The 144,179-nt window shown below is 45.5% G+C and overlaps 1 protein-coding gene across 1 annotated transcript; it reads right to left on the bottom strand.

Moving 5' to 3' along the window:
* Positions 1 to 52,256: 52,256 nt before the first annotated feature.
* Positions 52,257 to 111,328, bottom strand: LOC132832837 (signaling lymphocytic activation molecule-like). Its single transcript, XM_060851013.1, has 4 exons — positions 111,255 to 111,328; positions 102,374 to 102,649; positions 53,230 to 53,361; positions 52,257 to 52,904 (listed from the first exon to the last, which is right to left on the bottom strand). The coding sequence occupies exons 1-4, from the start codon at positions 111,268 to 111,270 to the stop codon at positions 52,798 to 52,800; spliced, it is 531 nt and encodes a 176-aa protein (XP_060706996.1). The 5' UTR covers positions 111,271 to 111,328; the 3' UTR covers positions 52,257 to 52,797.
* Between the last annotated feature and the right edge of the window lie 32,851 nt (positions 111,329 to 144,179).

Genomic DNA, 144,179 nt, shown 5'->3' with positions numbered 1-144,179 from the left:
ACAGTGCTAGGTTAGTGTCCAGCAGTATACATTGCTAGGTTGGGGTCCAGCAGCATACAGTGCTAGGTTAGTGTTCAGCAGCATACATTGCTAGGTTGGTGTCCAGCAGCATACAGTGCTAGGTTAGTGTCCAGCAGCATTCAGTGCTAGGTTAGTGTCCAGCAGCATACAGTGCTAGGTTGGTGTCCAGCAGCATTCAGTGCTAGGTTAGTGTCCAGCAGCATACAGTGCTAGGATGGTGTCCAGCAGCATACAGTGCTAGGTTAGTGTCCAGCAGTATACAGTGCTAGGTTAGTGTCCAGCAGCATACAGTGCTAGGTTGGTGTCCAGCAGCATACAGTGCTAGGTTAGTGTCCAGCAGCATTCAGTGCTAGGATGGTGTCCAGCAGCATACAGTGCTAGGTTAGTGTCCAGCAGCATTCAGTGCTAGGATAGTGTCCAGCAGTATACAGTGCTAGGTTAGTGACCAGCAGTATACAGTGCTAGGTTAGTGTCCAGCAGCATACAGTGCTAGGTTCGTGTCCAGTAGCATGCAGTGCTAGGTTAGTGTCCAGCAGTATACAGTGCTATCTTAGTGTCCTGCAGCTTACAGTGCTGGGTTAGTATCCAGCAGTATACAGTGCTAGGTTGGTGTTCAGCAGTATACAGTGCTATCTTAGTGTCCAGCAGCATACATTGCTAGGTTAGTATCCAGCAGTATACAGTGCTAGGTTAGTGCCCAGCAGCATACTGTGCTAGGTTAGTGCCCAGCAGTATACAGTGCTAGGTTAGTGTCCAGCAGTATACAGTGCTAGGTTGGAATCCAGCAGTATACAGTGCTAGGTTGGTGTCCAACAGCATACAGTGCTAGGTTAGTATCCAGCATCATACAGTGCTAGGTTGGTGTCCAGCAGCATTCAGTGCTAGATTAGTGACCAGCAGCATACAGTGCTAGGTTAGTGTCCAGCAGTAGACAGTGCTGGGTTAGTGCCCAGCAGTATACAGTGCTAGGTTGGTGTCCAGCAGCATACAGTGCTAGTTTAGTGTCCAGCAGCATACAGTGCTAGGTTAGTGTCCAGCATTATACAGTGCTAGGTTGGTGTCCAGCAGTATACAGTGCTAGGTTAGTGTCCAGCAGCATACAGTGCTAGTTTAGTGTCCTGCAGCATACAGTGCTAGGTTGGTGTCCGGCAGTATACAGTGCTAGGATAGTGTCCAGCAGCATACAGTGCTAGGTTAGTGTCCAGCAGCATACAGTATTAGGTTAGTGTCCAGCAGTCTACATTGCTAGGTTAGTGTCCAGCAGCATACAGTGCTAGGTTAGTGTCCAGCACCATACAGTGCTAGGTTAGTGTACAGCAGCATTCAGTGCTAGGTTTGTGTCCAGCAGCATACAGTGCTAGGTTGGTGTCCAGCAGCATACAGTGCTAGTTTGGTGTCCAGCAGTATACAGTGCTAGGATAGTGTCCAGCAGCATACAGTGCTAGGTTAGTGTCCAGCAGCATACAGTGCTAGGTTAGTGTCCAGCAGCATACAGTGCTAGGTTAGTGACCAGCAGCATACAGTGCTAGGTTAGTGTCCAGCAGCATACAGTGCTAGGTTAGTGTCCAGCAGTATACATTGCTAGGTTGGTGTCCAGCAGTATACAGTGCTAGGGTGGTGTCCAGCAGCATTCAGTGCTAGGTTAGTGTCCAGCAGTATACAGTGCAGTATTAGTGTCCAGCAGTATACAGTGCTAGGTTAGTGTCCAGCAGTATACAGTGCTAGGTTGGTGTCCAGCAGCATACAGTGCTAGGTTAGTGTTCCGCAGCATACATTGCTAGGTTGGGGTCCAGCAGCATACAGTGCTAGGTTAGTGTTCAGCAGCATACATTGCTAAGTTGGTGTCCAGCAGCATACAGTGCTAGGTTAGTGTCCAGCAGCATTCAGTGCTAGGTTAGTGTCCAGCAGCATACAGTGCTAGGTTGGTGTCCAGCAGCATTCAGTGTTAGGTTAGTGTCCAGCAGCATTCAGTGCTAGGATGGTGTCCAGCAGCATACAGTGCTAGGTTAGTGTCCAGCAGCATACAGTGCTAGGTTAGTGTCCAGCAGTATACAGTGCTAGGTTAGTGTCCAGCAGCATACAGTGCTAGGTTGGTGTCCAGCAGCATTCAGTGCTAGGTTAGTGTCCAGCAGCAGACAGTGCTAGGTTAGTGTCCAGCAGCATTCAGTGCTAGGATAGTGTCCAGCAGTATACAGTGCTAGGTTAGTGTCCAGCAGCATACAGTGCTAGGTTAGTGTCCAGCAGCATACAGTGCTAGGTTCGTGTCCAGCAGCATGCAGTGCTAGGTTAGTGTACAGCAGTATACAGTGCTAGGTTAGTGTCCAGCAGCTTACAGTGCTAGGTTAGTATCCAGCAGTATACAGTGCTAGGTTGGTGTTCAGCAGTATACAGTGCTATCTTAGTGTCCAGCAGCATACATTGCTAGGTTAGTGTCCAGCAGTATACAGTGCTAGGTTGGTGTCCAGCAGCATACAGTGCTAGGTTAGTGCCCAGCAGCATACAGTGCTAGGTTAGTGTCCAGCAGTATACAGTGCTAGGTTAGTGTCCAGCAGTATACAGTGCTAGGTTGGAATCCAGCAGTATACAGTGCTAGGTTGGTGTCCAGCAGCATACAGTGCTAGGTTAGTATCCAGCATCATACAGTGCTAGGTTGGTGTCCAGCAGCATTCAGTGCTAGATTAGTGACCAGCAGCATACAGTGCTAGGTTAGTGTCCAGCAGTATACAGTGCTAGGTTAGTGCCCAGCAGTATACAGTGCTAGGTTGGTGTCCAGCAGCATACAGTGCTAGTTTAGTGTCCAGCAGCATACAGTGCTAGGTTGGTGTCCAGCAGTATACAGTGCTAGGTTAGTGTCCAGCAGCATACAGTGCTAGTTTAGTGTCCAGCAGCATACAGTGCTAGGTTGGTGTCCTGCAGTATACAGTGCTAGTTTAGTGTCCAGCAGCATACAGTGCTAGGTTAGTGTCCAGCAGCATACAGTGCTAGGTTAGTGTCCAGCAGTATACAGTGCTAGGTTAGTGTCCAGCAGCATACAGTGCTAGGTTAGTGTTCCGCAGCATACATTGCTAGGTTGGGGTCCAGCAGCATACAGTGCTAGGTTAGTGTTCAGCAGCATACATTGCTAAGTTGGTGTCCAGCAGCATACAGTGCTAGGTTAGTGTCCAGCAGCATTCAGTGCTAGGTTAGTGTCCAGCAGCATACAGTGCTAGGTTGGTGTCCAGCAGCATTCAGTGTTAGGTTAGTGTCCAGCAGCATTCAGTGCTAGGATGGTGTCCAGCAGCATACAGTGCTAGGTTAGTGTCCAGCAGCATACAGTGCTAGGTTAGTGTCCAGCAGTATACAGTGCTAGGTTAGTGTCCAGCAGCATACAGTGCTAGGTTGGTGTCCAGCAGCATTCAGTGCTAGGTTAGTGTCCAGCAGCAGACAGTGCTAGGTTAGTGTCCAGCAGCATTCAGTGCTAGGATAGTGTCCAGCAGTATACAGTGCTAGGTTAGTGTCCAGCAGTATACAGTGCTAGGTTAGTGTCCAGCAGCATACAGTGCTAGGTTAGTGTCCAGTAGCATACAGTGCTAGGTTCGTGTCCAGCAGCATGCAGTGCTAGGTTAGTGTACAGCAGTATACAGTGCTATCTTAGTGTCCTGCAGCTTACAGTGCTGGGTTAGTATCCAGCAGTATACAGTGCTAGGTTGGTGTTCAGCAGTATACAGTGCTATCTTAGTGTCCAGCAGCATACATTGCTAGGTTAGTATCCAGCAGTATACAGTGCTAGGTTGGTGTCCAGCAGCATACTGTGCTAGGTTAGTGCCCAGCAGCATACAGTGCTAGGTTAGTGCCCAGCAGTATACAGTGCTAGGTTAGTGTCCAGCAGTATACAGTGCTAGGTTGGAATCCAGCAGTATACAGTGCTAGGTTGGTGTCCAGCAGCATACAGTGCTAGGTTAGTATCCAGCATCATACAGTGCTAGGTTAGTGTCCAGCAGCATTCAGTGCTAGATTAGTGACCAGCAGCATACAGTGCTAGGTTAGTGTCCCGTAGTAGACAGTGCTGGGTTAGTGCCCAGCAGTAAACAGTGCTAGGTTGGTGTCCAGCAGCATACAGTGCTAGTTTAGTGTCCAGCAGCATACAGTGCTAGGTTAGTGTCCAGCATTATACAGTGCTAGGTTGGTGTCCAGCAGTATACAGTGCTAGGTTAGTGTCCAGCAGCATACAGTGCTAGTTTAGTGTCCTGCAGCATACAGTGCTAGGTTGGTGTCCGGCAGTATACAGTGCTAGTTTAGTGTCCAGCAGCATACAGTGCTAGGTTAGTGTCCAGCAGCATACAGTACTAGGTTAGTGTCCAGCAGGATACATTGCTAGGTTAGTGTCCAGCAGCATACAGTGCTAGGTTAGTGTCCAGCACCATACAGTGCTAGGTTAGTGTACAGCAGCATTCAGTGCTAGGTTTGTGTCCAGCAGCATACAGTGCTAGGTTGGAATCCAGCAGCATACAGTGCTAGTTTGGTGTCCAACAGTATACAGTGCTAGGATAGTGTCCAGCAGCATACAGTGCTAGGTTAATGTCCAGCAGCATACAGTGCTAGGTTAGTGACCAGCAGCATACAGTGCTAGGTTAGTGTCCAGCAGCATACAGTGCTAGGTTAATGTCCAGCAGTATACATTGCTAGGTTGGTGTCCAGCAGTATACAGTGCTAGGGTGGTGCCCAGCAGCATTCAGTGCTAGGTTAGTGTCCAGCAGTATACAGTGCAGTATTAGTGTCCAGCAGTATACAGTGCTAGGTTAGTGTCCAGCAGTATACAGTGCTAGGTTGGTGTCCAGCAGCATACAGTGCTATGTTAGTGTTCTGCAGCATACATTGCTAGGTTGGGGTCCAGCAGCATACAGTGCTAGGTTGGTGTCCAGCAGCATACAGTGCTAGGTTAGTGTTCAGCAGCATACATTGCTAGGTTGGTGTCCAGCAGCATACAGTGCTAGGTTAGTGTCCAGCAGCATTCAGTGCTAGGTTAGTGTCCAGCAACATACAGTGCTAGGTTGGTGTCCAGCAGCATTCAGTGTTAGGTTAGTGGCCAGCAGCATTCAGTGCTAGGATGGTGTCCAGCAGCATACAGTGCTAAGTTAGTGTCCAGCAGCATACAGTGCTAGGTTAGTGTCCAGCAGTATACAGTGCTATGTTAGTGTCCAGCAGCATACAGTGCTAGGTTGGTGTCCAGCAGCATTCAGTGCTAGGTTAGTGTCCAGCAGCATTCAGTGCTAGGATGGTGTCTAGCAGCATACAGTGCTAGGTTAGTGTCCAGCAGTATACAGTGCTAGGTTAGTGTCCAGCAGTATACAGTGCTAGGTTAGTGTACAGCACCATACAGTGCTAGGTTCGTGTCCAGTATCATGCAGTGCTAGGTTAGTGTACAGCAGTATACAGTGCTATCTTAGTGTCCTGCAGCTGACAGTGCTGGGTTAGTATCCAGCAGTATACAGTGCTAGGTTGGTGTCCAGCAGCATACTGTGCTAGGTTAGTGCCCAGCAGTATACTGTGCTAGGTTAGTGCCCAGCAGTATACAGTGCTAGGTTAGTGTCCAGCAGTATACAGTGCTAGGTTGGAATCCAGCAGTATACAGTGCTAGGTTGGTGTCCAGCAGCATTCAGTGCTAGATTAGTGACCAGCAGCATACAGTGCTAGTTTAGTGTCCAGCAGCATACAGTGCTAGGTTAGTGACCAGCAGCATAAATTGCTAGGTTTGTATTCAGCAGCATACAGTGCTAGGTTAGTGTCCAGCAGCATACAGTGCTAGGTTAGTGACCAGCAGCATACAGTGCTAGTTTAGTGTCCAGCAGCATACATTGCTAGGTTGGTGTCCAGCAGCATACAGTGCTAGGTTACTGTCCAGCAGCATTCAGTGCTAGGTTAGTGTCCAGCAGCACACAGTGCTAGGTTAGTGTCCAGCAGCATTCACTGCTAGGATAGTGTCCAGCAGCATACATTGCTAGGTTAGTGTCCAGCAGCATACAGTGCTAGGATAGTGTCCAGCAGCATACATTGCTAGGTTAGTGTACAGCAGCATACATTGATAGGTTAGTGTCCAGCAGCATACAGTGCTAGGATGGTGTCCAGCAGTATACAGTGCTAGGTTAGTGACCAGCAGCATACAGTGCTAGAATAGTGTCCAGCAGCATACAGTGCTAGGTTAGTGTCCAGCAGTATACATTGCTACGTTGGTGACCAGCAGTATACAGTGCTAGGTTAGTGTCCAGCAGCATACAGTGCTAGGATAGTGTCCAGCAGTATACAGTGCTAGGATAGTGTCCAGCAGCATTCAGTGCTTGGATAGTGTCCAGCAGCATACAGTGCTAGGATAATGTCCAGCAGCATACAGTGCTAGGTTAATGTCCAGCAGCATTCAGTGCTAGGTTAGTGTCCAGCATATACAGTGCAGTATTAGTGTCCAGCAGTATACAGTGCTAGGTTTGTGTCCAGCAGTATACAGTGCTAGGTTGGGGTACAGCAGCATACAGTGCTATGTTAGTGTTCCGCAGCATACAGTGCTATGTTAGTGTTCCGCAGTATACAGTGCTAGGTTTGTGTCCAGCAGTATACATTGCTAGGTTGGTGTCCAGCAGCATACTGTGCTAGGTTAGTGTCCAGCAGCATTCAGTGCTAGGTTAGTGTCCAGCAGTATACAGTGCAGTATTAGTGTCCAGCAGTATACAGTGCTAGGTTTGTGTCCAGCAGTATACAGTGCTAGGTTGGGGTCCAGCAGCATACAGTGCTAGGTTAGTGTTCAGCAGCATACATTGCTAGGTTGGTGTCCAGCAGCATACAGTGCTAGGTTAGTGTTCAGCAGCATACATTGCTAGGTTGGTGTCCAGCAGCATACAGTGCTGGGTTAGTGTCCAGCAGCATTCAGTGCTAGGTTAGTGTCCAGCAACATACAGTGCTAGGATAGTGTCCAGCAGCATACATTGCTAGGATAGTGTCCAGCAGCATACAGTGCTAGGTTAGTGTCCAGCAGCATACAGTGCTAGGTTGGAATCCAGCAGCATACAGTGCTAGGTTTGTGTCCAGCAGCATACAGTGCTAGTATAGTGTCCAGCAGCATACAGTGCTAGGTTAGTGTCCAGCAGCATGCAGTGCTAGGTTAGTGTCCAGCAGCATACAGTGCTAGGTTGGAATCCAGCAGCATACAGTGCTAGGTTAGTGTCCAGCAGCATACAGTGCTAGGATAGTGTCCAGCAGTATACAGTGCTGGCTTGGCGTCCAACAGCACACAGTGCTAGGTTAGTGTCCAGCAGCATACAGTGCTAGGATAGTGTCCAGCAGTATACAGTGCTGGCTTGGCGTCCAGCAGCATACAGTGCTAGGTTAGTGTCCAGCAGCATACAGTGCTAGGCTGTTTTCCAGCAGCATACAGTGGTAGGTTAGTATCCAGCAGCATACACTGCTAGGTTGGTGTCCAGCAGCAAACAGTGCTAGGTTAGTGTCCAGCAGTATACAGTGCTAGGTTAGTGTCCAGCTGTATACCGTGCTAAGTTAGTGTCCAGCAGCATACATTGCTAGGTTAGTGTTCAGCAGCATACAGTGCTAGGTTAGTGCCCAGCAGTATACAGTGCGAGGTTAGTGTCCAGCATTATCCAGTGCTAGGTTAGTGTCCAGCAGCATATGGTGCTATGTTGGTGTCCAGCAGCATGCAGTGCTAGGTTAGTGTCCAGCAGCATACAGTGCTGGGTTAGTGTCCAGCCGGAGACAGTGCTAGGTTAGTGCCCAGCAGTATACAGTGCTAGGTTGGTGTCCAGCAGCATACAGTGCTAGTTTAGTGTCCAGCAGCATACAGTGCTAGGTTAGTGTCCAGCAGTATACAGTGCTATGTTGGTGTCCAGCAGTATACAGTGCTAGGTTAGTGTCCAGCAGCATACAGTGCTAGTTTAGTGTCCAGCAGCATACAGTGCTAGGTTGGTGTCCGGCAGTATACAGTGCTAGGTTAGTGTCCAGCAGCATACAGTGCTAGGTTAGTGTCCAGCAGCATACAGTACTAGGTTAGTGTCCAGCAGCATTCAGTGCTAGGTTAGTGTCCAGCAGCATACAGTGCTAGGTTGGTGTCCAGCAGTATACAGTGCTAGGTTAGTGTCCAGCAGCATACAGTGCTAGGTTGGTGTCCAGCAGTATACAGTGCTAGTTTAGTGTCCAGCAGCATACAGTGCTAGGTTAGTGTCCAGCAGCATACAGTGCTAGGTTAGTGTCCAGCAGTATACAGTGCTAGGTTAGTGTCCAGCAGCATACAGTGCTAGGTTAGTGACCAGCAGCATACATTGCTAGGTTAGTGTCCAGCAGTATACATTGCTAGGTTGGTGTCCAGCAGTATACAGTGCTAGGTTAGTGTCCAGCAGCATTCAGTGCTACGTTAGTGTCCAGCAGTATACAGTGCAGTACTAGTGTCCAGCAGTATACAGTGCTAGGTTAGTGTCCAGCAGTATACAGTGCTAGGTTGGTGTCCAGCAGCATACAGTGCTAGGTTGGTGTCCAGCAGCATACAGTGCTATGTTAGTGTCCAGCAGCATACAGTGCTAGGTTGGGGCCCAGCAGCATACATTGCTAGGTTGGGGTCCAGCAGCATTCAGTGCTAGGTTGGTGTCCAGCAGCATACAGTGCTAAGTTAGTGTCCAGCAGCATACAGTGCTAGGTTAGTGTCCAGCAGCATACATTGCTAGGTTGGTGTCCAGCAGCATACAGTGCTAGGTTAGTGTCCAGCAGCATTCAGTGCTAGGTTAGTGTCCAGCAGCATACAGTGCTAGGTTGGTGTCCAGCAGCATTCAGTGCTAGGTTAGTGTCCAGCAGCATACGGTGCTAGGATGGTGTCCAGCAGCATACAGTGCTAAGTTAGTGTCCAGCAGCATACAGTGCTAGGTTAGTGTCCAGCAGTATACAGTGCTATGTTAGTGTCCAGCAGCATACAGTGCTAGGTTGGTGTCCAGCAGCATTCAGTGCTAGGTTAGTGTCCAGCAGCATTCAGTGCTAGGATGGTGTCCAGCAGCATACAGTGCTAGGTTAGTGTCCAGCAGCATTCAGTGCTAGGATAGTGTCCAGCAGTATACAGTGCTAGGTTAGTGTCCAGCAGCATACAGTGCTAGGTTCGTGTCCAGCAGCATGCAGTGCTAGGTTAGTGTCCAGCAGTATACAGTGCTAGGTTGGTGTCCAGCAGTATACAGTGCTAGGTTAGTGTCCAGCAGCATACAGTGCTAGTTTAGTGTCCAGCAGCATACAGTGCTAGGTTGGTGTCCAGCAGTATACAGTGCTAGTTTAGTGTCCAGCAGCATACAGTGCTAGGTTGGTGTCCAGCAGCATACAGTGCTAGGTTAGTATCCAGCATCATACAGTGCTAGGTTAGTGTCCAGCAGCATTCAGTGCTAGATTAGTGACCAGCAGCATACAGTGCTCGGTTAGTGTCCCGTAGTAGACAGTGCTGGGTTAGTGCCCAGCAGTATACAGTGCTAGGTTGGTGTCCAGCAGCATACAGTGCTAGTTTAGTGTCCAGCAGCATACAGTGCTAGGTTAGTGTCCAGCATTATACAGTGCTAGGTTGGTGTCCAGCAGTATACAGTGCTAGGTTAGTGTCCAGCAGCATACAGTGCTAGTTTAGTGTCCTGCAGCATACAGTGCTAGGTTGGTGTCCGGCAGTATACAGTGCTAGTTTAGTGTCCAGCAGCATACAGTGCTAGGTTAGTGTCCAGCAGCATACAGTGCTAGGTTAGTGTCCAGCAGGATACATTGCTAGGTTAGTGTCCAGCAGCATACAGTGCTAGGTTAGTGTCCAGCACCATACAGTGCTAGGTTAGTGTACAGCAGCATTCAGTGCTAGGTTTGTGTCCAGCAGCATACAGTGCTAGGTTGGAATCCAGCAGCATACAGTGCTAGTTTGGTGTCCAGCAGTATACAGTGCTAGGATAGTGTCCAGCAGCATACAGTGCTAGGTTAATGTCCAGCAGCATACAGTGCTAGGTTAGTGACCAGCAGCATACAGTGCTAGGTTAGTGTCCAGCAGCATACAGTGCTAGGTTAGTGTCCAGCAGTATACATTGCTAGGTTGGTGTCCAGCAGCATACAGTGCTAGGTTAGTGTCCAGCAGTATACAGTGCAGTATTAGTGTCCAGCAGTATACAGTGCTAGGTTAGTGTCCAGCAGTATACAGTGCTAGGTTGGTGTCCAGCAGCATACAGTGCTATGTTAGTGTTCTGCAGCATACATTGCTAGGTTGGGGTCCAGCAGCATACAGTGCTAGGTTGGTGTCCAGCAGCATACAGTGCTAGGTTAGTGTTCAGCAGCATACATTGCTAGGTTGGTGTCCAGCAGCATACAGTGCTAGGTTAGTGTCCAGCAGCATTCAGTGCTAGGTTAGTGTCCAGCAACATACAGTGCTAGGTTGGTGTCCAGCAGCATTCAGTGTTAGGTTAGTGGCCAGCAGCATTCAGTGCTAGGATGGTGTCCAGCAGCATACAGTGCTAGTTAGTGTCCAGCAGCATACAGTGCTAGGTTAGTGTCCAGCAGTATACAGTGCTATGTTAGTGTCCAGCAGCATACAGTGCTAGGTTGGTGTCCAGCAGCATTCAGTGCTAGGTTAGTGTCCAGCAGCATTCAGTGCTAGGATGGTGTCTAGCAGCATACAGTGCTAGGTTAGTGTCCAGCAGTATACAGTGCTAGGTTAGTGTCCAGCAGTATATAGTGCTAGGTTAGTGTACAGCACCATACAGTGCTAGGTTCGTGTCCAGTATCATGCAGTGCTAGGTTAGTGTACAGCAGTATACAGTGCTATCTTAGTGTCCTGCAGCTGACAGTGCTGGGTTAGTATCCAGCAGTATACAGTGCTAGGTTGGTGTCCAGCAGCATACTGTGCTAGGTTAGTGCCCAGCAGTATACTGTGCTAGGTTAGTGCCCAGCAGTATACAGTGCTAGGTTAGTGTCCAGCAGTATACAGTGCTAGGTTGGAATCCAGCAGTATACAGTGCTAGGTTGGTGTCCAGCAGCATTCAGTGCTAGATTAGTGACCAGCAGCATACAGTGCTAGTTTAGTGTCCAGCAGCATACAGTGCTAGGTTAGTGACCAGCAGCATAAATTGCTAGGTTTGTATTCAGCAGCATACAGTGCTAGGTTAGTGTCCAGCAGCATACAGTGCTAGGTTAGTGACCAGCAGCATACAGTGCTAGTTTAGTGTCCAGCAGCATACATTGCTAGGTTGGTGTCCAGCAGCATACAGTGCTAGGTTACTGTCCAGCAGCATTCAGTGCTAGGTTAGTGTCCAGCAGCACACAGTGCTAGGTTAGTGTCCAGCAGCATTCACTGCTAGGATAGTGTCCAGCAGCATACATTGCTAGGTTAGTGTCCAGCAGCATACAGTGCTAGGATAGTGTCCAGCAGCATACATTGCTAGGTTAGTGTACAGCAGCATACATTGCTAGGTTAGTGTCCAGCAGCATACAGTGCTAGGATGGTGTCCAGCAGTATACAGTGCTAGGTTAGTGACCAGCAGCATACAGTGCTAGAATAGTGTCCAGCAGCATACAGTGCTAGGTTAGTGTCCAGCAGTATACATTGCTACGTTGGTGACCAGCAGTATACAGTGCTAGGTTAGTGTCCAGCAGCATACAGTGCTAGGATAGTGTCCAGCAGTATACAGTGCTAGGATAGTGTCCAGCAGCATTCAGTGCTTGGATAGTGTCCAGCAGCATACAGTGCTAGGATAATGTCCAGCAGCATACAGTGCTAGGTTAATGTCCAGCAGCATTCAGTGCTAGGTTAGTGTCCAGCATATACAGTGCAGTATTAGTGTCCAGCAGTATACAGTGCTAGGTTTGTGTCCAGCAGTATACAGTGCTAGGTTGGTGTACAGCAGCATACAGTGCTATGTTAGTGTTCCGCAGCATACAGTGCTATGTTAGTGTTCCGCAGTATACAGTGCTAGGTTTGTGTCCAGCAGTATACATTGCTCGGTTGGTGTCCAGCAGCATACAGTGCTAGGTTAGTGTCCAGCAGCATTCAGTGCTAGGTTGGTGTCCAGCAGCATACAGTGCTAGTTTAGTGTCCAGCAGCATACAGTGCTAGGTTAGTGTCCAGCATTATACAGTGCTAGGTTGGTGTCCAGCAGTATACAGTGCTAGGTTAGTGTCCAGCAGCATACAGTGCTAGTTTAGTGTCCTGCAGCATACAGTGCTAGGTTGGTGTCCGGCAGTATACAGTGCTAGTTTAGTGTCCAGCAGCATACAGTGCTAGGTTAGTGTCCAGCAGCATACAGTACTAGGTTAGTGTCCAGCAGGATACATTGCTAGGTTAGTGTCCAGCAGCATACAGTGCTAGGTTAGTGTCCAGCACCATACAGTGCTAGGTTAGTGTACAGCAGCATTCAGTGCTAGGTTTGTGTCCAGCAGCATACAGTGCTAGGTTGGAATCCAGCAGCATACAGTGCTAGTTTGGTGTCCAACAGTATACAGTGCTAGGATAGTGTCCAGCAGCATACAGTGCTAGGTTAATGTCCAGCAGCATACAGTGCTAGGTTAGTGACCAGCAGCATACAGTGCTAGGTTAGTGTCCAGCAGCATACAGTGCTAGGTTAATGTCCAGCAGTATACATTGCTAGGTTGGTGTCCAGCAGTATACAGTGCTAGGGTGGTGCCCAGCAGCATTCAGTGCTAGGTTAGTGTCCAGCAGTATACAGTGCAGTATTAGTGTCCAGCAGTATACAGTGCTAGGTTAGTGTCCAGCAGTATACAGTGCTAGGTTGGTGTCCAGCAGCATACAGTGCTATGTTAGTGTTCTGCAGCATACATTGCTAGGTTGGGGTCCAGCAGCATACAGTGCTAGGTTAGTGTCCAGCAGCATACAGTGCTAGGTTAGTGTTCAGCAGCATACATTGCTAGGTTGGTGTCCAGCAGCATACAGTGCTAGGTTAGTGTCCAGCAGCATTCAGTGCTAGGTTAGTGTCCAGCAACATACAGTGCTAGGTTGGTGTCCAGCAGCATTCAGTGTTAGGTTAGTGGCCAGCAGCATTCAGTGCTAGGATGGTGTCCAGCAGCATACAGTGCTAAGTTAGTGTCCAGCAGCATACAGTGCTAGGTTAGTGTCCAGCAGTATACAGTGCTATGTTAGTGTCCAGCAGCATACCGTGCTAGGTTGGTGTCCAGCAGCATTCAGTGCTAGGTTAGTGTCCAGCAGCATTCAGTGCTAGGATGGTGTCTAGCAGCATACAGTGCTAGGTTAGTGTCCAGCAGTATACAGTGCTAGGTTAGTGTCCAGCAGTATATAGTGCTAGGTTAGTGTACAGCACCATACAGTGCTAGGTTCGTGTCCAGTATCATGCAGTGCTAGGTTAGTGTACAGCAGTATACAGTGCTATCTTAGTGTCCTGCAGCTGACAGTGCTGGGTTAGTATCCAGCAGTATACAGTGCTAGGTTGGTGTCCAGCAGCATACTGTGCTAGGTTAGTGCCCAGCAGTATACTGTGCTAGGTTAGTGCCCAGCAGTATACAGTGCTAGGTTAGTGTCCAGCAGTATACAGTGCTAGGTTGGAATCCAGCAGTATACAGTGCTAGGTTGGTGTCCAGCAGCATTCAGTGCTAGATTAGTGACCAGCAGCATACAGTGCTAGTTTAGTGTCCAGCAGCATACAGTGCTAGGTTAGTGACCAGCAGCATAAATTGCTAGGTTTGTATTCAGCAGCATACAGTGCTAGGTTAGTGTCCAGCAGCATACAGTGCTAGGTTAGTGACCAGCAGCATACAGTGCTAGTTTAGTGTCCAGCAGCATACATTGCTAGGTTGGTGTCCAGCAGCATACAGTGCTAGGTTACTGTCCAGCAGCATTCAGTGCTAGGTTAGTGTCCAGCAGCACACAGTGCTAGGTTAGTGTCCAGCAGCATTCACTGCTAGGATAGTGTCCAGCAGCATACATTGCTAGGTTAGTGTCCAGCAGCATACAGTGCTAGGATAGTGTCCAGCAGCATACATTGCTAGGTTAGTGTACAGCAGCATACATTGATAGGTTAGTGTCCAGCAGCATACAGTGCTAGGATGGTGTCCAGCAGTATACAGTGCTAGGTTAGTGACCAGCAGCATACAGTGCTAGAATAGTGTCCAGCAGCATACAGTGCTAGGTTAGTGTCCAGCAGTATACATTGCTACGTTGGTGACCAGCAGTATACAGTGCTAGGTTAGTGTCCAGCAGCATACAGTGCTAGGATAGTGTCCAGCAGTATACAGTGCTAGGATAGTGTCCAGCAGCATTCAGTGCTTGGATAGTGTCCAGCAGCATACAGTGCTAGGATAATGTCCAGCAGCATACAGTGCTAGGTTAATGTCCAGCAGCATTCAGTGCTAGGTTAGTGTCCAGCATATACAGTGCAGTATTAGTGTCCAGCAGTATACAGTGCTAGGTTTGTGTCCAGCAGTATACAGTGCTAGGTTGGTGTACAGCAGCATACAGTGCTATGTTAGTGTTCCGCAGCATACAGTGCTATGTTAGTGTTCCGCAGTATACAGTGCTAGGTTTGTGTCCAGCAGTATACATTGCTCGGTTGGTGTCCAGCAGCATACTGTGCTAGGTTAGTGTCCAGCAGCATTCAGTGCTAGGTTAGTGTCCAGCAGTATACAGTGCAGTATTAGTGTCCAGCAGTATACAGTGCTAGGTTTGTGTCCAGCAGTATACAGTGCTAGGTTGGGGTCCAGCAGCATACAGTGCTAGGTTAGTGTTCAGCAGCATACATTGCTAGGTTGGTGTCCAGCAGCATACAGTGCTAGGTTAGTGTTCAGCAGCATACATTGCTAGGTTGGTGTCCAGCAGCATGCAGTGCTGGGTTAGTGTCCAGCAGCATTCAGTGCTAGGTTAGTGTCCAGCAACATACAGTGCTAGGATAGTGTCCGGCAGCATACATTGCTAGGATAGTGTCCAGCAGCATACAGTGCTAGGTTAGTGTCCAGCAGCATACAGTGCTAGGTTGGAATCCAGCAGCATACAGTGCTAGGTTTGTGTCCAGCAGCATACAGTGCTAGTATAGTGTCCAGCAGCATACAGTGCTAGGTTAGTGTCCAGCAGCATGCAGTGCCAGGTTAGTGTCCAGCAGCATACAGTGCTAGTTTGGAATCCAGCAGCATACAGTGCTAGGTTAGTGTCCAGCAGCATACAGTGCTAGGATAGTGTCCAGCAGTATACAGTGCTGGCTTGGCGTCCAACAGCACACAGTGCTAGGTTAGTGTCCAGCAGCATACAGTGCTAGGATAGTGTCCAGCAGTATACAGTGCTGGCTTGGCGTCCAGCAGCATACAGTGCTAGGTTAGTGTCCAGCAGCATACAGTGCTAGGCTGTTTTCCAGCAGCATACAGTGGTAGGTTAGTATCCAGCAGCATACACTGCTAGGTTGGTGTCCAGCAGCAAACAGTGCTAGGTTAGTGTCCAGCTGTATACAGTGCTAGGTTAGTGTCCAGCTGTATACCGTGCTAAGTTAGTGTCCAGCAGCATACATTGCTAGGTTAGTGTTCAGCAGCATACAGTGCTAGGTTAGTGCCCAGCAGTATACAGTGCGAGGTTAGTGTCCAGCAGTATCCAGTGCTAGGTTAGTGTCCAGCAGCATATGGTGCTATGTTGGTGTCCAGCAGCATGCAGTGCTAGGTTAGTGTCCAGCAGCATACAGTGCTGGGTTAGTGTCCAGCCGGAGACAGTGCTAGGTTAGTGCCCAGCAGTATACAGTGCTAGGTTGGTGTCCAGCAGCATACAGTGCTAGTTTAGTGTCCAGCAGCATACAGTGCTAGGTTAGTGTCCAGCAGTATACAGTGCTATGTTGGTGTCCAGCAGTATACAGTGCTAGGTTAGTGTCCAGCAGCATACAGTGCTAGTTTAGTGTCCAGCAGCATACAGTGCTAGGTTGGTGTCCGGCAGTATACAGTGCTAGGTTAGTGTCCAGCAGCATACAGTGCTAGGTTAGTGTCCAGCAGCATACAGTACTAGGTTAGTGTCCAGCAGCATTCAGTGCTAGGTTAGTGTCCAGCAGCATACAGTGCTAGGTTGGTGTCCAGCAGTATACAGTGCTAGGTTAGTGTCCAGCAGCATACAGTGCTAGGTTGGTGTCCGGCAGTATACAGTGCTAGTTTAGTGTCCAGCAGCATACAGTGCTAGGTTAGTGTCCAGCAGCATACAGTACTAGGTTAGTGTCCAGCAGTATACAGTGCTAGGTTAGTGTCCAGCAGCATACAGTGCTAGGTTAGTGACCAGCAGCATACATTGCTAGGTTAGTGTCCAGCAGTATACATTGCTAGGTTGGTGTCCAGCAGTATACAGTCCTAGGTTAGTGTCCAGCAGCATTCAGTGCTACGTTAGTGTCCAGCAGTATACAGTGCAGTACTAGTGTCCAGCAGTATACAGTGCTAGGTTAGTGTCCAGCAGTATACAGTTCTAGGTTGGTGTCCAGCAGCATACAGTGCTAGGTTGGTGTCCAGCAGCATACAGTGCTATGTTAGTGTCCAGCAGCATACAGTGCTAGGTTGGGGCCCAGCAGCATACATTGCTAGGTTGGGGTCCAGCAGCATTCAGTGCTAGGTTGGTGTCCAGCAGCATACAGTGCTAAGTTAGTGTCCAGCAGCATACAGTGCTAGGTTAGTGTCCAGCAGCATACATTGCTAGGTTGGTGTCCAGCAGCATACAGTGCTAGGTTAGTGTCCAGCAGCATTCAGTGCTAGGTTAGTGTCCAGCAGCATACAGTGCTAGGTTGGTGTCCAGCAGCATTCAGTGCTAGGTTAGTGTCCAGCAGCATACGGTGCTAGGATGGTGTCCAGCAGCATACAGTGCTAAGTTAGTGTCCAGCAGCATACAGTGCTAGGTTAGTGTCCAGCAGTATACAGTGCTATGTTAGTGTCCAGCAGCATACCGTGCTAGGTTGGTGTCCAGCAGCATTCAGTGCTAGGTTAGTGTCCAGCAGCATTCAGTGCTAGGATGGTGTCCAGCAGCATACAGTGCTAGGTTAGTGTCCAGCAGCATTCAGTGCTCGGATAGTGTCCGGCAGTATACAGTGCTAGGTTAGTGTCCAGCAGCATACAGTGCTAGGTTCGTGTCCAGTAGCATGCAGTGCTAGGTTAGTGTCCAGCAGTATACAGTGCTAGGTTGGTGTCCAGCAGTATACAGTGCTAGGTTAGTGTCCAGCAGCATACAGTGCTAGTTTAGTGTCCAGCAGCATACAGTGCTAGGTTGGTGTCCGGCAGTATACAGTGCTAGTTTAGTGTCCAGCAGCATACAGTGCTAGGTTAGTGTCCAGCAGCATACAGTACTAGGTTAGTGTCCAGCAGTCTACATTGCTAGGTTAGTGTCCAGCAGCATACAGTGCTAGGTTGGTGTCCAGCAGTATACAGTGCTAGGTTAGTGTCCAGCAGCATACATTGCTAGGTTGGTGTCCGGCAGTATACAGTGCTAGTTTAGTGTCCAGCAGCATACAGTGCTGGGTTAGTGTCCAGCAGCATACAGTACTAGGTTAGTGTCCAGCAGTATACAGTGCTAGGTTAGTGTCCAGTAGCATACAGTGCTAGGTTAGTGACCAGCAGCATACATTGCTAGTTTAGTGTCCAGCAGTATACATTGCTAGGTTGGTGTCCAGCAGTATACAGTGCTAGGTTAGTGTCCAGCAGCATTCAGTGCTAGGTTAGTGTCCAGCAGTATACAGTGCAGTACTAGTGTCCAGCAGTATACAGTGCTAGGTTAGTGTCCAGCAGTATACAGTGCTAGGTTGGTGTCCAGCAGCATGCAGTGCTAGGTTGGTGTCCAGCAGCATACAGTGCTATGTTAGTGTCCAGCAGCATACAGTGCTAGGTTGGGGCCCAGCAGCATACATTGCTAGGTTCGGGTCCAGCAGCATTCAGTGCTAGGTTGGTGTCCAGCAGCATACAGTGCTAAGTTAGTGTCCAGCAGCATACAGTGCTAGGTTAGTGTTCAGCAGCATACATTGCTAGGTTGGTGTCCAGCAGCATACAGTGCTAGGTTAGTGTCCAGCAGCATTCAGTGCTAGGTTAGTGTCCAGCAGCATACAGTGCTAGGTTGGTGTCCAGCAGCATTCAGTGCTAGGTTAGTGTCCAGCAGCATACGGTGCTAGGATGGTGTCCAGCAGCATACAGTGCTAAGTTAGTGTCCAGCAGCATACAGTGCTAGGTTAGTGTCCAGCAGTATACAGTGCTATGTTAGTGTCCAGCAGCATACCGTGCTAGGTTGGTGTCCAGCAGCATTCAGTGCTAGGTTAGTGTCCAGCAGCATTCAGTGCTAGGATGGTGTCCAGCAGCATACAGTGCTAGGTTAGTGTCCAGCAGCATTCAGTGCTAGGATAGTGTCCGGCAGTATACAGTGCTAGGTTAGTGTCCAGCAGCATACAGTGCTAGGTTCGTGTCCAGTAGCATGCAGTGCTTGGTTAGTGTACAGCAGTATACAGTGCTATCTTAGTGTCCTGCAGCTTACAGTGCTGGGTTAGTATCCAGCAGTATACAGTGCTAGGTTGGTGTTCAGCAGTATACAGTGCTATCTTAGTGTCCAGCAGCATACATTGCTAGGTTAGTATCCAGCAGTATACAGTGCTAGGTTGGTGTCCAGCAGCATACTGTGCTAGGTTAGTGCTCAGCAGCATGCTGTGCTAGGTTAGTGCCCAGCAGTATACAGTGCGAGGTTAGTGTCCAGCAGTAGACAGTGCTAGGTTGGTGTCCAACAGCATACAGTGCTAGGTTAGTATCCAGCATCATACAGTGCTAGGTTGGTGTCCAGCAGCATTCAGTGCTAGATTAGTGACCAGCAGCATACAGTGCTAGGTTAGTGTCCAGCAGTAGACAGTGCTGGGTTAGTGCCCAGCAGTATACAGTGCTAGGTTGGTGTCCAGCAGCATACTGTGCTAGTTTAGTGTCCAGCAGCATACAGTGCTAGGTTAGTGTCCAGCATTATACAGTGCTAGGTTGGTGTCCAGCAGTATACAGTGCTAGGTTAGTGTCCAGCAGCATACAGTGCTAGTTTAGTGTCCTGCAGCATACAGTGCTAGGTTGGTGTCCGGCAGTATACAGTGCTAGTTTAGTGTCCAGCAGCATACAGTGCTAGGTTAGTGTCCAGCAGCATACAGTACTAGGTTAGTGTCCAGCAGTATACATTGCTAGGTTAGTGTCCAGCAGCATACAGTGCTAGGTTAGTGTCCAGCACCATACAGTGCTAGGTTAGTGTACAGCAGCATACAGTGCTAGGTTAGTGTCCAGCAGCATACAGTGCTAGGTTGGTGTCCAGCAGTATACATTGCTAGGTTAGTGTACAGCAGTATACATTGCTAGGTTAGTATCCAGCAGTATACAGTGCTAGGTTAGTGTCCAGCAGCATTCAGTGCTAGGTTTGTGTCCAGCAGCATACAGTGCTAGGTTGGAATCCAGCAGCATACAGTGCTAGTTTGGTGTCCAACAGCATACAGTGCTAGGATAGTGTCCAGCAGCATACAGTGCTAGGTTAGTATCCAGCAGCATACGGTGCTAGGATGGTGTCCAGCAGCAGACTGTGCTAGTTTAGTGTCCAGCAGCATACAGTGCTAGGTTAGTGTCCAGCATTATACAGTGCTAGGTTGGTGTCCAGCAGTATACAGTGCTAGGTTAGTGTCCAGCAGCATACAGTGCTAGTTTAGTGTCCTGCAGCATACAGTGCTAGGTTGGTGTCCGGCAGTATACAGTGCTAGTTTAGTGTCCAGCAGCATACAGTGCTAGGTTAGTGTCCAGCAGCATACTGTGCTAGTTTAGTGTCCAGCAGCATACAGTGCTAGGTTAGTGTCCAGCATTATACAGTGCTAGGTTGGTGTCCAGCAGCATACAGTGCTAGGTTAGTGTCCAGCAGCATACAGTGCTAGTTTAGTGTCCTGCAGCATACAGTGCTAGGTTGGTGTCCGGCAGTATACAGTGCTAGTTTAGTGTCCAGCAGCATACAGTGCTAGGTTAGTGTCCAGCAGCATACAGTACTAGGTTAGTGTCCAGCAGTATACATTGCTAGGTTAGTGTCCAGCAGCATACAGTGCTAGGTTAGTGTCCAGCACCATACAGTGCTAGGTTAGTGTACAGCAGCATACAGTGCTAGGTTGGGGCCCAGCAGCATACATTGCTAGGTTGGGGTCCAGCAGCATTCAGTGCTAGGTTAGTGTCCAGCAGCATACAGTGCTAAGTTAGTGTCCAGCAGCATACAGTGCTAGGTTAGTGTCCAGCAGCATACATTGCTAGGTTGGTGTCCAGCAGCATACAGTGCTAGGTTAGTGTCCAGCAGCATTCAGTGCTAGGTTAGTGTCCAGCAGCATACAGTGCTAGGTTGGTGTCCAGCAGCATTCAGTGCTAGGTTAGTGTCCAGCAGCATACGGTGCTAGGATGGTGTCCAGCAGCATACAGTGCTAAGTTAGTGTCCAGCAGCATACAGTGCTAGGTTAGTGTCCAGCAGTATACAGTGCTATGTTAGTGTCCAGCAGCATACCGTGCTAGGTTGGTGTCCAGCAGCATTCAGTGCTAGGTTAGTGTCCAGCAGCATTCAGTGCTAGGATGGTGTCCAGCAGCATACAGTGCTAGGTTAGTGTCCAGCAGCATTCAGTGCTAGGATAGTGTCCGGCAGTATACAGTGCTAGGTTAGTGTCCAGCAGCATACAGTGCTAGGTTCGTGTCCAGTAGCATGCAGTGCTAGGTTAGTGTCCAGCAGTATACAGTGCTAGGTTGGTGTCCAGCAGTATACAGTGCTAGGTTAGTGTCCAGCAGCATACAGTGCTAGTTTAGTGTCCAGCAGCATACAGTGCTAGGTTGGTGTCCGGCAGTATACAGTGCTAGTTTAGTGTCCAGCAGCATACAGTGCTAGGTTAGTGTCCAGCAGCATACAGTACTAGGTTAGTGTCCAGCAGTCTACATTGCTAGGTTAGTGTCCAGCAGCATACAGTGCTAGGTTGGTGTCCAGCAGTATACAGTGCTAGGTTAGTGTCCAGCAGCATACATTGCTAGGTTGGTGTCCGGCAGTATACAGTGCTAGTTTAGTGTCCAGCAGCATACAGTGCTGGGTTAGTGTCCAGCAGCATACAGTACTAGGTTAGTGTCCAGCAGTATACAGTGCTAGGTTAGTGTCCAGCAGCATACAGTGCTAGGTTAGTGACCAGCAGCATACATTGCTAGTTTAGTGTCCAGCAGTATACATTGCTAGGTTGGTGTCCAGCAGTATACAGTGCTAGGTTAGTGTCCAGCAGCATTCAGTGCTAGGTTAGTGTCCAGCAGTATACAGTGCAGTACTAGTGTCCAGCAGTATACAGTGCTAGGTTAGTGTCCAGCAGTATACAGTGCTAGGTTGGTGTCCAGCAGCATGCAGTGCTAGGTTGGTGTCCAGCAGCATACAGTGCTATGTTAGTGTCCAGCAGTATACAGTGCTAGGTTGGGGCCCAGCAGCATACATTGCTAGGTTGGGGTCCAGCAGCATTCAGTGCTAGGTTGGTGTCCAGCAGCATACAGTGCTAAGTTAGTGTCCAGCAGCATACAGTGCTAGGTTAGTGTTCAGCAGCATACATTGCTAGGTTGGTGTCCAGCAGCATACAGTGCTAGGTTAGTGTCCAGCAGCATTCAGTGCTAGGTTAGTGTCCAGCAGCATACAGTGCTAGGTTGGTGTCCAGCAGCATTCAGTGCTAGGTTAGTGTCCAGCAGCATACGGTGCTAGGATGGTGTCCAGCAGCATACAGTGCTAAGTTAGTGTCCAGCAGCATACAGTGCTAGGTTAGTGTCCAGCAGTATACAGTGCTATGTTAGTGTCCAGCAGCATACAGTGCTAGGTTAGTGTTCAGCAGCATACATTGCTAGGTTGGTGTCCAGCAGCATACAGTGCTAGGTTAGTGTCCAGCAGCATTCAGTGCTAGGTTAGTGTCCAGCAGCATACAGTGCTAGGTTGGTGTCCAGCAGCATTCAGTGCTAGGTTAGTGTCCAGCAGCATACGGTGCTAGGATGGTGTCCAGCAGCATACAGTGCTAAGTTAGTGTCCAGCAGCATACAGTGCTAGGTTAGTGTCCAGCAGTATACAGTGCTATGTTAGTGTCCAGCAGCATACCGTGCTAGGTTGGTGTCCAGCAGCATTCAGTGCTAGGTTAGTGTCCAGCAGCATTCAGTGCTAGGATAGTGTCCGGCAGTATACAGTGCTAGGTTAGTGTCCAGCAGCATACAGTGCTAGGTTCGTGTCCAGTAGCATGCAGTGCTTGGTTAGTGTACAGCAGTATACAGTGCTATCTTAGTGTCCTGCAGCTTACAGTGCTGGGTTAGTATCCAGCAGTATACAGTGCTAGGTTGGTGTTCAGCAGTATACAGTGCTATCTTAGTGTCCAGCAGCATACATTGCTAGGTTAGTATCCAGCAGTATACAGTGCTAGGTTGGTGTCCAGCAGCATACTGTGCTAGGTTAGTGCTCAGCAGCATGCTGTGCTAGGTTAGTGCCCAGCAGTATACAGTGCGAGGTTAGTGTCCAGCAGTAGACAGTGCTAGGTTGGTGTCCAACAGCATACAGTGCTAGGTTAGTATCCAGCATCATACAGTGCTAGGTTGGTGTCCAGCAGCATTCAGTGCTAGATTAGTGACCAGCAGCATACAGTGCTAGGTTAGTGTCCAGCAGTAGACAGTGCTGGGTTAGTGCCCAGCAGTATACAGTGCTAGGTTGGTGTCCAGCAGCATACTGTGCTAGTTTAGTGTCCAGCAGCATACAGTGCTAGGTTAGTGTCCAGCATTATACAGTGCTAGGTTGGTGTCCAGCAGTATACAGTGCTAGGTTAGTGTCCAGCAGCATACAGTGCTAGTTTAGTGTCCTGCAGCATACAGTGCTAGGTTGGTGTCCGGCAGTATACAGTGCTAGTTTAGTGTCCAGCAGCATAGAGTGCTAGGTTAGTGTCCAGCAGCATACAGTACTAGGTTAGTGTCCAGCAGTATACATTGCTAGGTTAGTGTCCAGCAGCATACAGTGCTAGGTTAGTGTCCAGCACCATACAGTGCTAGGTTAGTGTACAGCAGCATACAGTGCTAGGTTAGTGTCCAGCAGCATACAGTGCTAGGTTGGTGTCCAGCAGTATACATTGCTAGGTTAGTGTACAGCAGTATACATTGCTAGGTTAGTGTCCAGCAGTATACAGTGCTAGGTTAGTGTCCAGCAGCATTCAGTGCTAGGTTTGTGTCCAGCAGCATACAGTGCTAGGTTGGAATCCAGCAGCATACAGTGCTAGTTTGGTGTCCAACAGCATACAGTGCTAGGATAGTGTCCAGCAGCATACAGTGCTAGGTTAGTGTCCAGCAGCATTCAGTGCTAGGTTAGTGTCCAGCAGTATACAGTGCAGTATTAGTGTCCAGCAGTATACAGTGCTAGGTTAGTGTCCAGCAGTATACAGTGCTAGGTTGGTGTCCAGCAGCATACAGTGCTATGTTAGTGTTCCGCAGCATACAGTGCTAGGATAGTGTCCAGCAGCATACAGTGCTAGGTTGGGGTCCAGCAGCATACATTGCTAGGTTGGTGTCCAGCAGCATTCAGTGCTAGGTTGGTGTCCGGCAGTATACAGTGCTAGTTTAGTGTCCAGCAGCATACAGTGCTAGGTTGGTGTCCGGCAGTATACAGTGCTAGTTTAGTGTCCAGCAGCATACAGTGCTGGGTTAGTGTCCAGCAGCATACAGTACTAGGTTAGTGTCCAGCAGTATACAGTGCTAGGTTAGTGTCCAGCAGCATACAGTGCTAGGTTAGTGACCAGCAGCATACATTGCTAGTTTAGTGTCCAGCAGTATACATTGCTAGGTTGGTGTCCAGCAGTATACAGTGCTAGGTTAGTGTCCAGCAGCATTCAGTGCTAGGTTAGTGTCCAGCAGTATACAGTGCAGTACTAGTGTCCAGCAGTATACAGTGCTAGGTTAGTGTCCAGCAGTATACAGTGCTAGGTTGGTGTCCAGCAGCATGCAGTGCTAGGTTGGTGTCCAGCAGCATACAGTGCTATGTTAGTGTCCAGCAGCATACAGTGCTAGGTTGGGGCCCAGCAGCATACATTGCTAGGTTGGGGTCCAGCAGCATTCAGTGCTAGGTTGGTGTCCAGCAGCATACAGTGCTAAGTTAGTGTCCAGCAGCATACAGTGCTAGGTTAGTGTTCAGCAGCATACATTGCTAGGTTGGTGTCCAGCAGCATACAGTGCTAGGTTAGTGTCCAGCAGCATTCAGTGCTAGGTTAGTGTCCAGCAGCATACAGTGCTAGGTTGGTGTCCAGCAGCATTCAGTGCTAGGTTAGTGTCCAGCAGCATACGGTGCTAGGATGGTGTCCAGCAGCATACAGTGCTAAGTTAGTGTCCAGCAGCATACAGTGCTAGGTTAGTGTCCAGCAGTATACAGTGCTATGTTAGTGTCCAGCAGCATACCGTGCTAGGTTGGTGTCCAGCAGCATTCAGTGCTAGGTTATTGTCCAGCAGCATTCAGTGCTAGGATGGTGTCCAGCAGCATACAGTGCTAGGTTAGTGTCCAGCAGCATTCAGTGCTAGGTTCGTGTCCAGTAGCATGCAGTGCTAGGTTAGTGTACAGCAGTATACAGTGCTATCTTAGTGTCCTGCAGCTTACAGTGCTGGGTTAGTATCCAGCAGTATACAGTGCTAGGTTGGTGTTCAGCAGTATACAGTGCTATCTTAGTGTCCAGCAGCATACATTGCTAGGTTAGTATCCAGCAGTATACAGTGCTAGGTTGGTGTCCAGCAGCATACTGTGCTAGGTTAGTGCTCAGCAGCATGCTGTGCTAGGTTAGTGCCCAGCAGTATACAGTGCGAGGTTAGTGTCCAGCAGTAGACAGTGCTAGGTTGGTGTCCAACAGCATACAGTGCTAGGTTAGTATCCAGCATCATACAGTGCTAGGTTGGTGTCCAGCAGCATTCAGTGCTAGATTAGTGACCAGCAGCATACAGTGCTAGGTTAGTGTCCAGCAGTAGACAGTGCTGGGTTAGTGCCCAGCAGTATACAGTGCTAGGTTGGTGTCCAGCAGCATACTGTGCTAGTTTAGTGTCCAGCAGCATACAGTGCTAGGTTAGTGTCCAGCATTATACAGTGCTAGGTTGGTGTCCAGCAGTATACAGTGCTAGGTTAGTGTCCAGCAGCATACAGTGCTAGTTTAGTGTCCTGCAGCATACAGTACTAGGTTAGTGTCCAGCAGTATACATTGCTAGGTTAGTGTCCAGCAGCATACAGTGCTAGGTTAGTGTCCAGCACCATACAGTGCTAGGTTAGTGTACAGCAGCATACAGTGCTAGGTTAGTGTCCAGCAGCATACAGTGCTAGGTTGGTGTCCAGCAGTATACATTGCTAGGTTAGTGTACAGCAGTATACATTGCTAGGTTAGTGTCCAGCAGTATACAGTGCTAGGTTAGTGTCCAGCAGCATTCAGTGCTAGGTTTGTGTCCAGCAGCATACAGTGCTAGGTTGGAATCCAGCAGCATACAGTGCTAGTTTGGTGTCCAACAGCATACAGTGCTAGGATAGTGTCCAGCAGCATACAGTGCTAGGTTAGTATCCAGCAGCATACAGTGCTAGGTTAGTGTCCAGCAGCATACAGTGCTAGGTTAGTGACCAGCAGCATACAGTGCTAGGTTAGTGTCCAGCAGCATACAGTGCTAGGTTAATGTCCAGCAGTATACATTGCTAGGTTGGTGTCCAGCAGCATGCAGTGCTAGGTTAGTGTCCAGCAGCATTCAGTGCTAGGTTAGTGTCCAGCAGTATACAGTGCAGTATTAGTGTCCAGCAGTATACAGTGCTAGGTTAGTGTCCAGCAGTATACAGTGCTAGGTTGGTGTCCAGCAGCATACAGTGCTATGTTAGTGTTCCGCAGCATACAGTGCTAGGATAGTGTCCAGCAGCATACAGTGCTAGGTTGGGGTCCAGCAGCATACATTGCTAGGTTGGTGTCCAGCAGCATACATTGCTAGGTTGGGGTCCAGCAGCATACATTGCTAGGTTGGTGTCCAGCAGCATACAGTGCTAGGTTAGTGTTCAGCAGCATACATTGCTAGGTTGGTGACCAGCAGCATACAGTGCTAGGTTAGTGTCCAGCAGCATTCAGTGCTAGGTTAGTGTCCAGCAACATACAGTGCTAGGTTGGTGTCCAGCAGCATTCAGTGTTAGGTTAGTGTCCAGCAGCTTTCAGTGCTAGGATGGTGTCCAGCAGCATACAGTGCTAAGTTAGTGTCCAGCAGCATACAGTGCTAGGTTAGTGTCCAGCAGCATTCAGTGCTAGGTTCGTGTCCAGTAGCATGCAGTGCTAGGTTAGTGTGCAGCAGTATACAGTGCTATCTTAGTGTCCTGCAGCTTACAGTGCTGGGTTAGTATCCAGCAGTATACAGTGCTAGGTTGGTGTTCATCAGTATACAGTGCTATCTTAGTGTCCAGCAGCATACATTGCTAGGTTAGTATCCAGCAGTATACAGTGCTAGGTTGGTGTCCAGCAGCATACTGTGCTAGGTTAGTGCCCAGCAGCATACTGTGCTAGGTTAGTGCCCAGCAGTATACAGTGCTAGGTTAGTGTCCAGCAGTATACAGTGCTAGGTTGGAATCCAGCAGTATACAGTGCTAGGTTGGTGTCCAACAGCATACAGTGCTAGGTTAGTATCCAGCATCATACAGTGCTAGGTTGGTGTCCAGCAGCATTCAGTGCTAGATTAGTGACCAGCAGCATACAGTGCTAGTTTAGTGTCCAGCAGCATACAGTGCTAGGTTAGTGTCCAGCAGCATACATTGCTAGGTTTGTATTCAGCAGCATACAGTGCTAGGTTAGTGTCCAGCAGCATACAGTGCTAGGTTAGTGACCAGCAGCATACAGTGCTAGTTTAGTGTCCAGCAGCATACATTGCTAGGTTGGTGTCCAGCAGCATACAGTGCTAGGTTAGTGTCCAGCAGCATTCAGTGCTAGGTTAGTGTCCAGCAGCATACAGTGCTAGGTTGGTGTCCAGCAGCATACAGTGCTATGTTAGTGTTCAGCAGCATACATTGCTAGGTTGGTGTCCAGCAGCATACAGTGCTAGGTTAGTGTCCAGCAGCATACAGTGCTAGGTTGGTGTCCAGCAGCATACAGTGCTAGGTTAGTGTCCAGCAGCATTGAGTGCTAGGTTAGTGTCCAGCGGCATACAGTGCTAGGTTAGTGTCCAGCAGCATTCAGTGCTAGGTTAGTGTCCAGCAATATACAGTGCAGTATTAGTGTCCAGCAGCATACAGTGCTATGTTAGTGTCCAGCAGCATACAGTGCTAGGTTGGTGTCCAGCAGCATTCAGTGCTAGGTTAGTGTCCAGCAGCATACAGTGCTAGGTTGCTGTCCAGCAGCATACAGTGCTAGGTTAGTGTCCAGCAGTGTACAGTGCTAGGTTAGTGTTCAGCAGCATTCAGTGCTAGGTTAGTGTCCAGCAGTATGCAGTGCTAGGTTGGCGTCCAGCAGCATACATTGCTAGGTTAGTGTACAGCAGCATACAGTGCTAGGTTAGTGTCCAGCAGTATACAGTGCTAGGTTAGTGTCCAGCAGCATACATTGCTAGGTTAGTGTTTTTCAGTATACATTGCTAGGTTAGTGTCCAGCAGCATACATTGCTAGGTTCGTGTTTTTCAGTATACAGTGCTAGGTTAGTGTGCAGCAGCATACCGTGCTAGGTTAGTGTCCAGCAGTGTACATTGCTAGGTTAGTTTCCAGCAGCATACAGTGATAGGTTCGTGTCCAGCAGCATACAGTGCTAGTTTGTTATCCAGCAGTATACAGTGCTTGGTCCCCTTCTGTTTATGATATGCATCAACAACTTTGATGTGAATATGTGCAGTGAGAAGGACATTTGCAGTTGGCACAATAATTGGCCATGTGGTTGACAGTGAGGAATATGGTCTCATGTTACAACGGGATATAATTGGGTAGATGAGGAGGATAGATCAGTGGCAGATGGAAGTTAACCCGAAGAAGTGTGAGATGATACACTTTAGAGGTAATTTAGAAACTTGGGCAACAGGAGCGAGATGATGGCATGATGCCCTCCAACATTAGAATCGTAGAATCCTGACAGGCAGAAAGGGGGTATTTGGCCCATTGAATCAACACCAATCCTCAAACCAGCATCCCACCCAATCCCCACCACCCCACATTTACCATGGCTAATCCAACTGGCCTGCACATTCCCGCACTCTACCGTCCATTTCTTATCATCCAACTCCTGTTCCTGCTTTTCCCCATATCCTTTCATCCCTTTAGTCTCAAGTGCAATATTGTACTCTTGTTTGAATCATACAATGTTTCACTCTTGATTGCTTTCTGTGGTAACAAATTCCACAGGATCACCACTCCCTGATTGAAGAAAGTACTCCTCTCTCAGTTCTAAATAGTTTACCCGATATCGTCAGACTGTCGTTCTGGATAATCCTGTATCTACTCTGTCTAGTCCTGTTAGAATTTCATCAGTTTCTGTGAGATCCCCTCCTCATTCTTCTGAATTCCGTCAAATATCATCCTACCCGATCCACTTGCCATCCCAGGAATCAGTCTGGTAAATCTTTGTTGCGCTCCTTCCAGAGCCAAAACATCCTTCCTCTGAAAAGGAGACCAAAATTGTGCACAACATTCCAGGTGTGATCTCGCCAATGTCATGTGCAATTGCAGCTAGACATCCCTGCTCCTGTACTCGAATCCTGACTTTCAAATGCTTAATGTACAGATCACTGTTCTTCTTGCATATTCCCCTCTCTCAATTTGTAGCCATTTAAATAAGATATTGTCTTTCTTTATTTGCTACCAAAATGAATAACTTCATTTTTATCCAGATTATACTGTATTTGTCAATTCCCTCAGCTTGCTCAAATCCTCCTCACAGCTCACACTTCCATCTAACTATGTGCTGTATACAAATTTGGAAATATTTCATTTAGTAATCATGTAAATCATTCATCTATATTGTGAATAGCTAGGATCCTAGCACTGATCCCTGCTCTATCCCAATGCTCACTCGTAGAAGGGCCTCTTTCATGTTGAACTACCCTGTGACTCCATGACTGATCTGATAATCGTCAACTCCACTTTCCCATATCCCATGATTCCAGCATGGGATCAATCTATCTCAGCCTTAAAAATATTTAATAAATAAACTATGACAATCCCTTTGTAGTGCAGAATTCCACAGATTCAGCCTACTCTGACAGAAGAAACTCCTCCTCATCTTTGTCTAAAATATGCAATACCTTATTCTGAGGTGATGCTCTCTCGACCTCGAACCCCCCTACAAGGGGAAACAGCCTTTTTTACATCCAGCCTCTCAAATCTTTTACTTTCATTCTTCTAAAGACCAATGTGTCCTGACCCAATCTACTCAAACTCTCCTCAGTATTAAAAATCACACAACACCAGGTTATAATCCAACAGGTTTAATCAGAAGCACTAGCTTTCGGAGCGACGCTCGTTCATCAGGTGGTTCCAAAAGTTAGTGTGCTTCCAATTAAACCTGTTGGACGATAACCTGGTGTTGTGTGATTTTTAACATTGTACACCCCAGTCCAACACCGGTATCTCTAAATCATGTCTCCTCAGTATATCCCTCCTTACCTGGGATCAGTCGTGTCAACTTTCTCTGCACTGCCTCCAATGCCAGCAAATCTTTTCTTCGATAAAGGGCTCAAAACTGTTCACAGTATTCCAGCTGTAATCTGCCTTGTTTAGTTTTAGCAAAGTCTCCCTAGTTTTATAGTCTACTCCCTTCTCTATCATCTGCTGCACTTGGATGTCAGATAAAAAAGAATTATTTTTGAGAGTGTGGAATACGTTAAATAGCAGAAAAGTTTCTGGGGCAGCTGCAAAGTGAATGGGACAAATAAAGTAACAAACAATATGATTGGGAGAGACTGCCTGAGAGCAAAGAAAAAAACCCACTTTAATACAAAACCATGAAAAGGAAAGAAGGTGAAAAATGGATGTTGCAGGTTCCAGGGTTTAGATCTTTCATTAAGAAGAGGCAAGGCAGTAAAAGAGGGGAGGTGTGGCTTTGTTAGTCAATGACAGTATAACAGTGGCTGAAAGAACTTTTGACGAGGACTCATCTACTGAGGTAGCGTGGGCTGAGGTTAGAAACAGGAGAGGAGAGGTCACACTGCGGGAGCTTTTTATAGGCTTCTGCAGAGTTCCAGGGAATTGAAAGAGCGGATTGGCAAAGCTATTCTGGTTGGAGTGAAAGGAACAGGATGGTCATTATGGGGGACTTTCACTTCCCCAACAATGAGTGGAAATGCTACAACTCTAGTATGTCGGATGTATCAGTTTTTGTCCAATGTGTGCAGGAGGATTTTCTGACACAGTATATCGAAGGGCCGACAAGAGCTGAGGCCACACTGGATCTGGTGCTTGGTAATGAACCAGGCCAGGTGTTTGATTTAGTGGTATTTGTAGCACTTTGGAGAGAGTGACCATAATTCAGTTACGTTTAGTTTAGCGATGGAAAGGGATAGGTACATGCCACAGGTCAAAAGTTATCGATGGGGCAAGGGCAATTATATTGCAATTAGGGAAGAATTAGAATGCATAGAATGGGGTAGCAAAATGCAGGGGATGCAGACAATTGAAATGTGGAGCTGGTTTAAGGAACAATATTGCGTGTCCTTGATAGGTATGTCCCTGTCAGGCAGGGAGGAAGTGATAAGGTAAGGGAGCCATGGTTTACTACAGAAATTGCATCTCTTGTTAAACAGAAGAAGGAGGCTTATGTGTTGATGAGGCGGGATGGTACAGATGAGGCGATGGAGAGCTACAGATCAGCTAGGAAAGATTTATAGAGAGAGTTAAGAAGAGCAAACAGAGGACATGAGCAGTCTTTAGCAAATAGAATAAAGGAGAACCCTAAAGCTTTCTATAGGTATGTGAGGAATAAAAGGATAATTAGGGTAGGAATAGGGTCAGTCATAGACAGAAGTGGGAAGTTGAGTGTGGAACCTGTAGAGATCGGAGAGGTGCTAAACAAACATTTCTCATCAGTGTTCACTCAGGAAAAGGAGAATATTGTAGAGGAGAAGAATGAGGTACAAGTTATTAGACTAGAAAGGATTGAGGTTAGTTACAAACAGGTGTTATCAATTGTAGAAAGTAGACAAGTCCCCTGGGCGGGATGGGATTTATCCAAGGATTCTCTGGGAAGATAGGGAGGAGATAGCAGAGCCTTTGGCTTTGATATTTGAGTTGTCATTGGCTGCATGTTTAGTACCAGAGGACTGGAGGATTGCAAATGTTATGCCCTTGTTCAAGAAGGGCAGCAGAGATGACCCAGGTAATTATAGACCAGTAAGTAGGAAAGGTTTTGGAAAGGATTATAAGAGATAAGATTTATAATCATCTAGCAAGCAACAATTTGATTTCAGATAGTCAACATGGTTTCGTCAAGGGGAGGTCATGTCTCACAAACCTCATTGAGTTTTTTAAGAAGGTGACCAAGCATGTAGATGAGGGTAGGGCAGTTGGCGTGGTGTACATGGACTTCAGTAAAGCCTTTGATGAGGTTCCACATGGTAGGCTGTTGGAGAAAATGCAGAGGCATGGGATTGAGGGTGATTTAGTGATTTGGATTAGAAACTGGCTTTCTGAAAGAAGGCAGTGAGTGATGGTTGATGGAAAATATTCAGCCTGGAGTCCGGTTACTAGTGGTGTACTGCAAGGATCTGTTTTGAGACCGCTGCTGTTTGTCATTTTCATAAATGACTTAGATGCAGGCATAAGTGGAGGGATTAGTAAATTTGCAGACGACACTAAAGTCGGTGGAGTAGTGGACGATTTGGAAGAATGTTACAGGTTGCAGGGAGACTTGGATAAACTGCAGAATTGGGCTGTGAGGTGGCAAATGGAGTTCAATGCAACTAAATGTGAGGTGATGCACTTTGGGAAGAATAACAGGAAGGCAGAATACTGGGTCAATGGAAAGATTCTTGGTCGTGTGGATTTGCAGAGGGATCTTGGAATCCATGTGCATAGATCTCTGAAAGTTGCCACCTAGCTGGATAGTGCTGTTAAGAATGCATACGGTGTGTTAGGTTTCATTCATAGGGGATTGAGTTCCAGAACCACAATATCATGCTGCAACTATACAAAATGCTGGTGCGGCCACACTTGGAATATTGTGTACAGTTCTGGTCGCTCCATTACAGGAAGGATGTGGAAGCATTGGAAATGGTGCAGAGATTTACCAGGATGTTGACTGGTCTGGAGGGAAGGTTTTATGAGGAAAGGCTGAGAGACTTGGGTCTGTTTTCATTGGATAGAAGAAAGCTAAGGGGGGATTTGATAGAGACATAGAACATAGAAAAATACAGCGCAGTACAGGCCCTTCAGCCCTCGATGTTGCGCCCACCAAAGCCTACCTAACCTACACTAGCTCAATAACCTCCATACAAGACGATCAGAGGATTCAGTAGGGTTGACAGTGAAAGTCTTTTTTCTGAGGATGATGACGTCAGCTTGTACAAGAGGGAATAACTACAAATTGAGGGGTGATTGGTTTAAGACAGAGGTCAGAGGCAGGTTCTTTACGCAGAGAGTGGTAAGGGCGTGGAATGCACTACCTGCTAATGTAGTCAACTCAGCCACATTAGGGAGATTTAAACAATCCTTGGATAAGCACATGGATGATGATGGGATAATGTAGGGGGATGAGCTGAGAATAGTTCACAGGTCAACGCAACATTGAGGGCCGAAGGGTCTGTTCTGTGCTATCTTGTTCTGAGTTCTATGTTCTATGAAATAGAATGAGGGGCACAAACTATGGCATGATGTTATTGAATTTAATATTGTTTCTGTAAGGCTGTGAAGTGGTTATTTACAGATGAGCTGCTGTTCCTTCAGCTTTTTTACAGCACCCTGAAAGATCCTGAAGACAAACAGAGCAGCGATGGAGCCAACTGAAAATTTAATAGATGGTACATGCTCCTACTGTTGAGCATTGGTGGTCGAGGTAGTGGAAGTTTACTCATGTGATGCCAATCAAGTGAATTGCTTTGTCTTGGATGGTATCAAATTTCTTGAGTTGTGAGAGGTGCACCCATCCAGGCAAGTGGGGAGTATTCCATCACACTCCTGACTTGTGCCTTGTAGATGGTGGGGCTTTGGGGGTGACAGGAGGTGAGTTACTCACTGCAGAACCCCTAGTCTCTGATCTGCTCTTATTGCCACTGAGTTTATAGAGGTAGGTCAGTTCAGTCCCTGGTCAGTGATAGTCCCCAGAATGTTGTTAGTAGAGGATTCAGTGATGGTAACATCATTGAATGTCAAGGGGCAGTGTTAGATTGGCTCTCATGGGAGATGATCATTCTCTGGCATTTGTGTGGTGCCAGTTGTGAGTGCAAGCCTAGATATTGTCCAGATCTTGCTGCAATTGGACATGGACTGTTTCAGTATCTAAGGAATCGCAAATGGGGCTGAATGTTGTGTAGTCATTATGAACATCCCCACTTCAGACCTTCTGATGGAGGGAAGGTCCTTAAGATAGTTGTTAGGCCTCAGCTGGAGAGTTGTGTACTGCTGTGGGTGCTACATAATAGGAAAGATGTGAATGCAATGGAGAGAGTGAGGAAATGCTCTACAAGAATAAATTTGAATTAGAATGTTCTTTATTGACCTAATGGTTTCAGGAATAAGAAACTTCAGTTATGAAGATAAATGGAAGAAGCTGGGACCTTTCTCCTGGGAGAGAAGAAGGTTGAGAGGATATTTGATAGATCTTTTCAAAATCATGAGGTGAGGAGAGATAGAAGCTGTTCCCACTCGGAAAAGGAACAAGAAGGTGACTAAAGAGGTGGACGAGGGTAAAGCAGTAGATGTGGTGTATATGGATTTTAGTAAGGTGTTTGATAAGGTTCCCCATGGTAGGCTACTGCAAAAAATACGGAGGTATGGCATTGAGGGTGCGTTAGAGGTTTGGATTAGGAATTGGCTGGCTGGAAGAAGACAGAGGGTAGTAGTTGATGGTAAAGGTTCATCTTGGAGTGCAGTTACTAACGGTGTTCCACAAGGATCTGTTTTGGGACCATTGCTGTTTGTCATTTTTATAAATGACCTGGAGGAGGGGCTAGAAGGTTGGGATGAGCTAGTTTGCGGATGATACGAAAGTCGGTGGAGTTGTTGACAGTGAGGAAGGATGTGGCAGGTTACAGCGGGATATAGATAAGCTGCAGAGCTGGGCAGAAAGGTGGCAAATGGAGTTCAATGTAGGTAAGTGTGAAGTGATTCACTTTGGTAAGAGTAACAAGAAGATGGGGTACTGGGCTAATGGTCGGATACTTGGTAGTGTGGATGAGCAGAGGGATCTTGGTGTCCATGTACACAGATCTCTGAAAGTTGCCACCCAGGTAAATAGTGCTGTGAAGAAGGCATATGGTGTACTGGGCTTTATTGGTAGAGGAATTGCATTCCGGAGTCCTGAGGTCATGTTGCAGTTGTATAAGACTCTGGTGCGGCCTCATCTGGAGTATTGTGTGCAGTTTTGGTCGCCATACTATAGGAAGGATGTGGAGGCATTGGAACGGGTGCAGAGGAGGTTTACCAGGATGTTGCCTGGTATGGTAGGAAGATCGTATGAGGAAAGGCTGAGGCACTTGGGGCTGTTCTCATTGGAGAAAAGAAGGTTTAGGGGAGATTTGATAGAGGTGTACAAGATGATTAAGGGTTTAGATAGGGTTGACAATGAGAACCTTTTTCCACGTATGGAGTCAGCTATTATGAGGGGGCATAGCTTTAAATTAAGGTGAGGTAGGTATAGGACAGATGTTAGGGGTAGATTCTTTACTCAGTGAGTCGTGAGTTCATGGAATGCCCTACCAGTAACAGTGGTGGACTCTCCCTCTTTATGGGCATTTAAACGGGCATTGGATAGGCATATGGAGGATAGTGGGCTAGTGTAGGTTAGGTGGGCTTCGGTCGGCGCAACATCGAGGGCCGAAGGGCCTGTACTGCGCTGTATTTTTCTATGTTCTATGTTCTATAAGAAGTGAATGGGTATAGATTTAAAGAGATTCGCAAAGAATACAAGGGGACATGAGAAAAGCATTTTTCACATAGCAAGTAATAGTGGGGTTGAGAATAAACTGCCTGAAATTGTAGTGGAGGCAAGTTCAAGAGGGGCATTGATTGGTTATTTGGATAGAGGGGCATTGATTGGTTATTTGGATAGAGGGGCATTGATTGGTTATTTGGATAGAGATGGGGAAAAGACAGAAGATTGGCACGAGGTAACAGAACTAGTAAAGGCACAGTCTGCTTAATGGCCTTCTTCTACACCATGACAGCTCTGTGATGCTGTGATTCTACATTCTTTCATGTGAGACAAATGATTACCTCACTTGTCCTGAAACACATCATTCGACATCCACATTACCTTTTCTTCCTTGAGGCATTTTGAAATTGACAAAAGAATAGCACAAACAACAGCACAAAAAAGACCTAAAGAAATCGAGAGGATACTTGTCCAAACAAACTCCCAGGAACATCTTTATATGAACACATACCTCACTATAACTAGTTGATCTCTGATAGATTAATAATATATATAATTTATTGGCATTAAATGACTGTGCTAAGTATATTAAACCTGATGAGAAGGACAAGCAAAATTACAAAAGTTACAAGAAGATAAAGACATTATGAAAAACAGTAAAGTTTCATAGATTGCAATTCTGTTCTTCACAAAAGAAAGTTCTTGTGTTCTGAGTGAGCTGTAAACAGGAATTCCGGGACTGACATTGTACTTCAGTAATTGTGCAGGAGAGCAGTATGTGTCTGAAAGAAAGAAGATGGGCAACTAGATGTTGACATTGTTCATCATTCAAATTGAGCTCATAATTCTAATACAGTTAGTCATCCGAAAATTGTCCATCATTCTAATACAGTTCTTCATTCGAATATTGTTCATTATTTGATTATAGTTCATTATTCTAATTGAGTTCATCATTCTAATATTTATGTGGAGATGCCGGTGTTGGACTGGGGTGGCAGAGTCAGGAGTCACACGACACCAGGTTATAGGTCAACAGGTTTACTTAAAATCACAAGCTTTCAGAGCACTGCTCATAGAATATCATAGAACAATACAGCACAGAACAGGCCCTTCGGCCCACGATGTTGTGCTGAACATTTGTCCTAGTGAACATTTGCTCCTTCGTCAGGTGAAGTTGAGGGAGGTGCACAGGCACAGAATATGTAGTTCTTCATCATTCTAATATTGTCAAAAAGTGTAGCTCTGGAAAAGCACAGCCAATCAGGCAGCATCTGAGGAGATTCCTGAAGAGCTTATGCGAGAAACGTTGATTCACCTGCTCCTCAGATGCTGCCTGACCAGCTGTGCTTTTCCAGCAACACATTTTCAGCTCTGATCTCCAGCATCTGCAGACCTCACTTTCTCCCTAAAAATCACACAACACCAGGTTATAGTCCAACAGGTTTAATTGGAAGCACACTAGCTTTCGGAGCGACGCTCCTTCATCAGGTGATTGTGGAGGGCTCGATCGTAACACAGAATTTATAGCAAAAATTTACAGTGTGATGTAACTGAAATTATACATTGAAAAATTGATTGTCTGTTAAGCCTTTCATCTGTTAGAATACACTGATAGTCTCACTTCTTTCATGTGTAAATCACAAAACCCTTCTTTTTAAAGTTGCATTCTCGGGTTAGCTGTTAACAATGGTGATAGCTAGACAATATGTTGAAGGTGTTAGCCCCTGTGTTCTCTGTCTATGACCTGATGTTTAGATTGATTCTAATCTAATAAGTGAGATAACAGTGTTTTACATAAATTCCTGCAGTTTTTGAGCTCAGAGTTCTACATGAATGTATGCAGTTTTTGAGCAAAGTGCAATGTAACTCTGCAAGTACAAATTCACCCCACACAATATATATGTGTGCATATGGGTCTTTGGCTGTCTGGCTGTCTGTCTGTGTGTGTCTGTCTGGGGTGGGGGTTGTGAGTGTGAGATAATGTGTGTGTGTGTGTGTGTGTGTGTGTGTGTGTGTGTGTGTGTGTGTGTGTGTGTGTGTGTGTGTGTGTGTGTGTGTGTGTGTGTGTATGCGCGCAGTGCAATGGTGATCACCTGTAATGTGACATGAACCCAAGGTCCCGGTTGAGGCCCTCCCTATGGGTACCGAACTTAGCTATCAGCCTCTGCTCGGCCACTTTCCTCTGCTGCCTGTCCTGAAATCCACCTTGGAGGATGGTCACCCAAAGGTCCGAGGCTGAATGTCCTGGACCACTGAAGTGTTCCCCAACTGGGAGGGAACCCTCCTGTCTGTTGATTGTTGTGTGGTGCCCATTCATCCGTTGTTGTAGCCTTTGCTCGGTTTCCCCAACGTACCATGCCTCCGGGCATCCTTGCCTGCAACGTATGAGATAGACAATGTTGGCTGAATCACATGAGAACCTGCCATGTACAAGGTGGGAGGTGTTCCCAAGCGTAATAGTGGTATCTATGTCCACAATCTGACACGTATTGCAGCGCCTACCGTGACAGGGCTGTATGGAGTTGTCCTGAGAGCCGGGCAGTTTGCTACGAACAATGATCTGTTTGAGGTTTGGCAGTTGTTTAAAGGCAAGTAGTGGAGGTGTGGGGGAAGGTCTTGGTGAGGTGCTCATCCTCATTGATAATGTGTTGCAGGTCACGAAGAACATGGTGTAATTTTTCAGCCCCTGGGAAGTACTGAAGAGCGAAGGGTACCCTGTCGATGGCTACGACAATGGATGAATGGGCACCGCACAACAATCAACAGACAGGAGGGTTCCCTCCCAGTTGGGGAACACTTCAGTGGTCCAGGACATTCAGCCACGGACCTTCGGGTGACCATCCTCCAAGGTGGACTTCAGGACAGGCAGCAGAGGAAAGTGGCCGAGCAGAGGCTGATAGCTAAGTTCGGTACTCATAGGGAGGGCCTCAACCGGGACCTTGGGTTCATGTCACATTACAAGTGACCACCATTGCACTATATACACACCCACACAGATATTCCTACACACACACACACACTCTCACATACACATGGACACAGGTACACACAGACACCCACATACACCCTTATAGACACACACACTCCCATACTCACACATGCACTGCCTTGCAGACTAAGACACTCTGCACCCATTTTACACACACACACACACACACACAATATTTCTCATACTCTCACACACACACACATTATCTCACACTCACAACCCCCACCCCAGACAGACACACACAGACAGACAGCCAGACAGCCAAAGACCCATATGCACACATATATATTGTGTAGGGTGAATTTGTACTTGCAGAGTTACATTGCACTTTGCTCAAAAACTGCAGACATTCATGGAGAGCTCTGAGCTCAAAAACTGCAGGAATTTATGTAAAACACTGTAATCTCATTTATTAGATTAGAATTGATCTAAACATCAGATCATAGACAGAGAACACAGGGGGCTAACACCTTCAACATATTGTCTAGCTATCACCATTGTTAACAGCTAACCCGAGAATGCAACTTTAAAAAGAAGTGTTTTGTAATTTACACATGAAAGAAGTGAAACTATCAGTGTATTCTAACAGATGAAAGGCTTAACAGACAATCAATTTTTCAATGTATAATTTCAGTTACATCACACTGTAAATTTTTGCTATAAATTCTGTGTTACGATCGAGCCCTCCAAAATCACCTGATGAAGGAGCGTCGCTCCGAAAGCTAGTGTGCTTCCAATTAAACCTGTTGGACTATAACCTGGTGTTGTGTGATTTTTAACTTTGTACACCCCAGTCCAACACCAGCATCTCCAGATCATGACTCTATAGGAAGGATGCCATTGCACTGGACAGAGTGCAAAGGATGTTGGAAAATATTAGACAGAAGAGCAACATTAGAATGATCAACTTTATTGGATGATGAACAATATTACAAAGATTAACCTTTTTGGAAGGAAGAGCAATTTTGGATTGATGAACAATATTAGCTTGATGAGCTGTATTAGAATGATGAACTCCAATAGAATAATAAACAATATTATTATGATGAACCACATTAGAAAAATGAAATATATTAGAATGATGGTTAATAGAAACATGATGAAATATATTAGAATGATGAATTTAATAAGAATGTGGAACAATATTAGATTAATAATCAATATTAGAATATGATGAAATATATCAGAACGATAATCTGTAGAATGAGGAACAAGATTAGAATAAGAAATAATATTAGTATGATGAAATCTATTTGAATAATGGACTCTATTAGTATGATGGGCAATATTAGTATGATGAATAATATTAGATGATGAACAATATTAGAATGAGGAGAAAGTGAGCAATGCAGATGCTGGAGATCAGAGTCAAAGGGTGTGGTGCTGGAAAAGCACAGCTGGTCAGGCAGCATCTGAGGAGCAGGTGAATCAACGTTTCTAGCATCAGATGCTGCCTGATTGGCTGTGCTTTTCCAGCGCTACACTTTTCGACAATATTAGAATGATGAAGAACTACATATTCTGTGCCTGTGCACCTCCCTCAACTTCACCTGATGAAGGAGCAAATGTTCGCTAGGACAAATTACATCACACTGCAAATTTTTGCTATAAATTCTGTGTTACGATCGAGTCCTCCACAATCACCTGATGAAGGAGCGTCGCTCCGACAGCTAGTGTGCTTCCAATTAAACCTGTTGGACTATAACCTGGTGTTGTGTGATTTTTAACTTCCTTTAGAGTGGTGGCCATAATAGCACTGTGTATTCCTGCTATTGTCTAATTGAAGTTCTATACAACAGCAACATGACTTCCATCCTCTCATGATGTATGCATTGTCTAATAAAGACAAGCATCCCACATGCCTTCATAACCTCCCTATTAATGTGTCCTGCAACTTTCATGGATCTGTGGGTGAGCACACCAAGATCCCTCAGTTCCTCTAAGCTTGACAGTGTCTTGCAATCCATTGAGTTCTCCCTTGCTTTGTGCTTTTTTCCAAAGTGTATTATTACTGTCCCCCACCCTCAGTTTTCAGGGTTAAATTCTATTTGCTGCTCCTCTATCTGTCTAACCAATCTGTTTGTATCCTCCTTTAAGCTCGGACACAAATTGATTGGCTGAATGGCCAATCACTCAGTCCACAAGGGATGAACTCAGATTTCTCCAGTTTCCTCATTTCCCCTCCCCCCACCTTGTCTCAGTGCCAACCCTCAAACTCATCACTACCTTCCTAACCTCTCTGCCCCCCCCCCACTCCGGCCCATCACCCTCACCTTTACCTCTTTCCACCTATCGCATTTCCAATGCCCCTCCCCCAAGTCCCTCCTCCCTACCTTTTATGTTAGCCTGCTTAACACACTCCTCATTCCTGAAGAAGGGCTCATGCCCGAAATGTCGATTCTCCTGTTCCTTGGATGCTGCCTGACCTGCTGCGCTTTTCCAGCAACACATTTTCAGCTCTGATACTCCGTATGTTCAATTTAAAATTAATAAATGCATTAACAGTGTTTATTTAATCATTTCAAAATTATTGATTTATTATAAAACAAAATATGTTCAATGGCAATACAAATCTGGTTAGCACAAAATTTATAATATGAAAATATAAATGTTAACTCTTCTAACCGAGCTAGAACATATATACATATATACACACACACTTTTGTCCATTAACTCTTACTTATTGAAGACCAACAAAAGGGGTAAGTGTGGAATGTTCTGACAGCAGTTAGTCTAACAGATACCAAACATAAGCATATTGTCCCTGGGATTTTACCCCCACACAGGGATCATGTCATTGACCAAACTTTCAGGCACAGGCTAACAAGACAATCAGGGTCAGGCTGGATCAGGCTGCAGGTAACACGATGAACCTCCACAAAAAAAGACCTTTCTGAGAAACAGGAGATTTGAGATAGGAAGATCTACTCCTTCTGCAGTGGTTCAAGAAGGGAAACACCACCATCTTCTCAAGGGCAACTAGGGACGGGCAATAAATGCTAGGCCCAGCCAGAGACACCCACATATGATTTAAAATTCCATCAGCCACTTACCTGCCCTTGTGCTACTCAAATATCTCCCTGCTATTGGTTAGTATAATCCTGTTTATTTGTTATTCCTTTCAGTTTGACATCATCAGAAAATCTTGAGATTTTACCCCATTTTGTGATGGATAAAAACACCTTGGGCCCTGCACTGACTTTTGGGAACACCACTGATTGTCACCATCCAGTTTGGAAGAAAACCTTTTCCAACTCTCCCTAATTTTGTACAACTCCTCATGAAGCAGAGTGTTGTTAACGAGCTTTTTATGAGGTGCTTGAGTGATAGCTGCTCCCTGATCTGGAGTGATGCTAACAGCCTGGGTTTAATTCCCACACTGGCCGAGATTACCAGAAGGGACCTCATCTCATGTGATGCATGGAGACCCTCAAGTTAAACCACCACCAATTGTCTCTCCCTCATGAGAGAGCAGCCCTACAGTCTGGTAGGACGATAGTAATGTTATCTCTAATCTGTAATTTCATGGGTGGCTGGATGAATGGATAATGGATTGTTTATAGATTGCATACGGACTTCTGGAAAACTTCCAGTAAAGTACATCTGAAAAGGTTGTTTTCTAAAGTTGGCAGTTCACAAAATTGAAAATATTTGAATTATTTAGGAAATTGGCTGAGGAACATGAGACAGAAAGTCATAGGAATGGGTATGTATTGAGTTACGAGAATGTGATGTGTGGTGTCTCCCACCAATCTCTGTCACAACCTTAACTATTTACTGTATTCATTAACTCAAGTTCGCAAACCAAGCCATATTTCTAATATAGCCACGGACTGAAGGAAAAATGGTGTTGCCAGGAGTGTAGAAGGAAGGGTAAAATTACAAACAGATAGCCATAGATAAAGAGATAGGGTAAACACTTCAGCAAATCAATCTCAACTTGGCAAAGATGACGTTCTTACTTGGTGACCTGCTGGAGTTTGAAAAGAGCTGTGTGGGAAAGGTAAGGAAGTGGGACTAATGGAGAGAAATGTGACAATCGGGTGAAAGTAGATCCTTTTCTGTGAATCTTTATCGAAGCTGTGAACAACAGAGGGCTTCAGTGACTTGGATTAGATTAGATTCCCTACAGTGTGGAAACAGGCCCTTTGGCTCAACCAGTCCACACCCACCCTCTGAAGAGTAACCCACCCAGATCCATTTCCCTCTGACTAATGCACCTAACACTACGGGCAATTTAGAACGGCCAATTCACCTGACCTGCACATCTTTGGACTGTGGGAGGAAACCAGAGCACCCGGAGGAAACGCAGACACGGGGAGAATGTGCAAAATCCACACAGACAGTCACCCGAGGCTGGAATCGAGCCTGGGTCCCTGGTGCTGTGAGGTAGCAATGCTAACCACTGACCCACCATGCCACCTCTGCATCACAATTCCTAGCACATAGTTCAACAAAGTGCCACAGTTTGGCACAAAAAATAATCCAATAGGATAATCCAATAGATCAATGGAATTCTTGCCTTCAGAATCACAGGGATGGGGATACAAAAGGCGTGACATGAAGAAGGCGTGACGTCAAACTGGTGTCAGACTATTTCCAAATTTGAGCATGAAATCCAGTCACAGCCAAAAACAAAGACACAGCCAAATATCCCTGTGGTTCTTCAACCTTTTGTTTTTTTTTATCTGATGCATTATTTGGAACAGAAAATGCATAATTTTCTTCATGTCTTTGTGTAGAAGTTATTTGGTTCACTGTTAACAAATAAATAATCCAATGTGGTTACACTAAGCATAGCATTGGAAACTAAGCTTCCAAAGAATCTTTGCCAATCATTGTTGAACACTCTCTAATAAATGCATAGTGAATATAATGAATTAAACATCAACAAAAAGAATTCTGGGTAATCCAAGATGGAGGATAGGAAAAAGTTGTGGCTGTAAGAGCTGATTCTTTTATGAGGTATTTTAGGTGTTGAAGGTGGTTTTCTTGAATTCCAGGAGCAGCAATTACTGTTTTATAAGCTGCTGAATTGTCTTGGAACTTTGAGGGAAAAAAGATCAAAACAATAGCACTTTTAAAAAGAGGAAGACAGTCAAAGGTAGAAACCATATGGTCAGAGAAAGAAACCTACACTGCTGTCTGACACATCAGTGAATCTGCACAGCTCCTGTCTTTGCTGTTTGAGTTCAAGTATCTCTGGACATCAGAGTGCATCTAAGGAAAATTAACAAACAGCAAAATTCCCAGCTGACCTTGGAGAAACCTGCGTGGGAGAGCTCACAGCGCAAGAGACGCTAAGTGCAGTTTTTAAGTATAACCTTACGGTAAGTTTGCAACGGTGAGTAGCTTGGGTTCTTTGATTATATATTTTATTGAGATCTGTCTCTTGATTAAATTTTTAAAAATTGGTACTAAGTTAGCCTGGAACAGTGTTTTTTAGAGCAACAAGACTGTGCTATTTTCTGGGTATGGAGTTTGTTAAGATGCAAAGATGGCCTTTTGTAGAGTGACGTGCTCTTCCTGTCGGATGTGGGAGATTACAGAGTCTCCATGTTACTGATGATTATGTCTGCAGTAAGTGTGTTTGGTTGTGAATCCTATCAAATCACATGGATCAGTTGGAGTGACAGTTAGAGACAATAAGGAATTTACAGGAGCAGGGGATGTGATGGATGGCAGTTATAGGAAGGGAGAAAAACTGCAAATACAGTCAGGTAGATGGGTTACCTCCAGGAAAGGTAGGATAGGAGGCATATATGCAGGAGTTTCCTGTGGCTATCCCCATCTTAAACAAGTATACAGCTTTGAAAAATGTAGAGAGAGGTGGATTCTCAGGGGAATGTAGCACTGACAGCCTTGTTTCTGGTATTGAGGCAGGCTCTAATGTGATGAGGGGTACGTCAGGTTCCAAGCAATCGATTGTTATAGAGGAGTCTCTCGTCAAAGGCACAGATAGATATTTTTACGGCCTACAGAGAGAGATCAGAATGTTGTGTTGCATCCCTGATGCCAGGATCAAGGATATCGCAGGGAGAGTGCAGAATATTCTCAAAGGGGTGAGGGACCAGCAGGAGGTCATTGTACACATTGGAACTAATGTCATTGGAAGGGAAAAAAATGAGATTCTGAAGGGAGAATATAGGAAGTTAGGCAGGAATTTAAAAGGAGGTCCTCAAGGGGTAGTAATATCTAGATTGCTCACAGTACTTCAAGCGAGTAAAGGTAGGAATAGGAGGGTAGAGCAGATGAATGCATGGCTGAGGAGCTGGTGCAAGGGAGAAGGGTTCGCATTTTTGGATCATTGGAATCTCTTTTGGGGTCGAAGTGACCTGTATAAAAAGCACTGGTTGCAGTGAATTGGAAGGGGACTAATATACTGGCAGGGAGATTTGCTAGAGCTGCTCAGGTGGATGTAAACTAGTAAGGTAGGAGATGGTGAGGAAAGAGATCAGTCTGAGACTGATACGGTTGGGAAAAGGAGCAGTCAAACAGTCAGGGCAGGCAGGAACACAGCAGAGAATGAGGTAGGATTGATGAAATAAACTTCATTTATTTCAAAGTAAAGGTCCTAACAGGGAAGGCAGATGAACTCAGGGCATGGTTAGGAACATGGGACTGGAATGTCATAGCAATTGCAGAGATGTGGCTCAGGATGGTCAGGACTGACAGCTTAATGTTTCAGGATGCAAATGCTATAGGAAGGATAGAAAGAGTGGGGGGAGTGACGTTTTTGATAAGGGTTAGCATTACAATTGTACTTAGAAGGGATATTCCTGGGAATACATCTAGGGAAGTAATTTGGGTGGAACTAAAAAATAAGAAAGCAATAATCACCTTATTGGGATTGTGCTATAGACCCTCCAACAGTCAGTGGGAAATTGAGAAATAAATTTGTAAGGAGATCTCAGTTATCTGTAAGAATTATAGGGTGGTTATGTTAGGGGATTTTAACTTAGACTGGTAAAGCCATAGTGTTAAGGGTTTAGGTGGAGAGGAATATGTTAGGTATATACAAGAACATTTTCTGATTCAGTAAGTGGATGTACCAACTAAAGAAGGTGCAAAACCTGACCAACTCTTGGGAAATAAGGCAGGGCAGGTGACTGAGGTGTTCATGGGGGAGCACTTTGGGGCCAGCGACCATAATTCTAATAGTTTCAAAATAGTGATAGAAAATGATAGACGGACCTAAAAATTAAAATTCTAAATTAAAATTTGGCTATCTGGATTCAAAATTGGCTGGCTGGCAGAAGGCAGAGAGTAGTTGCAGATGGAAAGTATTTTGCCTGGAGTCAGTGTTAAGTGAGGTCCCGCAGGGCTCTGTTCTCGTACCTCTGCTCTTTTTATAGTTTTTATGAATGACTTGGATGAGGAGGTTGAGGAGTGGGTTAGTAAATTTGCCCATGACACAAAGGTTGGAGGTACCATTGAAAGTATCGAGGGTTACTGCAAGCTACAACGCAACATAAACAGGATGCAGAGCTGGGCTGAGAAATGGTAGATGGAGGTCAACCTGGATAAATGAGAAGGGATGCATTTTGGAAGGTCAAACTCAAATGTTGAATATATGATTAAAGACAGGATTCTTGGCAGTGTGGAGGAACAGAGGGATCTGGGTGTGCAAGTACATAGATCCCTCAAAATTGCCACCCAAATGGATAGGGTTGTTAAGAAAGCAGTTGAAAATGTGTTCCTGGTTAAAGCACAGCAGGTCAGGCAGCATCCAAGGAATAGGAAATTTGACGTTTCGGGCAGAAGCCCTTCATCAGGAATGAGGAGAGTGTGCCAGGCAGGCTAAGATAAAAGGTAGGGAGGAGGGACTTGGGGGAGGGGCGATGGAGGTGGGATAGGTGGAAGGAGGTCAAGGTGAGGGTGATCGGCCGAAGTGGGTGGGGGCGGAGAGGTCAGTAAGGAGATTGCAGGTTAGGAGGGCGGTGCTGAGTTGAGGGAACTGACTGAGACAAGGTGGGGGAGGGGAAATGAGGAAACTGGAGAAATCTGAGTTCATTCCTTGTGGTTGGAGGGTTCCCAGGCGGAAGATGAGGCGCTCCTCCTCCAGCCGTCGTGTTGTTATGTTCTGCCGGTGGAGGAGTCCAAGGACCTGCATGTCCTTGGTGGAGTGGGAGGGAGAGTTAAAGTGTTGAGCCACGGGGTGGTTGGGTTGGTTGGTCCGGGTGTCCCTGAGGTGTTCTCTGAAGCGTTCCGCAAGTAAGCGGCCCGTCTCCCCAATGTAGAGGAGGCCACATCGGGTGCAGCGGATGCAATAGATGATGTGTGTGGAGGTGCAGGTGAACTTGTGGCGGATATGGAAGGATCCCTTGGGGCCTTGCAGGGAAGTGAGGGAGGAGGTGTGGGTGCAAGTCGGTTCCCTCAACTCAGCACCGCCCTCCTAACCTGCAATCTTCTTCCTGACCTCTCCGCCCCCACCCCACTCCGGCCTATCACCCTCACCTTGACCTCCTTCCACCTATCACATCTCCATCGCCCCTCCCCCAAATCCCTCCTTCCTACCTTTTATCTTAGCCTGCTTGGCACACTCTCCTCATTCCTGATGAAGGGCTTATGCCCGAAACGTTGAATTTCCTATTCCTTGGATGCTGCCTGACCTGCTGTGCTTTAACCAGCAACACATTTTCAGCTGTGATCTCCAGCATCTGCAGACCTCATTTTTTACCCTTTGTTAAGAAAGCATATGGTGTTTTGGCTTTCATTAACAGGGGGATTGAGTTTAAGAGCCGTGATGTTTTGCTACAGCTCTACAAGTCCCTGGTGAGACCACACTTGGAATATCGTGTCCAGTTCTGGTCGCCCCACTATAGGAAAGATACAGAGGCTTTGGAGAGGGTGCAAAGAAGGTTTACCAGGATGCTGCCTGGACTGGAGGGCTTGCCTTATGAAGAAAGGTTGACTAAGCTTGGATTTTTCTCTTTGGAGAGAAGGAGGAAGAGAGGAGACCTGATTGAGGTATACAAGGTAATGAGGAATAGATCGAGTCAATAGCCAGAGACATTTCCCCAGGGCAGGATTGACTGGTACGATGAGTCATAGTTTGAAGATATTAGGAGGAAGTTATAGAGGAGACGTCAGAGGTAGGTTCTTTACGCAGAGAGTTGTGAATACATGGAATGCGTTGCCAGTGGTGTTGGTGGGAGCAGAGTCATTTAAGCGACTGTTGGACATCACATGGATGTCAGTGAGTTGAGGGGTGTATAGGTAAGTTACTATATTTGACATTAGGATTAAACCTCGGCACAACATCATGGGCCAAAGGGCCTGTTCTGTGCTGTACTTTTCTATGTTTTCTATGTTATTTTATTGTTAGATTCCTTACAATGTGAAAACAGACCCTTTGGCCCAACAAGTCCACACTAGCCCTCCAAAGAATAACCCACTCAGACCCATTTCCCTCTGACCAATGCACCCAACACTATGGGCAATTTAGCATGGCCAATTCACCTGACCTGTGGGAGGAAACCCATGCAGACACAGGGAGAATGTGCAAACTCCACACAGATGGTTGCCCCAGGCTGGAATCAAACCTGGGTCCCTGGCGCTGTGAGGCAGCAGTGATAACCACTGAGCCACCGTGTTCTATGTTCTAAACTGGAGGAAGGCTAATTTTGATGATATTAGGCAAGAACTTTCAAAAGTTGACTGGGGGCAGTTGTTCACAGGTAAAGGGATGACTGAAAAATGAGAAGTCTTCAAAAATGAGATAACGAGAGTCCAGAGATAGTATATTTCTGTTAGGGTGAAAGGCTGGTAGATGTAGAGAGTGCTGGATGATTAGAGAAATTGAGTGTTTGGTTAAGAGAAAGAAGCAAGCGTATGTAAGGTATAGACAGGATGGATTGAGTGAATCCTTAGAAGAGTATAAAGGCAGTAGGAGCATACTTGAGAGAGAAATCAGGAGGGCAAAAAGGGGACATGAGATAGCTTTGGCAAACATGGTTAAGGAGAAACCCAAGGGATTTTATAAATACAAGGTTAGGGATAGAATAGGGCCCCTCAAAGAGCAGCAAAGCAGCCTATGGGTGGAGCCAAAGGAAATGGGGGAGATACTAAACAAGTATTTTGCATCAGTGTAAACCATGGAGAAGGAAATAAAAGCTATGGAATGTGAGGCAATAGATGGTGACATCTTGAAAAATGTCCATGTTACAGAAGAGGAGGTGTATGATGTCTTAAAAAGCATAAAAGTGGATAAATCCCCAGGACCTGATCATGTGCACCCGAGAACTCTGTGTGAAGCTAGGAAAATGATTGCTGGGCCCCATGTTGAGATATTTGTATCACTGATATTCACAGGTGAGGAACCTAAACTCTGAAGGTTGACTAATGTGGTGTCACTATTTCAGAAAGATAGTAAGGAAAAGCCAGGGAACTATTGATCGGTGAGTCTGACCTCAGTGGTGGACAAGTTGTTGGAGGGAATCCTGAAGGACAAAATGTCCACGTATTTGGAAAGGCAAGGACTGATTAGGGATAGGAGAAAGCAAAGACTGCAGATCAGTGTTGAAAAGTGTGGCGCTAGAAAAGCACAGCAGATCCGGCAGCATTCGAGGAGCAGGGGAGTCGACATTTCAGGCCCTTCATTAGGACTATCCCTGATTAGTGATAGACAACATGGCTTTGTGTGTGGGAAATCATGTCTCACTAACTTGATTTTTTTTGAGGAATTAAAGAAGAGGATTGATGAGGGCAGAGCACTGGATGTAATCTATATGGACTTCGACAAGGTTCCCCATGGGAGTCTGGTTAGCAAGGTTAGATCACATGGAATACAGGGAGAACTCGACATTTGGATACAGAACTGGCTCAAAGATAGGAGATAGAGAGTGGTGGTGGAGGGTTGCTTTTCAGTCTGGAGAACTGTGACCAGTGGAGTGCCACAAGGATCGCTGCTGGGTCCACTGCTTTTCATCAGTTGCATAAATAATAGGAGGCATAGTTAGTAAGTTTTCAGATGACACCAAAATTAGAGGTGTAGTGGACAGCGAAGGAGGTTACCTCAGAGTACAACAGGATCCTGATCAGGTGATCCAATAGGTCAAGGAGTGACAGATTTAGGTAACTGTGAGGTGCTGTATTTTGGAAAGGCAAATCTTAGCAGGACTTATACACTTAATGGTAAGGTCCTGGGGAGTGATGCTGAACAAAGAGACTTTGGAGTGCAGGTTCATAGCTCCTTAAAAGTGGAGTCGCAAGTTGATAGGGTAGAGAAGAAGATTTTTTTTTAGATTAGATTACTTACAATGTGGAAACAGGCCCTTCGGCCCAACAAATCCACACCGACCTTCCGAAGAGCAACCCCTACCTTTACTCCTTCACCTAACACTACGGGCAATTTAGTATGGCTAATTCACCTAACCTGCACATTTTTGGACTGTGGGAGGAAACCGGAGCACACCCACGCAGACACGGGGAGAATATGCAAACACCACACAGACAGTTGCCTGAAGTAGGAATTGAACCCAGGTCTCTGGCGCTGTGAGGCAGCAGTGCTAACCACCGTGCTGCCCATATCAAACGGTCTTTGATATTTTTTCCTTTATTGGTCAGAGTATTGAGTACAGGAGTTGGAAGGTCATGTTGCAGCTGTACAAGACATTGGTTCGGCCACTTTTGGAATATTGTGTGCAATTCTGGTCTCCTTCCTATCGGAAAGATGTTGTGAAAAGTGAAAGCGTTCAGAAAAGATTTGCATGGATGTTGCCAGGGTTGGAGGATTTGAGCAACAGGGAAAGGATGAATAGAGTATATAGAACATAGAACATTACAGTGCAGTACAGGCCCTTCAGCCCTCAATGTTGTGCTGACCTGTGGAACTGATTTGAAGCTCATCTATTCTACACTATTCCATTTTCATTCATATATTTATCCAATGACCATTTAAATGCCCTTAAAGTTTACGAGTCCACTACTGTTGCAGGCAGTGCATTCCATGCCCCGACTACTCTCTGAGTAAAGAAACTACCTCTGACATCTGTCCTCTTCCTATCACCTCTCAGTTTTAAACTATGTCCCCTCATGCTAGTCATGACCATCCCAGAAAAAAGGCTCTCATTGTCCACCCTATCAATTCCTCTGATTGTCTTATATGTCCTAATTAAGTCACCTCTCAACCTTCTTCTCTGTTCTGAAAACAGCCTCAAGTCTCTCAGCCTTTCCTCATGAGATCTTCCCTCTAGACCAAGAAACATCCTAGTAAATCTTCTCTGAACCTTTTCCAAAGCTTCCACATCCTTCCTATAAGATTAGCTTTCCTCCAGTATGGAAAAGGCCCTTCAGCCCAACAAGTCCACACTGACCCTCCAAAGAGCAACCCACCCAGACCCTCTCCCCTGCCCTATGTATACCCCTGATTAATGCACCTAACACTATGGACAATTTAGCAAAGCCAATTCACCTGACCCGCACAATTCACCTTGGACTGTGAGAGGGAACCAGAGCATCTGGAGGGAACCCGCAGACACGGGGAGAATATGCAAACTCCACACAGACAGTTGCCTAAGGTAGGAATCAAACTCAGATCCCTGGTGATCCCTGAGGCAGCATTGCTAACCACTGAGCCACCATGCCACCCACAAATAATGTGGTGACCAGGACTGTACTCAATACTCCAAGTACAGCCGCACCAGAGTTTTGTACAGCTGCAGCATGACCTCATGGCAACCAAACTCAATCCCTCTATCAATAAAATCTAACACACCATATGCCTTCTTAACAACCTTTCAATCAGGGTGCCAACTTTCAGGGATCTATGCAAATGGAAGAGGTTGGGGCTGTTTTTTCCTGGAGTATCAATAGGCAATAGACAATAGGTACAGGAGTAGGCCATTCTGCCCTTCGAGCCTGCACCACCATTCAATATGATCCTGGCTGAGCATCCTTAATCAGTATCCTGTTCCTGCTTTATCTCCATAACCCTTGATTCCACAATCCTTGAGAGCTCTATCCAACTCTTTCTTAAATGAATCCAGAGACTGGGCCTGCACTGCCCTCTGGGGCAGAGCATTCCACACAGCCACCACTCTCTGGGTGAAGAAGTTTCTCCTCATCTCTGTCCTAAATGGTCTACCCCGTATTTTTAAGCTGTGTCCTCTGGTTCGGAACTCACCCATCAGCGGAAACATGTTTCCTGCCTCCAGAGTGTCCAATTCTTTCAGAATCTTATATGTCTCAATCAGATCCCCTCTCAGTCTTCTAAACTCAAGGGTATACAAGCCCAGTCGCTCCAGTCTTTCAGTGTAAGGTAGTCCCGCCATTCCAGGAATTGACCTCAGAGGCTGAGGGGTGACCTTATAGAGGTTTATAAAATCATGAGGGGCATAGACAAGGTCTTTTCCCCAGGGCAGGGGGAATTCAGAACTAAAGGCCATAAATTTAGGGTGAGAGGGAAAAATTTAAAAGGGATCTAAGGGGCAACCTTTTCATGCAGAGGGTGGTGCATGTATGGAATTATCTGCCAGAGAAAGTGGTGGAGGCTGGTACAATTACAGTATTTAAAATGCATCTGGATGGGTGTATGAATAGGAAGCTTTTAAAGGGATATGGACCGAGGGAGAAAGTGAGGACAGCAGATGCTAGAGTACCAGAGTTGAAAAATGTCATACTGGAAAAACACAGTAAGCCAGGCAGCATCCAAGGAGCAGGACAAGGGCATATGCCCGAAACGTCGACTCTCCTGCTCCTCGGATGCTGCCCGGCCTGCTGTGTTTTTCCAGCACAACATTTTTCGGATATGGGCCAAGTTCTGGCAATGGGACTAGATTAGTTTAGGATATCTGGTCAGCGTGGATAAGTTGAACAAAAGGGTCTGTTTCTATGTTGTATATATTTAAGACTCAATGACTCTATCTCAGTTGGCAGGTTGTTATCAGACACATTGCAGGAAGTGCTAGAGGAACTCTCAAAGCATCTATGGAGACAGAAACATTTTGTGTCCAAAACAACTCTCCTTCAAAACTGAAGAAACATAAAATGATGATGAATTTTATCCTGTAGTAAAACATGCCAACGAGTAAGTGGAACGGAGGAAGGATCAGGAGAAGCTGAGAGAGCATGCAGATAAAATGTCACAGATATCGCAGGGTAAATGGTAAAGGAAGTGGAGAAAAAGTCTCATTCTGGAGTAGGTGTCATTAATAGGTGTTAATGACAGATTATGAGTTAACTTTACTGAAATCAAAACCAAGGAAACAGACACTGCGAATCAGGTCATTTCTGAAGGTGGAGTTGTGAAGTTATTGAACTGAATGTGTGGAGGAATTGTCATATGAGGAAAGGTTGAGCAGGCTGGGGGGGTGGAGGGGGCAGTGTTCATTGGCATTTAGAAGATACCATACAAGATTCTGAAGGGACTTGACAAGGGAGATGCGGATAGGTTGTTTCCCCTTATGAGAAAAGTCTAGGTCCAAAGGACATCATTTCGGAATAAAGGGCCACCCATTTCAGACAGATTTGGAGGAAATCTTCTCTGAGAGTCATGCATCTGTGGAATTCTTTACTGCAGAGGACTCTCAAATTTGGGACCTTATTTTTTTTCAAGGCTGTGAGAGACAGGTTGTAATCAGGAAGAGAATAAAGAGTATTGAGAAACAGGAAAGAAAGGCAAGTTGAGATCAGCCATGAAATCATTAAGTGGTTGAATAACCTACTTTAGCTCTGACATCTTACAGTTTTATGATGTTTTTGTTTTGCGTAGATCTCCAGAAGTTGCAGTATTCTGCTGTTGTATTACTTCGACAGACTATGGCTGTGGTACAGTACGGATTCGCCAGGCTTTATCTGCTCCGTCTGTTGCTCATTTTCATGTCGTACATCTTGATCTCTGCTGACCCTGTGACTGAAAGCTTCTGCTTTATTACTTTACTGTTTTCATAAATTGCTTCTGAAACATAAAATTGACAAAGATTACATGACATACAGTGAAAACACAGAAGTACCTAAATGTATGCACCACATATAATGAGTCATGGAATTAAAAGTTGCATAAATAACTGGTATAAATCATTGTGATTATAATTCAATCTCTAAAAGTTTCTGTGTGACTGTTGTGTAGTTGTCTGTTACTGTGTCACTGATTAACCCTATCCACCACATTCTATTTCTACTGTCTGTGCTTGCAAATGTGTTTGATTCCAGACCCAAACACCGTACAATATCTGTGTTTGATTTGTATTCTGCTGGTGTCTTATTTCCGCCAACACACTTACCACTGTCCTTGGACCTTCTCCGCAATTCTTTCATCCAGTGGTAACACAGCACAAGGATGAGGATGTAGCCAATGTAGCCAGGGTAACCTGCATAACCAATGTACACATAATGTGCCGTGACTGATGTAGATGCTGTTGAACAGAAGAATGTAACATTAAACACAGCCCAAGAAACTGGCGAATTCAGCAAAGCAGGATGTTAACCTCTGCTGAATGAACACATCACCTCAGAGACTCTGACCAGTTCTAATCTGAAACTGTACTCAAACTGAAGCCATTTTCCAGCTGCCACCTTGTTTAGTCTTTTGGAAATTACTCAGCCCCTTCTGATTGCAGCATTGATACTATGGACAACTGTCAAAGTTAATCATGTCAACCAGCCAATGCAGCTGAAAAGATTATTGAAATAACTCCATAGAGTTTGGTATTCCATAAGACCATAAGACATAGGAGTGGAAGTAAGGCCATTCGGCCCATCGAGTCCAGTCCGCCATTCAATCATGGCGGATGGGCATTTCAACTCCACTTACCAGCGTTCTCCCCGTAGCCCTTAATTCCTTGTGACATCAAGAATCTATCAATCTCTGCCTTGAAGACATTTAGCGTCCCGGCCTCCACTGCACTCCGCGGCAATGAATTCCACAGGCCCACCACTCTCTGGCTGAAGAAATGTCTCCGCATTTCTGTTCTGAATTGACCCCCTCTAATTCTAAGGCTGTGTCCACGGGTCCTAGTCTCCTCGCCTAATGGAAACAATTTCCTAGCGTCCACCCTTTCCAAGCCATGTATTATCTTGTACGTCTCTATTAAGTCTCCCCTCAATCTTCTAAACTCCAATGAATACAATCCCAGGATCCTCAGCCGTTCCTCATATGTTAGACCTGCCATTCCAGGGATCATCCGTGTGAATCTCCGCTGGACACGTTCCAGTGCCAGTATGTCCTTCCTGAGGTGTGGGGACCAAAACTGGACACAGTACTCCAAATGGGGCCTAACCAGAGCTTTATAAAGTCTCAATAGCACATCTCTGTTTTTATATTCCAACCCTCTTGAGATAAGAGACAACATTGCATTCGTTTTCTTAATCACGGACTCAACCTGCATGTTTACCTTTAGAGAATCCTCGAGTAGCACTCCCAGATTTTATCACCAAGTCATCCTTTATTTACAAATGCTGAGTCCTTGAAACTGATCCAGCTCTCTCAGAGCCAGCTTTCAGAGTGAGCAGAATCTCTGACTCTCCTGCTTATTTTTTTTTCCTTTATTTTATTTAATTTTTTTTCTCTCTAGTGACAAGCAGTGTCCTTATCCCCTATTTGTATTTTTTTATTAACCCCCACACTACCGCCTAACTGCGGTAGTGCTTATTATTTTTATACTCTCCTGCTTTTTTTTTAGGGCAATGCTTCTCCTGGTTATATTTTTTTTTCTTTTTCTTTTTTTTTAACCCCCACACTACCGCCTAACTGCGGTAGTGCTTATTATTTTTATACTCTCCTGCTTATATCTGTCAGCCAGGGAGGACTGATTGGACCAGATTAACTGCCCCATGTCAGGGAACTCATATTCTATGATGTCCACCTGGCTGACCTTGTTACAATTCTCCCACTACCTCTAAACCAAAGGGGTAGCCATGGGCACCGGCTTTGTCTGTCTCTTCATTAGGTACTTGGAACAGTCCATCTTCCACAGCTACACCGGCACCATTCCCCATCCTTTCTTCTGCTACATGATTGACTGTATTGGTGCTACCACATGCTCACACGAGGAGGTTGAACAGTTCATTAAATTCATAAACACTTTCCAACCTGGCCTCAAATTCACCTGGAGCTTCTCAGACACCTCCCTCTCCTTCCTGGACCTCACCATCTCCATTTCTGGCAACTGACTCAACATGGGCATCCACTACAAACCCACAGACTCCCACAGCTGCCTGGACTACACCTCCTCCCACCCTGCCTCCTGAAAAAATCCTATCCCTTATTCCCAACACCTCCACCTCTGCCACAGGCATCAGGTTGCCTCAGAGGCATCAGAGGTGGCAAAGGCATCGAGGGTGTTTTTTCACACCCGCTTTCAAAGTTTGGACTGTTCTTTCTGCCAGACCACTGGATGGTTGGATAATGGATGGTACGGAATTTACCATTTGACTTTAAGAAATAGCCCATTATCCGTGACCAACTCTTCTGGAGTCTGGGTCTTACAAAAGATAGATTCATAGAATTCATACTATGTGGAAGCAGGCCATTCGGCCCATTGAGCCGACATCCCCTAAAAGCATCACACCCAGACCCATCCCAGTGGTGTATCTGCCAGTGAGAGGTGGGTCAATGCATCCGCGTTTGCTACTTGTCCTCTTGAATGATGTTCTAACTTGTAATTATACGCAGTTTGTATTAGAGCCCATTACTGAACTTGGCCTGAAGCTGTTGTTATGGACCAGGGCAGATCCCCTCAAAACATTTCAAGAAAGTAGCCAAGACGCGAACTTCTCATTGTTTTAAGCAGGTGTAACATGGATATTCCAGAATGGATGTGGTTGGTCAAGCCATGTAGTTTTAAATAAAACAATTTATTTACAAGATTGCTGAATGAAACGCAAACAAGAGAGAACAACTTAACCTATCCGAAAACCCAACAGATCATCCCAACTTAATGAGCTGTTTCAAATACCTGCAGCAATCCCCTAAACACCCCTTGGCACAAAAGGTAAAATCAAATCCAGGTTCTTACAGGAGAGATGTCAGAGAGTGAGAGTACCAGCATGGTCCTGCGTCTTTGGGTCCCACAGTTTCAAAATGCCTTTTTGCTTTCAATGGGTAGCCAGACTGGCAAAAAAAAATCAAACCAGAGAAAAGCTGAGCTGGGAGAACTGGCCACTTCCCTTTCAAAAACTTGAAAGCCTTTTGCCTGAGGCACTAGCTATAATCAACTTGACCCTGAAACCCATCCAAGCCCAGACTTTTCAGAACCTGTGTCTTTCACAACCTCCTGCAAACAACACAAGGACAACGTAACCTTTTTAAAGGAGCAGCATAAACACATCTCCCCCACCCTGAAAAAAAAATTAACCATCAAGATCCAAAGGTGGCTTCATTTTAAAACCCCTTAAACACAAATTGTTAGTACTTTAAAACGCACATATATATTACACCGACTGTAAACATGCAAACATGCATAACTACATTCTGTTTCAATCTGTTGTATTCCTGCCACTGAATGCCTCTGTGTCTCATTCAAGTCTGGACAATGCCTTGGCAATCGTGTTTTCTCATCCTGCTACATGCACAATTTGGAACTTGAATAGCTGGAACAACAAGCTCCATTTAAACAGTCTGACATGTCTGTCCTTAAATTTCTCCACAAACACCAAAGGGTTATGATCAGTGTATGTGATTGCCTCAGATACATTACTGGTAACATCAACACTGAAATATTCTAACACTCAAACAACAAGCTCAAAGTCTCCTTCTCAACTGTCAAATATTTCTGCTGATGAATGTTCACTTTCCTGGAGAAATACCTGATAGGTCTTTATATCTTCTCGTCGTCTTGCTGTAAGAGCACATCACTGACACCCATGTCATTTGCATCAATATCCACCTTGAATGGCTTTGTGTAATTAAGTGAGGCTAATACTTGGCAGTGGTTAACACAGCTTTCAGACTGTCAAATGTCTTCTGACAGTCTGCTGTCCACTGAAACAGCTTTAGCAGTTCAGTGAGTGGAGCAGCCACACTGCTAAAATGTGGTACAAAGTTTCAATAAAATCCACTTAATCCCAAGAACTGTAGTACTGCTTTTTTTGTTAACGGTATGGAAATCTCCCCCAATTATCTTTGTTTAACATCCTAGGGCACTATTTGTCGTGTTTATTGACATGGCCCAGGAAGGTGACTTGGCCTCTGGCAAATTCACTTTTATCCAGGTTTATCACCAAGCCTGTCTTCTGAAATTGGTCAAACAAGTCTGATAAATGTTGTAAATATTTCTTCCATGTGTGACTAATAATCACCAGATCATCTATATAAACAACACAGTTGGGTAATTTAACAATGACCTTATTGGCTATTCTCTGAAACGTGGCAGGCACATTTTTTATACCAAATGACCTGATACAGTCCTTTCAGCTTTACAAAAGCCAAAATTGCCTTTGCTGTTTCTGACAAATTTACCTGCTAGTGTCGTCTGTGCAAGTCCAACTTAGAAATATAGGTTACTTGCCCCACCTTCTCAACAGTCATCCAAATGGGAATTGGATATGCATCGACTTTGCGATAGTTAATTACTGTGCAATTCTTTCAGCTGTGATATTGCATAATGGAACAGCCTCTGGAAATCTAGTGGACACATCCATTATGGTGAACACATACAGATTCCAACATTTTGTTTTCAGTACGAGTCTGACGCAATCAATTAAGACTCTTGTAAAAGGTTCCTCAAATGCAGGAACATAGAACATAGAACATTACAGCGCAGTACAGGCCCTTCGGCCCTCGATGTTACGCCGCCCTGTCATACTAATCTGAAGCCCATCCCACCTACACTATTCCATGTACGTCCATGTGCCTGTCCAATGACGACTGAAATGCACTTAAACATGGCGAATCTACTACCGTTGCAGACAAAGCCTTTCATACCCTCACTACTCTCTGAGTAAAGATTAAACAGTATTAAAGGAGCAACTTTCATTACTGCCTGTGGTTCTCCAATTACCTGATATGTATGACATTTCTGGCAAAATTCAATTACATCCTTGTGCATGCTTTTGATCGTTTAAAATCTTTTTGTATTTTAGCTTGAGATTTTCTCAATGACCTCCAAGTGGGAGCTAGAATAGGAAGAAGCCATACAGTGTGGAAACAGCCTCTTTGGCCCAACAAGTCCACACCAACCCGATGAAGAGTAACCCACCCAGACCATTCCCCTGTTACATTTATCCCAGACTAATGCACCTAACCTACACATCCTTGAACACAATGGGACAATTTAGCTTGGCCAATACACCTAACCTGCTCATCTTTGGATTGTGGGAGGAAATCAGAGCACCTGGAGAAACCCACGCAGACACAGAGAGAATGTGCAAACTCCACACAGACAGTCGCCCAAGGCAAGTAGCTCATGTGCCATTCACAATACCTGCTTTCTATAACCCACTGGCAATACAACTGGATGAACTTCTGCCTATTTCTCATCCATCTGAATATGTGATGGTCTCTATTTCTTCATTAAAACATCATTTTTAAGATAATAACATTCAGGGATACATTTGGATTTATTTCAGTGTATGTTTCTTCATACAATTATTTTAAATTTTCATCTTTCTGCTGTAACCAAATTAATTTATCTGAGCGAAAGATGTCTGCATTATCATCTATTTGTTCCTGGTTTGTGTCAACTATCTGATCAAACAGGGCCTCTGCTAAGTCCACTTCAACTTCCTTATCCGTACTCTTTGATTTCTCTGGTTTCAGCTGGTGACTTTGTGACCTCGTTACCACACAGTCAGCAAAAGTCCCAGGATATCTGCTCTGCAATATTTCAGTTATCTTAGTTTCCACTGACTTTTTAACCACAGTAGGCAGCATTCCTACCAGCAAATCAGCTGTATCATGAGCAAAGGCAACTTGTATTCCTGGAGCTGAGAGTTTGTCCAGGACTCCTGCCACGACTTCTCCACTCTTCTCTGGACACTCTCACCTCACTTTATGTAATCGAGCACTTCTTGTCTCAGTGAGAATTCCCTTCACCAACACCTTTTCTAGCAATAGTCCATCACAAGTACATATCTCCTCATCTTTCAATATCACAGATTGCAAGCAAACTGTGTCTCTTAATATTGTAACCTCTTTACCTACTGCTCCTGGCCTATGTGAATAAACTTTACCTTCGCAGATGTATGGTTTAAGAAGATCCTCCTTAACCAACCTCTGACCAGTTTGTACATTCTGGTGCAGCTTTGTAGCCTCCATTGTGCTTTCTGTTACCACTCTACCAACATTCACTGGCTTATCCTGTTTTCCTACATCTGGCTTCTCAGTGCTTCTCCTAACCCACCAACACTGTGATTTCACGTAGCTATTTTATTGCAGTGGGAACACCGGAGCTTTTTAACTTCTCTGTCCCCTTCAAGGGTTTCCTTTTTACCCTGTGGGAAGTTATCCTTCTGATCTTCACTGAGATCTACCATTCCCTTTTCACACAAGGATTTCTCTTTTCACCCAGTTTCTATCCCTCATGGATTGAAATTGATACTGAAAGCCAAACCTTGCTTTATGAACCAACATCATAATCATCAGCCATTTCAGCTGCTAGTCTTGCTGTTTTAACTCTCTGCTCTTCCACATGAGTTCTCATTACTTCGGGAAGTGAAGTTTTGAACTCCTTCAAAATAATTGTCTCTCTAAGAGCATCATAGGTTTGTTCTGTGTTTAATGCTCTTAACCACCAAATAAAATTACTTTGTTTGATCCTGTCAAACTCAATGTAGTTTTCACCAGGGTCCCTCCTGAGATTCCTGAAACATTGTCTGTCGGCTTCTGGCAGAAGCGCATGTGTACTTAAGGTAACTTTGTGTACCTCCTCATATGCCCCAGATTCCTTCTCTGATAGTGATGTGAATATCTCACGAGCTCTACCTTCAAGTTTTGTTTGGATCAACAAAACCCACATGGTCACTGGCCACTGCATTTGTTTAACCTCCCTTCTCTGTACTAGACCTAGCTCCAGTATAAACATGGAAGCTGGGACATCTTTGATTGCCCTCACTTTATCTTCCAACAGGTGTAAACCAGTCTTGTTGAATCTGTAGCCCAAGTAGGTCACATGGGGTGCCTGAAACACACATTCGGCCCTTCCAAAGCATGCACCTATCTTGAAGAAACACCAATGGATTGTGTCAAACTTCTCTAGAACATAGAACATAAAACGATAAAGCTCAGTACAGGCCCTTCGGCCCTCGATGGGAAACTAATCTGAAGCCCAACTAATCTACACTATTCCATTGTCATCCACGTATTTATCCAATGACCATTTAAATGTCCATAAAGTTGGCAAGTCTACCACTGTTGCAGTCAGGGCACTCCACTTCCTTACTACTCTCTAAGTAAGGAAACTACCTCTGACATCTGTCTTATATCTATCACCCCTTGTGCTAGTTGTCACCATCTGAGGAAAAAGGTTTACTGTTGACCCTATCTAACCCTCTGATTATCTTATATTTCTTAATTAAGTCACCTCTCAACCTTCTTTTCTCTAATGAAAACAGCCTCCAATCTCTCAGACTTTCCTCATAACACCTTCCCTCCATATCAGGAGACATTCTGGTAAATCTTTTCTGCACCCTTTCCAATGTTCCACATTCTTCCTATAATGCATCGGCCAGAACTGTACACAATACAGTTGCAGCCTGACCTCGTGGCTCCGAAACTCAATCCTTCTACCAATAAAAGCTAACACACTGTATGTCTTTTTAGCAACCATATCAACTGGGTGGCAACTTTTAGGGATCTATGTACATGACACCGAGATCTCTCTGTTCATCCACACTTTCAGTACTCTGTATTCCTGTTACTCCTTCAAAAGTGAATCACCTCACACTTTTCCACATTAAACTACATTTGCCATTACTCAGCCCCGCTCTGCAGCTTATCTATATCACTCTGTAACCTGCAACATCCTTCCTTACTATCCACAACTCCACCGACCTTTAGGGTCATCCGCAAATTTACTAGTCCATCCTTCTACGCCCTCATCCAGGTCATTTTTAAAAAATGACAAACAGCAGTGACCCCAAAACAGGTCCTTGCAGTACATCAGTAGTAACTGAACTCTGGGATGAACGTTTCTCATCAGCCATCACCCTTTGTCTTCTTTCAGCTCGCCAATTTCTGATCCAAACCACTAAATCGCCCTCAATCCCATGCCTCTGTGTAATAGCCTATTGTCATGAACATTACCAAAGGTGTTACTGAAATCCATATACACCACATCAACTGCATTACCCTCATTCACCTGTTTGGTCACCTTCTCAAAGAACTCAAGGTTTGTGAGGCATGGCCTACTCTTCACAAAACCGTGTTGACTATCCCTAATCAAGTTATTCCTTTCTAGATGATTATAAATCCTACCTCTTCCAAAACTTTACCCACAATCGAAGTAAGGCTCACTGGTCTATAATTATCAGGGTTGTCTCTACTTCCCTTCTTAACCAAGGGAACCACATTTGCGATCCTCCAGTCTTCTGGCACTATTCCTGTAGATGATGACAACATAAAGATCAATGCCAGAGGCTCTGCAATCATCTCACTGACTTCCCAGAGAATCCGAGGATAAACCCCATCCAGCACAGGGGACTTATCTATTTTCACACTTTCCTGAATTGCTAACACCTCCTCTACTATCTCTTTGGACTCCACACATAAGTTCCCACTACTGTCCTTAATCGAATCATTTTTTTTATTGTTGACATACCTATAGAAGGTTTTAGGGTTTTCCTTGACCCTATGTGGATGTGGAAGCTTTGGAAATGGTGCAGAAGTTTACTAGGATGTTGCCTGGTGTGGAAGGAATGTCTTATGAGGAAAGGCTGAGGGCGTTGAGGCTGTTCTCATTAGAGAGAATAAGGTTGAGAGGTGACTTAATAGAGACATACAAGATAATCAGAGGGTTAGATAGGGTGGACAGGGAGAGCCTTTTTCCAAAGTATGGGAACAGCAAACATGAGGGGACACAACTTTAAAGTGAGGGGAGATAGGTATAAGACAGATGTCAGAGGTAGTTTCTTTATTCAGAGATTAGTCAGGTATGGAATGCTTTGCCTGCAACGGTAGTAGATTCGCCAAGTTTAAGTGCATTTAAGTCGGCATTGGACAGGCATATGGATGTACATGGAATAGTGTAGGTGAGATGGGCTTCAGATTAGTATGACAGGGCGGCGCAACATCGAGGGCCGAAGGGCCTGTACTGCGCTGTAATGTTCTATGTTCTATACCTGCCAAAAACTTCTATAAGTGCTCCTTATTGCTGTTCTCTGTTACCAGCATGCCATCTAGAAATATGGCATCCCTGGACAGATCTTGTAAAATGTTCTCCATCGTCCAATGAAACTTGTGCAATATGAGGGTACCCCAAATGGCAGTCATGTTTATCGGTACAAACCCTTATATGGATATTAATTCTAGTATACTTCTGGGAATCCTCATCTAACTGCAATTGAAGGTATGCATAGCTCATGTCCAGTTTCTTGAAGAACAGCTGCCCTGCCAGCTGTACTTGTAAGTCCTCGATGCATTGGATCGGGTATTTATAACGCTACGAGAAGTGGTTTACCATTTGTTTAAACTCCCTGCAAAGGCAAACTGACTTATTCGGCTTGACAATTGATACGACTTGTGCTGCTCATTTCACAAACTGTATTGGTTTGATGATTCTTTTGCTTTCTAGCTTCTGATTTCTGCCTTTACTTTTGCACAAAAGGCATGTGGCACTTGGTGGGCTTTGGAATTCCTTCCTGGTCAACAGACAAGGTGGCCTTAGTTCCTTTGATATTCCATACTTTCATGAAAAACTTTTGTTTTTTTTAATCATTCATGGGATGAGGGTGTCATTGGCTGGACAGCATTTATTACCCATCCCTAATTACCCAGAGAGCTGTTAAGTGTTAATTACATTGCTGTGGGTCTGGAGTCACATGAAGGCCAGACCAGGTAAGGATGGCAGTTTCCAACTGAAAGGGCATTAGTGAACCATATGGGTTTTGCCCGACAATTGGCAATGGATTAATGGTCATCAGTAGATTCTTAATTCCAGATACTTATTGAATTCAAATTCCATCATCTGTCGTATTGAGATTCGAATCTGGGTCCCCAGAACGTCATCTGAGTCGCTGGACTGTTAGCACCAATAATACAACTGTTAGTACTGATAATACCACTGTTAGTACCGACAGTACCATTGTTAGTACCAATAGTACCATTGTTAGTACCAATAGTACCATTGTTAGTACTAATATTACCAATGTTAGTACCAATAGTACCATTGTTAGTACCGATAATACCACTGTTAGTACTGATAATACCACTGTTAGTACCGACAGTACCATTGTTAGTACCAATAGTACCATTGTTAGGACCAATAATACCACTGTTAGTACTGATAATACCACTGTTAGTACTGATAATACCACTGTTAGGACCAATAATACCACTGTTAGTACTGATAATACCACTAAGGTAAAAACAATGACTGCAGATGCTGGAAACCAGATTCTGGATCAGTGGTGCTGGAGGAGCACAGCAGTTCAAGGAGCATCCAAGGAGCATCCAAGCGAAATCGACATTTTGGGCAAAAGCCCTTCATCAGGAATAAAGGCAGTGAGCCTGAAGCGTGGAGAGATAAGCTAGAGGAGGGTGGGGGTGGGGAGAAAGTAGCGTAGAGTACAATAGGTGAGTAGGGGAGGGGATGAAGGTGATAGGTCAGGGTGAAGAGAGTGGAGTGGATAGGTGGAGTCCACGTGAGGTTATGCTATTTCCTGCAACCAGGTTGAGCTCCCGAAGCTCAGTCAGACGGACAAAGGTGTACACTTCCATCGGTGGACCCTGTAACACATATGCTCCACTTGTTACATTTTCCAATAATGAATCCCAGTGCAGTGCCTGTTTGAATTCCAGTTGGTCTTCAGCTACTAGGTGCTTTTACATGGTTACGTCATTAACCCCACATACCAAATGGTCTCTCAACATCTCATTCAGGGTTAAACCAAAGTCACATGCCTCTCCTAGTCCTCCTAACCTTGTCAAAAATCCTGCATATCGATTCCCCGGGATTCAAATTGCTGAGTAAAACAACAGCGGTCTCAGAATTAGAGGAAGGTTGGGATCATAATATTCCTTAACTAATCCATCAACCTTCGAAAGATTTTAGTATTTGGTGCCTCAGGGAAGGTAAGGCAACTAATAATTGAAAAAGCCGTGAGTCTGCACGCTGTTCGGAGGATTACTTATTGCTTTTCATCTGTCCCCAAAGTCATTCGTCTGGAAAAAATAAAGCATTTTTCCACACACTGGACCCAGTCTTTGGCAGCAGTAGTGAATGAGTGTTGCTGGAAAAGCGCAGCAGGTCAGACAGCATCCAAAGAGCAGGAGAATCGACCTTTCGGGCATGAGCCCTTCTTCAGGAATGAGGAAAGTGTGATAAAAATTTGGACAAACACTTTAACTCCCCCTCCCACTCCACCAAGGACATGCAGGTCCCTGGACTCCTCCATCGCCAGACTAGAGCAACACAACGGCTGGGGGAAGAGCGCCTCATCTTCCGCCTGGGAACCCTCCAACCACAAGGAATGAATTCAAATTTCTCCAGTTTCCTCATTTCCCCTCCCCCCACCTTGTCTCAGTCAAATCCCTCGAACTCAGCACTGCCCTCCTATCCTGCAATCTTCTTCCTAACCTCTCCGTCCCCACCCCACTCCGGCCTATCACCCTCACCTTGACCTCCTTCCACCTATCACATCTCCATCGCCCCTCCCCCAAGTCCCTCCTCCCTACCTTTTATCTTAGCCTGCTGGACACACTCTCCTCATTCCTGAAGAAGGGCTCATGCCGAAACGTCGATTCTCCTGCTCCTTGGATGCTGCCTGACCTGCTGCGCTTTTCCAGCAACACATTTTCAGCTCTGACCTCCAGCATCTGCAATCCTTACTTTCTCCTCGAGGATTTACGAAGAACAAAATTTACAGCCCAGGAATAGGCCCTTCGGCCCTCCAAGCCTGTGCTGAACCAAATCCACTGTCTAAACCTAACGCCCAATTCCTAAGCATCTGTATCCCTCTGTTCCCCACCCACTCATGTAACTGTCCAGACGCACCTTAAATGAAGCTACCATATCTGCCTCTACGACCTCTGCTGGCAATGCGTTCCAGGCACCTACCACCCTCTGTGTAAAGTACTTTTCATGTCTATAAGAGGTGAAATTTTCCATAAGAGGTAACATCCTTTCCACTTCTACACAGAAAGTGTGTCCAGCAGGCTAAGATAAAAGGTAGGGAGGAGGGACTTGGGAGAGGGGCGATGGAAATGTAATAGGTGGAAGGAGGTCAAGGTGAGGGTGATAGGCCGGAGTGAGGGTGGGGACGGAGAGGTCAGGAAGAAGTTTGCAGGTTAGGAAGGCGGTGCTGAGTTCGAGGGATTTGACTTAGACAAGGTGGGGGGAGGGGAAATGAGGAAACTTTGTTAACACCTTCCACCCCGACCTTAAATTTACCTGGACCGTCACAGACTCCTCCCTCCCCTTCCTAGACCTTTCCATTTCTATCTCGGGCGACCGAATCAACACAGACATCTACTATAAACCGACCGACTCCCACAGCTACCTGGACACACCTCCTCCCACCCTGCCCCCTGCAAAAACTCCATCCCATATTCCCAATTCCTTCGTCTCCGCCGCATCTGCTCCCAGGAGGACCAGTTCCAATATCGTACAACCCAGATGGTCTCCTTCTTCAAAGACCGTAATTTCCCCTAGACGTAGTCGACGATGCTCTCCACCGCATCTCCTCCACTTCCAGCTTGGCACACTCTCCTCATTCCTGAAGAAGGGCTCATGCCCAAAACGTTGATTCTCCTGTTCCTTGGATGCTGCCTGACCTGCTGTGCTTTTCCAGCAACACATTTTCAGCTTCTTTGTAAGTCCTAGACAATAGACATTAGGTGCAGAAGTAGGCCATTCTACCCTTTGAGCCAGCACCGCCATTCATTATGATCATGGCTGATCATTCTCAATCAGTATCCTGTTCCTGCCTTATCCCGATAACCCTTGATCCCACTATCCTTAAGAGCTCTATCAAACTCTTTCTTGAAAGTATCCAGAGACTGTGCCTCCACTGCCTTCTGGGGCAGAGCATTCCATACACCCACCACTCTCTGGGTGAAGACGTTTCTCCTCATCTCTGTTCTAAATGGCCTACCCCGTATTTTTAAGCTGTGTCCTCTGGTTCTAGACTCACCCATCAGCGGAAACATGCTTCCTGCCTCCCGAGTGTCCAATCCTTAATAATCTTATACATCTCAATCAGATCCCCTCTCAGCCTTCCAAACTCAAGCATATACCAGCCCAGTCGCTCCAATCTTTCAGCGTAAGATAGTCTGCCATTCCGGGAATTGACCTCGTGAACCTACGCTGCACTCCCTCAATATTCAGAATGTCTTTCCTCAAATTTGGTGACCAAAACTGCGCACAATATTCCAGGTGTGGTCTCACCAGGGCCCTGTACAGCTGCAGAAGTACTTCTTTACTTCTGTATTCAATCCCTCTTGTTATGAAGGCCAGCATGCTATTAGCTTTCTTCACTACCTGCTGTACCTGCATGCTTACCTTCACTGCCTGCTGTACCTGCATGCTTACCTTCACTACCTGCTGTACCTGCATGCTTACCTTCACTGCCTGCTGTACCTGCATGCTTACCTTCACTATCTGCTGTACCTGCATGCTTACCTTCACTGCCTGCTGTACCTGCATGCTTACCTTCAACCTACACTACCTGCTGTACCTGCATGCTTACCTTCATTACCTGCTGTATCTGCATGCTTATCTTCACTGCCTGCTGTATCTGCATACTTACCTTCACTGCCTGCTGTATCTGCATGCTTACCTTCACTGCCTGCTGTATCTGCATGCTTACCTTCACTGCCTGCTGTATCTGCATGCTTACCTTCACTACCTGCTGTACCTGCATGCTTACCTTCACTGCCTGCTGTACCTGCATACTTACCTTCACTACCTGCTGTACCTGCATACTTACCTTCACTACCTGCTGTATCTGCATACTTACCTTCACTACCTGCTGTATCTGCATACTTACCTTCACTGCCTGCTGTACCTGCATGCTTACCTTCACTGCCTGCTGTATCTGCATGCTTACCTTCACTACCTGCTGTATCTGCATACTTACCTTCACTGCCTGCTGTATCTGCATGCTTACCTTCACTGCCTGCTGTACCTGCATGCTTACCTTCACTACCTGCTGTATCTGCATGCTTACCTTCACTATCTGCTGTATCTGCATGCTTACCTTCACTGCCTGCTGTATCTGCATGCTTACCTTCACTGCCTGCTGTACCTGCATGCTTACCTTCACTACCTGCTGTACCTGCATGTGTACCTTCACTATCTGCTGTATCTGCATGCTTACCTTCACTGCCTGCTGTATCTGCATGCTTACCTTCACTGCCTGCTGTACCTGCATGCTTACCTTCACTGCCTGCTGTATCTGCATGCTTACCTTCACTGCCTGCTGTATCTGCATGCTTACCTTCACTGCCTGCTGTATCTGCATGTGTACCTTCACTGCCTGCTGTACCTGCATGCTTACCTTCACTACCTGCTGTATCTGCATGCTTACCTTCACTATCTGCTGTATCTGCATGCTTACCTTCACTGCCTGCTGTATCTGCATGCTTACCTTCACTACCTGCTGTACCTGCATGCTTACCTTCACTGCCTGCTGTATCTGCATGCTTACCTTCACTGCCTGCTGTATCTGCATACTTACCTTCACTACCTGCTGTACCTGCATACTTACCTTCACTGCCTGCTGTATCTGCATACTTACCTTCACTACCTGCTGAATCTGCATGCTTACCTTCACTGCCTGCTGTACCTGCATGCTTACCTTCACTACCTGCTGTATCTGCATGCTTACCTTCACTGCCTGCTGTATCTGCATGCTTACCTTCACTACCTGCTGTACCTGCATGCTTACCTTCATTACCTGCTGTATCTGCATGCTTACCTTCACTGCCTGCTGTATGTGCATGCTTACCTTCACTGCCTGCTATATCTGCATGCTTACCTTCACTGCCTGCTGTATCTGCATGCTTACCTTCACTACCTGCTATATCTGCATGCTTACCTTCACTACCTGCTGTATCTGCATGTGTACCTTCACTGCCTGCTGTACCTGCATGCTTACCTTCACTACCTGCTGTATCTGCATGCTTACCTTCACTGCCTGCTGTATCTGCATGCTTACCTTCACTACCTGCTGTACCTGCATGCTTACCTTCACTACCTGCTGTATCTGCATACTTACCTTCACTGCCTGCTGTATCTGCATACTTACCTTCACTGCCTGCTGTATCTGCATGCTTACCTTCACTGCCTGCTGTATCTGCATGCTTACCTTCACTGCCTGCTGTATCTGCATACTTACCTTCACTGCCTGCTGTATCTGCATACTTACCTTCACTGCCTGCTGTACCTGCATGCTTACCTTCACTACCTGCTGTATCTGCATACTTACCTTCACTGCCTGCTGTACCTGCATGCTTACCTTCACTACCTGCTGTATCTGCATACTTACCTTCACTGCCTGCTGTACCTGCATGCTTACCTTCACTGCCTGCTGTATCTGCATACTTACCTTCACTACCTGCTGTACCTGCATGCTTACCTTCACTGCCTGCTATATCTGCATGCTTATCTTCACTGCCTGCTGTACCTGCATGCTTATCTTCACTGCCTGCTATATCTGCATGCTTATCTTCACTACCTGCTGTATCTGCATGCTTACCTTCACTACCTGCTGTATCTGCATGCTTACCTTCACTGCCTGCTGTACCTGCATGCTTACCTTCACTGCCTGCTGTATCTGCATGCTTACCTTCACTGCCTGCTGTATCTGCATGCTTACCTTCACTGCCTGCTATATCTGCATGCTTACCTTCACTACCTGCTGTATCTGCATGCTTACCTTCACTGCCTGCTGTACCTGCATGCTTACCTTCACTGCCTGCTGTACCTGCATGCTTACCTTCACTGCCTGCTGTATCTGCATGCTTACCTTCACTACCTGCTATATCTGCATGCTTACCTTCACTACCTGCTGTATCTGCATGTGTACCTTCACTGCCTGCTGTATCTGCATGCTTACCTTCACTGCCTGCTGTACCTGCATGCTTACCTTCACTACCTGCTGTACCTGCATGCTTACCTTCACTGCCTGCTGTGCCTGCATGCTTACCTTCACTGCCTGCTGTATCTGCATGCTTATCTTCACTACCTGCTGTACCTGCATGCTTATCTTCACTACCTGCTGTACCTGCATGCTGACCTTCACTGCCTGCTGTATCTGCATACTTACCTTCACTACCTACTGTATCTGCATACTTACCTTCACTGCCTGCTGTATCTGCATGCTTACCTTCACTGCCTGCTGTATCTGCATACTTACCTTCACTACCTGCTGTACCTGCATACTTACCTTCACTGCCTGCTGTATCTGCATACTTACCTTCACTACCTGCTGTATCTGCATACTTACCTTCACTGCCTGCTGTATCTGCATACTTACCTTCACTACCTGCTGTATCTGCATACTTACCTTCACTGCCTGCTGTATCTGCATACTTACCTTCACTACCTGCTGTATCTGCATGCTTACCTTCACTGCCTGCTGTATCTGCATACTTACCTTCACTACCTGCTGTACCTGCATGCTTACCTTCACTAGCTGCTGTACCTGCATGCTTACCTTCACTGCCTGCTGTATCTGCATACTTACCTTCACTACCTGCTATATCTGCATGCTTACCTTCACTATCTGCTATATCTGCATGCTTACCTTCACTATCTGCTGTATCTGCATACTTACCTTCACTATCTGCTATATCTGCATGCTTACCTTCACTACCTGCTGTACCTGCATGCTTACCTTCACTATCTGCTATATCTGCATGCTTACCTTCACTACCTGCTGTACCTGCATGCTTACCTTCACTATCTGCTATATCTGCATGCTTACCTTCACTACCTGCTGTACCTGCATGCTTACCTTCACGACCTGCTATATCTGCATGCTTACCTTCACTATCTGCTATATCTGCATGCTTACCTTCACTACCTGCTGTATCTGCATACTTACCTTCACTGCCTGCTGTATCTGCATACTTACCTTCACTGCCTGCTGTATCTGCATGCTTACCTTTACTATCTGCTGTATCTGCATACTTACCTTCACTACCTGCTGTACCTGCATGCTTACCTTCACTATCTGCTATATCTGCATGCTTACCTTCACGACCTGCTATATCTGCATGCTTACCTTCACTATCTGCTATATCTGCATGCTTACCTTCACTACCTGCTGTATCTGCATGCTTACCTTCACTGCCTGCTGTATCTGCATACTTACCTTCACTACCTGCTGTACCTGCATGCTTATCTTCACTACCTGCTGTATCTGCATACTTACCTTCACTATCTGCTGTATCTGCATGCTTACCTTCACTGCCTGCTGTATCTGCATGCTTACCTTCACTACCTGCTGTACCTGCATGCTTACCTTCACTACCTGCTGTATCTGCATACTTACCTTCACTGCCTGCTGTATCTGCATACTTACCTTCACTGCCTGCTGTATCTGCATGCTTACCTTCACTGCCTGCTGTATCTGCATACTTACCTTCACTACCTGCTGTACCTGCATGCTTACCTTCACTGCCTGCTATATCTGCATGCTTATCTTCACTGCCTGCTGTACCTGCATGCTTATCTTCACTGCCTGCTATATCTGCATGCTTATCTTCACTACCTGCTGTATCTGCATACTTACCTTCACTGCCTGCTGTACCTGCATACTTATCTTCACTGCCTGCTGTATCTGCATGCTTACCTTCACTGCCTGCTGTATCTGCATGTGTACCTTCACTACCTGCTGTACCTGCATGCTTACCTTCACTACCTGCTATATCTGCATGCTTACCTTCACTACCTGCTGTACCTGCATGCTTACCTTCACTGCCTGCTGTATCTGCATGCTTACCTTCACTGCCTGCTGTACCTGCATGCTTACCTTCACTACCTGCTGTATCTGCATGCTTACCTTCACTGCCTGCTGTACCTGCATGCTTACCTTCACTGCCTGCTGTATCTGCATGCTTACCTTCACTGCCTGCTATATCTGCATGCTTACCTTCACTACCTGCTGTATCTGCATGCTTACCTTCACTGCCTGCTGTACCTGCATGCTTACCTTCACTGCCTGCTGTACCTGCATGCTTACCTTCACTGCCTGCTGTATCTGCATGCTTACCTTCACTACCTGCTATATCTGCATGCTTACCTTCACTACCTGCTGTATCTGCATACTTACCTTCACTGCCTGCTGTACCTGCATGCTTACCTTCACTGCCTGCTGTACCTGCATGCTTACCTTCACTGCCTGCTGTACCTGCATGCTTACCTTCACTACCTGCTGTACCTGCATGCTTACCTTCACTGCCTGCTGTACCTGCATGCTTACCTTCACTGCCTGCTGTATCTGCATGCTTATCTTCACTACCTGCTGTACCTGCATGCTTATCTTCACTACCTGCTGTACCTGCATGCTTACCTTCACTGCCTGCTGTATCTGCATACTTACCTTCACTACCTGCTGTATCTGCATACTTACCTTCACTGCCTGCTGTATCTGCATGCTTACCTTCACTGCCTGCTGTATCTGCATACTTACCTTCACTACCTGCTGTACCTGCATACTTACCTTCACTGCCTGCTGTATCTGCATACTTACCTTCACTACCTGCTGTATCTGCATACTTACCTTCACTGCCTGCTGTATCTGCATACTTACCTTCACTACCTGCTGTATCTGCATGCTTACCTTCACTGCCTGCTGTATCTGCATACTTACCTTCACTACCTGCTGTACCTGCATGCTTACCTTCACTACCTGCTGTACCTGCATGCTTACCTTCACTGCCTGCTGTATCTGCATACTTACCTTCACTACCTGCTATATCTGCATGCTTACCTTCACTATCTGCTATATCTGCATGCTTACCTTCACTATCTGCTGTATCTGCATACTTACCTTCACTATCTGCTATATCTGCATGCTTACCTTCACTACCTGCTGTACCTGCATGCTTACCTTCACTATCTGCTATATCTGCATGCTTACCTTCACGACCTGCTATATCTGCATGCTTACCTTCACTGCCTGCTGTATCTGCATACTTACCTTCACTGCCTGCTGTATCTGCATGCTTACCTTTACTATCTGCTGTATCTGCATACTTACCTTCACTACCTGCTGTACCTGCATGCTTACCTTCACTATCTGCTATATCTGCATGCTTACCTTCACGACCTGCTATATCTGCATGCTTACCTTCACTATCTGCTATATCTGCATGCTTACCTTCACTACCTGCTGTATCTGCATGCTTACCTTCACTGCCTGCTGTATCTGCATACTTACCTTCACTACCTGCTGTACCTGCATGCTTATCTTCACTACCTGCTGTATCTGCATACTTACCTTCACTATCTGCTGTATCTGCATGCTTACCTTCACTGCCTGCTGTATCTGCATACTTACCTTCACTATCTGCTGTATCTGCAAGCTTACCTTCACTACCTGCTGTATCTGCATGCTTACCTTCACTATCTGCTGTATCTGCAAGCTTACCTTCACTACCTGCTGTATCTGCATACTTACCTTCACTACCTGCTGTATCTGCATGCTTACCTTCACTGCCTGCTGTATCTGCATACTTACCTTCACTATCTGCTGTATCTGCAAGCTTACCTTCACTACCTGCTGTATCTGCATGCTTACCTTCACTACCTGCTGTACCTGCATGCTTACCTTCACTACCTGCTGTACCTGCATGCTTACCTTCACTGCCTGCTGTATCTGCATGCTTACCTTCACTACCTGCTGTATCTGCATGCTTACCTTCACTACCTGCTGTATCTGCATACTTACCTTCACTATCTGCTGTATCTGCATGCTTACCTTCACTACCTGCTGTATCTGCATGCTTACCTTCACTACCTGCTGTACCTGCATGCTTACCTTCACTGCCTGCTGTACCTGCATGCTTACATTCACTACCTGCTGTATCTGCATACTTACCTTCACTGCCTGCTGTATCTGCATGCTTACCTTCACTGCCTGCTGTATCTGCATGCTTATCTTCACTGCCTGCTGTATCTGCATGCTTACCTTCACTACCTGCTGTATCTGCATGCTTATCTTCACTACCTGCTGTACCTGCATGCTTACCTTCACTACCTGCTGTATCTGCATGCTTATCTTCACTGCCTGCTGTATCTACATGCTTACCTTCACTACCTGCTGTATCTGCATACTTACCTTCACTGCCTGCTGTATCTGCATGCTTACCTTCACTGCCTGCTGTATCTGCATGCTTACCTTCACTGCCTGCTGTACCTGCAAGCTTACCTTCACTACCTGCTGTATCTGCATACTTACCTTCACTGCCTGCTGTATCTGCATGCTTACCTTCACTGCCTGCTGTATCTGCATGCTTACCTTCACTGCCTGCTGTACCTGCATGCTTACCTTCACTGCCTGCTGTATCTGCATGCTTATCTTCACTGCCTGCTGTACCTGCAAGCTTACCTTCACTACCTGCTGTATCTGCATACTTACCTTCACTGCCTGCTGTATCTACATGCTTACCTTCACTGCCTGCTGTATCTGCATGCTTATCTTCACTGCCTGCTGTATCTGCATGCTTACCTTCACTACCTGCTGTACCTGCATGCTTACCTTCCCTATCTGCTGTATCTGCATGCTTACCTTCACTGCCTGCTGTATCTGCATGCTTATCTTCACTGCCTGCTGTATCTGCATGCTTACCTTCACTGCCTGCTATACCTGCATGCTTACCTTCACTGCCTGCTGTACCTGCATGCTTACCTTCACTACCTGCTGTATCTGCATGCTTATCTTCACTGCCTGCTGTACCTGCATGCTTACCTTCACTGCCTGCTGTATCTGCATGCTTACCTTCACTGCCTGCTATACCTGCATGCTTACCTTCACTGCCTGCTATATCTGCATGCTTACCTTCACTACCTGCTGTATCTGCATGCTTACCTTCACTGCCTGCTGTATCTGCATGCTTACCTTCACTGCCTGCTGTACCTGCATGCTTACCTTCACTACCTGCTGTATCTGCATGCTTATCTTCACTGCCTGCTGTACCTGCATGCTTACCTTCACTACCTGCTGTACCTGCATGCTTACCTTCACTACCTGCTGTACCTGCATGCTGACCTTCACTACCTGCTGTATCTGCATGCTTACCTTCACTACCTGCTGTATCTGCATGCTTATCTTCACTACCTGCTGTATCTGCATGCTTACCTTCACTACCTGCTGTACCTGCATGCTTACCTTCACTGCCTGCTGTACCTGCATGCTTACCTTCACTACCTGCTGTATCTGCATGCTTACCTTCACTACCTGCTGTACCTGCATGCTGACCTTCACTGCCTGCTGTACCTGCATGCTTACCTTCACTACCTGCTGTATCTGCATGCTTATCTTCACTGCCTGCTGTACCTGCATGCTTACCTTCACTACCTACTGTATCTGCATACTTACCTTCACTGCCTGCTGTACCTGCATGCTTACCTTCACTGCCTGCTGTATCTGCATGCTTACCTTCACTACCTGCTGTATCTGCATGCTTACCTTCACTGCCTGCTGTACCTGCATGCTTACCTTCACTACCTGCTGTATCTGCATACTTACCTTCACTGCCTGCTGTATCTGCATGCTTACCTTCACTGCCTGCTGTATCTGCATGCTTATCTTCACTGCCTGCTGTACCTGCATGCTTACCTTCACTACCTGCTGTATCTGCATGCTTACCTTCACTGCCTGCTGTACCTGCATGCTTACCTTCACTGCCTGCTGTATCTGCATACTTACCTTCACTGCCTGCTGTATCTGCATGCTTACCTTCACTGCCTGCTGTATCTGCATGCTTATCTTCACTACCTGCTGTATCTGCATGCTTACCTTCACTACCTGCTGTATCTGCATGCTTACCTTCACTACCTGCTGTACCTGCATGCTTACCTTCACTACCTGCTGTACCTGCATGCTTATCTTCACTGCCTGCTATATCTGCATGCTCACCTTCACTACCTGCTGTACCTGCATGCTTACCTTCACTACCTGCTGTATCTGCATACTTACCTTCACTGCCTGCTGTATCTGCATGCTTACCTTCACTGCCTGCTGTACCTGCATGCTTACCTTCACTACCTGCTGTATCTGCATGCTTACCTTCACTGCCTGCTATATCTGCATGCTTACCTTCACTGCCTGCTGTATCTGCATGCTTACCTTCACTACCTGCTGTATCTGCATGCTTACCTTCACTGCCTGCTGTACCTGCATGCTTACCTTCACTGCCTGCTGTATCTGCATGCTTACCTTCACTGCCTGCTGTATCTGCATGCTTACCTTCACTGCCTGCTGTACCTGCATGCTTACCTTCACTACCTGCTGTATCTGCATGCTTACCTTCACTGCCTGCTATATCTGCATGCTTACCTTCACTGCCTGCTGTATCTGCATGCTTACCTTCACTACCTGCTGTATCTGCATGCTTACCTTCACTACCTGCTGTACCTGCATGCTTACCTTCACTGCCTGCTGTACCTGCATGCTTACCTTCACTGCCTGCTCTATCTGCATGCTTACCTTCACTTCCTGCTGTATCTGCATGCTTACCTTCACTGCCTGCTGTATCTGCATGCTTACCTTCACTGCCTGCTGTATCTGCATGCTTACCTTCACTGCCTGCTGTACCTGCATGCTTACCTTCACTACCTGCTGTATCTGCATGCTTATCTTCACTGCCTGCTGTACCTGCAAGCTTACCTTCACTACCTGCTGTATCTGCATACTTACCTTCACTGCCTGCTGTATCTACATGCTTACCTTCACTGCCTGCTGTATCTGCATGCTTATCTTCACTGCCTGCTGTATCTGCATGCTTACCTTCACTACCTGCTGTACCTGCATGCTTACCTTCCCTATCTGCTGTATCTGCATGCTTACCTTCACTGCCTGCTGTATCTGCATGCTTATCTTCACTGCCTGCTGTACCTGCATGCTTACCTTCACTGCCTGCTGTACCTGCATACTTACCTTCACTACCTGCTGTATCTGCATGCTTACCTTCACTGCCTGCTGTATCTGCATACTTACCTTCACTACCTGCTGTATCTGCATGCTTACCTTCACTGCCTGCTGTACCTGCATGCTTACCTTCACTGCCTGCTGTACCTGCATGCTTACCTTCACTGCCTGCTGTATCTGCATGCTTACCTTCACTGCCTGCTGTACCTGCATGCTTATCTTCACTACCTGCTGTACCTGCATGCTTACCTTCACTACCTGCTGTACCTGCATGCTTACCTTCACTGCCTGCTGTATCTGCATGCTTATCTTCACTACCTGCTGTATCTGCATACTTACCTTCACTATCTGCTATATCTGCATGCTTACCTTCACTGCCTGCTGTACCTGCATACTTACCTTCACTACCTGCTATATCTGCATGCTTACCTTCACTGCCTGCTGTATCTGCATACTTACCTTCACTACCTGCTGTACCTGCATGCTTACCTTCACTGCCTGCTGTACCTGCATACTTACCTTCACTATCTGCTATATCTGCATGCTTACCTTCACTGCCTGCTGTACCTGCATACTTACCTTCACTACCTGCTATATCTGCATGCTTACCTTCACTGCCTGCTGTACCTGCATACTTACCTTCACTACCTGCTATATCTGCATGCTTACCTTCACTGCCTGCTGTATCTGCATACTTACCTTCACTACCTGCTGTACCTGCATGCTTACCTTCACTACCTGCTGTATCTGCATGCTTACCTTCACTACCTGCTGTACCTGCATGCTTACCTTCACTACCTGCTGTATCTGCATGCTTACCTTCACTGCCTGCTGTATCTGCATGCTTACCTTCACTGCCTGCTGTATCTGCATACTTACCTTCACTACCTGCTGTACCTGCATGCTTACCTTCACTACCTGCTGTACCTGCATGCTTACCTTCACTGCCTGCTGTACCTGCATGCTTACCTTCACTACCTGCTGTATCTGCATGCTTACCTTCACTGCCTGCTGTTTCTGCATGCTTACCTTCACTGCCTGCTGTATCTGCATACTTACCTTCACTATCTGCTGTACCTGCATGCTTATCTTCACTACCTGCTGTATCTGCATACTTACCTTCACTACCTGCTGTACCTGCATGCTTACCTTCACTGCCTGCTGTATCTGCATACTTACCTTCACTACCTGCTGTATCTGCATGCTTACCTTCACTACCTGCTGTACCTACATGCTTACCTTCACTGCCTGCTGTACCTGCATGCTTATCTTCACTGCCTGCTGTACCTGCATGCTTACCTTCACTACCTGCTGTACCTGCATGCTTACCTTCACTACCTGCTGTATCTGCATACTTACCTTCACTGCCTGCTGTATCTGCATGCTTACCTTCACTGCCTGCTGTATCTGCATGCTTACCTTCACTGCCTGCTGTATCTGCATGCTTATCTTCACTACCTGCTGTACCTGCATGCTTACCTTCACTGCCTGCTGTATCTGCATGCTTACCTTCACTGCCTGCTGTACCTGCATACTTATCTTCACTGCCTGCTGTATCTGCATGCTTACCTTCACTACCTGCGGTATCTGCATACTTATCTTCACTGCCTGCTGTACCTGCAAGCTTACCTTCACTGCCTGCTGTACCTGCATGCTTACCTTCACTGCCTGCTGTATCTGCATGCTTATCTTCACTGCCTGCTGTATCTGCATGCTTATCTTCACTACCTGCTGTACCTGCATGCTTACCTTCACTGCCTGCTATACCTGCATGCTTACCTTCACTGCCTGCTGTACCTGCATGCTTACCTTCACTACCTGCTGTATCTGCATGCTTATCTTCACTGCCTGCTGTATCTGCATGCTTACCTTCACTGCCTGCTGTATCTGCATGCTTACCTTCACTACCTGCTGTACCTGCATGCTTACCTTCACTGCCTGCTGTATCTGCATGCTTACCTTCACTGCCTGCTGTACCTGCATGCTTACCTTCACTGCCTGCTGTATCTGCATGCTTACCTTCACTACCTGCGGTATCTGCATACTTACCTTCACTGCCTGCTGTATCTGCATGCTTACCTTCACTACCTGCTGTATCTGCATGCTTATCTTCACTGCCTGCTGTACCTGCATGCTGACCTTCACTGCCTGCTGTATCTGCATGCTTACCTTCACTGCCTGCTGTATCTGCATGCTTACCTTCACTACCTGCTATATCTGCATACTTACCTTCACTACCTGCTGTATCTGCATGCTTATCTTCACTGCCTGCTGTACCTGCATGCTTACCTTCACTACCTGCTGTATCTGCATGCTTATCTTCACTGCCTGCTGTACCTGCATGCTGACCTTTACTGACTGCGGTATCTGCATACTTACCTTCACTGCCTGCTGTATCTGCATGCTTACCTTCACTGCCTGCTGTACCTGCATGCTTACCTTCACTACCTGCTGTATCTGCATGCTTATCTTCACTGCCTGCTGTACCTGCATGCTGACCTTCACTGCCTGCTGTATCTGCATGCTTACCTTCACTGCCTGCTGTATCTGCATGCTTACCTTCACTGCCTGCTGTACCTGCATACTTACCTTCACTGCCTGCTGTATCTGCATGCTTACCTTCACTGCCTGCTGTACCTGCATGCTTACCTTCACTACCTGCTGTACCTGCATGCTGACCTTCACTACCTGCTGTACCTGCATGCTTACCTTCACTGCCTGCTGTACCTGCATGCTTACCTTCACTACCTGCTGTATCTGCATACTTACCTTCACTGCCTGCTGTATCTGCATGCTTACCTTCACTACCTGCTGTATCTGCATGCTTACCTTCACTGCCTGCTGTACCTGCATGCTTACCTTCACTGCCTGCTGTATCTGCATGCTTATCTTCACTACCTGCTGTACCTGCATGCTTACCTTCACTACCTGCTGTATCTGCATACTTACCTTCACTGCCTGCTGTACCTGCATGCTTACCTTCACTGCCTGCTGTATCTGCATGCTTACCTTCGCTGCCTGCTGTATCTGCATGCTTACCTTCACTACCTGCTGTATCTGCATGCTTACCTTCACTGCCTGCTGTATCTGCATGCTTATCTTCACTGCCTGCTGTACCTGCATGCTTACCTTCACTACCTGCTGTATCTGCATACTTACCTTCACTGCCTGCTGTATCTGCATGCTTACCTTCACTGCCTGCTGTATCTGCATGCTTACCTTCACTACCTGCTGTATCTGCATGCTTACCTTCACTGCCTGCTGTACCTGCATACTTACCTTCACTGCCTGCTGTATCTGCATGCTTACCTTCACTGCCTGCTGTATCTGCATACTTACCTTCACTGCCTGCTGTATCTGAATGCTTACCTTCACTACCTGCTGTATCTGCATGCTTACCTTCACTGCCTGCTGTATCTGCATGCTTACCTTTACTACCTGCTGTACCTGCATGCTTATCTTCACTGCCTGCTATATCTGCATGCTTCCCTTCACTACCTGCTGTATCTGCATGCTTACCTTTACTACCTGCTGTATCTGCATGCTTATCTCCACTGCCTGCTATATCTGCATGCTTCCCTTCACTACCTGCTGTACCTGCATGCTTACCTTCACTGCCTGCTGTACCTGCATGCTTACCTTCACTACCTGCTGTACCTGCATGCTTACCTTCACTACCTGCTGTATCTGCATGCTTACCTTCACTGCCTGCTCTATCTGCATGCTTACCTTCACTACCTGCTGTACCTGCATGCTTACCTTCACTGCCTGCTGTATCTGCATGCTTACCTTCACTGCCTGCTGTATCTGCATGCTTACCTTCACTACCTGCTGTACCGGCATGCTTACCTTCACTGCCTGCTGTACCTGCATGCTTACCTTCACTACCTGCTGTATCTGCATGCTTACCTTCACTACCTGCTGTACCTGCATGCTTACCTTCACTACCTGCTGTATCTGCATGCTTACCTTCACTGCCTGCTGTATCTGCATGCTTACCTTCACTACCTGCTGTATCTGCATGCTTACCTCCACTGCCTGCTGTATCTGCATGCTTACCTTCACTGCCTGCTGTACCTGCATGCTTACCTTCACTACCTGCTGTACCTGCATGCTTATCTTCACTACCTGCTGTACCTGCATGCTTACCTTCACTACCTGCTGTATCTGCATACTTACCTTCACTACCTGCTGTACCTGCATGCTTATCTTCACTACCTGCTGTACCTGCATGCTTATCTTCCCTATCTGCTGTACCTGCATGCTTATCTTCACTAACTGCTGTACCTGCATGCTGACCTTCACTGCCTGCTGTATCTGCATGCTTACCTTCACTACCTGCTGTACCTGCATGCTTACCTTCACTACCTGCTGTATCTGCATACTTACCTTCACTGCCTGCTGTATCTGCATGCTTACCTTCACTGCCTGCTGTACCTGCATGCTTACCTTCACTACCTGCTGTATCTGCATGCTTACCTTCACTACCTGCTGTACCTGCATGCTTACCTTCACTGCCTGCTGTACCTGCATGCTTACCTTCACTACCTGCTGTATCTGCATGCTTACCTTCACTACCTGCTGTACCTGCATGCTTACCTTCACTACCTGCTGTATCTGCATACTTACCTTCACTGCCTGCTGTGTCTGCATGCTTATCTTCACTGCCTGCTGTACCTGCATGCTTACCTTCACTGCCTGCTGTATCTGCATACTTATCTTCACTGCCTGCTGTACCTGCATGCTTACCTTCACTACCTGCTGTATCTGCATGCTTACCTTCACTACCTGCTGTATCTGCATACTTACCTTCACTGCCTGCTATATCTGCATGCTTACCTTCACTGCCTGCTATATCTGCATGCTTACCTTCACTACCTGCTGTATCTGCATACTTATCTTCACTGCCTGCTGTACCTGCATGCTTACCTTCACTACCTGCTGTACCTGCATGCTTACCTTCACTACCTGCTGTATCTGCATACTTACCTTCACTGCCTGCTGTATCTGCATGCTTATCTTCACTACCTGCTCTATCTGCATACTTACCTTCACTACCTGCTGTACCTGCATGCTTACCTTCACTGCCTGCTGTATCTGCATGCTTACCTTCACTACCTGCTATATCTGCATGCTTACCTTCACTGCCTGCTGTACCTGCATGCTTACCTTCACTACCTGCTATATCTGCATGCTTACCTTCACTGCCTGCTGTATCTGCATGCTTACCTTCACTACCTGCTATATCTGCATGCTTACCTTCACTGCCTGCTGTACCTGCATGCTTACCTTCACTACCTGCTATATCTGCATGCTTACCTTCACTACCTGCTATATCTGCATGCTTACCTTCACTGCCTGCTGTACCTGCATGTTTACCTTCACTGCCTGCTATATCTGCATGCTTACCTTCACTACCTGCTGTACCTGCATGCTTACCTTCACTGCCTGCTGTATCTGCATGTGTACCTTCACTGCCTGCTGTATCTGCATGCTTACCTTCACTGCCTGCTGTACCTGCATTCTTACCTTCACTACCTGCTGTATCTGCATGCTTACCTTCACTGCCTGCTATATCTGCATTCTTACCTTCACTACCTGCTGTATCTGCATGCTTACCTTCACTACCTGCTGTATCTGCATGCTTACCTTCACTACCTGCTATATCTGCATGCTTACCTTCACTACCTGCTATATCTGCATGCTTACCTTCACTGCCTGCTTTACCTGCATGCTTACCTTCACTACCTGCTGTATCTGCATGCTTACCTTCACTGCCTGCTGTACCTGCATGCTTACCTTCACTGCCTGCTGTATCTGCATGCTTATCTTCACTGCCTGCTGTACCTGCATGCTTACCTTCACTACCTGCTGTATCTGCATACTTACCTTCACTGCCTGCTGTATCTGCATGCTTACCTTCACTACCTGCTGTATCTGCATACTTACCTTCACTACCTGCTGTACCTGCATGCTTACCTTCACTGCCTGCTGTATCTGCATGCTTACCTTCACTACCTGCTGTATCTGCATGCTTATCTTCACTGCCTGCTGTACCTGCATGCTTACCTTCACTACCTGCTGTATCTCCATGCTTACCTTCACTACCTGCTGTATCTGCATACTTACCTTCACTGCCTGCTGTATCTGCATGCTTATCTTCACTGCCTGCAGTACCTGCATGCTTATCTTCACTACCTGCTATATCTGCATGCTTACCTTCACTACCTGCTGTATCTGCATGCTTATCTTCACTGCCTGCTGTACCTGCATGCTGACCTTCACTGCCTGCTGTATCTGCATGCTTACCTTCACTACCTGCTGTATCTGCATGCTTATCTTCACTGCCTGCTGTACCTGCATGCTGACCTTCACTGCCTGCTGTATCTGCATGCTTACCTCCACTGCCTGCTGTATCTGCATGCTTACCTTCACTACCTGCTATATCTGCATGCTTACCTTCACTGCCTGCTGTACCTGCATGCTTACCTTCACTGCCTGCTGTATCTGCATGCTTACCTTCACTACCTGCTGTATCTGCATGCTTACCTTCACTGCCTGCTGTACCTGCATGCTTACCTTCACTACCTGCTGTATCTGCATGCTTACCTTCACTGCCTGCTGTACCTGCATGCTTATCTTCACTACCTGCTCTATCTGCATGCTTACCTTCACTACCTGCTGTATCTGCATGCTTACCTTCACTGCCTGCTGTATCTGCATGCTTACCTTCACTACCTGCTATATCTGCATGCTTACCTTCACTATCTGCTGTACCTGCATGCTTACCTTCACTACCTGCTGTACCTGCATGCTTACCTTCACTGCCTGCTGTATCTGCATGCTTACCTTCACTACCTGCTATATCTGCATGCTTACCTTCACTGCCTGCTGTACCTGCATGCTTACCTTCACTATCTGCTGTACCTGCATGCTTATCTTCACTACCTGCTGTACCTGCATGTTTACCTTCACTGCCTGCTATACCTGCATGCTTACCTTCACTACCTGCTGTACCTGCATGCTTACCTTCACTACCTGCTGTATCTGCATACTTGCCTTCACTGCCTGCTGTACCTGCATGCTTACCTTCACTGCCTGCTGTATCTGCATGCTTACCTTCACTGCCTGCTGTACCTGCATGCTTACCTTCACTGCCTGCTGTATCTGCATGCTTACCTTCACTGCCTGCTGTACCTGCATGCTTACCTTCACTACCTGCTGTACCTGCATGCTTACCTTCACTGCCTGCTGTACCTGCATGCTTACCTTCACTACCTGCTGTATCTGCATGCTTACCTTCACTTCCTGCTGTATCTGCATGCTTTACTTCACTGCCTGCTGTACCTGCATGCTTACCTTCACTTCCTGCTGTATCTGCATACTTACCTTCACTGCCTGCTGTATCTGCATGCTTACCTTCATTGCCTGCTGTATCTGCATGCTTACCTTCACTACCTGCTGTACCTGCATGCTTACCTTCACTGCCTGCTATATCTGCATGCTTACCTTCACTGCCTGCTGTACCTGCATGCTTACCTTCACTGCCTGCTGTATCTGCATGCTTACCTTCACTACCTGCTGTATCTGCATGCTTACCTTCACTGCCTGCTGTACCTGCATGCTTACCTTCACTACCTGCTATATCTGCATGCTTACCTTCACTGCCTGCTCTATCTGCATGCTTACCTTCACTTCCTGCTGTATCTGCATGCTTACCTTCACTACCTGCTGTATCTGCATGCTTACCTTCACTGCCTGCTCTATCTGCATGCTTACCTTCACTACCTGCTGTATCTGCATGCTTACCTTCACTGCCTGCTCTATCTGCATGCTTACCTTCACTTCCTGCTGTATCTGCATACTTACCTTCACTACCTGCTGTATCTGCATGCTTATCTTCACTGCCTGCTGTACCTGCATGCTTACCTTCACTACCTGCTGTACCTGCATGCTTACCTTCACTACCTGCTGTACCTGCATGCTTACCTTCACTGCCTGCTGTACCTGCATGCTTACCTTCACTACCTGCTGTACCTGCATGCTTACCTTCACTGCCTGCTGTATCTGCATGCTTACCTTCACTGCCTGCTGTACCTGCATGCTTACCTTCACTGCCTGCTGTACCTGCATGCTTACCTTCACTTCCTGCTGTATCTGCATACTTACCTTCACTGCCTGCTGTATCTGCATGCTTACCTTCACTGCCTGCTGTACCTGCATGCTTACCTTCACTGCCTGCTCTATCTGCATGCTTACCTTCACTACCTGCTGTACCTGCATGCTTACCTTCACTGCCTGCTGTATCTGCATGCTTACCTTCACTTCCTGCTGTATCTGCATGCTTTACTTCACTGCCTGCTGTACCTGCATGCTTACCTTCACTGCCTGCTGTACCTGCATGCTTACCTTCACTACCTGCTGTATCTGCATGCTTACCTTCACTTCCTGCTGTATCTGCATGCTTTACTTCACTGCCTGCTGTACCTGCATGCTTACCTTCACTACCTGCTGTACCTGCATGCTTACCTTCACTTCCTGCTGTATCTGCATACTTACCTTCACTGCCTGCTGTATCTGCATGCTTACCTTCATTGCCTGCTGTATCTGCATGCTTACCTTCACTACCTGCTGTACCTGCATGCTTACCTTCACTGCCTGCTATATCTGCATGCTTACCTTCACTGCCTGCTGTACCTGCATGCTTACCTTCACTGCCTGCTGTATCTGCATGCTTACCTTCACTACCTGCTATATCTGCATGCTTACCTTCACTACCTGCTGTATCTGCATGCTTACCTTCACTGCCTGCTCTATCTGCATGCTTACCTTCACTTCCTGCTGTATCTGCATACTTACCTTCACTACCTGCTGTATCTGCATGCTTATCTTCACTACCTGCTGTACCTGCATGCTTACCTTCACTACCTGCTGTACCTGCATGCTTACCTTCACTGCCTGCTGTACCTGCATGCTTACCTTCACTTCCTGCTGTATCTGCATACTTACCTTCACTGCCTGCTGTATCTGCATGCTTACCTTCACTGCCTGCTGTACCTGCATGCTTACCTTCACTGCCTGCTCTATCTGCATGCTTACCTTCACTACCTGCTGTACCTGCATGCTTACCTTCACTGCCTGCTGTATCTGCATGCTTACCTTCACTACCTGCTGTACCGGCATGCTTACCTTCACTGCCTGCTGTACCTGCATGCTTACCTTCACTGCCTGCTGTATCTGCATGCTTACCTTCACTACCTGCTGTACCTGCATGCTTACCTTCACTACCTGCTGTATCTGCATGCTTACCTTCACTGCCTGCTGTATCTGCATGCTTACCTTCACTACCTGCTGTATCTGCATGCTTACCTCCACTGCCTGCTGTATCTGCATGCTTACCTTCACTACCTGCTGTACCTGCATGCTTACCTTCACTACCTGCTGTACCTGCATGCTTATCTTCACTACCTGCTGTACCTGCATGCTTACCTTCACTACCTGCTGTATCTGCATACTTACCTTCACTACCTGCTGTACCTGCATGCTTATCTTCACTACCTGCTGTACCTGCATGCTTATCTTCCCTATCTGCTGTACCTGCATGCTTATCTTCACTACCTGCTGTACCTGCATGCTGACCTTCACTACCTGCTGTATCTGCATGCTTACCTTCACTGCCTGCTGTATCTGCATGCTTACCTTCACTACCTGCTGTACCTGCATGCTTACCTTCACTACCTGCTGTATCTGCATACTTACCTTCACTGCCTGCTGTATCTGCATGCTTACCTTCACTGCCTGCTGTACCTGCATGCTTACCTTCACTACCTGCTGTATCTGCATGCTTACCTTCACTACCTGCTGTATCTGCATACTTACCTTCACTGCCTGCTGTGTCTGCATGCTTATCTTCACTACCTGCTCTATCTGCATACTTATCTTCACTGCCTGCTGTACCTGCATGCTTATCTTCACTACCTGCTGTACCTGCATGCTGACCTTCACTACCTGCTGTATCTGCATGCTTACCTTCACTGCCTGCTGTATCTGCATGCTTACCTTCACTACCTGCTGTATCTGCATGCTTACCTTCACTACCTGCTGTATCTGCATACTTACCTTCACTGCCTGCTGTATCTGCATGCTTATCTTCACTACCTGCTCTATCTGCATACTTACCTTCACTACCTGCTGTACCTGCATGCTTACCTTCACTGCCTGCTGTATCTGCATGCTTACCTTCACTACCTGCTATATCTGCATGCTTACCTTCACTGCCTGCTGTACCTGCATGCTTACCTTCACTACCTGCTATATCTGCATACTTACCTTCACTACCTGCTATATCTGCATGCTTACCTTCACTACCTGCTATATCTGCATGCTTACCTTCACTGCCTGCTGTACCTGCATGTTTACCTTCACTGCCTGCTATATCTGCATGCTTACCTTCACTACCTGCTGTACCTGCATGCTTACCTTCACTGCCTGCTATACCTGCATGCTTACCTTCACTACCTGCTGTATCTGCATGCTTACCTTCACTGCCTGCTGTACCTGCATGCTTATCTTCACTATCTGCTGTATCTGCATGCTTACCTTCACTACCTGCTGTATCTGCATGCTTACCTTCACTACCTGCTATATCTGCATTCTTACCTTCACTACCTGCTGTATCTGCATGCTTACCTTCACTACCTGCTGTATCTGCATGCTTACCTTCACTACCTGCTATATCTGCATGCTTACCTTCACTGCCTGCTGTACCTGCATGCTTATCTTCACTGCCTGCTATATCTGCATGCTTACCTTCACTACCTGCTGTATCTGCATACTTACCTTCACTACCTGCTGTACCTGCATGCTTACCTTCACTGCCTGCTGTATCTGCATGCTTATCTTCACTGCCTGCTGTACCTGCATGCTTACCTTCACTACCTGCTGTATCTCCATGCTTACCTTCACTACCTGCTGTACCTGCATGCTTACCTTCACTGCCTGCTGTACCTGCATGCTTACCTTCACTACCTGCTGTATCTGCATACTTACCTTCACTACCTGCTGTACCTGCATGCTTACCTTCACTGCCTGCTGTACCTGCATGCTTACCTTCACTGCCTGCTGTATCTGCATGCTTATCTTCACTGCCTGCTGTACCTGCATGCTTACCTTCACTACCTGCTGTATCTCCATGCTTACCTTCACTACCTGCTGTATCTGCATACTTACCTTCACTGCCTGCTGTATCTGCATGCTTATCTTCACTGCCTGCAGTACCTGCATGCTTATCTTCACTACCTGCTATATCTGCATGCTTACCTTCACTACCTGCTGTATCTGCATGCTTATCTTCACTGCCTGCTGTACCTGCATGCTGACCTTCACTGCCTGCTGTATCTGCATGCTTATCTTCACTGCCTGCTGTACCTGCATGCTTACCTTCACTACCTGCTGTATCTCCATGCTTACCTTCACTACCTGCTGTACCTGCATGCTTACCTTCACTATCTGCTGTACCTGCATGCTTACCTTCACTACCTGCTGTATCTGCATGCTTACCTTCACTGCCTGCTGTACCTGCATGCTTATCTTCACTGCCTGCTGTACCTGCATGCTTACCTTCACTACCTGCTGTATCTGCATACTTACCTTCACTACCTGCTGTACCTGCATGCTTACCTTCACTGCCTGCTGTATCTGCATGCTTATCTTCACTGCCTGCTGTACCTGCATGCTTACCTTCACTACCTGCTGTATCTCCATGCTTACCTTCACTACCTGCTGTACCTGCATGCTTACCTTCACTGCCTGCTGTATCTGCATACTTACCTTCACTACCTGCTGTATCTGCATACTTACCTTCACTACCTGCTGTACCTGCATGCTTACCTTCACTGCCTGCTGTACCTGCATGCTTACCTTCACTGCCTGCTGTATCTGCATGCTTATCTTCACTGCCTGCTGTACCTGCATGCTTACCTTCACTACCTGCTGTATCTCCATGCTTACCTTCACTACCTGCTGTATCTGCATACTTACCTTCACTGCCTGCTGTATCTGCATGCTTATCTTCACTGCCTGCAGTACCTGCATGGTTATCTTCACTACCTGCTATATCTGCATGCTTACCTTCACTACCTGCTGTATCTGCATGCTTATCTTCACTGCCTGCTGTACCTGCATGCTGACCTTCACTGCCTGCTGTATCTGCATGCTTACCTTCACTACCTGCTGTATCTGCATGCTTACCTTCACTGCCTGCTGTACCTGCATGCATACCTTCACTACCTGCTGTATCTGCATACTTACCTTCACTGCCTGCTGTACCTGCATGCTTATCTTCACTACCTGCTCGATCTGCATACTTATCTTCACTGCCTGCTATACCTGCATACTTACCTTCACTACCTGCTGTACCTGCATGCTTACCTTCACTGCCTGCTGTATCTGCATGCTTACCTTCACTACCTGCTATATCTGCATGCTTACCTTCACTGCCTGCTGTACCTGCATGCTTACCTTCACTATCTGCTGTACCTGCATGCTTACCTTCACTACCTGCTGTACCTGCATGTTTACCTTCACTGCCTGCTATACCTGCATGCTTACCTTCACTACCTGCTGTACCTGCATGCTTACCTTCACTACATGCTGTATCTGCATACTTACCTTCACTGCCTGCTGTACCTGCATGCTTACCTTCACTGCCTGCTGTATCTGCATGCTTACCTTCACTGCCTGCTGTACCTGCATGCTTACCTTCACTGCCTGCTGTATCTGCATGCTTACCTTCACTGCCTGCTGTACCTGCATGCTTACCTTCACTACCTGCTGTACCTGCATGCTTACCTTCACTGCCTGCTGTACCTGCATGCTTACCTTCACTACCTGCTGTATCTGCATGCTTACCTTCACTTCCTGCTGTACCTGCATGCTTACCTTCACTTCCTGCTGTATCTGCATACTTACCTTCACTGCCTGCTGTACCTGCATGCTTACCTTCACTGCCTGCTGTACCTGCATGCTTACCTTCACTACCTGCTGTACCTGCATGCTTACCTTCACTTCCTGCTGTATCTGCATACTTACCTTCACTGCCTGCTGTATCTGCATGCTTACCTTCATTGCCTGCTGTATCTGCATGCTTACCTTCACTACCTGCTGTACCTGCATGCTTACCTTCACTGCCTGCTATATCTGCATGCTTACCTTCACTGCCTGCTGTACCTGCATGCTTACCTTCACTGCCTGCTGTATCTGCATGCTTACCTTCACTACCTGCTGTATCTGCATGCTTACCTTCACTGCCTGCTGTACCTGCATGCTTACCTTCACTGCCTGCTGTATCTGCATGCTTACCTTCACTACCTGCTGTATCTGCATGCTTACCTTCACTGCCTGATGTATCTGCATGCTTACCTTCACTACCTGCTATATCTGCATGCTTACCTTCACTACCTGCTGTATCTGCATGCTTACCTTCACTGCCTGCTCTATCTGCATGCTTACCTTCACTTCCTGCTGTATCTGCATACTTACCTTCACTACCTGCTGTATCTGCATGCTTATCTTCACTGCCTGCTGTACCTGCATGCTTACCTTCACTACCTGCTGTACCTGCATGCTTACCTTCACTACCTGCTGTACCTGCATGCTTACCTTCACTGCCTGCTGTACCTGCATGCTTACCTTCACTGCCTGCTGTACCTGCATGCTTACCTTCACTTCCTGCTGTATCTGCATACTTACCTTCACTGCCTGCTGTATCTGCATGCTTACCTTCACTACCTGCTGTACCTGCATGCTTACCGTCACTACCTGCTGTACCTGCATGCTTACCTTCACTACCTGCTGTACCTGCATGCTTACCTTCACTTCCTGCTGTATCTGCATACTTACCTTCACTATCTGCTGTATCTGCATGCTTACCTTCACTGCCTTCTGTACCTGCATGCTTACCTTCACTGCCTGCTGTACCTGCATGCTTACCTTCACTTCCTGCTGTATCTGCATGCTTACCTTCACTGCCTGCTGTACCTGCATACTTACCTTCACTGCCTGCTGTACCTGCATACTTACCTTCACTGCCTGCTGTATCTGCATACTTACCTTCACTACCTGCTATATCTGCATGCTTACCTTCACTACCTGCTGTACCTGCATGCTTACCTTCCCTACCTGCTGTACCTGCATACTTACCTTCACTGCCTGCTGTATCTGCATGCTTACCTTCACTACCTGCTGTATCTGCATGCTTACCTTCACTGCCTGCTGTATCTGCATGCTTACCTTCACTACCTGCTGTACCTGCATACTTACCTTCACTGCCTGCTGTACCTGCATGCTTATCTTCACTGCCTGCTATATCTGCATGCTTACCTTCACTACCTGCTGTACCTGCATACTTACCTTCACTGCCTGCTGTACCTGCATGCTTACCTTCACTACCTGCTGTATCTGCATGCTTACCTTCACTGCCTGCTGTACCTGCATGCTTACCTTCACTGCCTGCTGTACCTGCATGCTTACCTTCACTACCTGCTGTACCTGCATGCTTACCTTCACTGCCTGCTGTATCTGCATGCTTACCTTCACTACCTGCTGTACCTGCATACTTACCTTCACTACCTGCTGTACCTGCATGCTTACCTTCACTGCCTGCTGTATCTGCATGCTTACCTTCACTGCCTGCTGTACCTGCATGCTTACCTTCACTGCCTGCTGTATCTGCATGCTTACCTTCACTACCTGCTGTACCTGCATACTTACCTTCACTACCTGCTGTATCTGCATGCTTACCTTCACTACCTGCTGTACCTGCATGCTTACCTTCACTGCCTGCTGTATCTGCATGCTTACCTTCACTACCTGCTGTACCTGCATGCTTACCTTCACTACCTGCTGTATCTGCATGCTTACCTTCACTGCCTGCTGTATCTGCATGCTTACCTTCACTACCTGCTGTACCTGCATGCTTACCTTCACTACCTGCTATATCTGCATGCTTACCTTCACTGCCTGCTGTACCTGCATGCTTACCTTCACTGCGTGCTGTATCTGCATACTTACCTTCACTGCCTGCTATATCTGCATGCTTACCTTCACTACCTGCTGTACCTGCATGCTTACCTTCACTACCTGCTGTACCTGCATACTTACCTTCACTACCTGCTATATCTGCATGCTTACCTTCACTACCTGCTGTATCTGCATGCTCACCTTCACTACCTGCTATATCTGCATGCTTACCTTCACTACCTGCTGTATCTGCATGCTTACCTTCACTGCCTGCTGTATCTGCATGCTTACCTTCACTACCTGCTGTATCTGCATGCTTACCTTCACTGCCTGCTGTATCTGCATACTTACCTTCACTACCTGCTATATCTGCATACTTACCTTCACTACCTGCTGTATCTGCATGCTTACCTTCACTCCTGCTGTACCTGCATGCTTACCTTCACTACCTGCTATATCTGCATGCTTACCTTCACTACCTGCTGTATCTGCATGCTTACCTTCACTACCTGCTGTATCTGCATACTTACCTTCACTACCTGCTGTACCTGCATGCTTACCTTCACTGCCTGCTGTACCTGCATGTTTACCTTCACTACCTGCTGTACCTGCATGCTTACCTTCACTACCTGCTATATCTGCATGCTTATCTTCACTACCTGCTGTACCTGCATACTTACCTTCACTACCTGCTATATCTGCATGCTTACCTTCACTACCTGCTATATCTGCATGCTTACCTTCACTGCCTGCTGTACCTGCATGTTTACCTTCACTGCCTGCTATATCTGCATGCTTACCTTCACTACCTGCTGTACCTGCATGCTTACCTTCACTGCCTGCTGTACCTGCATGCTTACCTTCACTACCTGCTGTACCTGCATGCTTACCTTCACTGCCTGCTATACCTGCATGCTTACCTTCACTACCTGCTGTACCTGCATGCTTACCTTCACTGCCTGCTGTACCTGCATGCTTACCTTCACTGCCTGCTGTACCTGCATGCTTACCTTCACTACCTGCTGTACCTGCATGCTTACCTTCACTGCCTGCTGTACCTGCATGCTTACCTTCACTGCCTGCAGTACCTGCATGTGTACCTTCACTGCCTGCTGTATCTGCATGCTTACCTTCACTACCTGCTGTACCTGCATGCTTACCTTCACTGCCTGCTGTACCTGCATGCTTACCTTCACTACCTGCTGTACCTGCATGCTTACCTTCACTGCCTGCTGTACCTGCATGCTTACCTTCACTGCCTGCAGTACCTGCATGTGTACCTTCACTGCCTGCTGTATCTGCATGCTTACCTTCACTGCCTGCTGTATCTGCATGTGTACCTTCACTGCCTGCTGTATCTGCATGCTTACCTTCACTGCCTGCTGTACCTGCATGCTTATCTTCACTATCTGCTGTATCTGCATGCTTACCTTCACTACCTGCTATATCTGCATTCTTACCTTCACTACCTGCTGTATCTGCAGGCTTACCTTCACTACCTGCTGTATCTGCATGCTTACCTTCACTACCTGCTATATCTGCATGCTTACCTTCACTACCTGCTATATCTGCATGCTTACCTTCACTGCCTGCTGTACCTGCATGCTTACCTTCACTACCTGCTGTATCTGCATACTTACCTTCACTACCTGCTGTACCTGCATGCTTACCTTCACTGCCTGCTGTACCTGCATGCTTACCTTCACTGCCTGCTGTATCTGCATGCTTATCTTCACTGCCTGCTGTACCTGCATGCTTACCTTCACTACCTGCTGTATCTCCATGCTTACCTTCACTACCTGCTGTATCTGCATACTTACCTTCACTGCCTGCTGTATCTGCATGCTTATCTTCACTGCCTGCAGTACCTGCATGCTTATCTTCACTACCTGCTATATCTGCATGCTTACCTTCACTACCTGCTGTATCTGCATGCTTATCTTCACTGCCTGCAGTACCTGCATGCTGACCTTCACTGCCTGCTGTATCTGCATGCTTACCTTCACTACCTGCTGTATCTGCATGCTTACCTTCACTGCCTGCTGTACCTGCATGCATACCTTCACTACCTGCTGTATCTGCATACTTACCTTCACTGCCTGCTGTACCTGCATGCTTATCTTCACTACCTGCTCGATCTGCATACTTACCTTCACTACCTGCTGTACCTGCATACTTACCTTCACTACCTGCTGTACCTGCATGCTTACCTTCACTGCCTGCTGTATCTGCATGCTTACCTTCACTACCTGCTATATCTGCATGCTTACCTTCACTGCCTGCTGTACCTGCATGCTTACCTTCACTATCTGCTGTACCTGCATGCTTACCTTCACTACCTGCTGTACCTGCATGTTTACCTTCACTGCCTGCTATACCTGCATGCTTACCTTCACTACCTGCTGTACCTGCATGCTTACCTTCACTACCTGCTGTATCTGCATACTTACCTTCACTGCCTGCTGTACCTGCATGCTTACCTTCACTGCCTGCTGTATCTGCATGCTTACCTTCACTGCCTGCTGTACCTGCATGCTTACCTTCACTGCCTGCTGTATCTGCATGCTTACCTTCACTGCCTGCTGTACCTGCATGCTTACCTTCACTACCTGCTGTACCTGCATGCTTACCTTCACTGCCTGCTGTACCTGCATGCTTACCTTCACTACCTGCTGTATCTGCATGCTTACCTTCACTTCCTGCTGTACCTGCATGCTTACCTTCACTTCCTGCTGTATCTGCATACTTACCTTCACTGCCTGCTGTACCTGCATGCTTACCTTCACTGCCTGCTGTACCTGCATGCTTACCTTCACTACCTGCTGTACCTGCATGCTTACCTTAACTGCCTGCTATACCTGCATGCTTACCTTCACTGCCTGCTGTACCTGCATGCTTACCTTCACTGCCTGCTGTATCTGCATGCTTACCTTCACTACCTGCTGTATCTGCATGCTTACCTTCACTGCCTGCTGTACCTGCATGCTTACCTTCACTACCTGCTATATCTGCATGCTTACCTTCACTACCTGCTGTATCTGCATGCTTACCTTCACTGCCTGCTCTATCTGCATGCTTACCTTCACTTCCTGCTGTATCTGCATACTTACCTTCACTACCTGCTGTATCTGCATGCTTATCTTCACTGCCTGCTGTACCTGCATGCTTACCTTCACTACCTGCTGTACCTGCATGCTTACCTTCACTGCCTGCTGTATCTGCATGCTTACCTTCACTGCCTGCTGTACCTGCATGCTTACCTTCACTTCCTGCTGTATCTGCATACTTACCTTCACTGCCTGCTGTATCTGCATGCTTACCTTCACTACCTGCTGTACCTGCATGCTTACCGTCACTACCTGCTGTACCTGCATGCTTACCTTCACTACCTGCTGTACCTGCATGCTTACCTTCACTTCCTGCTGTATCTGCATACTTACCTTCACTATCTGCTGTATCTGCATGCTTACCTTCACTGCCTTCTGTACCTGCATGCTTACCTTCACTGCCTGCTGTACCTGCATGCTTACCTTCACTTCCTGCTGTATCTGCATGCTTACCTTCACTGCCTGCTGTACCTGCATACTTACCTTCACTGCCTGCTGTACCTGCATACTTACCTTCACTGCCTGCTGTATCTGCATACTTACCTTCACTACCTGCTATATCTGCATGCTTACCTTCACTACCTGCTGTACCTGCATGCTTACCTTCCCTACCTGCTGTACCTGCATACTTACCTTCACTGCCTGCTGTATCTGCATGCTTACCTTCACTACCTGCTGTATCTGCATGCTTACCTTCACTGCCTGCTGTACCTGCATACTTACCTTCACTGCCTGCTGTACCTGCATGCTTATCTTCACTGCCTGCTATATCTGCATGCTTACCTTCACTGCCTGCTGTACCTGCATGCTTACCTTCACTGCCTGCTGTATCTGCATGCTTACCTTCACTACCTGCTGTACCTGCATACTTACCTTCACTACCTGCTGTATCTGCATGCTTACCTTCACTACCTGCTGTACCTGCATGCTTACCTTCACTGCCTGCTGTATCTGCATGCTTACCTTCACTACCTGCTGTACCTGCATGCTTACCTTCACTACCTGCTGTATCTGCATGCTTACCTTCACTGCCTGCTGTATCTGCATGCTTACCTTCACTACCTGCTGTACCTGCATGCTTACCTTCACTACCTGCTATATCTGCATGCTTACCTTCACTACCTGCTGTACCTGCATACTTACCTTCACTACCTGCTGTACCTGCATGCTTACCTTCACTGCCTGCTGTATCTGCATGCTTACCTTCACTGCCTGCTGTACCTGCATGCTTACCTTCACTGCCTGCTGTATCTGCATGCTTACCTTCACTACCTGCTGTACCTGCATACTTACCTTCACTACCTGCTGTATCTGCATGCTTACCTTCACTACCTGCTGTACCTGCATGCTTACCTTCACTGCCTGCTGTATCTGCATGCTTACCTTCACTACCTGCTGTACCTGCATGCTTACCTTCACTACCTGCTGTATCTGCATGCTTACCTTCACTGCCTGCTGTATCTGCATGCTTACCTTCACTACCTGCTGTATCTGCATGCTTACCTTCACTACCTGCTGTACCTGCATGCTTACCTTCACTACCTGCTATATCTGCATGCTTACCTTCACTACCTGCTGTACCTGCATGCTTACCTTCACTACCTACTATATCTGCATGCTTACCTTCACTACCTGCTATATCTGCATGCTTACCTTCACTACCTGCTATATCTGCATGCTTACCTTCACTACCTGCTGTATCTGCATGCTTACCTTCACTACCTACTATATCTGCATGCTTACCTTCACTGCCTGCTATATCTACATGCTTACCTTCACTGCCTGCTGTACCTGCATGCTTACCTTCACTACCTGCTATATCTGCATGCTTACCTTCACTGCCTGCTATATCTGCATGCTTACCTTCACTACCTGCTGTATCTGCATGCTTACCTTCACTGCCTGCTGTACCTGCATACTTACCTTCACTACCTGCTGTACCTGCATACTTATCTTCACTACCTGCTGTACCTGCATGCTTACCTTCACTACCTGCTATATCTGCATGCTTACCTTCACTGCCTGCTATATCTGCATGCTTACCTTCACTACCTGCTGTACCTGCATGCTTACCTTCACTGCCTGCTATACCTGCATGCTTACCTTCACTGCCTGCTGTATCTGCATGTGTACCTTCACTGCCTGCTGTATCTGCATGCTTACCTTCACTACCTGCTGTACCTGCATGCTTACCTTCACTACCTGCTGTACCTGCATGCTTACCTTCACTACCTGCTGTACCTGCATGCTTATCTTCACTATCTGCTGTATCTGCATGCTTATCTTCACTATCTGCTGTATCTGCATGCTTACCTTCACTACCTGCTGTACCTGCATGCTTATCTTCACTATCTGCTGTATCTGCATGCTTACCTTCACTACCTGCTGTACCTGCATGCTTACCTTCACTACCTGCTATATCTGCATGCTTACCTTCACTGCCTGCTGTACCTGCATGCTTACCTTCACTACCTGCTGTATCTGCATACTTACCTTCACTGCCTGCTGTACCTGCATGCTTACCTTCACTGCCTGCTGTACCTGCATGCTTACCTTCACTACCTGCTGTATCTGCATACTTACCTTCACTGCCTGCTGTACCTGCATGCTTACCTTCACTGCCTGCTGTACCTGCATGCTTACCTTCACTGCCTGCTATATCTGCATGCTTATCTTCACTGCCTGCTGTATCTGCATGCTTACCTTCACTCCAGCTGTACCTGCATGCTTACCTTCACTGCCTGCTGTACCTGCATGCTTACCTTCACTGCCTGCTGTACCTGCATGCTTACCTTCACTACCTGCTATATCTGCATGCTTACCTTCACTGCCTGCTGTATCTGCATGCTTACCTTCACTACCTGCTGTACCTGCATGCTTACCTTCATTATCTGCTGTACCTGCATGCTTACCTTCACTACCTGCTGTACCTGCATGCTTACCTTCACTACCTGCTCTATCTGCATGCTTACCTTCACTATCTGCTGTACCTGCATGCTTACCTTCACTACCTGCTGTATCTGCATGCTTACCTTCACTGCCTGCTGTATCTGCATACTTACCTTCACCAGCTGCTCTATCTGCATGCTTACCTTCACTGCCTGCTGTATCTGCATACTTACCTTCACTACCTGCTCTATCTGCATGCTTACCTTCACTGCCTGCTGTATCTGCATGCTTACCTTCACTACCTGCTGTATCTGCATGCTTACCTTCACTGCCTGCTATACCTGCATGCTTACCTTCACTGCCTGCTGTATCTGCATGCTTACCTTCACTGCCTGCTGTACCTGCATGCTTACCTTCACTGCCTGCTGTACCTGCATGCTTACCTTCACTGCCTGCTGTATCTGCATGCTTACCTTCACTGCCTGCTGTACCTGCATGCTTACCTTCACTACCTGCTGTACCTGCATGCTTACCTTCATTGACTGATGTACAAGAACCCTCCTGAAGAAGGGCTCATGCCCGAAACATCGATTCTCCTGCTCCTTGGATGCTGCCTAACCTGCTGCACTTTTCCAGCAACACATTTTCAGCTCTGATGTACAATTTCACCTAGATCTCTTTGTACTGCCTTTTTACCTAAATTGATTCTGTTTAGGTAGTAATCTGCCTTCCTGTTCTTGCCACCAAAGTGGATAACCGCACATTTATCCACATTCAACTGCATCTACCATGCAAATCCGTCCACTCACCTAACTTTAACAAGTCACCCTGTAATCTCCTAACATCCTCCTCACATTTCACCCTGCCACCCAGTTTTGTGTCATCATCAAATTTGCTAATATTACTTTGAATAACTTCATCTATATTATTAATGTACATTGTAAAAAGCTGCGGTCCCAGCACCGATCCCTACGGTACCCCATTGGTCACCGCCTGCCATTCCAAAAGGGAGCCATTTATCACTGCTCTTTGTTTCCCGTCAGCCAACCAATCCAAGTCAGTATTTTGCCCCTAATACCATGTGCCCTAATGTTGCTCACTAAACTCCTATGTGGAACTTTATCAAAGGCTTTCCGAAAGTCCAGGTATGCTACATCCACTGGATCTCCCTTGTACAACTTCAGAGTTACATCCTCAAAAAATTCCTGAGGATTAGTCAAGCATGATTTCCCCTTCATAAATCCATGCTGACTCTGACCTATCCTGTTACTGCTATCCAGATGTGTCGTAATTTCGTCCTTTATAATTGACTCCAGCATTTTTCCCACCACTGAGGTCAGACTAACTGGTCTATAATTCTCTGTTTTCTCTCTCCCTCCTTTCTTAAAAAAGTGGTATAACATTAGCCACCCTCTAATCCGCAGGAACTGATCCTGAATCTATAGAACATTGGAAAATGATCACCAATGCATCCACGATTTCTCGAGTCACCTCCTTCAGTACCCTGGGATGTAAGTCTCTCCAACACCAATTCCTGGTAAATACAGATTCCCTTCAGTTCAGGTCCTTCAGTCTCTGTTACCTCAGGGAGATTGCTTGTGTCTTCCCCAGTGAACACAGATCTGAAATACCAATTCAAATCTTCTGCCATTTCTTTGTTCCCCGAATAAATTCATCTGTTTCTGTCTTCAAGGGTCCAATTTTAGTCTTAACCATTTTTTTTCTTTTCACATACATAAAAAAGCCTTTGCTATCCTCCTTTATATTTTTGGCCTGTTTAACTTCGTTTACCTTATTTTTTCTTTGCGGATTTCCTTCTTAGTAATCCTCTATTGTTCTTTAAAAGTTTCCCAGTCCTCTGATTTCCCACTCACCTTTGCTATGTTATACTTTTTCCCTTTTGTCTTTATATGGTCCTTAACTTCCCTCGTCAGCCACGGCCATCCCTGCCTTCTCTTAGGATCTTTCTTCCTTTTTGGAATGAACTGATCCTGCATCTTCTGCATTATACCCAGAAATACCTGCCATTGTACCTCCACTGCCATCCCTGCTAGGGTATTGCACCATTGAACTTTGGTCAGCTCCTCCCTCATAGCTCCATAGTTCCCATTATTCAACTGAAATATTGTCACTTCCGATTCTACCCTCTCCTTTTCAAACTACAGATTAAAGCTGATTGTTTTGTGGTCACTAGACAAACAGAAATTGTTGGTGAAACTCAGATCATCTCAGGAAAAAGATACAGTGACACTTCATCAGAACTGACAGCAACCAGAAAAAACTCTGCTGAATTACTTGTCAGCACAGGTGTGGGGGGAGAGGTGATGGTGTGGGGGGAGAGGTGATGGTGTGGGGGGAGAGGTGATGGTGTGGGGGAGAGGTGATGGTGTGGGGGGAGAGGTGATGGTGTGGGGGGAGAGGTGATGGTGTGGGGGGGAGAGGTGATGGTGTGGGGGGAGAGGTGATGGTGTGGGGGGAGAGGTGATGGTGTGGGGGGAGAGGTGATGGTGTGGGGGGAGAGGTGATGGTGTGGGGAGAGAGGTGATGGTGTGGGGGGAGAGGTGATGGTGTGGGGGGAGAGGTGTTGGTGTGGGGGGAGAGGTGATGGTGTGGGGGGAGAGGTGATGGTGTGGGGGGAGTGGTGATGGTGTGGGGGGAGAGGTGATGGTGTGGGGGGAGAGGTGATGGTGTGGGGGGAGTGGTGATGGTGTGGGGGGAGAGGTGATGGTGTGGGGGGAGAGGTGATGGTGAGGGGGAGAGGTGATGGTGAGGGGGAGAGGTGATGGTGTGGGGGGAGAGGTGATGGTGTGGGGGGAGTGGTGATGGTGTGGGGGGAGAGGTGATGGTGTGGGGGGAGAGGTGATGGTGTGAGGGGAGAGGTGATGGTGTGGGGGGAGAGGTGATGGTGTGGGGGGAGAGGTGATGGTGTGGGGGGAGAGGTGATAGTGTGGGGGGAGAGGTGATGGTGTGGGGGGAGAGGTGATGGTGTGGGGGGAGAGGTGATGGTGTGGGGGGAGAGGTGATGGTGTGAGGGGAGAGGTGATGGTGTGGGGGGAGAGGTGATGGTGTGGGGGGAGTGGTGATGGTGTGGGGGGAGTGGTGATGGTGTGGGGGGAGAGTTAAGCAGATCGGTGGAGATGGAGCTCAGAGAGACAGATGGAGTAATAAAACGTGGAGGTAAATGAAGGCATTATAGGTGCCAGACCATGACAGAAGAGAAGCTGAAGCAGTGATAATGAGATCTAAGGATAGCAGAGAATGGTAGTTGATGCTGAGATAATAGGCCTGAGATTAGGTGAGAATAGTGATTGTACTAAAAACAACCCACGTCATAACAAATAAAAACTGAAAGAACTACAAAGATCTTTTTAATATTCCTTGGGGTGTGGGCACCATTTATTGCCTGTCCCTAGTTGTCTTTGAACTGAATGGCTTATTAGGCTATTTGAGAGTGCAGGAAGAGCACAGCAGGTCAGGCTGCGTCCGAGGAGCAGGAAAATTGATGTTTTGGGCAGGATTTTGGATGCAGCCTGACCTGCTGAGCTTTTCCAGCACCACTCCAATCTTGACTCTAATTTCCAGCATTTGTAGTCCTCACTTTCGCGTATTTCAGAGAGCAGTCACATTGTTGTGGGTCTGGAGTCACACATAGGTCAGACCAGTTCAGGATGACAGATTTCCTTCCCCAAAGCACATTGATAAACCAGATGGATTTTTCTAACAGTGGTTTAATGGTCATTCACAGATTCTTATTTCCCAATTATTGTTGAATTCAAATTCCACCATCTGCCCTGGTGGGATTTGAACCCAGGTCCCCAGAGCACTAGCTGAGTTTCTGGATTAATAGTCTAATGATAATATCACGAGGCAATCACCTCCCCCCATTACCTCTTGAAAAGCTCAGCAAGTCTTGTAGCGTCTTGCAGGGAAATTAGAGTTAGCCTTTCAGTTTGAAGTGACCTTTCCTCAGAACGTTCCTTCTTAAGTAAGATCATCATTCCTGTAAATCAGTGGATCCTGATCCTTTCAGAAACTTGGCACACTTCAATTCCATGACACACCCACATTTTTCATCTGATTACTCATAAACTCACTTACATTTCCTGCAGCACAGTAGGAATGGAGACACACAGTGAGACTCTCCCTGCAGCCTCCTCACTCACTAATCCCATCCTGACCCACCAGCCATCCGTCCGTCTAGCTAACTATCACCTTGCTGAGGTCACTGGAAGACCCAGTGTTGGAGAGGAAGCCCATTAGCCAGGAAAGCAGCTGACTCCCCCTCGCTGTGTAGGCCTCAGGTGAAGGGGTGAGGCAAGCCCCTCCTCTCAGAATGCAGTTCTTATCTCAGGGCCTTCTGAGTTTAATGCAATTCCAACACTCACCACATTCTTGACCTTACTCACTCCTTGTGTCTCCCAGTCACAGCAGTGAGTGCCGTTTGGCTCAGCCCAGGAAAAGGGCAAAGGTCAAAGGTGACAGATTCACTGGGCCCATACACTCTGCCTTGTACCAATTACAATCTGGGAGCTGCTCCCTTCCTCCCCTCCACCTTCCCCCCTCCCAAACAGGAAGGTCTGTGGTGTCAGCAAATAAAATGATACGGCTTCCGGAACATTCCTGAATACCAGCTGAAAAATGTATTGTCCACTGTATCTGTCCAGGTATGGCTTCACCACCACCCTATAGAACTGAAGCATTACCTTCCAATTCTTGCATTCAGTTTCCCTCACAATAAATCATTACATTCTATGATCTTTCTCGATTACTCACGATGCCTACACATGAACCTGTTATTCATAAACTGGGACATCCAGATCCCTCTGCATCTCAGAGCTCTGCAATCTCTCACCGTTTAGATAATAAGCTTCTTTTTTACTCCTCTGTCAAATGGATAATTTCACACTTGCTCACATTGTACTCCATTTGTCAGATGTTTACCTATTGCTGAACCCACCCTTATCACGTTGTAGGTTTCTTAGATCATCACAACTCATCTTCATACCTGCCTTGTGTCATTCATTGAATAAAGTATGAAGGGAGATATTTGTAAGTAGAATAAGTATTGTTAGGTGCTATAGGATGCTGGAAAAAAAAACAAGATGATGATATTCACTTGCTGAGATTGATCAGATCTGAATGATTTAGGAAAGATACTTACTACAGAACTGAAGCACAAACTCCTTGTGTTTGATACTGATGTGGTTCCTGGCCTGGCATTTGTAAGTGCCGACATCACTTTCCTGCAAGTTCAGCAGAGTCAAGGAGCGATTGTTCTTGGACAGACGATAGTTTTTACCATCAGACAGAGATTGCTCACATTTGTACCAGCTGTAATGAACCAGGTTCCCCTTCAGGATGGAGCATTGCAGAGTGACATTGTCTCCCACATGAGGAACCTTAGGAAAGATCTCAATGTGTGGAATAGAGACAGCAACTGTAGATATGAAGACACAAGATTTTATCCAGAGTCTAAGGAGCAGAATATTCCAAACCTGATAAACACTAGCTCCACTACTGAAGCCACCCAAATAGGAACTAAGGGATTTGAGATTATTAGCTTTTACTGACTTTCATCCCCAGCCCAATCAATGGCAAACTGAGAGTTACCTGATTCTGCAGGATTTTTGATGGGAAAGTGAGATTATAATTATTGCCAAATCTTTTTGGCCTGACAGTTAATTTTTATAGTTAAATAATTCCAAAAGCAGGGAGAACTAATTTCAATCTAAACACTGATGAAACTAGCCTGACTCAGAAGCTCCATAGAACTTAATTCAATGAATCTTGACTTCAGTAGAAATCAGGTGCCATAATGGAGCCATAAAGGGACTGAAACCTGAAACTATGACAAGAAAATAACAAGAATTATGTTCCTAAACCAATCATCAATAAGCTATGGACAGGCTGAAGTGCCGGAGGCACTGTTTGATAAGCAGGAATGGTCAGTAATTGTTCAGTTGGATTGGAATGGGAGTGACAGGAACAATGACTGATAGTGAACTGTGAGCAAGTTCACATCCAGGGCTTCTGGTCAGAGTTTGAATAAAATGTCTGAATGTCATCTCAAGAAATTTGAAGAGTTATTGGCTGCTGAGCAGCTGTTGTTGGGCATACTGTTACAAGTCTAGTGATTTTGAAAAACAGGAATTTCTAAAAGAGCACTGGGAGAATTTATAGACAGAGGGAGGCAGCTGATTTGTGAGTAAGGGTAATCTCCAGCCAAGGTAAATAGTACAAAAGTTACTTTTAAAGTCAGTTAAAATAAATGAATGTAATGAAAGATAAAATAAGTGAAGTAACTTCTATATTTAAGTTTAAGTTTAAGACACGACAGGACAGGTTAACCAAGTGGAATGCACATCTTGTAACATGTGCAAGTTTGTGTATGCTTTTCCTGAGCCATGTGCAGCTATGTTCATGAACTTTGGATTTCAGAGCTTGACATTTGCAGCTACACTCTCCATAGCATTAGGATGGGTCTTGGGAATATTTGTCCAGTATATTCCCACTATCCTCAGGGAAGTGCAAGATTTTCAAGATCTTTAACAACACTTCTCAGTTTTCAGCAATATTCCAATTCTATATCAATGACTGTTTAACACAGATCCCATTTCAGGTGCTTTTTTCCTCTTCACAACTCACTTTCCTCTCAATCTTAAAACTGTCAGCAAATTTGCCAACAATACAGTCAGTCCCTTTGTCCAAGTGTTTGATAAGACAGGGTAGGACTTACAAAATTAATGGTAGACACCTGGGGAGTGTTATCAAACAGAAACCTAGAGGTTCAGGTTCATAGTTTCTTGGAAGTGGCATCACAGGCAGAGAGGGTGGTGAAGAAAGCATTTGGTATACTTGTCTTCGTTGGTCAGGGCATCGAGTATAGGGCCTGGGACGTCATATTTCAGCTGTAGGGGACACTAGTGGGGCCACTTTTGGAAGGCCACTGTCCTTCCTTACCATTGCTACAGAAGTTACCATTGTCGAGGAGGGTCTGCCTACTGAGTCAGTATGGGTTGAAATTAGGAATAGTAAGGGAGCAGTCACCTCATTGGGGGTTTACTACAGGCCTCCCAATAGCAGATTGAAGAAAGTATAGGTCGGCAGGTTTTGGAAAAGTGTGAATGTAGTAGGGTTGCTGTAATGGGTGCCTTTAACTTCCCCAATATTGATTGGAACCTCTTTCGATTGGAAGGAGCTGTTTTTGTAAGGTGTGTTCAGGAGGGTTTCCTAACTTAGTACGTTGACAGACCGATGAGGGGAGAGGCCATTTTGGATTTGGTGCTCGGCAATGAGCCGGGGCAGTTATCAGATCTTGCAGTGGGAGAGCATTTTGGTGATAGTGACCACAACTGCCTCACATTCTACATAGCTATGGAGAAGGAGAGGATTAGGCACAATGGGAGAATATTTAATTGGGGAAAAGGAACCTATGATGCTTTTAGACGTGCGTTGGGAAGCATGGATTGCGAGCAACTGTTCCATGGTAAAGGCACTATAGACATGTGGAGACTGTTTAAGGAACAGTTGTTGCGAGCGATGCATAAATGTGTTCTTTTGAGACAGGCAAGAAGTGGTAAGATAAAGGAACCTTGGATGACGAGAGCGGTGGAGCGGCTCGTCAAAAGGAAAAAGGTAGCTCACAGAACATGGAGGAAGCTGGGGTCAAGCTCAGCTCTGGAGGATTACAGGGAGGTGAGGAAGGAGCTCAAAAATGGTCTGAGGAGAGCCAGGAGGGGGCACGAGAAAGGCTTGGCAGAATGGATTAGGGAGAACACAAAAGCATTTTACACTTACGTGAGGAATAAGAGAATAGTCAAAGAAAGAGTAGGGCTGATCAGGGATAGCATAGGGAACTTGTGTGTGGAGTCTGAGGAGGTAGGGGAAGCCCTAAATGAGTTTTTTGCTCTTGTCTTTACTAAAGAAAAGGACCTTGTAGTGAATGAAACCTTTGAGGAGCAGGTGTGCATGCTGGAATGGATAGAGATAGAGGAAGCTGATGTGCTGAAAATTTTGACAAACATGAAGATTGACAAGTCGCCAGGCCTTGACCAGATTTGTCCTCGGCTGCTTTGGGAAACGGGAAATGCAATTGCTTCACCACTTGCGAAGATCTTTGCATCCTCGCTCTCCACTGGAGTCATACCTGAGGACTGGAGAGAGACAAATGTAATTCCTCTCTTCAAGAAAGGAAATAGGGAAATCCCCGGCAATTACAGACCAGTCAGTCTCACGTCTGTCGTCTGCAAGGTGTTAGAAAGGATTCTGAGGGATAGGATTTATGACCATCTGGAAGAGCATGGCTTGATTAAATACAGTCAACACGGCTTTGTGAGGGGCAGGTCATGCCTCACAAACCTTATCAAGTTCTTTGAGCATGTGACTAGAAAAGTTGATGAGAGCCGAGTGGTGGATGTAGTGTATCTGGACTTCAGCAAGGCATTTGATAAGGTTCCCCAGGGTAGGCTCATTCAGAAGGTCAGGAGGAATGGGATACAGGGGAACTTAGCTGTCTGGATACAGAATTGGCTGGCCAACAGAAGACAGCGAGTGGTAGTGGATGGAAAATATTCTGTCTGGAAGTCAGTGGTGAGTGGTGTTCCACAGGGCTCTGTCCTTAGGTCTCTACTGTTTGTAATTTTTATTAATGACTTGGATGAGGGGATTGAAGGATGGGTCAGCAAGTTTGCAGACAACACAAAGGTTGGAGGTGTCGTTGACAGTATAGAGGGCTGTTGTAGGCTGCAGCGGGACATTGACAGGATGCAGAGATGAGCTGAGAGGTGGCAGATGGAGTTCAACCTGGATAAATGCGAGGTGGCACATTTTGGAAGGTTGAATTTGAAAGTTGAGTACAGGATTAAAGACAGGATTCTTGGCAGTGTGGAGGAACAGAGGGATCTTGGTGTGCAGGTACGTAGATCCCTTAAAATGGCCACCCAAGTGGACAGGGTTGTAAAGAAAGCATATGGTGTTTTGGCTTTCATTAACAGGGGGATTGAGTTTAAGAGTTGTGAGATCTTGTTGCAGCTCTATAAAACTTTGGTTAGACCGCACTTGGAATACTGCGTCCAGTTCTGGTCGCCCTATTATAGGAAAGATGTGGATGCTTTGGAGAGGGTTCAGAGGAGGTTTATCAGGATGCTGCCTGGACTGGAGAGCATATCTTATGAAGAGAGGTTGACTGAGCTCGGACTTTTTCATTGGAGAAAAGGAGGAAGAGAGGGGATCTAATTGAGGTATACAAGATAATGAGAGGCATAGATAGAGTCGATAGCCAGAGACTATTTCCTAAGGCAGAAATTGTTAATACAAGGGGTCATAGTTTTTAAGCTGGTTGGCAGAAAGTATAGAGGGGATGTCAGAGGCGGATTCTTTACACAGAGAGTTGTGAGAGCATGGAATGCGTTGCCAGCAGCAGTTGTGGAAGCGAGGTCATTGGGGACATTTAAGAGACTGCTGGACTTGCATATGGTCACAGAAATTTGAGGGTTCGTACATTAGGTTTACCTTACATGAGGATCAATGGTCGGCACAACATCGTGGGCTGAAGGGCCTGTTCTGTGCTGTACTGTTCTATGTTCTATGTTCTAGAACTGGACAGAGTACTCCAGAACAGGCCTCACCAACATCCTGTATAACCTCAAAATACTTATAGGGTTCTACAAAATCACAAGAGTAGATAGCAAAGGTCTTTCCTGAGGATAGGGGAATTCAAAACTAGAGGACATAGTTTTAAGGTGAGAGGGGAAAGAGTTAAAAGGGAACAGAGGGGCAACTTTTTCACACAGTGGTGCCTGTATGGAATGAACTGCCAGGGGAAATGGTAGATGCAGGTACAATTATAACATGTAAAAGACATTTGGACAGGTAAATGAATAGGAAAGGTTTAGAGGGATATGGTCCAAATGCAGGGACAAGTTTAGTTAGGTCGGTATGCACAAGTTGAACTGAAGGGTCTGTTTCCATGCTGAGTCACTCTGTGACTGTTAAGTCATTCAGATAGAACGTAAATACTGATTCCTGTAGTAATAACAACAGGTAATTCTGGAGAAACTTAACATTTCAGCGTGTGTGGACAGAGAAACAGAGTCAATCCCTTGAGTCTTGGAAACATAGTTAGTAGGAGCAGGAGAAGACCATTCTGGCCCCTTCAGGATGCTCTTCTCTTCAAAATGACCATGATTGACCATCAAACTCAGTGCCCTGTTCCTGCTTTCTCCCCCATAACCTTTGATCCCTTTAACCTTTAGAACTATATCTAAATCGTTAATGTTTCGGTTTAACCTCTGTGCCAAAGAATTCCACAGGCTCACCACTATCTGGGTGGAAGTTTGTAATGATCCCTGAAGGAGTGGGCATGAATAGTAGCCCAATTTCCCTGGTGGGTCATGACAGAAAAAACACACTATACCAAGAGACAAGGTGGGAGAATGACAACACATGAGTTGCTCTTGTAGGTGACAAACACAGACATGATATGGGCTGAATGGTCTCTCTCAGTTCTGTAATTCTGTGTGGTCCATCTAACCTGCCCAATGGCAACATAAACCCATTCCTGATGAAGAGCTTATGCTTGAAACGGGGATTCTCCTGGTCCTCAAATGCTTCCTGACTGGCTGTGCTTTTCCATCACCACATTCTTCGACATAAACCCTTTCCTAGAACATAGAGCAATACAAGCCCTTTTAGCCCTCAATGTTGCACCGACCTGTGAAACCAATCTGAAGTCCTGCTAACCTACACTATTCCATTCTTATACATATGTTTAATCAATGACCATTTAAATGCCTTTAAAATTGGTGAGTCTACTACTGTTCCAGGCAGTGTGTTTCACACCCCTATTGCTCTGAGTAAAGAAACAACTTCTGACATCTATCACCCCTCAATTTAAAGCTATGTCCCCTCAAGTGAGCCAGCACCATCTGAGGAAAAAGACTCTTGCAATCCACCCTATCTAAGCCTCACATCATCTCATATATCTCAATTACGTCACCTCTCAACTTTCTTCTCTCTAACGAAAACAGCCTCAAATCCCTCAGCTTTTCCTCATAAGACCTTCCCTCCATATCAAGAAACATCCAAGTAAATCTCTTCTGCACCCTTTCCAAAACCTCCACATTCTTCCTATAATGCAGTGACCAGAACTGCATGCATTACTCCAAGTGTGGCCACACCAGAGTTTTGTACAGCTGCAACATGACCTCATGGCTCCAAAACTCAATTACTCTACCAATAAAAGCTAAGACACCATAGGCCTTCTTAACAACCCTATCAACCTGGGTGGCAACTTTCAGGGATCTATGTACATGGTCTCTACACATCCACACTACCAAGAGTCTTTCCATTGACCCAGTACTCTGCCTTCCTGTTATTCTTCCCAAAGTGCATCACCTCACATTTAGCTGCATTGAACTCCATTTGCCACCTCTCAGCCCAATTCTGCAGTTTATCCAAGTCCCCCTGCAACCTGTAACATTCTTCCAAACTGTCAACTACTCCACCGACTTTAGTGTCGTCTGCAAATTTACTAATCCATCCACCTGTGCCTGCGCCTAAGTCATTTATCAAAATGACAAACAGCAGTAGTCCCAAAATAGATCCTTGTGGCACACCACTAGTAACCGAACTCCAGGTTGAATATTTTCCATCAACCACCACTCACTGCCTTCTTTCAGAAAGCCAGTTTCTAATCCAAATCACTAAATCACCCTCAATTCCATACCTTTGCATTTTCTCCAACAGCCTACCATGTGGAACCTCATCAAAGGCTTTACTGAAGTCCATGTACACCACATCAACTGCCCTACCCTCATCTACATGCTTGGTCACCTCAAAAAACTCAATAAGGTTTGTGAGACACGACCTGCCCTTGATAAAACCATGTTGACTATCTGAAATCAAATTGTTGCTTGCTAGATGATTATAAATCTTATCTCTTATAATCCTTTCCAAAACCTTTCCTACAACTGACTTAAGGCTCACTGGTCTATAATTACCTGGGTCATCTCTACTACCCTTCTTGAACAAGGGCACAACATTTGCAATCCTCCAGTCCTCTGGTCCTCAACCTGTAGACAATGACCACTCAAATATCAAAGCCAAAGTTTCTCTTCCCTAGCTCCTCAGAGAATCCTCAGATAAATCCCATCCAACCCAAGGGACTTTTCTACTTTCAATCCTCCTAGAATTGATAATAACTGTTCACAACTAACCTCGATCCTTTCTAGTCTAATATCTCGTACCTTATTCCTCTTCTCAACAATATTCTCCTTTTCCTGAATGAAAACCGATGAGAAATGTTCATTTAGCACCTCTCCGATCTCCACATGGTCCACTCTCAACTTCCCACTTCTGTCTTTGACTGGCCTTATTCCTACCCAAGTCATCCTTTTATTCCTCACATACCTATAGAAAGATTTAGGGTTCTCCTTTATTCTATTTGCTAAAGACTGCCCATGTCCTCTCTTTGTTCTTCTTAACAGTCTCTTTAAATCCTTCCTTGCTGATTTGTAACTCTCCATCGCCTCATCTGAACTATCTTGCCTCATCAACACATAAGCCTCCTTCTTCTGCTTAACAAGAGATGCAATTTCTGTAGTAAACCATGGTTCCCTTACCTTATCTTACCTTACCTTACCTTACCCACTGAAGTAAGGCTCACTGGTCTATAATTATAAGGACTGTCTCTCCTCCCCTTCTTGAGCAAGGGGACAACATTTGTTATCCTCCAGTTTTCTGTCATTAACCACTTTACCCTCATTCACCTGTTTAGTCACCTTCTCAAAGAACTCAATAAAGTTTGTGAGGCACGGCCTACTCTTCACAAAACCATGTTGACTACCCCTAATAAAATTATATCTTTATGGATGATTATAAATCCAATCTCTTATAATCCTCTCCAACACTTTACCCACAACTAAAGTAAAGCTCACTTGTCTATAATTACTAGGGCTGTTTCTCCTCCCCTTCTTGAGCAAGGAGACAACATTTACTATCCTCCAGTTTTCTGACATTTTTCCCATAGACTACTCACAACTCCCCGCACAACCTCCCACTACTGTTCTTGACTGGCCCTAAACTTACTTTAATCATTCTTTTATTCCTGATAGACCTATAGAAAGCTTTAGAGTTTTCCCTGATCCTACCTACCAATGACTTCTCGTGTCCCTTCCTGGCTGTTCTTAGTTCTTTCTTTAGGTCTTTCCTGGCTAACTTGTAACTCTCAAGTGCCCAAACTGAGCCTCATGTCACATCTTTACATAAGCCTTCTTCTTCCTCTTGACAAGAGATTCAACTTCCTTAGTAAACACAGCTCCCTCACTCAACCACTTTCTCCCTGCCTGACAAGGTACATATGTATCAAGAACATGGAGTAGCTGGTCCTTGAATATGCTCCACATTTCAATTGTGTCCTTCCCCTGCAGTTTCCTTCCCCATTCTATGTGTCCTAATTCTTGCCTAATCACATCATAATTACCATTCCCCCTGCGGTATATGCCTATCCCTTTCCATCATTAAAGTAAAAAAAATCACCGAATTGTGGTCACTATCACCAAAATGCTCACCTACCTCCAAATCTAACACCTGGCCGGGTTCATTACCCAGTACCAAATCCAATGTGGCCTCACCCCTAGTGGCCTGTCTACATACTGTGTCAGGAAACCCTCCTGCACACATTTGTCGAAAATTGACCCATCTAAAGTACTCGAACTATAGTATTTCCAGTCAATACTCAGAAAATTAAAAACTACCCTGTTACCTTCGCTCCTATTCAGAATCATCTTTGCTATCCTTTCCTGTACATCTCTGGAACTGTATAAAACTTCCAACAGGGCAACCTTTCCTTTCCTGTTTCTAACCTCAGCAGATGAGTCCTCAAACGTCCTTTCTGCCACTGTAATACTACCCTTGACTAACAATGCCACACCTCCCCCTTTTACCACCTTTAGTGTTTTGACAGATAGAGAAATCTATAAATGTGGAAAATTTCTGATATGAGTCAGACGTTGAGATTATTCAAAGAAGTGAAATTAATTTACCATTGACCGTTAACATGACAGAGTATTTTGTAGATTTTCCATCAGATGTTGTTGCTTCGAGTTCATATATTCCTTCATCACTCAGCTGGATATTTTTCAGCAATAATTCCAATTTGGAGTAAGAGAAATTCACTCGGTTTTTAAAAGAATCTGAGATATATGGGATGGGGGAACTGGGTGAAAATATGAGGATGGATCTTACTGTCCCATTTTGAATTACTCTCCACTCCAGACTAAACACTTCGTTTGGCTGACTGATGTTTTGCATCATGGGTAGGAGTACAGTTTGAAAAATCGTTCCATGTATTGTTTTCTGTTCGGCCGTTGCCAGCACGAACCTTCTCCCTTCAAAAGAAAGAAAAGTATTCACAAAGTAAGAACATATTACACAGAACAGTCATCTCTCAAAACTTCTATTTCAGTAATTGATAAAATCTGACCTAATCTTCTGCTCTAATTGTTCGGTACCTCAGAGGTAGGTTCTTTACACAGAGAGTTGTGAGAGCATGGAATGCGTTACGAGTGGTGGTGGAAGTGAAGTCATTAAGGACATTTAAGCGACTGCTGGACATGCACATGGGCAGCAATGAGTTGAGGGGTGCATAGGTTAAATTACCATATTTTACATTAGGATTAAGTCTCGACACAACATCATGGGCCCAAGGGCCTGTTCTGTGCTGTACTTTTTAATGTTCTATGTAATTGATCAAACAAGAATTCCCACAGAGAGAAGTGCAATTCTCTTATTACAACATTAATACTAACTAAAATACTAATACTGCAGTACTCATTAAATGTCAAAAGTGTAGATAGAGGCCACTCAGTCCATCGAGGATCCACCGACCTTTTGAAGAGCATCCTATCCTATCTAGTTCCATAATACCACATTTCCCATGGCTAATTCACCTAGCATGTACATCCTTGGATTGTATGGGCAATTTAACCTGACCAAGCTATGTATTCTGCATGTCTTTGGTCTGTGGGAGGACCAGAGCACCTAGAAGGAACCCACACAGACACAGGGAGAATGTGTAAGCTCCTGACAGTCAGTCCCCAAGGGTGAGATTGAATCCAGGTCCCTGGCAGCAGTGATAAACACTGACGTACCATGTTGTCTGGTGAGGGAACAGAACTTCTTTAGGAGAAAGGTCATTGAGTGATGGTGGAGGTGTGACTAGTCAGACCTGAAGTGGGGATGTGTGAAAGGCTATGGTGGGTGACAAGGATTAGTTTAGGCCAGGATGTGGGAAGAAAGGGAATGGGAGAGGGAGAAGGTGGGAGAAGGTGGGGGAGGGGAGGGGATTGACAGAGATGGGGAAGAACATAGAGCATGCAACATTGAACAGTAAAGATTAGTGCAGGTCCTTTGGCCCTTGATATTGTGTCAGCCTTCTATCCTACTCTAAGATCAGACTAACCTCCAGACCCTTCATTGTACTATTTTCCATGTTCCTATCCAAGAGTCCCTTCAATGTCCCTGATGTATCTGACTCTACTACCACTGATGACAGTGCATTCCACACACCCACCACTCTCTGAGTAAAGAAACAATCTCTGACATCTCCCATAAATCTTCCTCTAATCACCTTAAAATTATGCCCCCTCATGATGGCCACTTGCGCCCTGGGAAAATGTCTCTGGCTATCCACTCTATCTATGCCTCTCATCACCTTATACTCCTCTATCAAGTCACCTCTCATCCTTCTTCGCTCCAATGAGAAAAGCCTAGTCCCCTCAACCTTTCTTTATAAAACATTCCCTCCAATCCATGCAACATCCTGCTAAATCTCTTCTGCACCTTCTCTAAAGAGTCACATCTTTCCTATAATGAGGCAACCAGAACTGAGCACAATATTCCAAGTGTGGTCTAACCAGGGTTCTAGAAAGCTGCAACATAACCTCGCGGCTTTCGAACTCTATCCCCCCGCTAATGAAAGCCAACACACCCATATACCTGCTTAACAACCTTATCAACTTGGGTGGCAACTTTGAGGGATCTATGGACATGGACCCCAAGATCCCTCTGTTCCTCCACACTGCCAAGAATCCTGCCTTTAACCCTGTAATCTGCATTCAACTTTGACCTTCCAAAGTGAATCACTCCACACTTTTCTAGGTTAAACTCCATCTGCCTCATATCAACCCAGTTCTGCATCCTGTCAAAGACCCATTGCAACCTAAAACAGCTCTCGACACTATCCACCACTCCACCAATCTTCGTGGGGATGGGGTCGGGGGCGGGAGAGAAGAGGGGTGGACTAGCTAGGCAACAGCTGGGTGACTGGTTGTGGGTTCTCCTCTGTTCTCCAGAGCAATGCTCACACCTCCCCCCTCCTCTTACCCTCAGCACTCCAACCCAGGTCATGACACAAGGATCCCTTCACCTCCAGTCATCCTTCCACACACCCAGTGGGTCCTGAATCTATCTCATATCCTTAATGATCACCAGAGTCTCTCTAAAACCCTGCCTCATTACCCTAACCCCCGCCTTGTCTCCCTAACCCGCAATCTCATCTCCCTGATTCCTCTGTTTCATCTCTCTGACACCCCCTTTCGTCTCCCTGATCCCTTCGTCTTATCTCTGTGAAACCCCTCCATCTCATCTCCTTGAGCACTCTCTCTTGTCCTTGACACCCCCAATTTTGTCTCCCTAACTCCCCAATCTCACCTCCCTGACCCCCCATTCTCATCTCCCTGAATCCCCCAGTCTCACCTCCCTGAGACCCGTCTCATCTCCCTGACCCCTCTAGTCATGACAAACCATCACTTTTAGGGAAGGAAATCTGCTATTTTCTCCTGATCAGGCCTACACGTGACTCCAGACCAGGTGCAACCGAGTTGACTCTTCACTGCCTTCTGCAATGACCGAGACAGCCAATCAGTTACAAATACTGATGGAGTGGCTATCGTGGTCATGTCCCTGACCTCCTGGTCCACAATCTCCAGGTTCAAATCTCCCTTACACCCGTGAAAATGTTGGTTAGAAAAAAATCTACAAAACTGGTCTTGTCAGAGACACCGATGCACCAGGAACTATGCCCTGGGGTTCACAATTCATTAATATAGGGAAACAACATGTTGGCATTGACTGTCTGGCACAGAGAACAGGTACAAAAATGAGTTGGTGATGTAATGGATAATGTACCAGGAACATAAACAGGCACAAGTAAAAGGTGGTGAAGAAATTGGATGAAATTATGAAGCAAGATTTATGACCCAACAGAGTTTTTATTGAGATTTTACTCACATAAATAATAAAGGAGACTTGGTGGACATGGTAAATTTAGCTTTTATTGAGGTCACACACAAAAGATGGGTAAACAAAACTAAAGCCCACGGGATGTGGAGATAAATTGACCTTAATTGTGAGAAAACTGAGCAAGAATAAATTCACTCTTTTCGGGTAACTAGACTGTTCTTCCAAGGTTCTCTGGGCTTGTTGTCTGAAGAGAACATGTTAGGCCTGTACTGTCTCCAATTCCAAAGTGAACAGCACCCCCCATTCCACCCCCCGCACAACCACCCTCCCACCCCTCTGCTCCCTACCATCCCCACCCACTCCATTGTTCTGCTGTAGATTTACCCTCAAGTCACTGTTTCATCATTACTTTGGTCAAATACTGCTCTATTTTAAGAAAATCTTCCTTTTCTCAATCCAAAGCCTTTCTCTCAGATCATCGTTTTCCTCTTCCATATCAAACTCAAATCGTACGGTGTTGTAGTTACCATCACTAAAATATTCCCCTAATGTTACCTCCAACACTGACTCTGCTTCATTCCCCAGAATTAGGTCCAAAACTACATTGTTCCTTGTTGGGCTTTCTCCAGGTTGGGATGAAAAGTTCTCCTGAATACATTTCAGGAAATCTACCCTCTCTCACCCTTTACAGTATGACTATTTGATTTGATGTTGAGTAAGTAATGGGCAGCACAGTGGCTCAGTGGTTAGCACTGTTGACTCATAGTGCCAGGGGTCTGGGTTTGATTCCCATCTTGGGCAACTGTCTGTGTGGAGTTTGTGCATTCTCCCTGTGTCTGTGTGGGTTTTCTCCAGGTGCTCTGGCTTCCTCCCACAGTCCACAAGTATGCAGGTCAGGTGAATTGGCCATGCTAAGTTGCCAATAGTGTTAGGTGCATTAATCAGGAGTAAATGTAGGGGGGGGAGGGGTTACTCTTTGGAGGGTTGGTGTGGACTTGATGGATCTGTTTCCATATAGGAGGGAAACTAATCTAAGTTGAAATCCCTGAATATAATTATTCAATTATTGTTTTAACATACCTCAGTGAATTGTCTCATCTATTGCCTACAGGCACTTTGGGGATCTATAATAGACTCCAAGTCATGTGTCTGCCTCTCTTTATTCATACACCCTACCCACAAAGTCTCACTTAAAGTCCCTCTCAAGATATCCTTTCTTCCTGTAGTAACTGACTCCTTGATTAATAATGTAACACCACCTCGTCTTTACCACCCTTCCCTGTCCTGCATGAAGATCTTATATCGCAGTCCTGCCTCTCACTCAACCACTTCTCTGTGCTGGCCACAACATCGCAATTTCACATGTCAATCCATGCCATTAACTCACCTGTTTTACCTCTAATACACTTGGCATTAAATTAGAGGCTATTCAACTTCATTTTACTCCTTTAAAACTCAACACAGCTGAATAGCCTCTCTCCTGGTTCCTTTATCTCATTATGTTGTGTCAGTGTTTTATAACAAGGGACCTCTCCCTCAGAAAGCAGGGAAACCTTAGTCTTTGAGTAAGTTCAAGACTGAAATTGATAGATTCTTACATTCAGACAAACATCGTGCTGCTGGGTTTTGAGTAAATCATTTATAATCTCAATTCATCATGAGGTATCTTCTGTTTCTGATTTTTATCTTCTAAGATTGTAGCAGGCAGTGAGGAAGGCAGATACTATTCTTCATAGTGAGATGAATTGACCGCAGAAACAGGATGTATTGCTGCGATAGTACAAGTCCTTGGTTAGACCACAGCAGGAATATTGTGTGCAGTTTTGGTCTCTTTACCTGAGGAAGGATGTTCTGGCTATGGAGAGAGTGCAGTGAAGATTTGCTAGACTGATTTCTGGGATGGCAGAGACTGGATCAGTTAGGACTTTATTCACTGGAGTTTAGAAGACTGAGGAGGTTCTCATAGAAACCTATAACATTCTAAACTATTAGACAGGAAGAATATTCCAAAGGACCAAGGAATCCAGAAATAGGGGGTCACAGTCTAAGGATACAAGGTAAGCCATTTACAACAGAGATGTTGGACTGTAGGTGAGGTTGAATAGGCTGGGACTGTTTCACTGCAGCATCAGAGTATGAGGGGCTGACCTTATAGAGGTTTATAAAATCATGAGGAGCATGAATAAGTAGACAAAGTCTTTTCCCTGAGGAGTCCAGAACTAGAGGGCATGGGTTTAGTGTGAGAGGAGAAAGATATAAAAGGGACCTAAGGAGCAACTTTTTCATGCAGAGCGTGGTGCGTGTGTGGTAGGAGTTGGGACAATTGCAGATTTAAAAGGCATCTGGATGAGTATATGAGTAGGAAGGGTTTGGAGGGATATGGGCCAAATGCTGGCAAATGGAACTAGATTAGGTTAGGCTGGCTGGTCGGCATGGATGAGTTGGACTGAAGGGTCTATTTCCACGTTGACTCTAAGACTCTGAGGAGAAATGTCTTTGCCCAGGGAATGACATCATCCTCTGCCACAGGAAACCATTGAGGCAAAAAACATTGAAGATTTTCAAGAAAAATGTAGATATAATTCTTAGGACTAAAGGGATCAAAGGGTTAGGGGAAAATGTTGGTACAGGGAACTAAGTTACATGGTCAGCTGTGATCATATTGAATGGTGGAGAGGGATTGAGGAGCCAAATGGCCTCCTCCTCCTGGCTCCTATTTTCTGTTTCCATGAATGGAGCCGTCTGTCAGTGAGAAGCAAATGTAGGAATAATAACAGCCCATGCAACTGCATCAATAATTGGGTTTCCTGAGACGTACTAGAGTCAAACAGCAGGCTCTCATCAGATAAGAGGGTAAAATCACAAGCCACAATCTCACAGTTCAGTTGTCTGTCTGGTTTGTTGACAATGCACAGTATTGCTAACAGTGTAGTTTCAATTCCCATACCACCTGAGGTTACTAGTTAGGATCAACTTCTCAACTTGTCTGTGGTGTGGTAACCTTTTAGCTAAACCCACCACCAGTTGCCTATTTTAATGAGAGTCCAGTGCTATGGTCCTCTGGGACAATGATAACTTTTTATAATCTCTCCATTTGCCTGGACTAGTCATATATATACTATAGCTTCAAGGGGGGGGGGTCAGAGATTGGGAATCCTGCAGCAAGTAACTCACCTCCTGCCATTCAAAGGCTGGCTACCATCTAAAAAGCACAAGTCAGGAGTATGATGGAACACTCCTCACTTGCCTGGATGGGGGCAACTCCAAGAAGAAACTCCATTACCATCCAGAGTCAAAGCAGCCCACTTGATTGTCACCACATCCACGAGCATCCATTCCCTCTTCCACCAATATTTCGTAGCAGCAGTGTGTACCAGCTACAAGATGCACTGCAGAAATTTACCAAAAATCCTTAGACAGCACCTTCCAAATCCATGACCATTTCCATCGAGAAGGACAAGAGCAGCAGATACATGGGAACACCACCCCCTGCAAGCTCCCCTCCAAGCCACTCTCCATCCTGACTTGGAAAGACATCGCTGTTCCCAAAGAATCTTGTGGCTTACTCCCTAACAACATCGTGGGTCTATTCACAGCAGGTAGGCAACTCACATCACCTCCTCAAGAGGCAAAAAGGGTGGATAATAAATGCTGGGTCCATCCTGTGGCTGAAAACCAAACAGATTAAAGGGAGTTTGGACAACTCTTCCCTGCTCTAGAAGAATGCAGTTCAGCGAATGTGGCTTGAATTTTGAGCCAGGCTGTTTAGGGGTGATATTTACAACAAAAGGGAGGCCTATCCAGTCAATCAAATCTGTGTAATTGGTGCTGCTTAACTTTAGCTAAATGCTTTACCTATTAAAAACAACTTTCAGAAATGTTTTATGTATTCCAAAACACTGCTGATATGAGCATTTCAATTCAATCTTTCAGGATCCAGTCTCTTGAACTAAGAATAATGTAGAATTTAAACAAAGGCGTTGAGGGACAGATAACCCATTATTGAAATGACAGGGAGGCCCAGATACAAGGGGCCGTACGGCTTCCTGTTGTTCCCCATGATCTTACTAATTTGTGAATTTACCAGAAAATCTTTAACATTGAGGTTGAAAAGTAAATTATCTGTTTAATGAGCAATTGACACTCTGGCTGGTCTAACAGTTTCTAATTGAATAAGACAAACACTCACAGGCCTTTCTGATTGGAATGAACTTTCAACATTCCCTGTTCAACCTTCCTGTAGAGAAAGGTCCCAGAGAATGAGTGAAATTGAAAGTCCCTCTTGGTGTCACATGGTCAGAGTTCCTCATAGTGAACCATTACCTAAAATAAATTATCGTTCTTTAGACATGGCAGACTGACTTTCTCTTCAGAATCACAGAATTATTATAAACCAGAAGGAGACATTCTACTTGTCATGAAAGTCCAACTCTCCAAATGAGAAATTCACTGAGAGCCAGTCTCTCACCTTCAGCCCATGAATGACCAAGTAATTCATTTGCCAATAACTATCCAAGCCCCTTTGAATGTTTCCATTGAACCTGCATCCCCCCTCCACACTCTCAGCCATTATATTTCAAACAGAATACTTGCCGTTTGATTAATATTTTATTTGCATCTTTCTCTATTAAATTTAAATTTGTTCTCTGTTGTTCCCAGGCCCTTCCCAAATGGGAATATTTTTGCCCTATCGACTGTGCCCAGATGCTTCATTGTTTTGAAGGCTTCCATCAAATTGCCTTTTAGACTTTTTCATAAAGAACTGATGCAGCTTTTGTAGCTTATCTGCATAACTCGTGTTCCTCATTCCTGAAAATTTCGAATCTCTTCTGAATTCTTGTCAACTCTCACTTCACATTTTCGCTAAGTTGTGTTTCCAGATCTGTAGAAGCTGATCAAGTTCTACACAACCTTCTTACTGTTGTGCTATAGATCATGTATGTATGCATTTATTGGACATAGGACTGAGCTAACATTTATTGACAATCCCTTAAAGCCTAAACAGATATCTAGAGTCCCCACAAGCTGAGGATCTAGAGTGACACGTGGGTCAGACTCGGTAAGGACAGTAGATTTCCTTCCCTAAAGGGCACAGTTTAAAAATAAGGGGTAGGCCATTTAGAACAGAGTTGAGGAGAAACCTCTTCACCCAGAGAGTGGTCGGTGTATGGAATGCTCTGCCCCAGAAGGCTGTGGAGGCCAAGTCTCTGGATACTTTCAAGAACGAGATGGATAGAGCTCTTAGAGATTGAGGAATCAAGGGTTATGGGGATAAGGCAGGAACAGGATACTGATTGAGGATGATCAGCCATGATCATAATGAATGGTGGTGCTGGCTCGAAGGGCCGAATGGCCTACTCCTGCACCTATTGTCTACTGACAGTTGTGAAGTAGATGCTTTTCTTCCTAAAGACAGTCAACATCGGTTACATGATCACAGTCATATCTGCTCTTTATTCCAGATTTTATTGATTTTAAATGTCATGATCTACCACAGGCCCAGAACATTAATTTGAAATTCTGGATTACCAGTCCAGTGACAATATCACTATTCAATACCTCCTCTGTATAAATGGTCACATTGCCTAAAGCTCCATCTCTTTCTTCATGACCTGGATAACATCTTCCCTGATAAAGACAGCTACAAAGAATTCATTGACTATATCAGACATGACCCCTACCTTTATGTGTAATGTCCTTAGTAATTCCTAATCAGCTCTATGCCTTTTATATTTCTTTCACTATTTAGATAGCTATCGCTTCTTATTGCTTTTAGCTGCCAATTAATTTTCATGCTCCCCCTTTGCGTTGCGTATTTTCTTTTACACTATCCCTTTGAACCTTCCTGACACCTGACACTTTTTCTTATTTTTTTCTGTCCTCTGTCATCCATGGAGCGATGGATTTATTTTTTACCCTCCCTTTTCAGAGGGAATATACTTTAACTTTGCCCAAAACATCTCCTTTTTGAAGGTAACCTGTTCTTATGTTAGTGTATTTCCCACAAAACTTTGACTCAACTCTGTCAAGGTCAGATCTGTTCCTGCTCCAATGCTTTCCCTGAATTAATTATTCTCAGTCTCATTGTCCATCATCTTTTTCCGTAGTCAACCTAAAATCTGAGTCAATACCTTCTTAATACTGACTCCCATCACTCACTGGTCTGTATGTGACTCACATCAATTCTGTCCCATAACATAACTGCTGCCACTCTCTTGTCCCATCACTTACTGCTGTATATAGTCCAACTACGCTGTACTATGGACTCCTGTCACACCAAGGACTAGATTTGATTCCATTCCTTCCTGCTGTGTAGGTGACTCAGTTGCTCTCTTGACTTCATGTGACACTGTTCAACACTGATCTATATGTGACTCCCGTCCCACAATGGTCTGCACATAACTCTATCACTCACCATTCCACAACAGAGTCCTTTTCCTCCCTAGTCCACATATAAGTCCTGTCCCTCTCTGTTCTATACAGGACTTGCTTTCCTGATGGATTTTGCCCCACTTTGGCCCATACTTGACTCCAACCCCACACCAGTTTATTCTTGACTCGGACTTCTGTTCCTCTCTATCCCTCCCTGTCCATCTTTTCTTCTCAGTCTATACATAGCTTCTATCTTTCTTGCATCTCCATGTGACTCCTGTCCTAATCTGACCTACACATGACACCCGTTCCTCTCTGGTATATAATTCTGGACTGTCTACAGATACATGTGACTCCTGTTAAACTCCAGTCTGCAGGTAACTCCTGTCCCTCTGCCAACTCCACATGACTCCTACCAAATCTGATTTATATGTAACTCTTGCCCCTCTCCAATCTATTCTAGACAGCTCAATTTCTTCAGTTGAATCATGACACTTGTCCATTTCAAGTCTATGTCTGACTCCTGCCCCTATCTGTTCCAGACGTGTTTCACATCACTCTCTCATTCATACAGAACTCTTGTCCAATTCTGATCTATATGTATTGCCGATCCCTCATTGCTGTAAAGGTAACTCCTCCCACTCTATGCTCTACATGTGATTCTTGTCCCACCATGGTCTACATATGATCCCATTCCTTCCTGCTGTACAGGTGACTTCCTTTCCTCTCTCTGTCTTCATGCGACACCTGTCCAATACAGATAGAACATAGAACATTACAGCGTAGCACAGGCCTTTCAGCCCTCAATGTTGCACTGACCTGTGGAAGCTATCTGAAGCCCATCTAACCTACACTATTCCATTTTCATCCATATGTCTATCCAATGACTATTTCAATTATACGTATGTGAGTCCTGTCCCTCTCAAGATTACACATAACTCCTGCTCCTCACTACATCACAAGACACACTATCCTTCTCTGATCTATGTAAATCCTGTCCCAATCTGCTCCACATGTAACTCCTGTCCTTCCCTGCTCAATATGAGACTCCTCCCACCATGGCCTACATTTGTTCCTATTCTTCCCTACTCTACAGGTAAATCCCATTCCTCTCCTGACTTCACATGACATCTATCCAATACCAGTCTATATGTGACTCCTGTCCCTCTCTTGTCTATTCTTGATTGCTTTCTTCAGTCAAATCATGACTCCTGTCTATCTCAAGTCTATGTCTGACTCCTGCTCCTATCTGTTACAAACGTATCTCCTGTCCCTCTCTCACCCACACATGACCCCTGTTCACTGCTGATCAGTACATGTCTCCCACCCACGTCTGGTGTATCTGTAACTCCTGTCCCATTCAGGTCTATACATCATACAGTCCCTCTCTGGTTTAGATGAGACTCCCACACATGATTCCAATCTCACTCTAATCTATTCTTGACTCATGACTCCAGTTCCTCTCTCTGCCTCCCTGCCCGTCTATCCCTTTTAGTCTATAAGTGAAATTCATCTGTCTTGTATCTCCGCATGACTCCTGTCCTAATCTGAACTATACGTAACTCCCTTTCCTCCCTTGTCTATACGTAACTCCCTTTCCTCTCTTGTCAATATGTGACTCCAGACAATCTCGTCAATATGTGACTCCAGGCAATCTCTTGACTATATGTGATTCTATAGGTAACTTCCACCCTCTGCTAACTCCATGTGACTCCTCCCAAATCTGATCTATATGTGACTCTCTTGTAGATACGTAACTCCTGTCCCATGAATCCTGTCTCTCTTTAGTCCACACATATCTCCTCTCCCACCCTGATCTATAACTGAACCCCTGACCCTCTCCTGACTTCATGTGACATCAGACTGACTCTGATCTATGTGTGACTTCTGACCTTCTCTGGTCTGCAGATGCGTTCTGCCTCTCTCTCCTCTACAAGTAACTGTTGTCCCTCTGCTCTACATGTGACTTTGATCCCACTCTATTCTTGGTTCCTGATTCTCTCAGGTTGAATCAAGATTCCTGACCAATTTTAGTCCGTATGCAACTCTTGCCCAACTCTGGTCTACAAGTAACTACCGTGCCTTTCCAAACTCCATTCCTGTCCTAATCTGATCTATAAGTGACTCCTGTCCATCTTTTATCGACATGCGACTCCCGTCTGTCTCTTATCTGTATATGAATCCTGTCCCACTCTGCTCTACATGTGACCCTCATCCCACTCTTGTCTACACCTGATTCCTGTCCTAGTCATGCCTATCCTTGACCCCTGTCCCTCTCTACTCTACCCATGACTCTGAACCATCTCTGATCTCTACAGGACTCTCGTCCTCTTGAAATGTGCATGACTCCTGTGCCTCTCCACTCTACAGGTGACTCCTGACCCTCTCTACTTTACATGTGACTCCTGTCCTCCTTGATATATATGGGACCCCTCTCCACATGAGTCCTGTCCCTTTCTGGTCATGAGATTCTCTGCAGTGGAGGGTCTAATCTCAGTGTGGAGTTGATGTTTGGATCTGGCTCTAGATCACCGTTATCAGTTCCTGTTCAATGCTCGTTTGTGGGTTTTAGACCCTGTCACTGGCAGCAGATGACACCCACAGACATATTTCTTACTCAAAGTAAACCCATAGTTGAACAGGAAAAACAAAGCTGAATACTGAGAAAACAGGAAGTGAAATGTAAGCTTGGGTCTGACCATTAAACCACAAAAGCTGTTGTCAGAATGCATTGTGTCATTGAGGGCAATTTTTTCTCTGGCCTTTGTTTTGCGGTTTGCTGTACTCGTACCTCCAAGTCCTTTCACCTAAATATTCTCTCATATGGACTATCAGTTTTCTTGCTCCCTGTGGTGAATGTATTGACTTCTGATGTTATCCCCTGTGTCCCATGACAAAGGATAAATAAATCACATTAGTCAAAATGAAAAGATCATGCCGATTGTTTCAGGATTGCAATAGAGGCCTTTTCTCAGAAGGTCTGATTATGTAACCACTCAAAGAATGCTGTGGTTAATTCAAAAGTTTATTTTTTGAAACACTGTCTTGAATACTTTTAAGGTAATGCTAGGTCAATATTTGATAAACAACACAGTAAAATGTTATCAGAGATATGCAGGAATGTGGAGAAATCAAAATTGCTCAAAGGACTGAACAAAGAATAGTACAGATGATGCCTTTTTAAAACTAAAAACCTTTATCCCTGCATAGTCCATATCCCTCTATTCCCTGCCTATTCGTTGTCTGTGTAAGTGCCTCTTAAACTTTGCTACTATATCTGCTTCTACCTCCTGCTTCCCCTGGCAGCCTTTTCTAGGCACCTTTTTCATTCTGTGTAAAAGACCTGTCTCAATATCTCCCTGAAACTTTCCACTTCTCACCTGAAACCTAGACCCACTAGTTTTTGACATTTCAGCCCTGAGCAAAAGACTCCAACTACCCACCCAATTCCTGCCTCTGATAATGTTATCAACTTCTATCTGGTAACTCCTCAGTCACTGATCCTCAAGTGAAAACAATCCAGGTTTGTCCAACTACTCTTTATAACTAAAGCTCTCCAATCTAGGCAACGTCCTGGACAACATCTTACATCTTCTCCAAATTCTCCACAGCCTTTGGCACCAAGAACTACACAAGCTCCAACTGCGGCCTAACTAAATCTGCAATATGACTGGTTCACTTTTATAGTTAATGTCTTGACCAACGAAGGAAAACACACTAAATGCCTTCTTTACCTTATCCACTTGTTACCACTTCCAGGAAGTTACAGATTTGGATTCCAAAATTCATCTCGAAACCAAAGCTCCTCAGGTTCCTGTCACTTAATGGATTCTTTTCTCTTCAATTTGACTTCTCAATGTATTTCACTTGAACACATGCCCAGATTGAACTCCATATCCCATTTCTCCACCCTACTTTCTAACTGATCTATATCCTAACTCCACTGATTTTTATATCAGGTTTATTAATCAGGTTTCCTAGATTTACATTCAAATCATTTATATTACAAAGCAACAGAGATCCCAGAACTGATCTTTGAGGAATACCACAGATCACGTATTCCAAACAGAAAAACATCCCTCCACAACTACCCTCTGTTTTCTATGATCAGATTAATTTTGTACCTATCTTTCTGATATACCTTGGATTACATGTGATTTTATCTTCTGGACCAGTCTACCATGGAATGCTTTAGTAAAGTCCACGTAGACAATATTCACATACCTATCCTCATCAATCACCTTTCTCAAAAACCTCAGTCAAGTTTGTGAGACGAGAACTCCCTGCACAAAGCATTACTGATATTCTTAATAAGTCTATTCTTCTCCAAATACAAGTAAATCCTGTCCCTAAGAATCTTCTCCAATAAGTTCCCTACCAGTGATGTAAGACTCACTGACCTATTATTTCCTGGATTATCCCTGTTACCCTTGAACAAAGGAACAACATTGGCTATTGTGCAGTCTTCTGGGATCTCACCTGAGGCATAAAGATCTCAGTAGTTTCTTCTCTTGTCTGTCTCAGTATCCTGGGATAGATCCCATTAGGACGTGGGGACTTATATACCTTAAATGTTTATCAGGACATCCAACACGTCCTCCTTCTTATTATTGACATGCACTGGAATATCAACATATTCCTTCCTAATCTTACAATCATCTATATCCTACTTGATGAATACCAATACAAAGTACTCACTAATGACTTCACCCACTTGTTGTAGCTCCATACATAATTTCTCTCCTTTACTCTTAAATAGACCTACCCTTTCCCTCGCTACCCTCTTGCTCCTAATAAATGTATACAATGCTTAATTTTAATCCTACTTTTCAAGGACATTTTGTAGCCCTAGTTAGTTCTACTAATTCCTTGTTTGCATTCTTTCCTGCTTCTTTTATATTCATCAAGTGCATTGTCTGATTTCAGTTTCCTGAACCTTATGTATGTTTCATCTTTTTAACTCACCTTTCAATTCCTTTTGTCATCCAGGGTTCTCTTATCTTCCTCATCTTTCACTCTCAGAAACATTCTGATCCTAAACTCTAATTAACTACTGACTAACTAAAGACTCCCACGTGTAGAGCATCAAACACATCAAACACAGAACATTACAGCGCAGTGCAGGCCCTTCGACCCTCAATGTTGCACTGACCTGTGGAACCAATTTGAAGCCTATCCAACCTACACTATTCCATTTTCATCCATATGTTTATCCAATGACCATTTAAATGCCCTAAAGTTGTCCAGTCTACTACTGTTGCAGTTAGGGCATTCCATGCCCCTAATATTCTCTGAGTAAAGATTAGATTAGATTCTCTACAGTGTGGAAATAGGCCATTTGGCCCAACAAGTCAATACCAACCCTCTGAAGAGTGACCCACATCCCTATATTTACATTCCAGACATTCTTCTTGAAGGGTCTATGCTGAACATTGATTCTCCTGCTCCTCAGATGCTACCTGACCTGCTGTGCTTTTCTACCACTACATTCTCAACTCCCTACATTTACTCCTGACTAAAGCACCTAATACTAGGCCAATTTAGCATGGCCAAATCACCTGACCCGCACATCTTTGGATTGTGGGGTGAAACCGGAGCATCCGGAGGAAACCCAGGCAGATGCAGGGAGAATATACAAACTCCACACAGACAGTCACCTGAGATGGGAATCGAACCTAGGTGCCTGGTGCTGAGAGGCAGCAGTGCTAACCATTGAGCCACCGTGCTGCCCTGAAAATAAACTACCTCTGATATCTGTCCTATATCTATCACCTGAAAATGTGTTGCTGGAAAAGCGCAGCAGGTCAGGCAGCATCCAAGGAGCTGGACCAGTATTGGAACTCGTCCTCCTGAGAGCAGATGCGGCGGAGACGAAGGAATTGGGAATATGGGATGGCGTTTTTACAGGGGGCAGGGTGGGAGGAGGTGTAGTCCAGGTAGCTGTGGGAGTCAGTCGGTTTATAGTAGATGTCCGTGTTGATTCAGTCACCCGAGATAGAAATGGAGAGGTCTTGGAAGGGGAGGGAGGAGTCTGAGACAGTCCAGGTAAATTTGAGGTCGGGGTGGAAGATGTTGGTAAAGTGGATGAACTGTTCAACCACCTCGGACGAAGGAATTGGGAATATGGGAATATGGCCTCCTTCTTCAAAGACCGCAATTTCCCCCCAGACGTGATCAACGATGCCCTCCACTGCATCTCCTCCACTTCCCGCTCCTCCGCCCTTGAGCCCCGCCCCTCCAACTGCCACCTGGACAGAACCCCACTGGTCCTCACCTACCACCCCACCAACCTCCACATACATCGTATCATCCGTCGTCATTTCCGCCACCTCCAAACGGACCCCACCACCAGAGATATATTTCCCTCCCCACCCCTATCAGCGTCCGGAAAAGACCACTCCCTCCGTGACTCCCTCGTCAGGTCCACACCCCCCACCAACCCAACCTCCACTCCCGGCACCTTCCCCTGCAACCGCAAGAAATACAAAACTTGCACCCACACCTCCTCCCTTACTTCTCTCCAAGGCCCCAAGGGATCCTTCCATATCCGCCACAAGTTCACCTGCACCTCCACACACGTCATCTATTGCATCCGCTGCACCCGATGTGGCCTCCTCTATATTGGGGAGACAGGCCGCCTACTTACAGAACGTTTCAGAGAACACCTCTGGGACACCCGGACCAACCAACCCAACCACCCCGTGGCTCAACACTTCAACTCCTCCTCCCACTCCACCAAGGACATGCAGGTCCTTGGACTCCTTCATTGCTAGACCATAGCAATGCGACGGCTGGAGGAAGAGCGCCTCATCTTCCGCCCAGGAACCCTCCAACCACTAGGGATGAATTCAGATTTCTCCAGTTTCCTCGTTTCCCCTCCCCCCACCTTGTCTCAGTCCCAACCCTTGAACTCAGCACAACCTTCCTAACCTGCAATCTTCTTCCTGACATCTCCACCCCCACCCCACCCCCTCTCCAGCCTATCACCCTCACCTTAACCTCCTTCCACCTATCATATTCCCAACGCCCCTCCCCAAGTCCCTCCTCCCTACCTTTTATGTTAGCCTGCTTGGCACACTTTCCTCATTCCTGAAGAAGGGCTCATGCCCGAAATGTCGATTCTCCTGCTCCTTGGATGCTGCCTGACCTGCTGCGCTTTTCCAGCAACACGTTCTTAGCTCTGATCTCCAGCATCTGCAGTCCTCACTTTCTCCTATATCTAACACCTCTCAATTTAAAGCTATGCCCCTTCGTGCCAGCCATCACTATCCAAGGAAAACAGCTGCCCACAATCTAATTTCTCCAGTTCCTGCTTCATACTTGCATACTTAGCCTTCTACCCAAGTTAGCATTTTCACCTGAGGACCAGTCTTATCATTATCCATAACTATCCTAAAGTTACCATGGCCATTGTTCCCACTGCCATTTAACTTAGATCATCTGGCCAGGCTCATTCCACAACACAATGTCTGACATGGCCACTTCCCAATTTAACTATCAACATACTCTTCCAAGAAACCTTCATGAACCAACTAATTCTACCCCATCTAAGTCCCTGGCACTAAGGGAATCCCATTCAATATTGAGGAAGTTAAAATCACCCACTATAACAACTCTGCTGTTTTACATCTTTCCATGATCTGCTGACATATCTGTTCCTGGATCTACTGCTGGACAATTGGAGGCCTATTATATCACACCATCAGAGTGATTACATGTTTCTTATTCCTAAGTTCCAGTCTTATGACCTCACTGTACGAATCATCCAAGTTGTCCTGTGTTTCTACAAATGTAATATTCTCCTTAATCATTAATGCAACTCCCTCACACCTTTCCATCCCTCCCTATCATGCCTGAAACATCTAAACCCTGGAATGTTGAGCTACCAGTTCTGCCCTTCTTCCTAACAGGTTTTTTTAATGGCTACCACATCATAGTTCCGTATGTTAATCCAGGCTCTAGTTTAAATATTCCCGAGTAGCACCAGCAAACATCACTGACGGTTTAGATACAACATGTCCTTGTTGTACAGGTCCCTCCTGCCCTGGAAGAGATCCCAATGATCCACATATCTGAAGCCCTTCCTCCAACATCAGCTCTTTAGCCACACATGCAACTGTGCTATCTTTCTATTTCTGTCTCACTTTCACATGGCATACGGGCAATCATGAGAGTATAACAACAGAGTTTCTGATTTTCAACTTTCTCCATACCTCCCTGAATTCATAGAATCCCTCCAATGTGGAAGACTGCCATTCAGCAGGTGGATTTTTCGAGTCCACACCAACCTTCCAAAGATCATCCCAACCAGACCCAACCCCATCCATATAATGCCACATTTCCCATGGCTAATCCACCTAATCTGCACATCCCTGGACTCAATAGGCAATTTAGCATGGCCAATCCACCTAACCTGCATGTCTTTGGACTGTGGGAGTCAAAAAGTGTGGTGCTGGAAAAGCAGTATCTGAGGAGCAGGAGAATCAATGTGTCAGGCATAAGCCCAGCATCAGACATTCCTGATGAACGGTTTATGCTCAAAACGTCAACTCTCCTGCTCCTCGGATGCTGCCTGACCAGCTGTGCATTTCCAGTGCCACACTTTTCGGCTCTGACTGACCAACATCAGCAGTCCTCACTTTCTGTTTGGACTGTGGGAGAAAACCAGAACATCTGGAGGAAACCCATGCAGACAGTCACCTAAGGCTGGAATTAAACTCAGGTCCCTGGTGCTATGAGGCAGCAGTGCTAACTACTGAGCGACTGTGCCACCTACAAGCTCCCTTTGCAGAATCCCATTTCTCTTCCTGCATGTATCATTAGCTTCAAGGAGAAAGTGAGGAATGCAGATGCTGGAGATCAGAGCTGAAAATGTGTTGCTGGAAAAGCGCAGCAGGTCAGGCAGCATCCAAGGAGCAGGAGAATGCCGAAACGTCGATTCTCCTTCTCCTTGGATGCTGCCTGACCTGCTGCGCTTTTCCAGCAACACATTTTTCACCTACTGTCCAAACTGTCTAAATCTTTTGGTTAATCTGAGGTTATCTTTGTGAAAATTTACTGCCTCTCTAATGTTTGTATCATCTGTGAACATACTGATCAATCCTCCTACATTCAATTTAAACCAATTACACAAATCACCATCAGTTCTGACAAAGGGTCACTGGACCTGGAACAGTAACTCTGTTTGTCTCTTTATAAATGCTGCTACACCCACTGACTTTCTGCAGCAGTTTCTTCTTTTGTTTAGAATCACCCTTTATTTTCCCCAACATTATCCTTTCATGCCCCTATTTTGCTCTCCTAATTTCCTTTTTAAGATTTCTCCATTGTACATTCTGTACTCCTCTAGGGCTTCAGTCCTTTTCAGTCCTTTGTTTATTCTTAAACATCCAGGCTTTGATGGATTTATTGGGCACACTCTGTTTTTATGGGAATATGTTATCATAGTCATACAGATGTACAGCACGGAAACAGACCCTTTGGTCCAACCTGTCCATGCCACCAGATATCCCTAACCTAATCTAGTCCCATTTGCCAGCACTTGCCTATATCCCTGTAAAGGCAGGGTACTGCAGATGCTGAAGATTAGAGTCAAGATTAGAGTGGTGCTGGAAAAGCACAGCAGGTCAGGCAGCATCCGAGGAGCAGGAAAATCGATGTTTCGGGCAAAAGCAATTCATCAAGAATAAGGATTGATGCATGCAAGTCCTGGGCCTCCTCCACCACTACTCCCTCACCACCCGATGCCTGGAGAAAGAATGCTTCATCTTCCACCTTAGTATCCTTTAACCTCATGACATCAATGTGAACTTCACCAGTTTCCTCATTTCCCCTCCCCCCACTTTACCCCAGTTCCAACCTTCCAGCTCAGCACTGTCCCCATGACCTGTCCTACCTTTCAATCTTTCATCCCACCCATCCGCCCCACTCTCCTCTCTGACTTATCACCTCACCCCACCTCCATCCATCTCAGCTACCTTTCTCCCCCCAGCCCCTTCCCATTTATCTTTCCATCCCCCGAGGCTCTCAGCCTCATTCCTGATCAAGGGTTTTTGCCTGAAACGTTGACTTTCCTGCTCCTTGGATGCTGCCTGATGTGCTGTATTTTTCCAGCAGCTCTCTAATTTTGATTCCTATCCCTGTAAACCCTTCCTATTCATATACCCATCCGGGTGCCTACTAAATGCTATAATTGTACCAGCCTTCACCACTTCCTCTGGCAACGCATTCCATACACACACCACCGTCTGAGTGAAATATTTGCCACTTTAGGTCCCTTTTATATCTGTCTTCACTCACCCTAAACCTACACACTCTAGTTCTGGACTCCCCCTCCCAAGGGAAAAGACCTTGTCTATTTACCCTATCCATGCCCTTCATGATTTTATAAGCCACTATAAGATCACCCTCAGCCTCAGACGCTCCAAGGAAAACAGTCCCAACCTATTTAGCCTCTCCCTATAGCTTAAGTCCTCCAACCCTGGCAACATTCTTGTAAATCTTTTCTGAACCCTTTCAAATTTCACAACATCTTTCCAATAGGATTGCATGCAACTTTCCAACCTGCAAAGGTATTTTCAAGGAACTAAGATCCTGCACTCCAAGGTCTCTTTGTTCAGCAACACTCCCTAGGACCTTACCATTAAGTGTATAAGTCCTGCTAAGATTTGCTTTTCCAAAATGCAACACCTCACATTTATCTGAATTTAACTCATCTGCCATTCCTCAGTTATTGGCCCATCTGAACAAGATCCTGTTGTACCCTGAGGTAACCTTCTTCGCTGTCCACTGCACCTCAAATTTTGGTGTCATCTGCAAACTTACAGACTATATCTCCTATGTTCTCATCCAAATCATTCAAATAAATGATGAAAAGCAGTGGACCCAGCACTTTTCCTTGTGGCACTCCACTGGTCACAGGCCTCCAGTCTGAAAAGCAACCCTCACCAACCCCTGTCTTCTACCTTTGAGCCAGTTCTGTATCCAAATGGCTAGTTCTTCCTGTATTCCGTGAGATCTAACCTTGCTAATCAGTCTCCCATGGGGAACCTTGTTGAACACCTTACTGGTTTCCTTCTTGAAGGTATCTCACTGCTCTGACACAGCTTTCCCTTGATGTGGAGGTGCCGGTATTGGGCTGGGGTGGATAAAGTCAGATGTCACACAGCACCAGGTTATAGTCCAACAGGCTTACTTGGAATCACAAGCTTTCAGAATGCTGCTTCTTCATCAGGTGAAGTCACTTCAGCTGACAAAGGAACACACTCTGAAAGCTTGTGATTTAAAATAAACCCGTTGGATTATAACCTGATGCCGTGTGACTTCTAATAGAAATACTTGAAAGTATTTGCTTATAATCCATTTTGGCCAATTCAAGCTGCTCTTATTAAAATCAGCCTTCCCATAGGTTAGGAACTTTGATTTCAGGCCCACTCTTGTCATTTTCCATAACAATCTTGAAAGTAACAGAGTTATGAGTATTGTATTCAAAGTGATTCCCCCACTGACAGCTCAAACACTTGTCCAGCTTTATTCCCTAAAATTACAGTAGTCTCTCCACCTTGTAGGGCCATTTATGTACTGGCTTAAAAAGCTGTTTGGGATGCATTCTAAGAATTCTGCCCCCTCTAAATTCAAATTTGTAATACAATCCAATCTAAAATTTTCCTGTACTTAAGTACATGTGTCTACAATAAATCCATCAAATCAAACTCTAGCTGTATTGAGGCTGTTAGCCACTACCATCAACAAAATAAATGTTGATTAGCAAAGGATACATGGGATAAACTGAAATTCCAGATTAATAATTCTGAATTAACCGAACCCATACACATTTGTTATATAACCACACCAAACCAATCATAGAATAGTTAGAAATAGAGTGAACATTTCGTTGTTCTCTACAAGAAGACTGGAGGATAGCAAATGTTGTTCCCATGTTCCAGGAGGGGAGTTGAGACAACCCTGTAAATTATAGACCAGTGAGCCTTAATTCGGTTGTGGGTAAGGTTTTGGAAAGGATTATAAGAGATAGGATTTATAATTATCTACAGAGGAATACGTTGCTTAGGGATAGTCAACACAGTTTTGAGAAGGGTAGGTTGTACCAAACAAACCTTCTTGTGTTCTTTGAGAAGGTGACCAAACAGGTGGATGAGGGTAAAGCAGTTGATGTGGTGTATATGGATTTCAGTAAGACATTTGATAAGGTTCCCCATGGTAGGCTATTGCACAAAATACAGAGGCACGGGATTGAGGTGATTTAGCAGTTTGGATCAGAAATTGGCTAGCTGAAAGAAGACAGAGGGTGGTGATTGTTGGGAAATGTTCATCCTGGAGTTCACTTACTAGTGGGGTACTGCAAGGATCTGTTTTGAGTCCACTGCTGTTTGCCATTTTAAAAATGAGGGCATAGAAGGATGGGTTAGTAACTTTGTGGATGACAATAAGTTCGGTAGAGTTGTGGATATTGTTGAAGAATGTTGTAGGTTATAGAGGGACATCGATAAGCTACAGAGCTGGGCTGAGAGCTAGCAAATGGAGTTTAATGTAGAAAAGTGTGAAGTGATTGAGTTTGGAAGGAGTAACAGGAATTCAGAATACAGGGCTAATGGTAAGATTTTTGGTAGTATAAATGAGCAGAGAGATCTCGGTGTCCAAGTATATAGATTCTTGAAAGTTGCCACCCAGGTTGATAAGGTTATTAAGAAGGCATACAGTGTGTTAGCTTGTGTTGGTAGAGGAGCTGAAAATGTGTTGCTGGTTAAAGCACAGCAGGTCAAGCAGCATCCAAGGAATAGGAAATTCGACGTTTCAGGCATAAGCCCTTCATCAGGAATTGGTAGAGGAATTGAGTTTCGAAACCATGAGGTCATGCTGCAGCTGTACAAAACTCTGGTGCAGCTGAACTTGGAGTATTGACTATAAGACCATAAGACATAGGAGTGGAAGTAAGGCCATTCGGCCCATCGAGTCCACTCCGCCATTCAATCATGGCTGATGGGCATTTCAACTCCACTTACCAGCGTTCTCCCCGTAGCCCTTAATTCCTTGTGACATCAAGAATTTATCAATCTCTGCCTTGAAGACATTTAGTGTCCCGGCCTCCACTGCACTCCGTGGCAATGAATTCCTCAGGCCCACCACTCTCTGGCTGAAGAAATGTCTCCTCATTTCTGTTCTGAATTGACCCCCTCTAATTCTAAGGCTGTATCCACGGGTCCTAGTCTCCTCGCCTAACGGAAACAATTTCCTAACATCCACCCTTTCCAAGCCATGTATTATCTTGTAAGTTTCTATTAAATCTCCCCTTAATCTTCTAAACTCCAATGAATACAATCCCAGGATCCTCAGCCGTTCCTCATATGTTAGACCTACCATTCCAGGGATCATCCGTGTGAATCTCCGCTGGACACACTCCAGTGCCAGTATGTCCTTCCTGAGGTGTGGGGACCAAAACTGGACACGGTACTCCAATGGGGCTTAAACAGTGCTTTATAAAGTCTCAGTAGCACAACGGTGCTTTTATATTCCAACGCTCTTGAGATAAGAGACAACATTGCATTCGCTTTCTTAATCACGGACTCAACCTGCATGTTTACCTTTAGAGAATCCTTGACTAACACTCCCAGATCCCTTTGTACTTTGGCTTTATGAATTTTCTCACCATTTAGAAAGTAGTCTACGTTTTTATTCTTTTTCCCAAAGTGCAAGACCTCGCATTTGCTCACATTGAATTCCATCAGCCATTTACTGGACCACTCTCCCAAACTGTCTAGATCCTTCTGCAGCCTCCCCACTTCCTCAGTACTACCTTCCTGTCCACATAACTTCATATCATCGGCAAACTTCGCTAGAATGCCCCCAGTCCCCTCATCCAGATCATTAATATATAATGTGAATAGCTGTGGCCCCAACACTGAACCCTGCGGGACACCGCTCGTCACCAGCTGCCATTCTGAAAAAGAACCTTTTATCCCAACTCTCTGCCTTCTGTCAGACAGCCAATCCTCAATCCATACCAGTAGCCCACTTCGAACACCATGGGCCCTCACCTTGCTCAGCAGCCTCCCATGTGGCAACTTATCAAAGGCCTTTTGGAAGTCTAGATAGACCACATCCACTGGGTTTCCCTGGTCTAACCTACTTGTCACCTCTTCAAAGAATTCCACCAGGTTTGTCGGACACAACCTCCCCTTACTAAATCCATGTTGACTTGTTCTAATCAGATTCTGCTCTTCCAAGAATTTAGAAACCTCATCCTTAATGATAGATTCTCGAATTTTACCAACAACCGAGGTTAGGCAAATTGGCATTTTATTTTCCATCTTTTGTCTTGATCCTTTCTTGAACAAGGGGGTTACAACAGCGATCTTCCAATCATCCGGACATTCCCTGACTCCAGTGACTTTTGAAAGATCTCAACCAATGCCTCCGCTATTTCCTCAGCCACCTCTCTCAGAACTCTAGGATGTATCCCATCGGGGCCAGGAGATTTATCAATTTTAAGGCCTTTTACTTTTCTAGCACTTTCTCTTTTGTAATGGCAACCATACTCAACTCAGCCCCCAATTGTGTACAGTTCTGGTCACCAATTATAAGAAGAATGCAGAAGCTTTGAAAAGAGTTCAGAGGAGGTTTACTGGGATGTTGCCTGGTATGGAGGGAAGGTCTTACAAGGAAAGACTAAGGGACTTGAGGCTGTTTTCGTTGGAGAGAAGAAGGTTGAGAGGTAACGTAATTGAGACATTTAAGATATTCAGAGGGTTAGATAGGGTGGACAGGGAGAGCCTTTTTCCAAGTCTGGGGACGGTGAGCACAAGGGGACATAGTTTTAAATTGAGGGGTGATAGATATAGGACAGATGTCAGAGATAGTTTCTTTACTCAGAGAGTAGTAGGTGTGTGGAACACACTGCCTGCAACAATAGTAGACTCGCCAATTTTTAAGGGCATTTAAATGGTCATTGGATACACATACGACCGAGAATGGAATAGTGTAGGTTAGATGGGCTACAGGTTGGTTTCACAGGTTGGCACTACATTGAGGGTCGAAGGGCCTGTACTGTGCTGTATTGTTCTATGTTCTATTTTGAGTCTGGCATGATGCTTTTTCAGTCTTCCTTCCAGTTCAGAAGAATAGTTATATTGGACTCAATGTAGGCTCTATTTTTCTCTCTCCACAGATACTGTCAGATGTGCTGCGTTTCTCCAACATTCTCATTTCTAGAATCCACAAAACCTTGATTTTTTTTACAGTAGAGTATCATAGAAACAGGTTCTGTGACCATGCAGATCTCACCCTCATCCAGAATGAGTAAATCCAATGGGATATGTTTTACACGGATGAAACTCGATAGTTTCCCATCTTTGACAAGATCTAGCTTCAAGCTGAAATGTGTGGAGGGGGAAATTGAAGCAAGGAATGGGTCACAGCTAAGTCTGTGTCTACCTGCAGATACACAGAAGCTGCTGATTCATATGATGAAAAGTGTTAGCATCCACATTGCTTTGTGAATGTCAAGACATTGTCTACACTGTACAAGACAAACAAAACTCTCTGCAACTTTGAAGCATGTATTAGGAAAGTGAAGAAAATGTAGTAACAGGAGAAAAGGACATCTGTCTCTGATAACTGCAAACACTGACACAGTTTCTCAACCATCTGTTCCCAAATTGAACAGCTATAGAAATGCTATGGGATTTCGCACTGTTTGATTGCATTGATAACACAGCAGCCTTCCATGCAAACAAGAAAAAAGATCACGATAACTCCAGGTGATGTTGCTGCAGGACAAAGCAGATCTCGGATTGCAATCTGGCTTGATAGATCAGATTTTTAAAATTATCTTAGTTAACATGGTGGTAGATTGCTGAAATATAGTCACCAATTCTGCAGAGTTTCTTTGACAACAGAACTGAAGAAAAAGAAGCAAATCTATCTTAATATAAAGCATAGTTTGAAAGATCTTAAATCACACAGAAAAACAAAGTCATCCCATTTTCCAACATTTCCATCATAGAGACTGAAATCTGGAGAAATTACATCTCTGTTGTCAAATCTATAAATTTAATTTAATTGATTCCGTCCAGTTCTTTCCTGTGAACTGTGGTGTCTCCTTACATGACTATTCACAGGACTTCAAGTTTAGACTTTCTCACCCCATAACTACCCAAATAACTTGATTTTATTGTACCATGGTTGAAAGTTTCACAAACAAATCTTTTACAGCCAGGTGGCTGTGTTTAACCTGAACGGTCCTATTCTCTTTTATAGCTGAGAAACTATTTGTTTCTGACTGTAGTCAGGTCTCCTTTAAACTACATTGAAATCTTCCAGTCTCTGGATTTTCTAAGTTAAAATCAATACTTGAAAATCCAGAACTGAAAACAAACTCATAACCTGCGATGTTTACCCAACTTGCCAATCTTTGCATGGTTCAAAAATTGGTGTGAGAGAAATGGGTTTGAATTCATGGGGCATTGGCCCCAGTATTGGGGAAGATGGGACAGCTTTATCTGAAACATGTTGGGATCAGAGTCCTAGTGAATTGCATAACCTGGGGCTGTAGATAGGGCTTTAAACTAAATGGGGGAGAGTTTTTGGTGGGGGTGGGGGTGGAGGTGGGATTGACTCAGTTATAGGGGAAATTAAAAAACCCAAATTAAAGGAGGTAAGAGTGCCAAGCTCAGGAGAGGTTTTTAAAATCTCCACCACAGACACAAATAGGACAGAGCGTACGGAAAGGGTTAGCAATCAAACTTCCAGCACACTGGGTAAACGAATGACAGTGAGAACAGGGACAGTTAATACAAGACTGTAGGTGCTATATCTGAATGCACAACGGAATTAGGAATAAGGTAAGTGAGCTTGTGGAGCAGATTTAAATTAGCAAGTATGATGTGGTGGGCATCACGGAGACATAGGTGCAAGGGAATCAGGATTGGGCACTGAATATTCAAGGATATATATCCTGTCGAAAAGACAGGAGGGAATGTGGTTTCCCTGTTGTAAGAAATGAAATTAACTCAATAGAACGAAACACAGTAGGGTCAGTTGGTGTAGAACCTATCTGGGTAGAGTTGAGGTGAACAAAACCAAAGTCCGATTTGTATATTGACCTCCGAACAGTAATCAGGAACTGGGGCACAAGATACAGGGCGGCACGGTGGCACAGTGGTTAGCACTGCTGCCTCACAGCGCCAGAGACCCGGGTTCAATTCCCTCCTCAGGCGACTGACTGTGTGGAGTTTGCACATTCTCCCCGTGTCTGCGTGGGTTTCCTCCGGGTGCTCCGGTTTCCTCCCACAGTCCAAAGATGTTCAGGTCAGGTGAATTGCCCGTAGTGTTAGGTAAGGGGTCAATGTAGGGGAATGGGTGGGTTGCGCTTCAGCGGGTCGGTGTGGACTTGTTGGGCCGAAGGGCCTGTTTCCACTCTGTAAGTAATCTAATCTAAAAAAAACACCAGGAGATAGAAACAATGTATAGAAAAGGCAAAGTTACAGTGATCATGGGGAATTTCAATTTGAAGGTGGACTGGAAAAGTCAGGTTGATAGTGGATTGCAAGAAAAGGAATTTGTTGAATGTTTGTGAAGTGGCTTTTTGGAGCAGATTGTGTTGGAGCCCAATAGCTACAGGCAACACTGAATTTAATGTTGTGTAATCAGGCAGATTTGATAAGGGAGCTTAAGGTGAAATAAACCTTAGGAGACAGTAATCATAATTTGATTGAATTTACTCTGTAATTTGAGAGGGAGAAGAAAGAATCAGAGGTAACAGTATTTCAGCTGAAAAAAGGCAACTACAGAGGCATGAGGGAGGAACTGAGGTAGAATTGACAGAGAGAGGAGCCCAGCAGGAAAGGCAGTGAAACAGTGATAGCAGGAGTTTCTGGGAGTAATTCAGGAGACCACAGCAGAGATTTATCCTGAGGAAATAAAAAGCATGGTAAAGGGATGATGAGGCAACCATGGCTGATTAGGGAAGTCAGGGATAGCATATTATTCTATGATTCAAGGAGAAAAAATGAGGTCTGCAGATGCTGGAGATCACAGCTGAAAATGTGTTGCTGGTTAAAGCACAGCAGGTTAGGCAGCATCCAAGGAATAGGAAATTCGACGTTTCGGGCATAAGCCCTTCATCAGGAATGAGGAGAGCCCGAAACGTCGAATTTCCTATTCCTTGGATGCTGCCTAACCTGCTGTGCTTTAACCAGCAACACATTTTCAGCTATGATTCAAGGAGAGCCATTGGATTTTATCGACCTAGACTTCCAGAAGGCCTTTGACAAGATGCCATGCAGAAGGCTACTGAGTATAATAAGGCCCCATGGTGTTAGAGGCAAGGTGCTAGCATGGATAGAAACTTGGCTGTCTGGCACAAAGCAGAGAGTGGAGATAAAAGGGTCATTCTCAGTGTGGCAGCCAGTGACCAGTGGTGTTCCGCAAGGCTCCGTGTTGGGACCAGAACTTTTCACTTTACACATTAACAATCTAGATGAAGGAACTGAGGGCATTCTGGCAGTTTGCAGATGATGCAAGGAGAGGTAGAGGGACAGGTAGCACTGGAGAGGCTGCAGAAGGGTTTGGAAAGGTCAGGAGAGTGGGCAAAGAAGGAGCAGACGGAGTACAATGTGGGAACGTGTGAGGTCGTGCACTTTAATAGGAAGAATAGAGGTGTGGACTACTTTCGAAATGGGGAAAAAATTCAGAAATCTGAAGTGAAAAGATACTAGGGAGTTCTTGTCGAGAATTCTCTCAAGGTAAACTTGCAGGTTGAGTTAGTAGTTAAGAAGGCAAATGCTAGCATTAATTTTGAGTTATCAAAGCAGGGATGTATTTCTGAGACTCTATGAGGTTCTGGTCAGACCACATTTGGAGTATTGTGTGCAGTTTTGGGCCCCATATCTCAGGAAAAATGTACTGGCCCTGAAATGTGTTCAGAGGAGGATCACAATAATAGTTCCAGGGATGAACAGCTTAACATATGAGGAATGTTGGAGGACTCTGGGTCTATACTTGATAGAGTTTAGAAGGATGAGGGGGGTATCTAATTTAAACATATAAAATACTGAATGGTCTTGACAGAGTAGATGTTGGGAAGATGTTTCCATTGGTAGGAGAGACTAGGACCTAAGGGCACAGCCTTAGAGTAAAGGGAAGACCTTTGAGAATGGTGAGAAGGAGAAATTTCTCGAGCCAGAGATTGGGGAAACTATGAAATCCATTGCCACAGAAGGCTGTGGAGGCCAGGTTGTTGAGTTTATTTAAGACTGAGATAGAAAGATTCTTGGGGATCAGAGGGATCATAGGTTGTGGGAGAATGTGGTTGAGCAACGTATCAGCCATGATTGAATGGCAGAGCAGATACAATGAGCTGAATGACTGAGATTGTCTTATTAAACCAACACAGTAAAAATAAACATTACAGGGGCTCCCGGCTGTCTGACGCATTCTGCATTCAGTGACTGTTAAGGAAGGGCTGTCTGAATGTTTGTTTAGGTTCTCAGAAAATTAATCAGCACCAAATGCCAATATTTTAAAATCCAAACTCTAAAAATAAGATTAATTAATATCTGTAAATCAGACAAATTTCATCACTAGATCAATGAATTTTTTCAGAGCTGGCAGATAATGTTTTGTCAAACATTTTACCCACACAAGCTCAGGCTATCTGTAAAGTGTAGACAAATCAAAAATAAAGGTGTTCTCCACCTATTTACTGTGTCACTGCGTTTTCATTTCTAAATGCAGATTGCATTTGTACTGAAACTGAGTTACACAGCAGCTACTTATTCCATCCTGGAACTTCACTTGACACACATGTGTACCTTCCACCCACCACACAACTCCACGATGTCGTGCATGAATCTTAATACCATTTCATTGCCAGATATGTAGGCAGCACATTGCAACAATTGGATGATGAATACTTCAGTTCTTCACAAATAAGCAGAATACAGACTTTGCTCAAACAATCACACTTGTAGAAATCAAAAATAAAAGGGTTTCAGTGTGGGTTTGTCTTTTCAGGATAGCTCAGGCTTGTGTTTCTTCAAGCTGTGTTTTTTGATATTATGTACATGACAATTGACAGGTGATTATTATTTCCTTGAACATCCTATCTCTGGAGTCGATCCAGTTTTGAATAGGAGTTGTTGAAGCCACATTGACTGAGAATGCAATAAATATGCTCATCACTCTCAACTCCTGGTCGAGTGGGATTTTCCCAGAAGCCATTATTGGTTTTAAACTCAATGAGAAGAGCACTGTTGCTATTACTGTTACTGTCCTAGTTGTAATCAACATAGGACGCAGGATTTACCTCCATCTGAACAACTTAATGGATTTGTGTTGGGGTCAATGCAGAGGCACAGCTGACCATTTAGTTTTGGAATGGTGACCAGATTGATTCATCATTGAGTTGGATGATTGATACAGTATATGGATGCACAAATAAGGAGTAATTGTAGCCCTGTCAGCCCTTCTAGCCTGGTCCATCATTCAATAATATCATGGCTGATCTGATTGTAATCTCAAATCGATATTCCTGCCTATCCTGAAAACTTTTCATCCCTTTGTTTAGCAAGAATTTTATCCATCTTAACCTTACGAATACTCAGGTCTCTGCTTTTACACCTTTTAAGAGGAGAGTTCCAAATATTTACAATTCTGTCTGAGAAGAAGCTCCCCTCATCCCTGTTTTAAATGAATGGCCCATGATATTTTAAAAGTGATCTGTCATCTGAGGTTCTCCCAAGTGTGGAAACATTTTCCGGATTCCTCCCATCAGGACCCCTCAGGAGTTTAAATGTTTCAATCAGGTTGCCTGTTTTTGTCTAATTTATTAGAGTTCTTTAAAGCAGTAATATGCCATAGAGATGTACATCATGGAAACATGGTGAATTAGTCAATATATTACATTTAGATTTTCAAAAGGCATTTGAATAGACGCCACATGAAAGGTCATTGTAGAAAATAAAAGATCATGTGTAAGGGGGTAATATTTTGGTCTGGAGAGAAGATTGGCTGACTAACAGGAAGCAGAGAGCCGGAAGGAAGTTGGAAGAATGTCATGAGTGGCGTGTCACAGGAAACAGCGCTGGGCTGGGCAATAGTGGGTAAATGTGAGAAAAAGAATGTGCAAAAATATGAAATTGAACTTTTTGGCAGGAAAAAGAAATATCAGAATGATGAGATACTGCAGAAATGTAACTGGATCTGGGTGTCATGTTTATGAAACTCAGAAGGTTAGCACATAGATAAAACAAATAATTTAGAAAGCTTTTCAAAAATTCATTCAGGGATATGGGTGTCATTGACTGGGCCAGCAGTACTGTCCACCCCTAATTGCAAAAAATAATTACCGTTCCCTAATAGCTTTGTGAGTATATCTGCACTTGGACAACAGCAGTTCAGGGAGGCAGCTCACCACCACTTTCTTAAGGGGCAGACAATAAATGTTGGGCTCACCCAGCATTAACCACATCCCGTGAGTGAATATAAAACTGATTAAAGGGTGTTTGGACAGAGTGGATTTGAGAACAACTCTGTCCTGTTCTCAAAGAATTCAGAATAGGAAGGGTCACTGGACCCGAAATGTTAATTTTGATTTCTCTTCACAGATGCTGCCAGACCAGCTGAGGTTTAACCAGGCTGTTTAGGAGTGATACTTATTATCTTACAACAAAAGGGAGGCCTATCCAGTCAATCAAATCTGTGTAATTGTCGGCTGCTTAACTTCAGCCAAATGCTTTACCTATTAAAAACAACTTTCAGAAATGTTTTATGTATTCCAAAACACTGCTGATGTGAGCATTTCAATTAATCTTTCAGGATCCAGTCTCTTGAACTAAGAATATTGTGGGATTTAAACAAGGGAGTTGAGGGACAGATAACCCATTATTGAAATGACAGGGAGGCCCAGATACAAGGGGCCGTACGGCTTCCTGTTGTTCCCCATGATCTTACTAATTTGTGAATTTACCAGAAAATCTTTAACATTGAGGTTGAAAAGTAAATTATCTGTTTAATGAGCAATTGACACTCTGGCTGGTCTAACAGTTTCTAATTGAATAAGACAAACACTCACAGGCCTTTCTGATTGGAATGAACTTTCAACATTCCCTGTTCAACCTTCCTGTAGAGAAAGGTCCCAGAGAATGAGTGAAATTGAAAGTCCCTCTTGGTGTCACATGGTCAGAGTTCCTCATAGTGAACCATTACCTAAAATAAATTATCGTTCTTTAGACATGGCAGACTGACTTTCTCTTCAGAATCACAGAATTATTTAAAACCAGAAGGAGACATTCTACTTGTCATGAAAGTCCAACTCTCCAAATGAGAAATTCACTGAGTGTTATTCAACCATCTCAGCCATTACATTCCTGATCCTAACCACTCAGATGAACCTGGTTGTTGGAGGTTCGTTATCTCAGATCCAGGACATCTCTGCAGAAGTTATGAAAGAGCAAGAGAGAAGTTCAGCACAGGAACAGGCCCTTCAGCCCTTCAAGCCTGTGCCAATCATCATGCCCTGACTAAACTGAAAAACAAACCTTCTGCCCTTATTTAATCTGTATCCTTCTATTCCGTCCCTATTCATGTAACCATCAAGATGCCTCTTAAATGTCACCAATGTGCCTGCTTCCACCATCTCTACTTGTGTGCATTTCAGGCTTCGATCACTCTCTGCATGAAAAAACATCTCTCACACATCTCTCTTAAACTTTCCCCATCTCACCTTGAACCTGTGCCTGCTCCTTGTAATTGAAGCTTCAATCCTGGGAAAAAGCCCCTGACTATCTACCCTAACTATGCCTCTCATAATTGTGTAGACATCGATCAGATCTTCTCTCAGCTGTCTTCTTTCCAGTGAAAACAATCCTATCTATTTAATCTTTCCTCACAGCCAATGTCCTCAAGACCACAGGCGGCACGGTGGCACAGTGGTTAGCACTGATGCCTCACAGTGCCTGAGACCTGGGTTCAATTCCCGACTCAGGCGACTGACTGTGTGGAGTTTGCACATTCTCCCCGTGTCTGCGTGGGTTTCCTCCGGGTGCTCCGGTTTCCTCCCACAGTCCAAAGATGTGCGGGTCAGGTGAATTGGCCATGCTAAATTGCCCGCAGTGTTAGGTAAGGGGTAAATGTAGGGGTACTGGGTGGGTTGCGCTTCGGCGGGTCGGTGTGGACTTATAGGGCCAAAGGGCCTGTTTCCACACTGTAAGTAATCTAATCCAGGCAACATCCTGATGAACCTTCTCTGCACTCTCCAAAGCTTCCACATTCTTCTGGGTTTGTGGCAACCATAACTGCAAACAATTTTCCAAATGCAGCCAATCCCGGGTTTTATA

Source organism: Hemiscyllium ocellatum, chromosome 35, assembly GCF_020745735.1.
Source record: "Hemiscyllium ocellatum isolate sHemOce1 chromosome 35, sHemOce1.pat.X.cur, whole genome shotgun sequence".
Taxonomy (NCBI): Eukaryota; Metazoa; Chordata; class Chondrichthyes; order Orectolobiformes; family Hemiscylliidae; genus Hemiscyllium; species Hemiscyllium ocellatum.
The sequence above is the reverse complement of the archived record's forward strand: the minus strand, read 5'-3'. Positions and strand labels throughout refer to the sequence as shown.

Coding starts and splice junctions, on each gene's coding strand:
- LOC132832837 (XM_060851013.1), bottom strand. Junction 53,362..102,373: donor GTTTGTGCTTCAGTTCTGTA/GTAAGTATCTTT, acceptor TCTGTTCAACAG/CATCTACATCAGTCACGGCA. Junction 52,905..53,229: donor GAGAAGGTCCAAGGACAGTG/GTAAGTGTGTTG, acceptor TTTATGTTTCAG/AAGCAATTTATGAAAACAGT.